The following is a 144,179-nucleotide window of genomic DNA, read 5'->3' on the forward strand; positions in this document are numbered from 1 at the left end:
GAGGAGTAGATGAGCCGGGGGGGGGGGAGAAGGTGGGCTCAGGGGAGGAGTGGGGAGAAGGAGATGGACTAATAGAATATTGGAATGAATACATAGGCGCACACAACGTCGCGTACGCAATACAACTATGTAAGTCACTTAATAATGAAATAAACATTAAGCGCAGGGAATCCAAGGCGAAATGGCTGCCGGAAAATACGAAGAAATCTAAAACAAATAGTCATCGGAAAGACACCAAAGCCAGAGCATGCAGAAAAGTTAACCCAATCTTCGGTGAATTTAACCAAAGTCGTGTACTTTAATAACGCATAAAGAATTTCACCTTTAAATGCGAAAATTTTAGGTTAGGCTTTACCGTGACTGTTACTGACATTAAATGAAACAACAAGTTTACTGTTACCAGTCATCGCTTTATTTATTTCCACGACGCGTTTCAAAGGTTTAAATCTCCATCATCGGGTGGATTTACATTAGTTAGTATGACATTTGTGTGTGTGTTGTGTTACGATTTATTTTTCTATTTTACTTTATTTATGTTTACTATTAGATATCAGTTTAATTTTTTGTCGGAAGAAATCCAAAACCATGTTCTGAAATAGTGTCTTGTTTCTCCACTAGGCAGTGCCACAAGTTCCTCCAAAAAATCGTAACACAACACTCACACAAATCTCATACTAACTAATGTAAATCCACCCTATGATGGAGGTTTAAAACTTTGAAACGCGCCGTGGAAATAAATAAAACAGTGACTGGTAACAGTAAAATTGTTGTTTCATTTAAAGAATTTCACGGTTAAACGCTGAGAATGGAATAGACAGGCGGAAAGAGTACACTGAATGTCTCTAGGAGGGGGAGGCACTGTCTGATGACGTTTTGAAGGAAGAATTGGAGCCGATATGGAGCACATAGGGGATCCTGTATTACAGTCAGATTTTAACACAGGTTTGGAAGATTTGAGATCAAATAAGGTGTAAAGCATTCATTAGGGGAAGCGGCAACCAAACGTCTATTCAGTTTCGTTTGTGAAATCTACGAGACTGGAGACATACCATTGGGCTTCCGAAAAAACGTCATCTACACAATACTCAAGACAGCAAGGACAAGGTAGTGTGAAAACAATCGCACATCGGCTTAAAAGCTCATACACCCGAGTTGTTGCAACATAGTTGGTTCTTGTATCTATTGTCTATGACCCACCTTCTCCTACAGCGTACACCTGTTTTCCTAAGAATTTCGAACATCGTCCTTTTTAGCATTGTTGAACGCTTTTTCTAGGTCCATAAAGCCTAGAAGGCGTCTTGATTTTCATTCAGTCGTGCTTCCATTATCAAGCACAACGTCATAACTCCCTCCCTGGTGCCTTAGCCGAAGATCAATTTGGCTTGAGGAAAGGTAAAAACACCAGCGAGGCAGTTTTGACGTTGTACTTGGTAATGGAAGCAAGACTGAATGAAAATCAAGACGCCTTCTAGACTTATCGACTTAGGAAAAGTGTTCAACAATGTAGGATAGTACGATTTTCGAAATTATCAGAAAAATAAGTGTAAGCCACAGGGAAAGATGGTGTGGCATAGACATTCGTTATCATTGGCGGCCTAATATTGATTGTATCTCCCCTTTGCTTGTCTCCAACCCGCTGCTGGGAGACCAACGACAGCTGAAAGCACGTGGGCGCGTATACAGCAGCAGGTGGGGATGTAGAGGCGTGCTCGGCTTGCTAAGGGGAAATGACTTGGGCGGTTGGAGGTCCAAGTTTACTGAGGAAGTGTGAGAGCCCTTTTAAGCCAAAAGCGGCTGGAAGGCGACGGACTGGCTTGTGGAGTGTTACTGGTGCCAACATGCGTATTCGAGTTTACCTGTCAGCTACTTGACCACTGACGGAAACGTACCTGCACACATATGGTGAGCCCTTTTGTAATGGGCAGTAATTTGGTTCTAAACCTATGTGAAAGCCACTGCATCCTGGTTCCTTTCGGGTCTGCTTGACATTTGTTCGTTCCTTTGGTATACTGTTTTCAGCCATAGGCGATCCTTTATGTTTTGCTGCTAGGCAGTATCCGGCCTATTTTCTGGACATTTGATTTCTTGTCGACTCGCTACATTACTGAGCAATGTGGCTGACTTGTTTGTTCGTGCAACAAGCATTTTCTGTAAAATCATTCAGAAGGCCATCTGCCTGGCTTATTACTTATGCAATGCTTTCCAGCTTCTTTAAAGTGACCTGTATTTTAATAATGTAGTATTTAGTGTAGTTAAAGATTAACTGTTAACTACCTGCCTGACATACTATCACATGTCAGATTAGTGTTGGGAGGTGGCATGAGCCCCTTCTCATATTTCTATCTTACGATTTCCCTCTCTAATTGCATGCGGTGAAAAGTTGCTATTCCTTCACACGCGGACTTCCCACGCAGCATCTCTCGTCACCCAGGTGGTCCGGTGACAGGCGGGCTCTGCTGATCCTGAAAGGGTAAGCCGACGGGTGTGAGGGAGTCGAGTGAATGCTTTCCAGACGCCGACATTGTCAAAAGACACGCCTGGAGGGGCCTGAAGTAGCGGCTGGGCTAGAGGTTCCGTTACTTCGCAGAAACTTAGCGAAAACACTTTCTGGCGGGCTACCAGCGAGGCGTGGGAATGACTTGTGTACCCCGGCAGTTGTGGCGGGAAAATTCCCGCGCTTTCTGCAAAATATTAACTATGATTGGCTTGCTCAGGGCATAGCTCCATGACGTAGCAAAATCAGCGCAGAAATTGGCGCCAAGAATCTCCATTGGTGGAATGGTAGTGCTCCGGCAATAGAGTGGAATTTTCCGCCGGTTTTCGGGTTGCTGATTGGGACGTTTAACCACGGCCACTGTCGTGGGGGCGGGAATGTTCGGTGTTCGGCCTGTACGGGTGCTCTAGGGGTAGTCGGCTCTCGCCTTTCAGTTGGAGTAGGTTACAAGACTGAACCCTCGCCACTCTGGACAGCCGGCCTTCCGTTGACTGTCTAATATACTTTTATTTAATTGTAACTGTTTGACGAAGTTGCTGAAGTTTCGACTTCAACGTAACTTTCCGAGTACAGTTAGCAATTGAGCGTTCTGCGTACAAGCGGCCTATGTTGTCTGTCTTGAGCAGTTTTGGCTAAAGTTGACTGTATCGGAGTTACAGTGTGACTTTGCTTGATAAAATCAATCACTGTACTGTCAGTGATTGTGTGGTGAGCCTTCTTCGTCTGCCTCTGAGGCGCATTTGTATTGCTAGGAAGTCTTTAGTCTGGAACAACCAGACCAGGATAATTAGTTTCGGGCTATACTCGCGACATTATCATCACCACGACGGGACGTCAAAGCAACCAGCCATCGCCTCTGGTACGCCAGATCGTGTTCTTGCACTTAAGAAGACAGCTTGGTAATGTATGTCCGCTGCACCGGCAGATAGGGATTTTCCTAGGTGATAATCAGAGCTAAGCAGAGCGCGCCTGTTCGTCTTTCTCTAGCTTTATTCTGTCTTGGGTGTTCATTGTCTGAGTTCTCACTAATGTAGCAGCAATTAATGTTGGGTTAGCTGTGTGTCTCTCTTAAGATTTGAGTGGCAAGGAATTGGCTACACATACCACTTCGTCATAATCCCCACAATCTAGTTTAGGGACAACTTCACCTCACAGTGTTTGTTTGAGTATCCAATTTGAGCCAATTTGATGTATTGTAAATGTTTCATGTGTTTTTGTTTATTATTTTGTGTTTAGCCTTAATAAATCATATTGTTATTTTGGACAGAACTTTCATTCTGTTAATCGGTAGCGCAACCCTATCATTTCTCACTATGTTAATGAAACCTTCCTTTATTTAACTTATTTATCAAATTAAATTATTGCAGGTGCCAAACTCTTTTCTACTCCACTGGCAGGGTTGATTAGAGTCAGTTCGCGTATTTTTTTAAATCCATGTGCAACAGCAAAAGTCGGAGTTAGAATAGGAGGGGCTTAGAGCATCACTTACATATGTAGATTCTAGAAGAATTTAGTGTTAAATACACTGCTAGCCCAGGCACCTCGCAGTGTCTAGTGCTTAGTGTTTGCCCTCTTGGCTGGCGTTCCATATTTAGCTAGAAAGCTGTTCAACGCTTTCAGCGCTTGCCAAAATTGCGATAGTGTTTCCTATTTAGCTAGAGTAGTGTTTAATTCTGCCTACATGTGCGTGTTACAGGACATGGTGAAAATTATGTAATGCCTTATTTATCAGGGGCATCATTGTCATATTTGGTCAGGCTAGTGGTATTTTCCAAAGGACTTGGTAAATGCCTCATAAATGCGTGGAAAAAATATCTCTGAAAGAATGGACACCATTTTTGATCTAGCAGTCATTGTGACTTAATACACAAATGAATTATAGACCTTAGCTGCGAGTGATATCAATGGAGCAACTTGAAAATTTGTGCCGAACTGGAATTCGCTAAGGGAATTGGTGAAATGTTACGAGTTATGAGAATAATAAGCGAGGGGCACTACATTTGCACTGTGTAGGTACATTGAGAATGTGGGTCCGACGATAGGCGTGCCAGGGTGGTCCGTACAGTTGCAATGATCACTGGGTCCGGATGGTTTAGCGGTCAGAGCATGTGCCTAGTTCGGGTTTGAATCCAAGTCTGGCATAAATTTTTAACTTTCCCCATTGATTTCAAACAATGCCCACTCGCAGCCGAGGTCTGTAATTCGTTTGTGTACCTCACCATTTGTTTATTTGAGGTTTTTTTTCCCCGCAGAGCTTTGTTGATTCCGTTTGTAAATTTGGTCGGCGTGTTGCCGCAGTTTGCTTTGCTGTAACCCCTGAAATCAAGCGCTTGCTTTGCTTTGGTGTTTTGTACGTCAACTGAGTATACAGGGTGGTCCATTGATCGTGACCGGGCCAAATATCTTACGAAATAAGCATCAAACGAAAAAACTACGAAGAACGAAACTTGTCTAGCTTGAAGGGGGAAACCAGGTGGCGCTATGGTTGGCCCGCTAGATGGCGCTGCCATAGGTCAAACGGATATCAACTGCGTCTTTTTTTTTTTAATAGGAATCCCCATTTTTATTACATATTCGTGTAGTAAGTAAAGAAATATGAATGTTTTACTTGAACCACTATTTTCGCTTTGTGATAGGTGGCGCTGTAATAGTCACAAACATATGGCTCACAATTTTAGATGAACAGTTGGTAACAGGTAGGTATCCTTAAATTAAAATACAGAACGTAGGTACGTTTGAACATTTTATTTCGGTTGTTCTAATGTGATACATGTACCTTTGTGAACTTATCATTTCTGAGAACGCACGCTGCTACAGCGTGATTACCTGTAAATACCACATTAATGCAACAAATGCTCAAAATGATGCCCGTCAACCTCAATGCATTTGGCAATACATGTAACGACATTCCTCTCAACAGCGAGTAGTTCGCCTTCCGTAATGTTCGCACATGCATTGACAATGCGCTGACGCATGTTGTCAGGCGTTGTTGGTGGATCACGATAGCAAATATCCTTCAAATTTCCCCACAGAAAGAAATCCGGGGTCGTCAGATCCGATGAACGATCGGGCCATGGTATGGTGCTTCGACGACCAATCCACATGTCATGAAATATGCTATTCAATACCGCTTCAACCGCACGCGAGCTATGTGCCGGACATCCATCATGTTGGAAGTACATCGCCATTCTGTCATGCAGTGAAACATCTTGTAGTAACACCGCCAGAAGAACAAAGATGACCACAGCATTTACGAATAGACTATGTAACGTTAGTATGACCTTATTGTAAAGTTGTTTTTGTAATGCCATTTAGCATGAAGATGAGGTATATCCCTCGAAACATGTCGTTAAATAAATATGTAATACAATAAATGGCTCTGAGCACTATGGGACTCAACTGCTGAGGTCATTAGTTCCCTAGAACTTAGAACTAGTTAAACCTAACTAACCTAAGGACATCACAAACATCCATGCCCGAGGCAGGATTCGAACCTGCGACTGTAGCGGTCTTGCGGTTCATGACTGCAGCGCCGTTAACCGCACGGCCACTTCGGCCGGCTGTAATACAATAGTTAACAAAGTTTGTGATTGGTAGCGGTAATTTGAAGAAAAAAACTTCATTTATGTGTTGTTTCAGACAGACAATTTCTGTTTAATTTTTTTTTTTTTTTTGCAGTTTTCCTTATATGTAAGCGTACGGTCCAGAATCATTCCCATATATTTTGGAGTCGGACAGTGTTCAAAAGTAGTCCCTTCCAAGATTATATGAGGCGTTTGAGCTGGTTGTTTGTTGCCGCGGTGGAATACACGGGTCTGAGTTTTGCCAGGATGCGGCTTCAGACGATTTTTATTATAGTAAGTGGTAAATTCTTTCCTGTTTGTTCCACTTTTCAAAACAGTCGGCCTGAGCGATAATTGCACAGTCATCTCTCATTAGCATTATTGTTGACGTGGAATAACAATTGTATGAGTATCCGCCTTGCGGTAGCCCATTCTTCTGTGTTCCCATCTACTTCTTCGTCCCTGAAATTCCTAAAAGAATTTACAGTTCTTGACAAGGTTTCTGATGTTGCACACGATTTTGAGGTCTTTGGTGATGTCACACACTTTTGTTAAAGAATCTGATGATTCACTGTGCCGCAAGCCGCAGAGGTGGCAGTGAATACAGCCCCTGTGACAAGCTGTTTATCGAAGCCATCCGCGATGTGCTTTGTCAAGTTTAATGTCTGTGATATAGAGCTTTTTCCTTTTCTGATGTCAGCTTACCGTGGCTCCACTTTTCATATCAGTCTCTGAAAGATGAGCGTCTCTAGGAATTTGCTGAGGTGGCAGAGTAGTGAAACAGGGATATAGCTTTTGCGATTCAGGCACCTTTGCCTGGTTTTGGGGTGCCAATGACTCTGGCCTTCCACCGGACTTTGGGGATCTTGCAATGCTGGACACAGTTGTTCATTAAATGCGGTAGGTAAAGCATTGTAAAAGGACCTGATGATTTAATGCAACTGATTTCTTCTAAATCTCATTTCAATAAATCTAAGGGACACCGTCAGAAGCGGCCATTAGTAGGAGTTTAACCTGATGTTTTGCTCGGCCACTGCACCGTAAAACTCTGTGTTTAAGCTTAAAATTCTCCAAAATAGTTACTAATTTCTTTAAGTTCTGAAGCACCTTCACCAATAATAAAGTTGTTGCATAGCCATCGGCTGTTAATTCTGTTATCCGATTTTTGTCGAAAATGTTGTTGAGTCTCCTTGTAGCGTAGTTACATCCGTTTAAGTTTGGTCGTGTTATTTGTAAACTGAGGTCTTTACTGCCGAGGAATCGCGTACCTTAAAGAAATCTGTATGCAAAATTGCATTGCTTGAAATACCTTCGCCATCATAGATATTTATCATTGGTCCTTAAGCCTAGAATAATTATTTGATTGGTCTTGAGCTGTAACTCACTTACTACTGCAACTGCTTAAAGCTTTCAACTATTTTCCCTTCGAAGTGGAAGACACTTAACATTGGACCTTAAGCCATTTGTGCAGTTGGTAGGTATAGTCTATTGATGTTCTTGAACGATTAATTACTTAGAATTGGATTATTTGATGATTTCATTTTGTCCCTCGAACGTGAGGCGACTCTTGTTGTTATTTTAATTATCGTCTTACTGTGACGCAGTTCAAGGAGTTCAAGGGTTGTATTTAACCGTGTATTTTCTCTCTGTAAAACGTTTCATTTTTTTGTTAGTAACTTACTGTTCTCGTCCACTTTATTTTGTGATCCCATTAACTTTCCACTCTCCAACCAACTCCCTCCCGCTTCAAATGGGTCATATATAATAAGTACGAGAACTGAAGTTTCTCATTTTGAGAAGACAGCAGGAGCGATCTGTTTTATCTACTAAAGACTTTGTTTAAAACAACCGGTTTCGACGGTCTTTGCTCTCATCTTCAAGCCTTCAAAAATCTTTTTGTTATGAACTTAAAATGAACACGTTGCACAACAAAAACTCGTTGCATAACAAAAAGATTTTTAAGGCCTGAAGATGACAGCAAAGTCTGTCGAAACCGGTTATTTAGAATGAAGAAATATCTACGCGATCTTAGCTTTAGAAAGCTTTTAGCAAATTGCAAGAAGCAAGAGAGAACAATAAGAAAGGGAGACAAAGAACGAAATGCTTGGATCAGAAAGGGTATAAGAAAGGGATATAGTATTTCTTCCCTACTCTTCAGTTTATACATCTAAGAAACAGTGAATGGAATGAAAGCGAGGTTTAGGAGTAGTTTAAAATTCAGGGTGAGAGTATATCAATGATAAGATTCGCTGATGATATTGATATTTTCAGTACAAGCTGGGAAGAATTGCAGGACATATTGATTGGAATGAACAGTCTAATTGACGACCTAAGAGCAAACCGAAGAAAATCGAAAGTAGTGCGTAGTGGAAATGGGATTAGTTATAAACTTAACATCAGATTTGAGGACAACACACTTAACGAAGTGAAGGAATTTTGCTACCTAGAAAGTAAAATGACCAAGTGTGTAAGAATTAAACATATAATGACGTAAAATGTAATAACTTGAGACGTAATTGATAAATTTATTGGCGGTTTGCTTCTACAACTACGTTAAGTCAAAGTGTTTTATGCGTTTGCATGTGGCATTTGGTACCGCGTGCGCATGCGTGGAACTGCCTTGTTCACGTAAAAGAGCGTCAGTAGGCTGTGGGCTCCACAGCAGAACGCGTTCTGTGTGCTTTCTCACGTGTAGCTTAAGTCTGTTAGACTGGTACAACCTCGACGTAGGTATCGACTTCAAGGAACTGACGATGTTAGCACTTTCGTGACAATCAACACCAGAGGCTACTGTTGAATTAATCCGTATGTCCATCCAGTAGAGCTCTGGTAAATCAATCCGACAAGCAACTAGGCAGTTACAGCTACCTCGTTCGACAGTAAACGATGTTGTCCGTGAGGACAGGACTTAACAGAAGACATTCTCATAGACAATTCTGGCAGGATTTCCTCGATTTCGTCTGTTTCTCGGACGAGGCTATATTCCGCGCTTCTGTCACGGTAAACAAGCACTATTTTCCACATATCGGGAACTTAATTCCCACGTAGTGATAGAGTGCGAACGTGACTCTCCGAAGCTGAATCTATGTTGTGGGTTGTTGAAGGACGGGACTATAGGCCAACTCTTCTTCACGGAGCCCACAATTAGTGCAACAATGTACATACACAAGTTGGAGCTAAGCGCTGTGCCACAACTTCCTCGTGACGTGATCTTTCAAGAAGATGGCGCACCATGTCATTTTGTGAACGTCGTGAGGGATTCTTTGGATCATGAGTTTGCAGATCGCAGGCTTTGGTGGAGGTAGTTCATCCACTGCTTTGTTCCCTACGAGCCCAGACGTAACGCCACTTGATTTTTTTTTTCTGTGGGTTTTATCAAGAATCAAGCATACTAGGCACTAGTTCATGGTCTGCCAGATTTGCCGCATCACATTCGTGCAGCTATCGTAACTGTTACGTCTGCAGTGACGCAAAACACTTGGAGAGAAGTGGAATGCAGGTTAGTTGTCCATTCAGTTATTTATTTATTCTTCACAATTAAAACCTACTATCCGAAGAGGTAAAATAGGCCATACAAACTATATTTCCTAAGACAGTAATAAATTATGTATTAACTATTTATTTCTTAAACTTAATTTAATAAAAAAAGGAAAAACTGCTTCCATACTACAAAAATACAATGAAACCCTTAACCAATTACAACTAACTGCAACTCTTCTACTACTCTTCCAGCCTCATGCAGTACGCTGACACTTCTATTGTATTGAGCTGTCCTGTCTTGTCCTATCTCCCTATGCCACACGACCATGTGTCATCACAGAGTGCCTGTACAATGTATCTAAGGAGAATGATTCATTACTTCTTGCAGAAGCCTGCTTCAACAGTTTCTCCAGGTTTTCCACTTCTGTTTGCAGATTGTTCACTATGAGATGGATTCTATATACGAAACAAGATATAGGAAAAGTAATGTATGCCTGTTCTGGAAGCTTGTACCTGTCTAGATGTGTTAACGCTGTAGTAAGCGTCATCGGCTCTTCCAGTCTAGTGAATTGCGTAACTTTCTCTATGCTTTCATAAATCTGCCCGGATCTGTTAGGGCCTGTGTCTTATTTTTTACTTCTCTGTAGTAGGTGTTTGTTTCCTGTACGAACTGGCTCTGAGTCTCGTACTGCTTTTGTGCAGATTCACGTCCTGCATTGGCGAATCTTCTTTTACTTTTGTACACAGCGTAGTATATTCCTCAGATTAGATGTCTCTTGGGTCACTAACAGTGCACATATCGAAGTGTGTTAGGTGTGTAAAAAACCATTCTGAGTTACCATACTTGTAAAAACATACCGCCAATAAGTATTCAATTACTTCACAAGTTCCTAGAATTACTTCTCAAGTTATTATATTTTATGTTGTTATACGTTTAAACAGGACACCCTGTATATGGCGGACTTAGCAGGTGGGACATAAAATACAAACTAGCACTAGCAAAACCGGAAAACCTGGACAAAACGATTCTACCAGCATCAAGCGTACACCTTAATTACAGCAAGAAATTACAGAGAATGTCCGTTTGGAGCACAGCGATCTATTGAAGTGAAATGTGGACTGCGACAAAACTGAAAAACAAGAGAATCGAAGCTATTTATATGTGGTTACATGGAAGGACGTTGAAGATTAGATGGACTGGTAGGCGCAGAAATGAGGAGCTTCTCCGTAGAATCGGCGAGGAGAGAACATGAGGAAAGCAGTAAAAAGAAAGGACAGGATGACAGGATATGTGTTGAATGATGAAGGAATAACATTCATCTGCTAGGGGAGCTGTAGAGAGTGTAAACTGCAGCGAATACAGAGACTGGAAAATATCCAGCAAATGATGGTGGATGTTGGTAGTGGAATATGGGGATTTCAGGTGCACATTTGATATGAAATTCATATCAAATTAATTATACAAATACCTATTTTCCCCTCCCAACCCCACTCCACACGATCCCTCCCCTCCCATCCCCCGTCAAACCAACCACCCACCCACCCATCCAACTAGAGAAAAAAAACAGGAAAAAGAAATGGCGAAAACTACATTTGGAGGTAAATTCGATTTTTGGCAGTAAATTTAAATGCTAATTTCACTGTATTGCAGAGGACATAATAGTAATATATTCTTTATTTATAGAGATTCAATTTGCATATCATCTTTGGAATACTGACACAGTCTAATTATGACATCACAATCCAGGATGGTTGACACAGAATATTGGTGCAGTGTAGCTCCCCTCTTTTTGTTGATGTGAAATTAAAAAATTGGCAGGGAAATACATTTTTTTCCTCTGGCTGTGAAGGATGGGAGATGGCGAAAGGTAGCTGGCATTCTTTTGTCAATAACTGCCGGCTGTACACAAGACATTTTCACTATTAGTATAGAACTAGAAAGTCACATCAGCCAGTCCAGCGAATAGCCCTATAAGGGAAGAATGGGTAGTAATAACAATAAAACAGTAATAAGACAACAAGCTATCACTGAAGTGCAGAGAAGTAGCCTCCTGCAGAACAACAAGTACATAGCTGCTGGGAGAAACATAATATTTTTTTTCTTTATTGAATTTCAGTTCCCCATCCCGGGGGGGGGGGGGGGTCTGGCAGCAGCATATGCGCTGCTCTTCAGCCGAGAGACAGTACATAACAGGGAGACATTTAAAACAACATAAAGGAGAAAATATGGCGAAACAGAGATATAAAAAAGGGGAAACATAATGGAAGGTAGCACGCAAAAGAGGGTGACTGTAAAAATGGAGATAAAAATCTAAAAAAGTGTACACAAGAAACCATACACTGTGACAATTAAAGGCAGAGCATGGCTGGAGCATAAAAGTTGCGATGGGCGGCGTAGCATAGAACAATCATGGACAACCACATTATGTACACACGATTAAAATCACAGCATCTGACATCACTATGGAACAGCACTAAAAGCAACACTGACATAGCACACTGATGATGAAGAACAAACTGAGAGGATCTGCCAGGGGTATGGATACGAGGGAGAAGGGAAGAAAGGGGGAATGGGCAGTGCGAGAGGGGGGGAGAGAGGAGGTGACGGGGTGGGGGGCTTGCTGAAGGGGGCCAGGGAGGGAACGACAGGAGAGGGAAACAGCTGAGGAGGGGTGCTGAGGCTCAGGGGGGGGGGAGGAAGGAGGAAAAACTGCTCTGGGGGAAAGAGGGGAGAGGAAAAGAGAGGCCCTGGGGAGAGGGGCAACAAAGCCAGTCTACAGTTCATAGGAAGCGTAGATGTCACGGCGAAGTTCATCATCCGGGAGGGGGAAGTGCCGGAAACTGCCCTGATGAATGAGATGGTGGTATGCAGGTGGAGAGAGGGAGGGACACATCAATAGAGGTGCAGCAATGGGCAGGGGTTGGAGAGGTAGGAGGGCATCACGGAGTTGGGGGGATCAAATGTGCGGACAGTGTGAAGGTTGCAGATATGTTGGAGGAAATGCAGAAGATGGGGGAAAGAAATGAGGTCATACAGGAGCTGAGTGGGGTACAGAAGGTGGATACAGAAGGCAAGGCAGAGCATATGGAGTGCCTTTTAAAAGCAAGGGGTGTAGATCCAGACAACACTGGCTTAACAGAGGATAGGACAGATAAGGGATTTGTAGGTGTGGAGGATGGTGGACTGATGTAATCCCCATGTCTGGCTGGAGAAGAATTTCAAGAGGCAGAGGCAGGAACGGGCTTTCTGCTGAATGGTCATCAGATGAGGGGTTCAGGTGAGGTGATGGTCGAGGGTGAGGTCGAGGTATCTCAGAGTGGGAGTGAGCTCGATGGGTCGTCCGTAAATGGTTAAGCAGATATCACAGATGGAGCGGGTGGTGCAGCCTGGGATGATTGCCTGGGTCTTGGAGGGGTTGATACGAAGGAACCATTGGTTGCACCAAGTGGGGTCAAGGTGGGTTTGGAGGGTGTATTGCGAACACTGAAGGGTAGAATAGGCAGCTAGGCACACGGTGTCATCATCATATTGGAGTCGGTGTACTGGTGTTGGTGGCTTGGGCATATTGGCAGTGCACAGGGGATAGAGCAGAGGGGAGAGGACAGAGCCTTAGGGGACACCAGCGGGTGGGATAAAATATACAGGAGTTGGTGTCATGGAGGGTGACATAGGAAGGAAGCGACCAGGTGGACAAAGTTGATATGGAGGGCGCAGGGTTGGAGTTTAAAGAGGAGACCAGGATGCCATATCCAGTTGTAAGCATTTTGGAGGTTGAGAGCAATAAAATGGCAGCAATGACGGGAGATAAATTGGAGGGAGAGAAAGTGGACAAAGTTAAGGAGTTGGTCTTTGGTGGAGAAGGAGGGTCAGAAGCCACACCGAGTAAGGGCAAGGAGGTGGTACTGATTAAGGTGGTGAGGGATATGACAGGTGAGGATGGGTAATAATATTAATACAATGACCTACTGTTCCAAAGCGGATACAATTTTTTTTTATTTATTGTATTTCAATGTCCCAGAGGGGGTGGGCTGGTAGCAGCATATGTGCCGCTCTTCAGCTGAGAGTCAGACAGTAAGTACAGAATATGGAGACATTTAAAAAATAACAGAAAGGAGGAAATACAGCGAAACAGACATATAAGAGGGGAAACATAATGGAAGATAATGTAAAAAAAGAGGGAGACTGTAAAATGGTGATAAAAAGCTAAAAGCTGCACACAACAACCACACCATGACGATTAAAAGAAACACAAGGCGAAGTATGGCTGGAGCATAAAATTAGAATTGGGTGGCGCAGCACATAACAATCACTGACAGTAAAACTACATACAAGTCCAGCACACAATTAAAGTCACAGCTCTTGACATCACAGGAGAACAGCACCAAACACAACACTGACAATAGCAGACTGATGACGATGAACAAACTGAGAGGATCTACTAGGAGGATGGAGACAAAGGAGAAGGGAAGAAAGGGGGGAGAGGGGGAGGGGAATAGGTGGGGAGCGTGGCGAAGGGGGCTGGGGAAGGAGGGACATGGGAGGGAAACATTCGAGGAAGGTGTACAGAGACTCAGGGGGAGGAGAAGGAGGAAAATCCGCTCTGGGAGGAAGGGAGAGAAATAAAGGAGGGCCCTGTTGAGGGGAGGGGACAAGGCCAGGCTACAGTTGGTAGGAAGGGTAGATGTCACAGCAAAGTTCAACACCTGGGAGGGGGAGGTGCTGTAAATCGCCCTGATGAAGGAGATGGAGGATGTGGAGGTGGAGAGAGGGAGGGAGACAATGATAGAGGCAAGGAAATGGGCGGGGGGTGGAGAGGAAGGAGGAAACCAGTGGGTGGGTAGGATCAAACCTGCACACAGTGTAAAGGATGCGGGTATGTTGGAAGAAAAGGAGGAGGTGGGGGGGGGGGGAAGTGGATGAAGTCATACAGGAGTCATGTGGGGGAAGGAAAGCAGATATGGAAGGCAAGATGGGGCACATGGTTTTCTAGGATTTGGAGGGCCTTGTAAAAGTGGGAGGGGGGGTGGAGATCCAGGCAATGTTGGCAGAACACAGGATAGGGCAGATGAGGGATTTGTAGGTGTGGTGGATGGTGGAAGGATGCAATCCCCTTATTCAGCCAGACAAGAGTTTCAGGAGACAGAGGCAGGAATGGGCTTTGTGCTGGATGGTCAGGAGATGAGGGGTCCAGGTGAGGTGATGGTCGAGGGCGAGACCAAGATATCTCAGGGTGGGGGTGAGCTGGATGGGACGACCATAAATGGTTAGGTAGAAATCATGGAAGATGGAAGGAGCAGGTGGTGTGGCCTATGATGATTGCCTTGGTTACACCAAGTGATGAACCGATAGAGGTGGGTTTTTAAGGTGTGTGGCGACCATTCGGGTTAGCTTGGGCATATCTGTGGTGTAGAGGAGACAGAGGAGAGGCGAGAGGATGGAGCCCCGAGGGATGCCAGCAGTGGGATAAAAGATACGAGAGTTGGTGTTGTGGAGGGTGGCATTGGAAGGACAGCATGAGAGGAATGAAATGACCAGATGGACAAAATTGATAGGCATCACGTAGGTTTGGAGTTTAAAGAAGAGACCAGGATGTCATATCCCATCGTAGGTATTTTGGGGATGGTTCAAATGGTTCAAATGGCTCTGAGCACTATGGGACTTAACTTCTATGGTCATCAGTCCCCTAGAACTTAGAACTACTTAAACCTAACTAACCTAAGGACATCACACACATCCATGCCCAAGGCAGGATTCGAACCTGTGACCGTAGTGGTCGCGAGGTTCCAGACTGTAGCGCCTAGAACCACTCGGCCACCCCAGCTGGCACATTTTGGAGATCGAGGGAAACAAAACTGGCAGAGTGATGGGAGTTAAGTTGGAGGGAGAGAAGGTGGACGAGGGTAAGAAGTTCGTCCTCGGTGGAGAAGGAGGGTCGGAAGCCACACTGGGTAAGGGGGAGGAGGTGGTGTTGATTAAGATGGTGATGGGTATGATGGGAGAGGATGGATTCGAAGACCTTACTGAAGATGGAGGTGAGGCAGATGGGACAATAGGAAGAGGCGATGGAAGGAGGTTTGTTGGGTTTGAGAAATAAGAGTATGATGGAAGTCTTCTACAGGTCAGGGTAGAAGCCGGTAGAGAGGATGAAGTTGTATAAATTGGCAAGGACAGTCAGGAAGGAGAAGGGTCAATCTCTGAGGTGGTGGTAGGCAACACAGTGGTGACTGGAGGCTGTATTGTGCTTTGACTGGAGGATAAGTTTAATGTCATGTGCTGTGATGGAAGTATTTATGATGGAGGGGGGCAACTGCCCCAAGAACTGGAGACTGGGAGCAAGTGGAGTGACTGAGGTATTGGCGTGTTCCATGATGGTGGGGAAAAGGGAATAATTAAAGTGGGGATCATCAGGGACAGAGAAGACCTCAGAAAGGTGGAAGTGAAGTGTTTGGCCTTACTGAGGTTGTACTGAGGTTGTTAGGAAGTGGTTTGTCATTATGGAAAAGGGGGTAATGGGTTGCATAATGAAAACCAGTAAGGTGATGGAAGGCTGACCAGTACTTGGAGGAGTTTATATGGAGGGTGGTGTTAAGTTGTGTATAGGTCTGGCGCCATACCCATGGTTTCTTTGCTGTAATGAGTTTCTGTATGTGTCACTCTATTTGCCGAGTGTGTTGGAGTGCATACCTGTCATGAGTACACAGGAAGGAGCGATAGAGGCGGTGGCATTCGCAGAGTACAGCCCATGGCAGGAGAGTGGGACTGTGGGGGTGGATGGTAATTAGTGGGAACATGGGCCTCCATGAGGACAGTAATGGCCTTCTGAAGTAAGGATGATGTCATCAGGATGGTGATAGGTAAGAGGGTGGCTTTAGACTTGGGTGGCAATGGATTCCCAGTAGGCATCCCAGTTGGCATGGCGGTAGCCATGGAGAACCTTGGGAGGGGGTGCAGGGCAGAGAGCCAGAGGTGGGTGATGAGCAGACATTATGTTGAGAAGGACAGGGAGGTGGTCACTACCTGCAGGCTCAAGGATGTCGATGGTGATATGCCCAAGGAGGTTGGCAGAGTCCATGACAACATCAGGGGTGGTGTTGCTTTCGGGATGGGTGTGCTGGGGAAGGGGAATGATATCACCTTGGATCGAGAGGAAGAACTGATGTCACTGCTGAAGTGCAGTGGCTGTGGATGTTGATGTTGGTGGCAATCACATATGTGGAGAAGGTGGGTCCATGTAGGAGATGAAGTCATAGGTAATAGGAGCAATGGAGTGGACTCAGATGAGGGCGCAGGTGATGGTGATGGAGGGGAAGAAGACACTGAGGATAAGGTGTTCATTGGGGTCATTGAGGAGGGGTTGGTGCAGGATGGGGATGTGCTTAAGGTGACCAATGATGACTCCTCCCTGCTCTTGGGGACCAGGAGCATCAGTTTGGTGGAGGAGATAAGAGAGGTGCAGATAGTATGGTGGGGCTGGAGAAAGGTTTTGTTCAGTAGGAAGGTGTCGACTCGATGGTGGGAGAGGGTGTTTATGAGTAGGTATTTGTTTGTGCGCAAGGAGAAGATATTCTAGAAGAGGATGTGACACTCATGTCATGCCATGACAGGAAGAGAGGGGGGGGGGGTCAAGAGAGGGGAGGTCAAGAGAGGGGAGAGAAGAGGCTTAAACTAGGGTGTCAAGGTAGGTGAAGGTGAAGTGGGCTTGGTTTTGTAAGTGGCGAAGGTGTTGAGGTGAAAGATGGTGCAGATGGCGAGGGAGATCTGTTGGAGGGTGTAGGGGCACTGGAAATGGTGAATGTTTTGGAGGAAACGGATGATGTCTTCAGATGTGGGGGGTTGATGGAGGGAATTGTTGGGTTGGATGGGGGGATCAATGGGACAGACTCATTTCAGCCAACAACTCATCCTCCATGATCACCGGGCTGAGGTTGGTGATCATGGTGGTGTAGGTTGGGGGGGAAGGCGATGGGGAGGCTGGGGCTTACAAGGAAGAGAAGAGGAGAGGAAGAGCATCAGGGACACATGGGGGCCAAACATACATGGGAGTTTACAGAGGAGGTCCATATGAAAGGAGGGGGAGGGGTACTTTATGAGGACTGAGTACCTGTGGGGAATCAGCTGTGGGATAGGAGCACCCAGGAGATACTTTTGTGTCTCCATGGTGAGGGCACAGGCATCAATGAGCTTGGGGTCCAAAGTTGACAGGACGAAGGTGTGGAGGGTGGAAGCTGGGGTACGGGTGACAAGAGGAGGGCTGGTATCCATGGAGACAATGGCGGGAGGGGGAGGATGCAGTGACTTTTTGTGGGAAGTGGCAGCAGTCAGTATTGATGAGCTTCCGGGGTTTTTTGGGGAGTGTTGACTGGGAGGAGAGGAGAGGGATGGGGAGGGGAGGGAGTTGGTCGGCAGCAGATTCTGTAGCTGTTGTGGAAATGCTGGGAGGTGCAGCCAGTTTGTGCAGGAGGAGAGGAGAGGGATGGGAAGGGGAGGTAGTTGGTCGGCAGTAGATCCTGTAGCTGTGGTGGAGATGCTGGGAGATGCAGCCAGTTCAGTAGTGGCAATTGTGGCCCGGCATGTTGTGACACGGGTGGGGGAGGCAGATGATGAATTGACAGGGGGTTGAGAGTGGGGAAGCCGACCACGTGTGGGGTGGTACCAGAGGCGGCAGTGGAGGCGTAAGTGAGGGCAGGGACAGGAGTGGGGGCAGGAGTGGGAGCTGTTGTGGGTTTGGGGCTGGGGGAAAGTTGTACATGTCGGGGTAAACAGCAGAAGAGAAGAAATGGAAATGGGTGAGAGGGGGAGGGGAGGTATAAGGGGGAGGCCAGGCCGGCGCTCCATAAAGTGACAGTGGAAGTGGGGGAGGGGGAGGTGTAGATGACAGTGGAGGTGGGAAGGCTCATGACAAACGGACGGCGACGGACGGACGGACGGCAATGAACGGACGGACGGCGACGATGGCAGGCGGCGGACGACGGGAGACGAACGGACGGACGGGCAGCAACGGATGGCAGGCGGCGGCGACCACCGGACGGTGACGGCGATCTCCGGGCGGCGGCTAGCAGACAGACAGGCAGGCGGGCAGGCAGACAGACGGACGGACGGACGGACGGACGACAACAGTGGCAGGCGGCGGCGACCACGGGCCGGCGGTGACCGCGGGCGGAAGACAGTGGCCGGCCGGCATCAGACGGACGGACGGCAACAGCAAGGTGCTTTTCCAACGCGTAGATTGCATCCTGAGGGTAGCCCATGCAGTGGAATCCTACGTCTTGCAATTGAGGGATCCAACTCTCGAGGTGTGACGCATACAAATCCCTGCATTTTTTTTTTTTTTTCACAGAACTCCTGTAGCAACATCATTGAGGAAAGAAACACACCTATACCTATTTGTGAGTTGCAAGTCCAATTCAAGTTAAGAGAAACATGGGAAAGACATCGTACTGTATTTTTTACGAATGTAGTGCTCATTTCTTACTTGAACACGACATCTCAAGTCGAAAAACCGGCCGGTCATCTCCAGTCTTGTCGAGAGGCATCTACCGAGTGTATTGTGTACCTGAAGAGCAGACCAGAAAGAACTTTTCTCTGTAACTGCCGCTCGCGACAGGCTTAAGCTTCGGCTTCCTATCGCCTGATCCCATTGTGCTCACTTTTACCACTGGCCTTGGCACAATGTAAGATCAGCAGGCATGAGTCAGACTAACTCCAGTTCCACCCCTCCTCAGTGTAAAAAACCCGCTTTTCCCAACCCAAAAAAGAATGTTGTTTTGTCAGCACACCTCGAAATGTAGATTCCTTCCTTTAATGCTAGTCATTTTAAAAGACAGAAGAAACTGGACGATACACACGTTTTCACATCACTAAAGTATTGTTGCTTGTTATGAAAATTATGTACTCTGCTGTGGTATATGCTACATTTCCTCTAAGTATTGCCTCCTCAAATGGTTCAAATGGCTCTGAGCACTATGGGACTTAACATCTGTGGTCATCAGTCCCCTAGAACTTAGAACTACTCAAACCTAACTAATCTAAGGACATCACACACATCCATGCCCGAGGCAGGATTCGAACCTGCGACCGTAGCGGTCGCGCGGTTCCAGACTGTAGCGCCTGGAACCGCTCGGCCACCCCGGCCGGCTGTCTCATCATGTAGAAAAATCTGTTCTCATCAAATTAATATCTGTCACATCCTGCATCACAGGAATAGAATATTAAGTTAATTTTTGGGTTATGATGGAGTGCTGTGAGCACACTGTACTCTGTCACTGGACACCTCCTCACTTGTGAGCTCTTCCAAAGTAACCGTATGCCTCATCACCTACGAAGTCTTTCAAAGTAGCAGCACAGAGGAGTTGTAAATACCAGGTTTATACTACACATCACTTCATGAATTCTCTAATACAGCTGATTTTATTACGATGATCATCTCTCCGTGTGTCGGCAGGAGATTGAAATCCAGTTAAAAGATCTCGCCGCAATGAAAAAATGGCTGATTACCGTTCCAACTGCTGAATCATATCCATGGTACTCTCATCCTCGCCTCCAACCTCTCGACCTGACGTCACTGATATCACTCTGATTGACTAATTAATTAAATGGATCATGAGAGTCCCTTTGCATGGCGAGTAATTTTTTTTTTCCTGCAGTCGGATTACACTCTCCAGGTAACTGTTATAGATACTTCCGTGCTGCCTCTGAAGGCTACGTAGTCATTTTTTCCGATACGAAAATGGGCGGTAACTGTCGTCAAATACCTGAAGATCCAATTCTAATTGCATTCTGTCTCTTGCTTGCCTTGTCGTGCTGGTTTAAGTAAGCCACTTAGTTTTCTGGTATACTGCTTCCAAACTAATTCTGCTGAGAGCTGCGGCAGTAGGATGTTTCACTCTCCTCTCCACCCCCGCGACACCTGCGCCCCCATCCCCACCCGCACCAGCGGGTCGCATGTGAACAGTTGCCACCGCCTCCAGCGGGCCGCGAACCCCCGCCCGCACGTCATGCCGTACCGCTCCTTGCCGACAACCAACCGCTCGCTGTGACTGGGAACTAAAAAGTCGATCAGGTAAACACCAGGTTGTTGTTGTTGTCTTCAGTCCTGAGACTGGCTTGATGCAGCTCTCCATGCTACTCTATCCTGTGCAAGCTTCTTCATCTCCCCGTACTTACTGCATCCTATATCCTTCTGAATCCGCTTAGTGTATTCATCTCTTGGTCTCCTTCTACGATTTTTACCCTCCACGCTGCCCTCCAATGCTAAATTTGTGATCCCTTGATGCCTCAGAATATGTCCTACCAACCGGTCCCTACTTCTTGTCAAGTTGTGCCACAACTCCTCTTCTCCCCAATTCTATTCAATACCTCCTCATTAGTTATGTGATCTACCCATCTAACCTCCAGCATTCTTCTGTAGCACCGCATTTCGAAGGATTCTATTCTCTTCTTGTCCAAACTATTTATCGTCCATGTTTCACTTCCATACATGGCTACACTCCATACAAATACTTTCAGAAACGACTTCCTGACACTTAAAATCTATACTCGATGTTAACAAATTTATCTTCTTCAGAAACGCTTTCCTTGCCATTGCCAGTCTACATTTTATATCCTCTCTACTTCGACCATCGTCAGTTATCTTGCTCCCCAAATAGCAAAACTCCCTTACTACTTTAAGTGTCTCATTTCCTAATCTAATTCCCTCAGCATCACCCCACTTAATTCGACCTCATTCCATTATCCTCATTTTGCTTTTGTTGATGTTCATCTTATATCCTCCTTTCAAGACACTGTCCATTCCGTTCAACAGCTCTTCCAAGTCCTTTGCTGTCTCTGACAGAATTACAATGTCATCGGCGAACCTCAACGTTTTTATTTCTTCTCCGTGGACTTTAATACCTACTCCGAATTTTTCTTTTGTTTCCTTTACTGCTTGCTGAATATACAAATTGAATAACATCGGGGACAGGCTTCAACCCTGTCTCACTCCCTTCCCAACCGCTGCTTCCCTTTCATGCCCCTCGACTCTTATAACTGCCATCTGGTTTCTGTACAAATTGTAAATAGCCTTTCGCTCTCTGTATTTTACCCCTGCCACCTTCAGAATTTGAAAGAGAGTATTCCAGTCAACATTGTCAAAAGCTTTCTCTAAGTCTACAGATGCTAGAAATGTAGATTTGCCTACCAGGTAACGTTAGCGAAATTTTTATAGTTCGTAGTTTTACTCTGTTGGACGTTGCAAAAATGATGGTGAGGAGAGAGAGAGAGAGAGAGAGAGAGAGAGAGAGAGAGAGACTCAGACTCAGACACCATTACACTGTTGTATTTCTAGCGTGGTAACCATAGGAGTACGATAAAGGAGATTAGATCATGTACAGAGTGATATTTATAGACAGCCATTCGCTATCGGTAAACTGTAGGTGTTATGCAGTCCACGTATAATCTGCATGGTTGTTAATTTACTCCTGTGCATTAGTGTGTCATTTCTCTCCGTGTGATGGCACTCTACCTAGTGTTGTGACGGGTGGAGGGATAGACGGCCTTGTAACAAATGGAACAATGCTATCGGAATGAGATGGGATTTAGAGATAAACAGCTAGGGTCTGTAAGCTGGCGGGAAACATCTCTTAACTCTTGAAATCATTGGATTCAAATGCTATACGGGGTGTAAATTTTAAGTTGACAAACCAGAATAACTCGAAAAATAAGCTTCACACGAAAAAATGTGTAGAATCCAAAGTTGATTATTTTCGAGGGGGACATCTGCTGGTGTTAAAATTAGCCCTCCACCCCAGCTCCCTGGGGGGTGGGGCGGGAGGCAGCTTAAGATTTCAAATGGGAACCCCCATTTTTTATTGCAGAATCAGATTCTACATAAAAAAAACTACATACATATTGTCTTAAACATTTGGTTTGATTCTTGGTACTTGGCGCTGTAATTCAAGAAAATCTATGTCCTAATTTTTGCGTGGAAAATGGTTAAAGCCATCGTACGGTATCTACCAGAAAGTGTTCCATTACTGGCAATTTCCTTTCCTATTGCACTCATAAACAGAGGGAGGGAGAAAAAGACGGCCTCCATATGAGAGCTAATTTCTCATATTTTATCTTAGTGACCCGAGCACTAAGTGTATATTGGCGGCAGTAGAATTTCTGCTGTCAGCTTTAAATGTCGGTTCTCAATAGTGTCCATATAAAGAACATCGCATTTCCTCCAGGCGTTCCCATTTGAGTTCTCGAAGCATCCGTCCATTAATTTGGCGAGAGCCAATAGGAATGCTTGTGCAGGCTGTATTCTGAGGTAAACGTAGGTCTGCAGACTCGTACACGTTTGGCATGTGGTGGCCAGTCGACAGGTATTTTGCTATTGCTCGCTGGGTCAACCTCTCAGGGATATTTCGAAAGCACATATCAAAACGTTTCGGTTTGCAGGAGGGACAAGGGATGAGGTGTTTTCCAACACCTTAGTATTTATCCAATCAACATTTAAGCGTCTAGTCGTTCTGAGAAGGATAGGACAGCTTTTGCGCATCTGGAATCATTAACAGCTGTCCGGCACGGCGAACGGTTTGTTGTAGGCCGGGAGCGGTACGGCCCTGACGCACGAGTAGAGGTTCGCGATCCGGTGTCAGCAGTGGCAGCTGTTCACATGCAACCCTGTGGCGGGGGCGGGAGTTGTGGCGGAGGTGTCGCGGGGTGGAGAGGAAACATCCTACTGCCCCCGCAGACTGACCGGTCTCGCAGGATTTGTTAGGGAACAGTTTATCAGAATTCTAAGTGACCTACCTAAACCACAATGATAAGTAAATGAGAGAAAGAACATAGTTACCGTCAGATGTCTTCAGCTATTTGATGCCGGTTACCCTCGTTTTGGTATCAGTGAAAGTGACTACCTAGCCTGTGGGGAGCATCCAGAGAAGTCATGGAAGAGTCTGTAATGGTTACCTGATGATTGTAATCCAGCTGCAGAAAGAAAAGTTACTCAACATGCTAAGGGAACCTCATGATAAATTTAATTAATTAGTCAGTCAATTTGATACCAATGACATGAGGCCGGACGGGAGGAAGATTTGGCGAGAGTACCATGAATATGGTCGAGAGTTGTAGCGATAATCAGGCCTTTTTTCGTTGCGGCGAGATCTTTTAAAGGAGTTTCAAGCTCATCTATATTATCGAAGTCATAAAGTGATACGTAGTATAAACATGATATTTAAAACTCCTCTGTGCTGCTACCTTGAGAGACTTCGGAGGCGACGAGGCAGTTGGTTACTTTAAGAGACTCCAGAACTGAGGAGGCTTCCTGTGACAGAGATAGAACATGCTCTTAGCCCTTCGTCGTGGGTCGAAAATGCGTTTAATATTCCAGGATACAGGACGCAGGATGTGGCAGATACTAAGCTCATAGCCGGCCGGCGTGGCCGAGCGGTTCTAGGTGCTACGGTTGCAGGTTAGAATCCTGCCTCGAGCATGGATATGTGTGATGTCCTTAGGTTAGTGAGGTTTAAGTAGTTCTAAGTTCTAGGGACTGCTGACCTCAGATGTTAAGTCCCATAGTGCTCAGACCCATTTGAACTAAGCTCATAAGAACAGATTTTTCTACCTTATGAGAGAATACTTAGAGGAAATACAGCCAATGTAATAGTGGTGAACAGGATTTTCGTAACAAGTAACGATACTTCAGCCATGTGAAAACACGTGTCTGGTCCGATTTCTTCTGTTTTCGAAACTAGCTTGCATATAACGGAGGAATCTACATTTCGAGGTGTATTGACAAAACAAAATCCTTTATAGGATTGGGAGAAGTGGATTTTTTAAACTGAGGAGTCAATGTCAGGTGTGGAGCTGCAGTTAGTCTGACTCTTGCCTCCTGGTCTTGCATTGTGCCTCGGCCAGCGGCAAGAGTGGGCACGAGGGGTTTAGGTGACTCGAAGCCGAAGCTTGTTTTTATCTCATTTGTTCGTGAGCGTTCGTCATATTTGTTCGGGGCGAACGTAGCATGACGCTTGCTCAAGTTATCGGTGATCCATTTACTCAGTTTTTTTTATTACAGATGGCAGCTAACCCTCTGACCGAACACGCTGAGTTACCGTGCCGGCGAAGCTTAAGACCGTGGCGAGCGGTAGTTCGAAAGGGCAGTTCTGTCTGGTCGGCTTTTCAGGTACACAACACTCGGTAGATGGCGCTGGGCTAGACTGGAGGTGACTATTCAGTTTTTTCATCTTGAGATGTGTTCAAGGAAGATAATCAGCACTTAATTCATCAAAAATATCGTACGACTCGTAAATAGGTGTAAGTGAGTTTCATTCCGCAATTATGACTGCTGGAGTCCTGTGTATAGGGGCAGGGATTTATATCCACACTGAGACTTTAGACTTTTATTGCATGCATGCAGTGCTTCATTGTAATGGTCAGTGTGTCTTCTGTGTTGTTCGGAGTTGTTCCAATGTTTTTTCGGCTGTTTTTAATTTTCTTCGTGTGTTTTTTAAAGTGTGTTGCCTGACCATATTTTTCTACTGCTTTTAAACTATTCAGGAAGCCTTATTACGTTAGTATTTTATAATCGTAACACTTTTTTGTATTACGTCTTCATCTTTATGTGTTAGCACCCTGGCTAGAGATCGGATTGAGTGTACAGCTGCCAGACCCCCACCCGCCCCACGCCCGCTTTGGGCGAGAGGGATGAAATCACAATAAAGAGAAAAAGCCACACTGGGACAATGGGCCGCTGTTCTGATATTATTTTCGATCCTTATGTTCCTCACTGCAGTTGTTCACTTCTAGATCGGCAGGAGGCTATTGCCCTGCACCTCAGTGACAACTTGTTGCCTATTTTTATTACCAATCCTTCCTATATAGGGCTAATGGCTAGACTGACTGGAGCAACTCTCGGCTGCTAGACTAATGGCGAAAATGTCCTCTCTACAACCGGCAATTACTGGCGAAACTGAATAGAGCTACTGTCTACTGCTCGATCAATAGCTACTACCTATCCACAACTCGCTTGCTTCATAGCCAGAGGAAAAATTTGGAATAGGAAGAGCGGAGTTACACTGCACCAGCATTCTGTGTCGACCATCTTGGATTGTAATGTAAATAGACTGCATCAATATTCCAAAGACGATATGCAAACCAAATTTCTATAAATAAAGAATATATTTTCTGCAATTCAATGAAATTAGCATTTGAATTTACCGCCAAAATTGGAATTTACTACGAAATTTTAAATTGCTCGCCATTTTTTTGAATTTCCCGCCATTTCTTTTTCCTGTCATTTTTTATGTTTGGGGTAAGGGAGGGGCAATGCAGGGATGGGATGGGATGTGATGTGATGTGATGGGGTAGGGTGGGGTGGAGTGAGATTGGATTGAATTAGATTCTCCAGTGGGATGCTGTGTGAAGTGGACAGATGCCAGTCAGGGAAAACTGATTACATCATCATGGGGGAGAGGGGGAATTGATTGATAAATTAATTAATTTGCATAATTAATTTGATATCAAAAGTGCCCCAGAATCCCCTTATTTCGCTACTGACGTTGGGTAAAAGTCCTATTCTCAAAAGAAAAAGTTATCATATGAGAGGAATTCGTGGCGATATACATCAAACCAGTCAGAAAGCTGACGACCAATAAAAACTTCTACATATTCACTGCTACTGCTAGCAACATCGTATGCCAAAACAGAGATGAAGATGTTATCCAGTAGCTTCCACAAATAGCAGCTGGATCTTCTCAGTAGAGGGTCACTCAGGGATTGTTAGGAGAGTACTCCGTAGGTAAGACTACAACAATCGAGATGCAAGAAGAAAACACTATGCAGGCTTACGCAGCCTTACGAAAAAGTAGAATTCGTAAAAATATTTCTGTTAGTAATTACTGTAAGCGGTGGAAAGGTATTCTATCTGTAGACGAAAACGGATTCAGTGACTGCAAATCGGGGAATGTGTGCTTGGATCATGGTCCGAAAAAATTACAGAAAGAAAGTTTTGAGACCGTAGTAAAGAATAGTTGCACAGTGTAGTAGTATCGGGAGTGTACTTTCGGCTGAGGCGAGTAAATTTAACTTTCTGATAGTTTAATTCATTCTTATTCTTACACGGGTTATGATGGAATTAGCACTTTTAGAGTGGCTTGGATATTGGATATGTCGTTACACACTGTATCGAGGTCCTCCCGTCTTTTCATCCCGCCGTAATCGCCAAACGGCCTTCCTAGTTAACCGAATACAGATGTTCAGTGGTGAAGTACATATTGTTTTAGAAATTCTAGTCCATTTCAGATATATGGAAGAGATACCTAACACACAGGTCAGACGGTAAAACTGCGACGGATGCTATTACCGACGATGACATAATTGTTTTCGAAAAATATTCTGGGGGCGGAAGAATGATTTGATTTGATTTTAACGGGGAAGCTAAAACAGCTAAGGTCTAACCTGCCACAGCCCGCACCGAAACTAAGTTAATTGTGCGGTATCGCTCCCTGTATATCTAGTAAAGCCAACCAATGCCCTTTAATAGTGCAAGGATTCCCTCTACCAGTTTTTTGTTAGACACAATTTCTTCAAGTCTAGTTGGCCCGAATATTCTGTATCTTTTACTCTCCAATTCGAAGATTAGGTGTGATGCAGTTTCTTCACCCTCATCACAGATCCTACATTTAGGGTCCTCTTCCTTTATACCCATTGTGTGTAGGTGTTCTTTGAAATTCCCATAGCCGGTCATCAGTCCAGTCATGAGTGTGATCTCTTTCCTGTTCAATCCCAGGATTACAGAGCTTCTTTTAAAACACGGCTTGCGCATCATTACCTTACCACGTTTTTATTTATGGACCTTGGTCCAATGTCCTATATGCTGTTTCCTAAGCCAGTTCCGTAGTTCCAATTTGATCATAGCCTTGGTGATTGTCAGGACAGGTTCCGGTCCAATAAATGGAGTTCTTGCCCCCATCCTAAGCCAATCTGTCGGCTTGCTCATTTCCATAGATCCCTGAGTGACCCACACTAGGTTTGCCCTATTGCTTCCCCCTAGCCACCAGTGCCCTGTGGTATTCTGCAACAATCTTAGATCTTGTTGCAGGACCTGCCAATGATTTCAGAGCTGCCTGGCTGTCTGAATAGATGTAGATGCTGCGATCCTTGTGGCACCTACGCATATTCTCTTTTACACATGCCCTGATTGCAGTAATTTCAGCTTGGAATACGGAGGCCAGTTTTGCTAGAGAGATGATGCCCTCCAGTCTTAGCTGAACCCTGTACACCCCTGCCCCAATGCCTTGGTCTATTTCGACCCATCAGTGAACCAAACGATGTCCCCCGTATGGTGTCGAACTGTTTTTCCCCACTGCTCCCTGCTTCCAATTATTATTCTGTAAGGCTTGTCGAAGCAGTTGAGAGTTATTATATAGTGGGCAGGTATTTCCCCAGCCATTCCTATATTTACCTCACTCACTATCTTAGTGTGTAATTCTGGATATCCGAAGGAAACCCAGTTTTTGCCAGTTTTAAGTCTGTGTGCCCCAGCTGCTGCCTCCACCTTGACCCAAAGGTGTAGTGGAGGCATGTCCAGCATGGCTTCAATTCCAGCGGTTAGTGTGCTGCTAATTCCGCCTGTTATGGCTAAGCACCCCAATCTCTGCACCTTAGCAAACTCCTTAGCTGCAACCCGCTGTTCTACCTTCTTCCACCACACTACGGCCCCGTAGGAAACCCTAGGTCTGACCACTGTGGTGTATATCCAGTGCATACCCCTGGGGCTTAGGCCCCAGTTTTGGCTACAAGCCCTTCTAGTACTCACATGAGTACTTTTTGCCTTGTCTTAATGTGAGGGGTCCACGTTAGCTTCTCATCTAAGATTACCGCTAGATATTTCACTATCCCCTTTACAGGTAGAGTTTCATTGAAGAGCTTTAGATTACAACTTGAGTGTTGAATATGTCTCTTCATAAATGGCACCACAACAGTCTTCTTAGGATTAACCCTTGAAACGTCCCCTTTGAACAATTTATATAGGACTGTGCTTAACCTGACACACAATATTTTTAGCGCAACGCAATCTGACTATCAAAGATCCCTGCAAAAGAATGGCCCTGACTAACATTAAACTATACCTTTCACAAATCACTTACCTCACAAAAATCTTCGCTGCTCAAGCTACTGCAATACAGCAAGCGCCACTACTGCCAGCTAAATAAAAGATTCAAACTACTAAAGGCACTAACTACTGATAGGGATAGTTAGCAAATGAAAGATATTAATAGAGAACAAACAATGTATTTACCTTAATATCATCACAAGTCATAATATATATATCAGTTCATGACAAATTACAAACCTCCGCCATCTCTCTCCCCACATCCACCACTGCTGGCGGCTCACCTCCAACTGCGCAACGCTACGCGCTGTTCACAGCCAGCTGCCTAACACTACAATGGCGAGTATTACAACAATGCAAAGCAGCCACAGACTGCACACTTTTTTTTTTTTTTTTTTTTTTTTTTTTTTTTTTTTTTTTGCTGTTTATGTTTTCTCTATGTAAGTAGGCTGTTTATGTTTTCTCTATGTAAGTAGGCTGTTTATGTTTTCTCTATGTAAGTAGGCTATGTTTTCTTATTGGCAACGTTACGTAGCGCTCAATATGAAAATCACTGGCTGTGCTGTGTGCAGTCTGTGGCTGCTTTGCATTGTTGTAATACTCGCCATTGTAGTGTTAGGCAGCTGGCTGTGAACAGCGCGTAGCGTTGCGCAGTTGGAGGTGAGCCGCCAGCAGTGGTGGATGTGGGGAGAGAGATGGCGGAGGTTTGTAATTTGTCATGAACTGATATATATATTATGACTTGTGATGATATTAAGGTAAATACATTGTTTGTTCTCTATTAATATCTTTCATTTGCTAACTATCCCTATCAGTAGTTAGTGCCTTTAGTAGTTTGAATCTTTTATTTAGCTGGCAGTAGTGGCGCTTGCTGTATTGCAGTAGCTTGAGCAGCGAAGATTTTTGTGAGGTAAGTGATTTGTGAAAGGTATAGTTTAATGTTAGTCAGGGCCATTCTTTTGCAGGGATCTTTGATAGTCAGATTGCGTTGCGCTAAAAATATTGTGTGTCAGGTTAAGCACAGTCCTATATAAATTGTTCAAAGGGGACGTTTCATATGGAAAAATTTTTTCAAATCTGTATTGGCCACTGCCCAACACCATTTGTAAAAATTTTTGTGGGGAGCATGGGGGCTATGTAAGTAGGCTGTTTATGTTTTCTCTATGTAAGTAGGCTGTTTATGTTTTCTCTATGTAAGTAGGCTGTTTATGTTTTCTCTATGTAAGTAGGCTGTTTATGTTTTCTTGTTGGCAACGTTAAGTAGACTGTTTAGGTTTTCTCTATGTAAGTAGGCTGTTTAGGATTTCTTATTGGTAACGCCACCTCTGTATGAAAATCACTGGCTGTGCTGTGTGCAGTCTGTGGCTGCTTTGCATTGTTGTAATACTCGCCATTGTAGTGTTAGGCAGCTGGCTGTGAACAGCGCGTAGCGTTGCGCAGTTGGAGGTGAGCCGCCAGCAGTGGTGGATGTGGGGAGAGAGATGGCGGAGGTTTGTAATTTGTCATGAACTGATATATATATTATGACTTGTGATGATATTAAGGTAAATACATTGTTTGTTCTCTATTAATATCTTTCATTTGCTAACTATCCCTATCAGTAGTTAGTGCCTTTAGTAGTTTGAATCTTTTATTTAGCTGGCAGTAGTGGCGCTTGCTGTATTGCAGTAGCTTGAGCAGCGAAGATTTTTGTGAGGTAAGTGATTTGTGAAAGGTATAGTTTAATGTTAGTCAGGGCCATTCTTTTGCAGGGATCTTTGATAGTCAGATTGCGTTGCGCTAAAAATATTGTGTGTCAGGTTAAGCACAGTCCTATATAAATTGTTCAAAGGGGACGTTTCACCCTCAGATCCTGTTTAATGCACCAATTTTGGTCAATGTCCAAACCACCTTGTGCCATATTTCTAACTGTGTCAGTAAATTTGCCAAGTATTACTATGACAAGGTCATCTGCGTATCCTTGGCAGAAGCATTGTCTGGAATTTAATTCCTGCTTGAGTTCGTTCACCACTAGGTACCAAAATAGAGGGGACAAAACTCCTCCTTGTGGTCAGCCTCTAGTAGTTTTAATTACCATCTTTTCATTCATCATGGTAGCATCTACTTTCCTTCCACTAAGCATGGCCCTGGTCCACCCATATATAGTGGTCCCAGGTCATGCATCTCTACTGTCCATACCATGGTATCGAAGGTCGTGTTACTGAAGGCCCCCTCGATATACAGCAAGATGCAGAGTGCTATTTCTTGGAAGTGAAGTGGTTTCTCCACCTTCCCGACGACCTGGTGGAGATCTGTCTCACATGATTTACCTGGTTGATATGTGTGTTGGTTTGAATGTAGAGGGGCCCTACTTAGCCTCCTCTGCCCAACATATACATTAACCAGTTTTTCCAATGTTTTGAGAATGAAGGATGACAGACTGATTGGTCTCATATTCTTAGCCTTGATATGATCAATTCTCCCTGGCTTTGGAATGAAAGCAGCCTTCACTGCCCTCCAAGCATTGGGAATGATTCCTACTGCTAAGCTAACCCTGGGCAGCCTGCGTAGGGCTCTTATGAGATTCTGCTTGTTGCAGGAGAGCTGGAAAAATTCAAACTGAGCCAGGTGACTTCAATGGTTGGAATGTTCCCACCACCCATTGGATATTAGTAAAGTTCACTTCCTGTTCACTTCGTCAAACCTACCTGGTAAGGATTCCAAACAACACAGCAGTATTCTAAAAGAGGACGGACAAGTGTAGTGTAGGCAGTCTCCTTAGTAGATTTGTTACATTTTCTAAGTGTCGAGCCAATAAAACGCAGTCTCTGCTTAGCCTTCCCCACAACTTTTTCTGTGTGTTCCTTCCAATTTAAGTTGTTCGTAATTGTAATTCCTAGGTATTTAGTTCAATTTACGGCTTTTATATTTGACTGATTTACCGTGTAACCGAAGTTTAACGGGTTCCTTTTAGCACTTGGTCAACTTCCAATTTTCGCACCTCTCAGAAAGCATGTCTAAATCTTTTTGCAAGTTTGTTTTGATCTTCTGATGACTTTATTAGTTGATAAACGACAGCGTCATCTGCAAACAACCTAAGACGGCTGCTCAGATTGTCTCTCAAATCGTTTATATAGATAAGGAACAGCAAAGGGCCTATAACACTACTTTGGGGAACGCCAGAAGTCGCTTCTGTTTTACTCGATGACTTTTCGTCAATTACTACGAACTGTGACCTGTGACAGAAAATCACGAATCCAGTTACATAACTGAGACGATATTCCATAAGCACGCAATTTCACTATAAGCCGCTTGTGTGGTACAGTGTCAAAAGCTTTCTGGAAATCCAGAAATACGGACTCGATCTGAAATCACTAGTCAATAGCACTCAACACTTCATGCGAATAAAGAGACAGTTGTGTTTCACAAGAACGATGTTTCTAAACCCATGTTGAGTGTGTGTCAATAGACCGTTTTCTTCGAGGTGATTCATAATGTTCGAACACAATACATGCTCCAGAATGCTACTGGATATCAACGTTAATGATATGGGCCCGTAATTAAGTGGATTACTCCAACTACATTTCTTTAATATTGGTGTGACCTGTGCCACTTTCCAGTCTTTGGGCACGGATCTTTCGTCGAGCTAACGGTTGTGTATGATTGTCAAGTATGGAGCTAATGCATCAGCATACTCTGAAAGGAACCACCTGGTATACAGTCTGTACCACAAGACTTGGTTTTATTAAGTCTCTTAAGTTGCTCCAGTACTCCGAGGATATTTACTTTAATGTTACTCAAAAAAATGGTTCAAATGGCTCTGAGCACTATGGGACTCAACTGCTGAGGTCATTAGTCCCCTAGAACTTAGAACTAGTTAAACCTAACTAACCTAAGGACATCACAAACATCCATGCCCGAGGCAGGATTCGAACCTGCGACCGTAGCGGTCTTGCGGTTCCAGACTGCAGCGCCTTTAACCGCACGGCTACTCCGGCCGGCTTTACGTTACTCTTGTTGGCAGCTGTTCTTGATTGGAATCCTGGAATATTTACTTCGTCTTCTTTTGTGAAAACATTTCGGTAGGCTGTGTTTAGTAACTCTGCTTTGGCAGCAGTGTCTTCGACAGTTACTATCGCTGAAAGAAGGTATTTATTGTTTCTTGCTGCTAACATACTTCACATACCACCAAATTTTAGTTTCCAAAAATTCATGGTTTTCTGACTACTACACTTTATTCTTATATTTTCTATAGTCAGCAAGTACTTTGGCGTTCCTTCAGGCGTTTATTTACTTTACTCTTTTCAGTTCTAATGTAGACCTTACAACAAGTACTTGGAGTTTTACACACTGGTTCCCATCGTCTATCTAGTCCTCAGATCTCTAAAAGATAAACGGCGTTTCATGTCGGCATGTAAGGCCTTTTATCTTTTAGAGATATGAGGACTAGATAGACGATGGGAACCAGTAGAACTCTAAAGATATCCAACGCAGCTCTGTATGAAACATCAGTTTCATGAACCACTACCAGACAACCTCGAAAACTCACTAGCAACTACGACAACCGGGCGTGGTACCCTTCATTGTATGCTTCTGTGACTCTTGCCACAAAAAAAAAAAAAATACCCTCTGCTTTCTGTGTCGTCATCGAATATGTTACGGCCCAGTTGCACGACGTCGCTTAGAGCGGTGCAAACAATATTTTCATCTACGGAGCAGTGGTAACAAGTTTTGCAGAGTGATGTTTCACAGTATGTTTTGTAGTCTTGGTGGATGTCTGGCGAAAAAAGTTTACCTATGTTGCGACGCAGAGAAATTCGGTGTCACAGTCTTGGGCTATTTCATCACTACTTGTTAATAAAATTAGCATCAATGATTAAGGAAGTATTGAAACAAAATCGCTGTTTCCACAGACTGGCAGAGTCTGCTGGGCGCTCGAGCAACAGTTTCAAAACGAACCTTATCTCTCTCAACATAGTAATGAAATTTAAGCATTCAGCCCATATGACAGCCCCTTAGGGGTCCGCCGACTCTTTCTGGGGGGTCCGTGGCCACCTTTCACCAAATCGTGTAAAATAATGAGTAAAATTATTGAATAAAAATGTAAAAATCAAATTCATCACTCTTTTTCGTGTGTAAAACATGTACTTTTACTTCAGGTCGTATTCCCAAGCAGCCTTTGCGGATCCTAAGTGAGAACGCATACACAGTTTAGTGCCGGAGAATGCGGCTTCTCTGATCAACTGTTTGGCAACAATACGGGGGTCATTTGTGCGCCGGCTCACGGCGCTAGATGCGCTGAAACCTTTCACGCATGCGCGGAGCGAGCTTTGTCGACCAATCACAGTGCTCGCTGGACCGTATGCGGCCCCAGACATCATTAAATGTTAAACTTGCTTTGTCAGTGCACTACCTATTTCATAAGTCGATTTTTGACCAGTTTATTACTTCTAACATGGATTGGTGGCTGAAGTCAGGATCATTGAAGAAGGGTGCAGTTTCTCCATCGCCTTCGCAACAAGGGAAGTTTCCGGCTGAAATGAATGAGGAGCGAGGATGACCAAAGGAAGAACAATCACAAGAACCTCCACAGCCGGATTTATTACGTGAAAACGCTGCAAGTACTCCATTGGTTGCAGTATCCTGTGGAAGTGGAATAACCAAGAAGTGTAAGTACAACGAAAGCTATTTAGAAATGAGTTTTATGGAGAAAAAAGGGGGGGGGGTAAATCTCAGTGTGTAATTTGTGCGCGAGTCCTTCCAAACAGTTCAATGGTTCCAGTTATTGTGCGCCGTCATTTTGAAGGTACTCACCCGGATTTCCAGGCTAACGACATCTATTTTTTCAAAAGGAAGACTGCTGAACTAGCTGCTTCTCAGCATTGCATGAAAACTCATGCAAATACAATTAATGAAAATTCATTAAAAGCTTCTTTCTTGGTTAGTTATCGAGTGGCAAAAACACACAAAGCTCACGCCATTGCAGAAAATATCACTAAGCCGTGTGTTAATGATATTGTTTCTTGCATACTAGACGAAAAGGCAGTAACGCTTGTATCTTCGGTGATATTATCAAACACTACTGTCCAGAGACGCATTGTTGACATGTCAAATGATATGAAAGACACTCTTGTTTCTCGCATCCAATGCAATTCATTTTCTCCGCAGATAGATGAATCCACTGATTTTGCAGGATTAGCGATTTTATTGGCTTTTGTCCGGTATAAATATTCTGGATGTTTTGAGGAGGACCTCTTATTGTGCAGACCACTACCTGCCAACACAACAGGTGCTGAAATATTCCGTCTATTGGATGATTTTTTTAAGGACTAACGACGTTTAGTCGGAGCAATAACGAAAATAAAAGAAAACGCCTAGAATTGCAGCAGTAGTCATTGTGCTCTCCACAGATACGCTTTAGCTACGAAACAAATGCCTGTTTCGTTCAAGAAAGTTTTAGACGAATCAATTCAAATCATTAACTACATAAAATCAAGGCCGTTGAAGTCAAGACTTTTCACAGTACTGTGTGAAGATATGGGAAGCCTTCATCGTTCCCTGCTTCTCCACACGGAAGTGAGAGGTGGCTCTCACGTGGGAATGCACTCTCTCGGTTGTGCGAATTAAGATTGGAAGTCTTAGCTTTCCTTTTGGAGCATAACACCAAATTAGCAGACCTTATTAATGACGAAAATTGGCAGTGCATACTTGCCTATTTGTCAGATATTTTCTCCAAAATGAACGAAATGAATATTTCACTCCAAGGGCAAAGTGAAACAAAGGTCACTGCTATCGACAAAGTTCGAGCATTCAAGAGGAAAATCAATTTTTGGGAAGAGAGTGTTGAGGAGGAGAGGTCGAGTGTTTTTCTCTTCTCAAGGAGTTTTTGAAAAACAAAACATTTGCGCTTGGGAAGAATTTGTTTCATCAAGTCCTGGAACATCTCCGAAGCTTGATGTCATTGTTGGAGCATTATTTCCCAACAGCTGAAGATGAGAAGCTGCAGAAATACGAATGGGTGGTCAACCCATTCACTGTATCCAAAAAGCCGAACATTCTATCATCAAATGAATATGAGTTGTTGACACAAATTGCGACAGACCCTACCTTCAAATCAAATTTTGACATTGACGGTTACTCACACTTTTGGATCCGTTTGGATAACAAGAAATACTGCCCCCATGTTGAAAAGACAAAACGTGCACTTCTTCCGTTTGCCACAATATACATGTGTGAATCTGGATTCTCGATCTATGCTGCCCACAAAACTAAGTACCGAAGCTGTCTAGATGAGGAACCAAACATCCATCTCCAGTTGTCAAGAAATGAATCCAACTTTTCAAAATTGTGTCAGCAGAAGAACCCTCAACCATCACATTAGGATTCCATTATTATTCCTACAGACTCGTCTATAGAAAAGAAGAAAGCATTTTTCTTCGTAATACTCAGTGAACGTACCTGAACCATAACTCTGTAGGAATTTTGTTTCTGTCTTCTATCATTTACAAAATAATTATTAATTGAATTCTGTTGGCACTGATATTTTTGTTAAAAATATGGCCTGCCTATACTTCAGTTACAATTACTTGCTATTACTCTGACTCTATATTGTGGCAACTGGCTACGAGCGTAAACAAATGAGGACTTTTCACGTGCCACCTTGTAAAAGGTAAACCTCCTCTGCCAGAATTGTTTCCTTTGAGATAAGAAGTCTTACGTTCTGTGAAATGCTTTGTCTTGTTATATAGAAATAAGAGTCTGTTTGTTTGTTTTCCTAATTTGTATACAGTCGAGGCTGACTGCCACGATATAGTGTCGAAGTAGTAGTTGAAGTTGTCAGCTGTGGCTGAACTGTTGCCACACCGCCTGCCAGTTACCAGCTACCAACTGACAGTACACTGTTGCAACGCCGCCTGCTAGTTGTCGGCTATGGACTGACAGCTGCCGTTCAGTAGATACTCAAAGATGTAAAAATAACTAGACTTTCCGAGCTGTTTACATGGGCATGAAAATCGATTGTGGAACTGGAAAACGGATTTATAAAAGCAGATTTCCAGAATCGTTTTTGAAGTGTTTACCTGACCAACCAAAAGCGGAACTGGGACATCGGCTTACAAAATCCGGTTTTGGAAACGCATGTAAACTGGGTGAATGTATTCCCACATATTGCACAACAGATGTCACAATAGACCTTTAAAGGAAATTCCTTGACCTCTTTTCCATGTCGTCGTGGATTGCACGGCCGCTCCCGCCGGAGGTTCGAGCCCTCCCTCGGGCGCGTGTGTGTGTGTGTGTTGTCCTTAGCGGAAGTTAAACTTAGGTTAATAGTGTGCAAGACTAGGGACTGATGACCTCAACAGTTAAGTTCCATGGACTTTACATACATTTGAACATTTTTCTTCGGAGTTCTCGAAAAACCACACACACACACACACACACACACGACTGTTGCGAAATAAGCATGCTCCTTACATAACAGTAGCCAAACAGTGGAAGTGAACAGACCACAAGCGGCAGCTTGTCAACAGTGAACAGTTTGGAGGTGACGTTGATTGCTCTTGGAGGAAGGCAGCTCCAACGTGTGAAATGCCAATTACCAAGTAATTTTAATCAGGCTATAATGTGTTGAACAAAGGGAGTAAATCCATTAGTAAGTGTCTGGATGCAGTGGGAATTCAAATTGGATCGTTAATTTCAAGTTGTTTTCATTTATCTCTAAACCAAAGACTACTGATACTTCGGGGGGGGGGGGGTCATTGGGAACATGGCACTTGCATTAAGAAGCTTTCAGTTCCCATGGATTTCGCGCTGAAATTTAAAGTTACTGTGCTCTTGAGTGACTAGGGGTCCGCCATGGATTTTCGACTGAAGAAGGGGTCCGCCAGCTGAAAAGCTTGGGAAGCCCTGGTCTAGGGTATGGGTACAAACGAGTAAATAAAGTGGCGGCAGGCGGCAGAAATAAGCGGACACGTGCGTGGCGCGGAGGTCGCTGCTTGCCGCAGCTGTTCGCCCGCCGCCAGCGGCGTCACGCAGATAACGCCTCTGCCTTCTGCAAACACCACTCTCTGCGACCCACCGACACTACCACCGCCGGATGTTAGCTGAAGACTGCAAAGCAACGGGTAAGATGCGCAGAGGCGTCGACTATCCGCGTAAAGTCCACTACAGCGCAAAGTAGAACAATGTATTGAAACGTCCTGTCAAATTAAAACTGTGTGCCTCGATTCAAACCTAGGACCTATGCCTTTCGCGTCCGCCCCGGTAGCTGAGTGGTCAGCGTGACAGAATGTCAATCCTAAGGGCCCGGGTTCGATTCCCGGCTGGGTCGGAGATTTTCTCCGCTCAGGGACTGGGTGTTGTGTTGTCCTAATCATCATCATTTCATCCCCATCGACGCGCAGGTCGCCGAAGTGGCGTCAAATCGAAAGACCTGCACCAGGCGAACGGTCTACCCGACGGGAGGCCCTAGCCACACGACATTTCCATTTATGCCTTTCGCGGGTAAGTGCTCTACCAACTGAACTATTGAACCACGACTCATGATCCTCCCTCACAGCTTTACTTGCACCAATACCTCCAATAACTCAGTATCGCAGAAGATGAGGTATTGGCGGAAGTTAACCTTGGAGAGCGGGTCGTGAACCGTGCCTGCATAGTTCAGTCAGTAAAGCACTTGACGACGACACGCTGAAATCCGAGGTTCGAGTTTCGGTTCGGCACACAGATTTAATCTGCCAGAAAGTTTTCAAAATCAGAGCACACTCCGCTGCAGAGTGAAAATTCATTCCAAAACAAGATAGTTTAACCAGAATGTCTAGGGATCAAAGTCAAGTCGTCTTACACAGCAGCAAAGTCCTCTAATATGGGTATCCATTAGCTGCCAAGTCTACAGGCAATAGCTGGTTTCCACGCTCAATTCAAGCGACTTCAGTAGCTGCTTGAGGATCCGAACTGCACGTCCAACGCAGCTCACCTTACGTAGGACCATCACTAGGAGTGTTGCGAGTGTCTGCTAAGAGTAGGCACGGTGTGTATCAACGACTACGCTCTGTCGATGCAGATGGAGCTCGAGCTTCCGTTGTGCAGGGACACTGAGCTTTAGAATTTAGAACTGAGCATTAGGCCACAATCAGGAACAGGACACTGGGCTTTAGAATTTAGAACTGGGTATTAGGGCATATTCCGGATACAGGATACTGAGCTTTAGATTTTAGAACTTTGCATTAGGGCATTGCCGCGTGGGATTAGCCGAGCGGTCTAAGGCGCTGCAGTCCTGGACTGAGCGGCTGGTCCCGGCGGAGGTTCGAGTCCTCCCTCGGGCATGGGTGTGTGTGTTTGTCCTTAGGATAATTTAGGTTAAGTAGTGTGTAAGCTTAGGGACTGATGACCTTAGCAGTTAAGTCCCATAAGATTTCACACACATTTGAACATTAGGGCATTAACCGGATACAGGACACTGAGCTTTAGAATTTAGAACTGAGCATTATGGCATAATCCGGATACAGGACAATGAGCTTTAGAATTTAGATCTGAGCATTAGGGCATAATCCGTTTACAGGACACTGAGCATCAGAATTTAGAACTGAGCATTAGCGCATAATCCAGATACAGGACACTGAGTTTTAGAATTTAGAACTGAGCATTAGGGCATATTATGGATACAGGACACTGAGATTCAGAATTTAGAACTGAGCATTAGGGCATAATCCAGATACAGGACACTGAGGTTTAGAATTTAGAACTGAGTAGTAGAGCATAATCCGGTGTTGTACTCCATGCGGGCCAGCTCCCTTCTAGATGCAGGCTACAAAAATTTATTGCAGTTTCCGAATTCTAACCATATGTCCCCGGGTTGAGCAACACTAAAATTGTCTGCGTTGGTGGTCTTGGCTACCAATGTCTGTGAAGCAATAATGTTAGTTTTCCTAAACACGAGAACAGCTATACACTGATTAGGCAGAACATTATGACTACTATCAACTTGAACCCATCCAGGTGATAGCAGCGTCAGCTGGAGAGGAATGACTGCTAGTCAGACACATGCACGGTTCATGTAGTATCAGTGGATGTGCTGTCCGTATGTGGAATCGGTAAAGCGTGCGATCTGAGTTCGGCCGAGGGCAGATTGTGATGAGCCAGGGGTTCGACACGAGAATTTAGAAAACTGCACGACGTGTCGGGTGTTCGAGGAGTGCTGTGGTGCCTTCAACAAGTGCCGAAACCAAGATGAAACTAAGTGCAGACGTCGTGGGGTTTTGCGGCCACCCCTCATTACAGACGTCGGACTTCGTAAACTGGGCAGACTGGTAAAACAGGACAGGCGGCAACCTGTGCCGGAACTAATACCAGACTTTAATGCCGGGCAGAGTAGAAGACAGTTCACCGAACACTCCTAACGATGGGCCTCTGCAGCTGACGACCCATGATATGCCAATGTTAACGCCACGACATCGGTATCTACAACCGAAATGGGCACGTGACCGTCTGCACTGGACGTTGGCGCAGTGGCAGAGCATTGCTCGGTCTTCATCATGCCGATTGGAGGACGCGAATCCCTCGTCTTCCAGAGGAACAGATCCTTGAAACCTGTACTGTGGAACGTAGACAAGCTGACGGTTGGTCCGTTATGCGTTGGGGAACTTTCACATGGGCATCCATCGGTCCAGTGGAGCTCGAACACTGGTTCCAGACCACTTACATCACTTCATGGCTGTCATGTTTTCCGACGGCAATGGGATTTGTCAGCGGTATAATGCTCCATGTCACAAGGCTGGGAATGTGATGGAGTGGTTCGAGGAACAGAGTGGCGAGTTCCAAGTGATGTGCTGTGCCCCCCAACTCGCCAGATCTGTACCCGGTCTAACACATCTGGGATATGATTGTATGTGGCGTCAGAGTTCGTAGCCGCCCCCCTAACGAAACAGATGAATTTTATATGCGGATGTGGTGCTAACTCTCTCCAAGAGGAAAAGGAAGAGGAGGAGGAGATTAGAGTTTAACGTCCCGTCGACAACGAGGTAATTAGAGATGGATCACAAGCTCGGATTAGAGAAGGCTGTTGAAGGAAAGCGGCCCTTTCGAAGGAACCATCCCGGCATTTGCCTTAAATGATTTAGGGAAATCACGGAAAACCTAAATCAGGATGGCTGGACACGGGTTTGATCCGTCGTCCTCCTAATGCGAATCCAGTATACTAACCAACGCGTTACCCCCTGGGTCCAACTGCCTCCCGCGACCTACCAAGACCTCATTGCTTCCATGCCACGACGCGCTGCCGCTATTATCCGTGCCAAAGTGGACACACCGGCTGTCAGGTAGCTGGTCATAATGTTCTGGCTGATCAGTGTATGTAATACGATAATTGTGGAAGTAAATACACTCCTGGAAATGGAAAAAAGAACACATTGACACCGATGTGTCAGACCCACCATACTTGCTCCGGACACTGCGAGAGGGCTGTACAAGCAATGATCACACGCACGGCACAACGGACACACCAGGAACCGCGGTGTTGGCCGTCGAATGGCGCTAGCTGCGCAGCATTTGTGCACCGCCGCCGTCAGTGTCAGCCAGTTTGCCGTGGCATACGGAGCTCCATCGCAGTCTTTAACACTGGTAGCATGCCGCGACAGCGTGGACGTGAACCGTATGTGCAGTTGACGGACTTTGAGCGAGGGCGTATAGTGGGCATGTGGGAGGCCGGGTGGACATACCGCCGAATTGCTCAACACGTGGGGCGTGGGGTCTCCACAGTACATCGATGTTGTCGCCAGTGGTCGGCGGAAGGTGCACGTGCCCGTCGACCTGGGACCGGACCGCAGCGACGCACGGATGCACGCCAAGACCGTAGGATCCTACGCAGTGCCGTAGGGGACCGCACCGCTACTTCCCAGCAAATTAGGGACACTGTTGCTCCTGGGGTATCGGCGAGGACCATTCGCAACCGTCTCCATGAAGCTGGGCTACGGTCCCGCACACCGTTAGGCCGTCTTCCGCTCACGCCCCAACATCGTGCAGCCCGCCTCCAGTGGTGTCGCGACAGGCGTGAATGGAGGGACGAATGGAGACGTGTCGTCTTCAGCGATGAGAGTCGCTTCTGCCTTGGTGCCAATGATGGTCGTATGCGTGTTTGGCGCCGTGCAGGTGAGCGCCACAATCAGGACTGCATACGACCGAGGCACACAGGGCCAACACCCGGCATCATGGTGTGGGGAGCGATCTCCTACACTGGCCGTACACCACTGGTGATCGTCGAGGGGACACTGAATAGTGCACGGTACATCCAAACCGTCTTCGAACCCATCGTTCTACCATTCCTAGACCGGCAAGGGAACTTGCTGTTCCAACAGGACAATGCACGTCCGCATGTATCCCGTGCCACCCAACGTGCTCTAGAAGGTGTAAGTCAACTACCCTGGCCAGCAAGATCTCCGGATCTGTCCCCCATTGAGCATGTTTGGGACTGGATGAAGCGTCGTCTCACGCGGTCTGCACGTCCAGCACGAACGCTGGTCCAACTGAGGCGCCAGGTGGAAATGGCATGGCAAGCCGTTCCACAGGACTACATCCAGCATCTCTACGATCGTCTCCATGGGAGAATAGCAGCCTGCATTGCTGCGAAAGGTGGATATACACTGTACTAGTGCCGACATTGTGCATGCTCTGTTGCCTGTGTCTATGTGCCTGTGGTTCTGTCAGTGTGATCATGTGATGTATCTGACCCCAGGAATGTGTCAATAAAGTTTCCCCTTCCTGGGACAATGAATTCACGGTGTTCTTATTTCAATTTCCAGGGATGTACGAAGAACGGCAAATATCATCTGCAACAATGCGCAGCTCTTGAGACGCAGTAATCGGTAAGGGTTAACCAGCGTTTAGTATGATTGACTTATGGGGTGAAAGGTTCATACCAGTGGAATACAGCGTAATTTGAATTATTTCTTTTTCGGAAATTCTGACATATGACTTCGTGGATCTATTATAAAAGATTTTGCCCCAGCTAAAAGAGGGCAGCTACCTCAAGAATTTGGCAGAGATCTGCACAGTACCGGCAGTAGCCATTGGTTTGGCAGCTACTGCTGTGCATCAGCTCAAATGGCAATGACATATTTTCGGTTTTGAGTAATGCTATGATGGCAGTAGTAGTGGCAGCCACATTTGAGTTCAACATGTACACCTTTTCGTTGAAGCTGGATATTAGTAATAGCCGAGAAGTCTACAGCGTTATTATTATTATTATTATCGTTTTTGGTCATCATTCTTCTGATTGGTGTGGATGCGGTCCGTCACGAATTCCTCTCCTGTGGCAACCTCTTCATCTCAGATTAGCGCTTGCAGCCTATGTCATCAATACTTGTTGGATGCATTCCAATATCTGTCTTCCTCTACAGTTTTTACCCTCTACAACTCTCTCTAAGGAAGTTATTCCATGAAGTGTTAACCGGTCCTATCATCGTGTCTCTTCATCTTGTCAGTGTTTTCTGTATATTATTTCCCTTTCTGATTTTGCGGAGAACCTACTTACCTTATCAATCCACCTTATATTCAACATTCTTCTGTAGCACCACATCTCAAATGCTTCGATTCTCTTCTTTTCCGATTTTCTCGCAGTTCATGTTTCACTACCATAGAGCACTGTGCTCGAAACGTACATTCTCAGAAATTTCTTCCTCAAATGAAGAGTTATGTTTGTTGGTACTAGTAGACTTCTCTTGGAGAGGAATGCCCTTTTTGCTAGTGCTGGTCTGCTTTTGATGTCTTCCTTGCACGTCCGTCACGCGTTATTTTGCTGCCTACGTAGCAGAATTCATTAACGTATCTACTTTGTGATCACCAGTCCTGACGTTAAGTTTCCCACTGTCCTCATTGCTACTTCTCATAAATTGCGACTTTCTTCGATTTACTTTCAGTCCATATTCTATACTCGTTAGACAGTTCATTCCATTTGGCAGATCCTGCAATACTTCGTCACTTTCAATGAGGGTAGCAATGCCTTTAGCAAATAGTAAACTGATATCCTTTCACCTAGAATATTAGTTCCACACTTGAACATTTATTTCATTTCCGTCATTGCTTCTTCGATATATAGATTAAACAGTAGGGGCGACACGACTGCATCCCTGCTTTACACCCTTTTTGAAGCCGAGCACTTCGTTTTTGTCTTCAACTCTTGTTGTTCCTTCTTGGCTCTTGTACATATCGTGTATTAATCGTCTTTTCCTATAGCTTACCCCTACTTTTCTCAGAGTTTCGAACATCTTGTACCATTTTACATTATCGAACGCTTTTCCCAGGCCGACAAATCCTATAAAAGTGTCTTGATTTTTCTTTAGTCTTGCTTCAGAAGTTACGTCACTGTTGCCTCTGGCACCTTCATTTTTCTTAAAGCCACACTGATCGTCATGTTATTAATCAAATCTTAATATCACAGACATCAAGTGAAACCGTAGACCTGCCCACCTTCGACGAAACGATAAAACTAAGAAAAGTATATCTATAGGTGCTGTGGATTTGGGTATGCCCCGGCAAGTGCACGATGAAATGCCAAAAAATTTATTTAGGCAGACCTCAAGCTCCTGCCACTAGAGTTGGATGAGGTTCTCTTGGCGCTTTCACGTTTATTAAATGAACCAGTGACAAGCTCCAGTGCTCTTATTTGATTTCAATATTTCTTCTATTAAACCTTCCCGGTAGTGCCGCAGACTAAGAAGCAATACTCCAGTATTTTGTAAGCTACTTCCTTCGTGGATGGACTAAACAATGCGAGGATCCTTGCGATGAATTTCACTCTGATACCTGCCTTTCCTGTGAGTAGTTTTATGTGACTGATCAAATTTGGTGGCTCAATTCGCAAGCACCCAGATCTGTATTAATGCGATTGTCTCCATCGGTTGTTCCGTCTATTTATACGAAAACCGTTACGTTTGTTTACGTTGAGCGTCATCTGCCCATCCCTGCACCAAGTGTCTGTCTTCTGCAAGTGTTTCTGTTTCAAGTACAAACACTGGCGTCGAAGAGAAATACCAAAGTTTCCACGCCACGGAGGACCAACAGACTGTCGCTGTTCGCCCGTAGAGTATGAAAATGAAATTGCGGCCGTGTCCGATTTCACCGCCCGACGCGTATTTTTAGCGGTGTGATCGCCGTCTCCGCAATTTGTACGTTTATTAACGCGCGTTTCTGCATGAGCCGCTCTTTTATTTTCAGCCGCGCGTGAAATGTATCGCAGGGCGGCTGGGACGGGGACATAAAGAAAAAAAAAGAGAAGCGGAAAAAAAGAGCTGGGCTGGCGACGCAGCGCCGATGTGTTCCGGCGTCCTGAACAATCGCGGCGCGAGAGCGCTCGAGCGGCAGTGAGGCGCGCAGCCGAGCTGCACCTGGCGCGGACCACTGGCTGCCACAGCAGCGGCGCCGCCGAAACACGCTCGCCACTATCAGAGGGGCTACCCCTTCCCGTATGCGATGAACATTCACGAGAAACTGCTGATATGGGTACACGTCACACAGAGTTTCTAGCAGTTTGGTTAAAGGGTCACTGAAGGCGGGAAAAACATGTTCTGGACTCGCATTCGGGAGGACGACGGTTGAAAACCGCATCTGGCCATCCAGATTTAGGTTTCCTGTGATTTCCCAAATCACTTCAGGCAAATACCGGGATGGTTCCTTTGGAGGGTGTTACGGTGCTCGCTTATTTCCAAGTCCGTATCGATCTTAGTGCTGAGTTTTCACTCCGATGGCGCTCTGGCGTTAGGCGGTGGTTTCTGTGGTGTCACCGCCAGACACCACACTTGCTAGGTGGCAGCCTTTAAATCGGCCGCGGTCCGTTAGTATACGTCGGACCCGCGTGTCGCCACTATCAGTGATTGCAGACCGAGCGCCGCCACACGGCAGGTCTAGTCTAGAGAGACTCCCTAGCACTCGCCCCAGTTGTACAGCCGACTTTGCTAGCAGCGGTTCACTGCCTACATACGCTCTCATTTGCAGAGACGACAGTTTAGCATAGCCTTCAGCTACGTCATTTGCTACGACCTAGCAAGACGCCATATTCAGTTACTATAATTACTTCAAGAACAGATAATATTGTGAATCATGTACCGTCAAGAGCGACGTTCATCATTAATGGATTAAAGTTAAGTATCAAACTAATTATGTCCGGTTTCTGAATTCTCATTCCTTGTCATGTTCCATACCTCACGTCAGTATAGTTCTTTCCTCTTCACGCCAGCCTGGGTGAGCTAAAACGCGTTCATTTCGGCCTCCACTCGTAACACGGTGTTGGCTTTTCTGCTAATACAAAAGTTTCCGTGTGTGATCCCTGACCGGGGGCTTAGCTGGAGGCGCGTGAGGCGGTGGCTGCCTTGGCGTGAAGACAGTTCGGCCCGGCTGGGGTTGTTTGCGTCTGGACGCCGAGTGGGGCCCGATGGGAAGACCGGACCGTGATTTTACGGTTAATAGTGTGGACAGCGGCGTCATGTGCCGTTTAACTTGATTCGCAAGAGGAACTAAATCTCGCCTGTTGTAGTTTGTCGAGCCTGAGTTTGAAATACCTTCTATGTGCGGCGGGATGTCATTTCGTCCTCCTGTCTCTCCGTCGCTAGGATTGCTATCCTCGTTTACCGTCCCATGGCTGTATATCGATGGGGTACGCTCCTCTCCGTACTCTACTAGACGCTGGTGATGGAAGTGCGTCGTTCAGCGGCACGTTAGTCTGGGTGCTTTGTGTTTGATCTTCAAGTGCATAGTCTTCGAGTGGAACTTCTTAGAGTTTGCCTTGCGCAGTTAGATTGGAGTTTATTTTGTCTTCTGGTGCTTCCACTTTCCGTTAACGAAGGTTGAGCTTGATTCGTACGACGCTTGGCACCTCAGCAGACGAGTAGGAGCCACCTTCACGACTAAACGGAAGCCTTTGGACTGAGAGGTCTTGTGTTTTGCATATTGTTCATAAATTGTTGTTCTGGTATTAAGTTGGCTGAGGTTTCTTATGGATTTCCCGACATTGGGTCTGTTGCCCGGCCCGGGCTATGTCTCGTTATTTTAAAAGTCGGTCCTTGTTTTGGCTTAGTACGATTTTGGTTTACTACCTGGTGGTTCTGGTAGTACGCCGGGTCGTTGTGGTTGTGTTGCGTTTTGTATGGAGCTGTGTGCTCGGAGCCGTGGAGTACCATTTGTGTGAACTGCTTCACTGGGGAGTACTGATCGGGCCATTCTTGGCCCTCTGCTGTATGAAATAATTTTATTATTATTTTAAAGTAACATTGTCACTTAAATGATTTAATTCTTGTTGCGTTAATTGCAACTTGTGTACTGAGAAATTTAGTAGTGTAATTGCGCAAGATTTAATAGTAGCACATGCCCCTTTACCTTTCGTAATCTGTTAATTACCGAAAGACCTTAAGCTCACGCTCATATGATATGATTTTCTTAAATTATTGTATTTTCATGTCATATTATTGTTTTTTAAATTTGCTGATCACTGGTGTAGTGTTTCAAGTATTAAAATGTTTCAGGTAGCTATTACTTGGGTGGAACGCACGGAACCGCAACGGAGAGAGTAGTTGCGTGCCGTAAGTGTCCGTTGTTGGCGCGGCCTGGTGTCCGTTGTTTATTTTTTGGTGCACCTGAGTTAAATATTGTGTTGCCTCCTCCCTTGCGGCCCCGTCGTATTCTTCTCATAAACATTTCCTTCAAGGCACTTTAGTTCATTTTATGCTAGTATTATTTAAATTTCTTACATTGGTAAAATTGTGCGGTCTTCATTAAGCACACTGTTTGTCATAATGTCTCATATATCATGATGTGCGTGTGTAATGGTGCAATAAGTGGATGATTGTTATTTCTGTTTTGGCGCCCTTCAGGCCTCCTTTCTTGTCCCTATTGGTACGCTATCCTTGTACTTGTGTTGGTAACCCACATCGGAAGGGTACGGCAGACTTCGTTCCTCCTCCTTGACACCATCCGAGCTTGTGTTCCGTCTCTAATGACCTCGATGTCGACGGAACGTTAAACCCAATCTTCCTTCTTCTAAAAATATGTTGAAATACTAAAAAAATTTAATATGGAGACAAGCCGCTTCGGTTGTGAAGGGCTTTTAGTTTCTTATTATCAAGACCGGTTTCGGGCTATCAAATGCCCATCATCACGTGAGAGTCGGGGCGACCACCACAAGCAACTTGCTAACGTTGTAACAACCCCCTTCCTAATCGGCCAACTGCACTGCGCTACAACTGACCGTGATCGCGTATGCCTGGTGAAATTTTACAGTGAGTGAGACTATCGTTACCGGAGGAAAATAATAGTGGCTAGTAGGAGGAAAGTGTACAACAGATCCTTCTGAAGGAATGTAAATACTGATGATAATTTTGAAATGGGTGGAACATAGTGCAATCACTCAAGCACCACACAAAGGGGAAAAGGTACGACGTAATATTTTACCCCTTTTGTGAGCCGTGGGAAACATGCTTCACACTACAATGAACTCGCTCGTAGTCCCGTGGGATTCACAGTCCCCACCTCTGTACGGTCCTACCACCTAGTGAACAGTATAGGGTATTACTTCCAATCGTAAGTTCCCGCCGTTTTTGCTGTACCTTCGCGCAGAGGCATTGTATAGCTGAGTGTTGCTCTGTAGAGGAGCCTTTCAGTGCTGTTTGCGTGACATTTTGTGATTGTTTCCTCAAAGCTATAGTATAAGGTAAATACTTTTGATTTACCCAAATTTATGAAGGAAAACGTAAAATTGGAACGAGGAGAATTCCAGTTTGAAACAAAAGAAGCCATTTCTGCAGTAAAATGGATGGATAACCGTCCAGTCACTTTCCTGTCCTCAATTCATGACCCATGAGAAACAGATACAGTGAAAAAGAAAAACAAGGATGGTACTAGTATAGAGATTTCTTGTCCTGAAGTTTGTAATTTTTCCTCCTATCTACGTGATTATGTAGCTCTCAATTCGTTCGAGCAATCAATCATTCATGATAGGAAATACAGTCATAGCTCAGTCACTCAAAATGATTCTGAAATTTTACTTGTTAGAATGAAATCAGGCGATGATTCTTCTTCTCTGCAGGCTCGTGCTTTGCGGCAGTCTGCTAATCTGCACAAATAAAGTGCCTCGTAATTTTGGGAGCGTTGTATAATCAGTCGGGAAACCTCAGATCAAGCGGATGTTTGGCTTTGATGAAGTTTAACCTTCCGAAGAAGCAATGGAGCTCTTGGATTATTAAGTGCAGGTTCGTATCCAGTCTTTCGGAAGTCCCTTCTGATTAACAACTACGCAATATATCGATAAATATCATTAATTCTCAAATTTAAAATACACACCTTTTATTTGAAGAAGCCATCTATATATATTTCCTTTTAATCGTACAGTTCGTATCAGTTATCTTCTGTGATAAATCTCAATAATCAGATTACAGTTCTTCCAAACCAAGCTCAGGCTAATCGGCACGAAGACAATCTCGGAAGCCCCCTTTCTTTTTTTTTTAACAACCACCAGAGAGAGTACTACAAAGAATACTTATGCGCTCATGGCATAGCTATTGTATGAAACTATTTTGCGCATGGATTCTGCGAGTATGAAGATAGAAAATTTGTAAACGTCATTCAAGGGTAGAGTTGGATCAGAATAATTCATAGAATATAAAGAGATATTACAAATGCCCCTCGCAGCGAGCAAAGTTAATGATAATACACTTTGCGAGCTAACAGAAAAAATTTGTTGGGTTGTTTATTCAAAAGAGGAATATTTTGAATTAGTAGAATTTTACTGTAGAGAGTATGGGTAACATGTTAAGACAATAAGTTACGAGAATACCTAAGCTGTAGCTTTTACATGTACCGGGATATACCCGCATCCCGAGTACATAACCAGGGAAGATGTAGATTGGTGTAATTACGAAAAAGGTCTACCCATTTGGGAACTGGCCTTCACAGGGAAACCCTGGAAAACCCGGAAGAATAGACTCCAGCTCAGGTATTAAAGAAGATAGGAAAGCCTAAATCCAGTAATTTTGAAATATATAGAAGCTCTATAGATTAGATCGAAGGAAAAGTGCCTCATAGCCAAAAAAAATTTTTACAATATTGCTCAAAAAAAATTTTTCAAAATTCTTCTTTCGACGATGTAGCCGGCGATCTCGTTGTGAAGTCGATGGAACAGGAACACTGGGTACGGACACCGGGTAGGCGACGTACAGCGTTTGGTGGACGCGGCACGGAGGACAGGCGATGGCTTATGGTACAGGATAGAAGCTGGTAACGTGCCGTAGAAACAGGAAGATGATCTCAGGAACAGATGGTCCGGGACGTGAACATGAAACAGGTTTAAAGTGGAATAAGAAAAGGTTCTGACTGAATAAATCCCTGGAAGAGAGTGGATTAAGGCAATGAAGTCCATATTTCATCGTTGAACTAAAAATCGGAGTGGATTCTTATATTCTTCCATCTGTACTAGACTGGAACATCCATCAGTCCTGACAATCGCGATTTTTTTTTTTTTTTTATAGTCCTCAATACCAAAGTTGTTTTGCATTACAACTGCTGATTGTCCAAAACATTGCCAAATAGACTGTGGGCATTTAAATTTTGTTGTAGCTCACATCGAATGTATTCCTCTCAAAAAAAAATTTTTAATCTAATCTTCGTTTTGTTATAGTGCAGTGAACATTTATGGAAATATATTTCAACAGTTATGTCCATAATATGAAACACACAAACTGCTATTCTTAAAATGTTAGTTAAAATTCTTAAATTAATTCTCCTAGTAAAGAAGGCATAATTAAAAAATCTAAAAATTATAATAATTTTCTCTCGTGCAACCAGAGAGTTTCTTCAATTGTTTGCAACAGTGACATTATCGACTGTTGCTTCATTTCACAGTTCATTTGTTTTCTTGCGCGAACAGCGCACATCATACACACAGCGTATTTACCTACATATCCCACACTGTTCAAGTTTCACGCGCAATTCTCACATAAGTGCCGTGTCTTGAGGAAATGTAGATGCACTTTCATTGTATATCACTGTGGCTTCTGCTCATAGTCCACACTTACAAACACTAGTAATTAACAAATTCTTCTACCTATCTTAAAAATTTTGTGCTAAACTATCACAGGAGTAATCTCACTGTCTCTTAACCTATCACAGGAGTAATCTCACTGTCTCTTAACCTATCACAGAAGTAATCTCACTGTCTCTTAACCTACCACAAGAGTCTCTTAACCTACCACAAGAGTAATCTCACTGTCTCTTAACCTCTAGACAACATAAACTTCTTGATATTTATATACACATTCGACTCATAGTCAAATTCCACACTAAATTCTTCTCCATATTTGGTATCACAGATCTACGATCCTTCAAAAAATTTCTTAATATCATTATGCGGGAATAATCCCTTTATTCTTTTCGATTCGGGATATGCCAACAAGTATGATCCAGGATTTGGTATATTTACAATAACATATGGTCCGGTATAAATAAGATTCCATTTCTTTATGTTCTTCATCAGTTTCGAGGAATGGATGTGTCGCCTCAATAAAACCTTTTCTCCAAGATGAAACGTCTGAATCCGGTGAATCCGTTTTTCATATGTCAATTTCCGTTGTATTGCCTTTTTAGTTAAACTGACAAGTGCGCGTCGAATCTTTTCCTCCCATTTTAAATTCTGGTCATCATACTTTTCTTCCGTTGCCTCCAGGTTTTGGAACGACTAAGAGCGAAGAACAATATGGACTAGTTGATGGCTCAATCAAGTTCCATTCTAACATTCTATTTATCTCCTTTTGAACAGATTGTTTTAAACGCCAGGGGATCGGGTAGTGCGTGTAACAGTAAGTCTGATGTGGCTTCACTTGTAGGTGACAAATATACCCTTTAATAATTCCTGGTTTCTCATCAAAAATCTCTTCATATGCCTCTAACAAATAATGAAGCTGCTGCCTTTGTTCTCCGGTAAGCTGATTTGATTCACTAGCTTTTATCATTGTTGTTTGGTTAAAGTCCTCCTGTTGTATCAAATCCTTTGAAAGCTCCTTCCAACGACCGTTTGTAGTGTCAATTAATTGAATTATGGCACCGCGACAATATTTCTCATGCACCGTTTCCTTTCTATTTAAATCCAGTGCTATCTCTTCTCCATGTAATCTAAATTTAACTATTCCTTCCAAAAAATCAATCTGACACTCGTACTCCTGCATACTCCCAATACCAAGAATACAGTCCACTAATAACTTCTCCACTACAAGGAACGTGCATTTTATTACTACATTTCCCATTTCCATCTCTAATTGTGTTTGTATTTTGACATTGGGAGAGCGTGCTCCAACAGCTCCGATGATTTTGCAGTTCTGTACTGGCAAAATTGGTACCTTCTTCTTCCTAATAATTATCCGAAAAAGAGCGCCTGAGATGACATTGGCGGAAGCGGCAGTGTCCAATATCACATTCATTGGAACTTCCTCTATTTCAACAAATACTTCCGATACCGGAACACTCGATCTGTCATTATGACACGTTATTAAATCCTTTGTTAACTCTTCAGTCAACAGCTCACCATCATTATATCTTAACAATTGTAATTTTACTGTTTCGCCCCTAACAGATCCCCTGACCGCTCCTCCGGGGCACGATGCGGTCATGTTTAGTTTGACTGATTATTGGTCCGATTGGTATTTATCTCTTCAGCTACTTCAGTGATTATCGGTTGTTGTGGTGAATTCGGTCTATATTGTCTTGCTTGATTTGTGTAATTATTGTTGTTGTTCTGCTGGTGTTGGTAGAACTGTCCTGTGTTACCATACATCGGATCATATCGATTAAAACTCCTACTGTTTCTAAAATAGCCCCTCGCTGCACCATTACCAAAGTTTCCATTATGGTAATAATTATTATTTGCATTTTGTCCATTTCTAAGTCTCCTCGGAGAGTGTAGTTTGTTATGATTATTGTTACTGCTACCATTACTGCCATTCCCATTCGAGTTGCAGCTCGGATTCGCTTCTGTTACTCCTCTTTGATATGACATTTCTCTTGCCCTTTTATTGTCCTCCTCAATTATATCAATACGATCAAGCGTAGTCATAAATGAGTCTATATCCTTATCATTTATATATAACAGCTGATTCCTTATACTGGTGGGTAGTCTGGACTTGAGTATTCTAAGTATATCCGGCAAAGGAATCGGTACATCCCAATACAAAGATTTATTAATGTATTTCTCAAAATATCTCTTTAGAGATCCTCTAGAAAATGAGAAAGGCTCAGGATATAATACTTCCTGCCTAAGTCTTTCTTGTATTCCAGCAGACCAATATTTTGCTAGAAAAGCCTGCTCAAATTCTTTGTAACATTTACAAGAAGATGTTTGTTCGGATGCCCACAATGCTCCTGTTCCTTGTATATATCCAGATACAAAACTAATCTTTTGCCATTCTGTCCAAGATCGTGGAAATAGACCTCTGAAACTTCGAATAAAGACTACAGGATGAACATTCTTTTTGTCAGGGTTAAAGATTTGAAATTGTCTCTGTTTAATCATCTTCTCCTCAACGGTACTACGATTCCAAAAATCATCATGTTCGTACTTTTCCCTGTGGCTCTCCGTTATATCCAATCTAACTTGTGATGTTCCAGTTCTATCTACATCGGATCTTGACGTGGACGGAATGTCACGCACAGATTGAGAGTTTTGTTTCCTACTTCTCGGTGTCTCTAAATCCTCCTGCGAGAGATTTAGTGATCTTTCGATATTTTCTTTCCAACGCGAGAAATCTTCGCCAAGTTGTTCTCGAACTTCCTTTAACCCTTTGTTAAAAAAATTATCCTCGGAACTCTCTGAAATTGACTGTAAAGCTACTTTCACAGTTTCTTCTATCGTTTCCGAAGGAGAATTTTGCCGATCTAATGTCATTTCTGAAAACTTTCCCGCAAGTACATTCATTCTATGTTCCACTGTCTCCTGTTTTTCCTCCACTTCGTCAAATTGCTTCTTTAGATTATCTTGGGATTCTGTTATTTCTGGTATCATAGCTACGGAACACTGTATGTCCTCTTGAGCTTGTATTACTTGAGGAAACGGTTCTACTTGTTTTTGTATCGTGTCAATTTTGACGGATACATATTCGGTTAGTTCCGCTTTTAATTTACTATTGTTTTCTTGGCATTGTTGGCGGACCTGCTCAATTCGAGCAATAAGATTCTGTTCGGTCCTTTCTGCCTGTTCCTTTATTTCCTGTGTCTGGGTATTTAATCTCTGATCTAATTCGGTACAGGTTGCTCTTAACTGATTTTGTAATTCTGTTTGATTTTCGGCTAGTTGATTTTTGAATTCATTTTGTATAACGGATAAGTCTCGTTTCACCTCCGCTTGGCCTTCGGCTAATAGAGACAACTGTTGCATAATAACAACTAATGTGTCAACAACAGTCTGATCAGCTGTTGTATGAATGTTTTCTGAACCAGCGGGATTATTTATATTGCTACCGCTAGCCACAACAGTCTCAGAATTACTATCCGTGGCCTCTGCTTCTGTGCAAACAGCTGAAGGCTGTTGCACGTCTCGTTGCTGATTCAATGACATTTTAAATGCCGCTCTAGTCAATACCATTAAATAACTGTCAATATCAGGTTCCAGTCACTAAATACAGTTTCAAATTTACTGTCGTAGACACACTTAACTTTCTAATTACTTCACAGATGGTATAAAGTTCACTGCTCAGATACGAAAATCACACAATATACAGTTCTACAATCTAACTACTATCTGGAAAAAAGTTCTTTCTAAATTGATTTCAAACTATTTTAACTACAGGATGAAAAAAAATTAGATTTCTCTGGCCTTGTTCTGTAGTCTCGGTGTTGTCCAATAGTTGAAATCGTTTCTTGGTATCAGCAATCTTTTACTATGGGCACCGAATCTCTCTTCAGATTAGTTACCTCTCGTTCTCGTTGGTTTTCATGAAACAAAAAAATACATATATTATATAACAATCCAAGAGAGTCCTGTCACACTGGCGCCACTGTAATTTTTCCTCCTATCTACGTGATTATGTAGCTCTCAATTCGTTCGAGCAATCAATCATTCATGATAGGAAATACAGTCATAGCTCAGTCACTCAAAATGATTCTGAAATTTTACTTGTTAGAATGAAATCAGGCGATGATTCTTCTTCTCTGCAGGCTCGTGCTTTGCGGCAGTCTGCTAATCTGCACAAATAAAATGCCTCGTAATTTTGGGAGCGTTGTATAATCAGTCGGGAAACCTCAGATCAAGCGGATGTTTGGCTTTGATGAAGTTTAACCTTCCGAAGAAGCAATGGAGCTCTTGGATTATTAAGTGCAGGTTCGTATCCAGTCTTTCGGAAGTCCCTTCTGATTAACAACTACGCAATATATCGATAAATATCATTAATTCTCAAATTTAAAATACACACCTTTTATTTGAAGAAGCCATCTATATATATTTCCTTTTAATCGTACAGTTCGTATCAGTTATCTTCTGTGATAAATCTCAATAATCAGATTACAGTTCTTCCAAACCAAGCTCAGGCTAATCGGCACGAAGACAATCTCGGAAGCCCCCTTTCTTTTTTTTCTAACAACCACCAGAGAGAGTACTACAAAGAATACTTATGCGCTCATGGCATAGCTATTGTATGAAACTATTTTGCGCATGGATTCTGCGAGTATGAAGATAGAAAATTTGTAAACGTCATTCAAGGGTAGAGTTGGATCAGAATAATTCATAGAATATAAAGAGATATTACAAGTTGTGGCAGAATACAACAAAATAATGGGTGGTGTCGATAAGTTTGATCAATTGCGAGAAAGGTATGCTATTGGCAGACGTTCTGTAAAACGGTGGCACAGAATATTTTATTTCCTGGTGGACGTTGCTGCAGTGAACAGCTTTATCCTGTGGAAAATAAGTAAAAGAGAAAACCTACTGGACGTGCCGTCATTGTAGTACCAAAGCTGCGGAAAAGAGCACTCGCTGTGTTTGTACATATTGTCAAATACCACTTTACATAGACCCATGTTTCAGAAAATTTCATGGCAAGTAATTGTGAACAATCATTGTAACAAGAAAAGTAAATTTATCAAATAAATATGACATATATTGAAAAAGTTGTTTTTGTCATTTAACTCCAAGGAAGTGCAGTGGGAAAATTACTTCCCACCTTGTTGTGTGACCTCACTTTCACAGTTGGAGCAAATCTGATATTCTGTATGATAAATACACCTATCTGTTAACTTCTATCTGCTGTCCATTCATTGAAAAAAACTGCTCAATAATTTTATTTTGCCCACGAAACGCTTAAAGCAAAGGAAGTATTGATTAGCAAAAAAAAAGAAAACAAAAAAAAATTAAATAGTTGCCAGCCCACTAGGGCAATGAATATCCAAAATCCTAAGAAAGGTAATGGTAAAGAAAATTTAGCAAATCATCACTGGCGTGACAACAGAAGGCTGTCGCGCTTTTCCACAACACAACAGTTCATGAGAAAGTAAATGAATACTAAATGTTGAAAGTAAAGTTAAATGTAGTTTCTTATTAAGTAAATGACTGGCTGTAACTGAAACTTTATTCATAAAAAATGACTTTCAGTAACTTCAGAGTAACGTAATGCAAAATTTAGAAAACGCAAGAAATTTACATTTGGTTATTGAAAGATTCAGTTGAATGCACTTTAAGCAAATGAGCAACTGATTTTACTTTTAATATAACAACAATAAAATACATACCAAGCCAGCAGAACTTACTCGCTTACGTAAATACAGGATAAATGAAATTGCGCACTCTTAATTTGTGCTGTATCTGTAGTTATTAGTGTTGCGAGCTGAATTTTACATTACTTTAAGTGAATGAAGTTAATACTCAAAATTGTAAATTAGGTAAGCATCTGTTAGGGAATACAAGAATGAACAGTTACAGAGCCAGCAAAATTTATAATGGACCTAGTAACTAACAAGCAAACAAAACTGGCAGTAAGTAGTAAGTCAATTTCCATGTTTTTGCGACACTCGGTGATTGCCTCGAAAAGAAGGGGATCCTGCTTGGTGGTAATGTCTGAGGACAATGACAACACAGGTGCCCTACAAGTTTTAACTGTTGCAGGTTATTATTCATAACAGTTAGTCAAAAACAGTGAAGGAAATACCACCGGTCAATGCCACTACAATATCGGTTACACTTTGTCAGTTAACAGTGTAGCTGGGCGGACAATGAAGAATGTACATCTACGTCTATATCTACATGGATACTCTGCAAATCACATTTAAGTGCCTGGCAGAATGTTCATCGACCCACCTTCACAATCCCCTGTCACTCCAGCCTCGTACAGCGCGAGAAAACAACGAACAACTACATCTTTCCGAACGAGCTCTGACTTCCCTTATTTTATCGTGATGATCGTTTCTCCCGATGTAGGTCGGTGTCAACAAAATATATTCTCATTCGGAAGAGAAAGTTGGTGATTGGAAATACGAGAGAAGATTCCGTCGAAACGAAAAACGCCTTTGTTTTAATGTTGTCTATCCCAAATCCTGTATCATTTCAGTGACACTTCCTCCCCTATTTCGCAATAATACAAAACGTGCTACCCTTCTTTGAACTTTTTCGATGTACTTCGTCAAACCTAACTGGTAAGGATCCCACATGCGTAGCAGTGTTCTAAAAGAGGACGGACAAGCGTAGTGTAGGCAGTCTCCTTAGTAGATCTGTTACATTTTCTAAGTGTCCTGCCAATAAAACGCAGTCTTTGGTTAGCTTTCCCCAAACATTTTCTGTGTGTTTCTTCCAATTTAAGTTGTTCGTAATTGTAATTACTTGGTATTTAGATGAATTTACGGCGTTTAGATTTGACAGACTTATCGCGTAACCGAAGTTTAACGGATTCCTTTTAGCACTCACGCGGATGACCTCACACTTTTCGTTATTTAGGATCAACTGCCAATTTTCACACCATTCAGATACCTTATCTAAATAGTTTTGCAATTTAGTTTGATCTTATGAAGACTTTATTTGTCGATAAACGACAGCGTCATCTGCAAACAGCCTAAGACGGATGCTGAGATTGTCTCCCAAATCGTTTATATAGATAAGAAACAGCAAATGGCCTATAACACTACCTTGGGGAACGCCAGAAATCACTTCTGTTTGACTCGATGACTTCCCGTCAATTACTTCGAACTGTGACCTGTGACAGGAAATCACGAATCCACTCAGATAACTGAGACGATAATCCATAAGCACGCAATTTCACTACAATCCGCTTGTGAGGAACAGTGCCAAAAGCACTCCGTCGTCAGACCACGAGTGGCCTACCGGGACCATCCGACCGCTGTGTCATCCTCGGTGGAGGATCCGGATAGGAGGGGCGTGGGGTCAGCATACCGCTCTCCCAGTCGTAAGATGGTATTCTTGACCGAAGCCGCTACTATTCGGTCGAGTAGCTCCTCAATTGGCATCACGAGGCTGAGTGCACCCAAAAAATGGCAACAGCGTCACCCATCCAAGTGCCGACCACGCCCGACAGAGGTTAACTTCGGTGATCTCACGGAAACCGGTGTATCCACTGCGGCAAGGCCGTTGCCCACAGTGTCAAGAGCCTTCTGGAATTCTAGAAATACGGAATCAATCTGAAATCCCTTGTCAGTAGCACTCAACACTTCATGCTAATAAAGGGCTAGTTGTGTTTCATAAGAACGATGTTTTCTAAATCCATGTTGACTGTGTGTCAACAGACCGTTTTATTCGAGATAATTCACAATGTTCGAACACAATGTATGTTCCAAGATCCTGCTGCATATCGACGTTAATGATATAGGTTTGTAATTACTACTACTACCTTCCTCGAATATTGATGTGATCTGTGCAATTTTCCAGTCTTTGAGCACGGATCTTTAGTCGAGCGAACGGTTGTATACGATTGTTAATGTAGTCGACGGCAGTGGTCAGGCTGCTACGGGTTCTGTTGCTGGTTGAGAAACACGAGTCGTTTCCAGAGCAATAGTTAGAACTGCAGCATTTCTCCGCCTGTTCGCTCCTACCGTGCTTTCAATACTCGCGGGTTAACGACGTAGGTGCGTCCACCCTGGCGCGAACATAGCTGGCACACCGCTTCTGCGGGAGCGCCCAGCAAACACTTCCGCACGCTTTCGGGACTCAAGCTGCTCTGCTTTCTCTCGGCCTGCAACGCGACAGAGACTCTCCATACGCAAAGATAAACAACGGCACAGCTACTGCCATTTTGTCGCTGCTATCGAAACATTTAAATAAAGTTTTCTTGGCTATTACCCAGTATTTTCAATATTTACATTATAATTCAAATTCTGAAGGTGGCAGGGGTAAAATACAGGGAGCGAAAGGCTATTTACAATTTGTACAGAGACCAGATGGCAGTTATAAGAGTCTAGGGACATGAAAGGGAAGCAGCGGTTGGGAAGGGAGTGAGACAGGGTTGTAGCCTCTCCCCGATGCTATTCAATCTGTGTATTGAGCAAGCAGTAAAGAAAACGAAAGAAAAATTCGGAGTAGGAATTAAAATATATGGAGAAGAAATAAAAACTTTGAGGTTCGCCGATGACATTGTAATTCTGTCAGAGACAGCAAATGACTTGGAAAAGCAGTTGAACGGAATGGACAGTGTCTTGAAAGGAGGGTATAAGATGAACATCAACAAAAGCAAAACGAGGATAATGGAATGCAGTCGAATTAAGTCGCGTGATGCTGAGGGAATTAGATTAGGAAATGAGACACTTAAAGTAGTAAAGGAGTTTTGCTATTTGGGAAGCAAAGTAACTGATGATGGCCGAAGTAGAGAGGATATAAAATGTAGACTGGCAATGGCTAGGAAAGCGTTTCTGAAGAAGAAAAATTTGTTAACATCGAGTATTGATTTAAGTGTTAGGAAGTCGTTTCAGAAGTATTTGTATGGAGTGTAGCCATGTATGGAAGTGAAACGTGGACGATAAATAGTTTAGACAAGAAGAGAATAGAAGCTTTCGAAATGTGATGCTACAGAAGAATGCTGAAGATTAGATGGGTAGATCACGTAACTAATGAGGAGGTATTGAACAGAATTGTGGAGAAGAGAAGTTTGTGGCACAAATTGACTATAAGAAGGGATCGGTTGGCAGGACATGTTCTGAGGCATCAAGGGATCACCAATTTAGTACTGGAGGGCAGCATGGAGGGTAAAAATCGTAGAGGGAGACCAAGAGATGAATACACTAAGCAGATTCAGAAGGATGTAGGCTGCAGCAGGTACTGGGAGATGAAGAGGCTTGCACAGGATAGAGTAGCATGGAGAGCTGCATCAAACCAGTCTCAGGACTGAAGACCACAACAACAACAACATTATAATTACAATCAATTATATATATTCATAAATAAATGAAAGCTTACAAATTCAAAATTAGAAGTACAATATAAGTTATCAACGGATATTAAACGGCGAAAAGTTTTGGATGGTGCAGAAGGTATTTTATCTGCGTTTTAGGTTTACAACGTCACGCTTGATGACGAACATTTGTTAGCCCGAAACCATATGAGAGTTTTAAATCGAAAAATCGTTCCAGGCATGACCTTTGACTCAACCAATGTACTTTGCAGGAAATCCGTCACACCATGAACAAACAGTGAAGTGTAACCAGCGCTGACACCAGGATTCTGCCCAGATGAAGAGAGTTGTGCCGACTGAAAAATATCATACTGTAACTCCAAATTTAATGTTGAATCATACCGAGTACCTGCGAGACGAACCGAGCTAAACCGAGACAGGCCGAGTCCAAGCCAGCATATGGCCCGCACATGGTTCGCACACAGGCCACACACGGCATCCATGCGGCTCACACACTTGTTCCATGTGAAGTTTGGTACGCTGTGGTCGGCCCTGCCGTAAATCTCTTCATTGCATTAGACCATATTCGTGTTCGTGTTTCCTGCTACACTGTTGAACTCATTTACAGCGTCAACCAGTCTAAAAGTACCCTCGATCGAGTAGTTTTGCGAGCTGGAACGTTCATCACTCATGTCAACTACGGTATTCTACATCTACATCTACATGATTACTCTGAAATTCACATATAAGTGCTTGGCAGAGGGTTCATCGAACCACAATCATACTATCTCTCTACCATTCCACCTTCGAACAGTGCGCCGGTAAAATTAACATCTAAACCTTTCTGTTCGAGCTCTGATTTCTCTTATTTTATTTTGATGATCATTCCTACCTATGTAGGTTGGGCTCAACAAAATATTTTCGCATTCGGAAGAGAAAGTTGATGACTGAAATTTCGTAAATAGATCTCGCCGCGACGAAAAACGTCTTTGCATTAATGACTTCCATCCCAACTCGCGTATCATATCTGCCACACTCTCTCCCCTATTACGTCATAATACAAATCGAGCTGCCCTTTTTTGCACCCTTTCGATGTCCTCCGTCAAACCTACCTGGTAAGGATCCCACACCGCGCAGCAATATTGTAACAGAGGACGAACGAGTGTAGTTTAAGCTGTCTCTTTAGTGGACTTGTTGCACCTTCTAAGTGTCCTGCCAATGAAACGCAACCTTTGGCTCGCCTTCCCCACAATATTGTCTATGTGGTCTTTCAAACTGAAGTTGTTCGTAATTTTAACACCCAGGTACTTAGTTCAATTGACAGCCTTGAGTATTGTACTATTTATCGAGTAATCGAATTCCAACGGATTTCTTTTGGAACTCATGTGGATCACCTCACACTTTTCGTTATTTAGCGTCAACTGCCACCTGCCACACCATACAGCAATCTTTTCTAAATTCTTTTTGCAGACGTCAACAAAATAAATATGAAATGACTTATGCTAAAGTACTCAGCGTGCTACAGTATCTGTCGTTGCAACTTAACTTGACTGGAAAGCCGGGTTTACTCAGGGATGAATTACATGCATGTGCATTCCTTCACTACCTCTCGCATAAGTCAGCTTAGATGTGGAGACACCCAACTTGTTCACTGTCACGCCAGCTTACACTTAAGCTACAACAGTTAAAAGGCGTTTAACATTCTTGCACTATGTCACGTACCCCACCATCGCCCAAGAAATTCACCAGTTGCTGCAAGAAGGATCTGCTCCATTCTCTGGTTCATTCGACAGCGAAGATCTTGATTAGTTTGTTCGTGTTTGCCAAAAGTTAGCGTCGTTCCAGAACAATAGGCTTAGTCTTCAATTAAGTAAATAAATACTTTGTAAAGTCCAAAATGTTCTTAAACTGTGTAACAGCAATCTAATTATAACACTCAGCACTTCCTTATTAGCACGTATCTGTAAAAAAAATGTAAGCCAACGGCCTTGCCGCAGTAGTAACACCGGTTCCCGTCAGGTCACCGAAGTTAAGAGCTGTCGGGCTGGTCTAGTACTTGGATGGCTGACCATCCCGTCTGCCGCGGGCTGTTGGCAAGCGGGGTGCACGCAGCCCTTGTGAGGCAAACTGAGGAGCTACTTGATTGAGAAGTAACGGCTCCGGTCTCGTAAACTGACATACGGCCGGGAGAGCGGTGTGCTGACCACATGCCCCTCCATATCCGCATCCAGTGACGCCTATGGGCGGAAGATGACACGGCGGCCGGTCGGTATCGTTGGGCTTTCATGGGCTGTTCGGGAGGAGTTTAGTTTAGTTTTAGTAAAAAAAGTAACGTACCATCGTTTGAATGACAAAATTGATTCTAAACGTGTTCTAACTGGGAGTGTAAACTTGCTGAGATTCATATTACTGTAGTACATAAGAGCCAGTACTGTAAAAGTATTTTTTATTTCGATATAATCATTATAATTCTTTGCTATAGCGATTGAATGTCAATATTAGGGCAAGATATTTCTGTTTTGAGATATTTAAAGCTGCTCTTGACCATAATTACAATCCTATGCAAATACAACTGTGTTCGTATTGGTCCTATCAGTGAGTAATGACTGCTTTGCAAAGTAGTATGAACGTTGGTTACAATACTAAGAAGCGTTACATTTACAGCGCCTGTAACATATCAATCTTAACCAGCTAAAAACAAAAAGAAAGCAGTATTGTTGAGACAAAAATCTTACTTTTAAATGTACATCCAGTGCACTGTAGATAGCATGCGGCATTTCACATAAAATTTAAAAATAGTGTTCTTTGGAATACAATATGTGTATTGCGGTGCCTCCAGTGGCCAGATATTGCGATGTTATTTGCAACTTAATGCGATGTGGTACAGAATCTCTCATACATGGATTAGACAGTTGTATACAGTCAGAAAAGTGGCTCAAATATATTTGAAAATTGATTTGACTGATTGAAAAATGATTTTTGAACGAAAAGTCGGCCTCGGCGAAATGGTTCTCCCCAAACGATTCCTACGAGATATCCGTTTCCGTAACCAACATTTGTAAGGTCAATTCTCATCGACTTCACTATAAGCTCTTCGGTTAAAAAATGAACAACTCTCGTACAAATAATTTCACTTGTCATCCATCTTATAGTCGTGTAAATAGCATTCCCAACTTCGGTGTGTTGAAACGCTAACTTGCATGTAGTGGTGAAGGGCTGTGTGTGTAAGTAATTCATGCCGTGGAAAACCCGCTGAACGCTGTACGAGGAGCAGTTAAAGAGAGAACAAAATGGCGTCGTGCAATGAATGCACACTCCGAGTTATACAGGGCTATTACAAATGATTGAAGCGATTTCATAAATTCACTGTAGCTCCATTCATTGACATATGGTCACGACACACTACAGATATGTAGTAAAACTCATAATGTTTTGTTCGGCTGAAGCCGCACTTCAGGTTTCTGCCGCCAGAGCGCTCGAGAGCGCAGTGAGACAAAATGGCGACAGGAGCCGAGAAAGCTTATGTCGTGCTTGAAATGCACTCACATCAGTCAGTCATAACAGTGCAACGACACTTCAGGACGAAGTTCAACAAAGATCCACCAACTGCTAACTCCATTCGGCGATGGTATGCGCAGTTTAAAGCTTCTGGTTGCCTCTGTAAGGGGAAATCAACGGGTCGGCCTGCAGTGAGCGAAGAAATGGTTGAACGCGTGCGGGCAAGTTTCACGCGTAGCCCGCGGAAGTCGACGAATAAAGCAAGCAGGGAGCTAAACGTGCCACAGCCGACAGTTTGAAAAATCTTACGGAAAAGGCTAAAGCAGAAGCCTTACCGTTTACAATTGCTACAAGCCCTGACACCCGATGACAAAGTCAAACGCTTTGAATTTTCGGCGCGGTTGCAACAGCTCATGGAGGAGGATGCGTTCAGTGCGAAACTTGTTTTCAGTGATGAAGCAACATTTTTTCTTAATGGTGAAGTGAACAGACACAATGTGCGAATCTGGGCGGTAGAGAATCCTCAAGCATTCGTGCAGCAAATTCGCAATTCACCAAAAGTTAACGTGTTTTGTGCAATCTCACGGTTTAAAGTTTACGGCCCCTTTTTCTTCTGCGAAAAAAACGTTACAGGACACGTGTATCTGGACATGCTGGAAAATTGGCTCATGCCACAACAGGAGACCGACAGCGCCGACTTCAGCTTTCAACAGGATGGTGCTCCACCGCACTTCCATCATGATGTTCGACATTTCTTAAACAGGAGATTGGAAAACCGATGGATCGGTTGTGGTGGAGATCATGATCAGCAATTCATGTCATGGCCTCCACGCTCTCCCGACTTAACCCCATGCGATTTCTTTCTGTGGGGTTATGTGAAAGATTCAGTGTTTAAACCTCCTCTACCAAGAAACGTGCCAGAACTGCGAGCTCGCATCAACGATGCTTTCGAACTCATTGATGGGGACACGCTGCGCCGAGTGTGGGAGGAACTTGATTATCGACTTGATGTCTGCCGAATCACTAAAGGGGCACATATCGAACATTTGTGAATGCCTAAAAAAACTTTTTGAGTTTTTGTATGTGTGTGCAAAGCATTGCGAAAATATCTCAAATAATAAAGTTATTGTAGAGCTGTGAAATCGCTTCAATCATTTGTAATAAACCCGTACTGTTGTTAGCATATTCCTCGGTTAGCTATGGCTGGATTTATACCGAGATTTTATAACTGGCAATTAGCCCAATATTAAAAAACTCTCGTAAAATTTGGGATTGCAGTAGGATATAAAACAGGGTATTTTGTACTTAATTTGGCATGTAACATATCGTTGGAGACCTAATAATTGTAATTAACTAATGCATAACCTATACATTATAGCCTCCTTTGAATGTAGTACAATTGGCCGGCCGGTGTGGCCGTACGGTTCTAGGCGCTTCAGTCTGGAACCGCGAGACCGCTACGGTCGCAGGTTCGAATCCTGCCTCGGGCATGGATGTGTGTGCTGTCCTTAGGTTAGTTAGGTTTAAATAGTTCTAAGTTCTAGGGGACTGAAGACCTCAGATGTTAAGTCCCATAGTGCTCAGAGCCATTTGAACCATTTGTAGTACAATTTACGCGTGTTTAATGAAGAATGAGCGTTTGGCGTCATTGGCCGGGAGGCCCCTTGCGGGGCAGGTCTGGCCGCCTTGGTGCAGGTCTTATTACATTCGACGCCACATTGGGCGACCGGCGCCCCGGATGAGGATGAGATGATGATGAAGAGAACACAACACCCAGTCCCTGAGCGGAGAAAATCTCCGACCCAGTCTGGAATCGAACGCGGGCCCGTAGGACGGCAATCCGTCACGCTGACCACTCAGCTATCGGGGCGGACTACGATTGTTTGGAAGCAATGTAACAGTAGCCCACTTAAGCGTTTTAGGGTCAAAATTTGGAAACGATGATAAAAATAATGAAAGAGTCTACCAATAGGGAGCTGCAAGAGTAGTGAAGAGTATGACTCTTCTAAGAGTCTTAGCCGATTCGCAATATATCTTTTAGTCACAATATCTGATTCTAAAATTGATACACAAACTTTTTTAAGACAAGCCTCAATAAACAACAAATTGGGCGAATTTAGGTCAAGTGCTCCGGAGTCCCCACTCGTCCATCTCAATTTTTGTGAAAAGATTTGGTAAACGACTAAAGGAAATCATACAGATTTCTAGTCCACAAACTTCAATATTCAGTGACTACGAGACTTAACTGAACGGTGATAAAATGTCGTGACGACATTTCAAAACTTTGGCCAATTTCCTAGCGCTGCACATCAGTGACTAACTGTAGCACGGTTTCGAAATGTGTCTTGAGAGTGTAATAGTTGGCGTTAGGCAGTTTTGATAGGTATGTTGAGTCCCTATTTTTTTCCTATTTGGCACACAGAATTGTCAATGCATTTTATTGTGACGAAATTTCCCTCGAGTTTTAAGTATTTTGGTCTTTTCACAGTGTAGGCTTAGGAAGCTTGTAACTGAAGAGTGTTACATTTACATTTGCGTAGTGTTTTGGCAGTATCTGACAGAATTATCAATGATTATTTGAAGATGAATAAGTATAAATTTTGTAAGTGATGTATATTGCGATTTACACGTTTTGCTTCATTGTTACATACTTATGTATTTAAAACAATCCTATTTGTAAAGTCTGGTCTCTTCCTAAGGAAGCAATAATTTATTATATGAAAAAATAGTATTCAGCAACTAAACTGGGAAGACATTAGGTCTGAGTACGAGGTATAAGACAGACAGACTCAAGTGAAATGAATTAGGCAGCTAGGAGTGGTCGAGCGAGATGAATTTATGGCACACTCTTCAAGATTTTAATATTTTCTGCTAAAATTTGTTAATTGATGAAGGAATGATTAGTGCCCGTACTTCTGCAATAAGTCGTCTCATGTGAACTGCGGCCACGGGTGCAAGATTTTTCAAGGTATATTTATAGTTTAGCAAGAACAGCATCACTTCACTTCAAAAACGATTCCAACAGGTAGACATTATTAGCGTGGTTGATCTGTCCAAATATTGTGAGGCATGCAGATAATGTCGCAGCAAGTTTGCACCATGTTCTCAATCGCACTGTCTCTACTGCCAATTTCTTTCGTAATTATTCATGTAGAGGAGAGCCAGGCAGCTGTTACCATAAACTGTGGTGACAGTGCATTTGGATTAATGTAGTAACTGTTAAGTCTAAAAAAATGTTACATTGTCATTTCCAGCACGTCTTTTGTGTTTACGTTGCCTAAAATGTATTTTTAAAATATTCTTTGTTAAATGAAAGAATATTGCCTTTAACGCAATGTTTGTGCTGTTAATAGAATTAAGAAAGTGAAGATATGCAGTTTTGTTTCGATGCGTTATAACAGCAGTTGTTTAAACTCATTTACTTGGGTTCTCAAGACTAAAATAAATTCAGTCAGATATAAAAAAGTAACTTCATTTTTCATCGTGGTTGACAAGGAAGTCGTTAAAGATCTTATTAGCTTCACTCTGATGCTAAAAGCAAACACTACATTTATTCAATTAAATAGATTAACTGTACCAAGTCTGACGAACAGAATTACTTTCACACTTCTTTTCTTCACGGACTGGCGATCGACATTAGAAGGCAGAATTGTTGATTTTTATCAGAAAATATCTCAAGGTGAGTTAGTATTGGTTTCTGACTCATTGGCAAATATTGATAGTGTGCTTTATTGGAAAAATTATCAAAATGATAATTAAAGGAAAGTAAGAAGTAAAGCATATACTTCGTTTCTGGACACAACGACCCCTTGAGTTTCGATTAAACGGTCCGGAAGAAGTAACGATAGCCTAATTAATATACCGAGCGAGGTGGCGCAGTGGTTAGCACACTGGACTCGCATTCGGGAGGACGACGGTTCAATCCCGTCTCCGGCCATCCTGATTTAGGTTTTCCGTGATTTCCCTAAATCGTTTCAGGCAAATGCCGGGATGGTTCCTTTGAAAGGGCACGGCCGATTTCCTTCCCAATCCTTCCCTAACCCGAGCTTGCGCTCCGTCTCTAATGACCTCGTTGTCGACGGGACGTTAAACACTAACCACCACCACCACCTAATTAATATTTAAAGAGGTACAAACGCGGTTAACATTCATAAGAGAGTCCAGATTACTTCAAAATAGTGTTTGAAGTGTACATTTTACTGTTTTTATTTGCGAGTCCGAACTTAGATGCTACGGAAGACATTCAAGGTTGTAGCAAGTTTCATTTCTTAATGGGCGCAACAAGTCACTTGTAATGAAAGATGTCAAGGATACACTATATTTACGATCAGAGTAGAGGTGTAACGGAGCGTTACAAACTCTGATTTCCTGACCTTCCTATATAGCAGCTTATTTATTAAACAAAGAAGTTTGATAACTATTGGGTTTATAGTTCGTGAGATATGTAGGGTTGAAGCTGTCAACAAAAAATGAATTAGTGCAAAAATAAGTAACTTTCAAACTATCGTATCTCAAAACGAAATCCTGATTCATAGTTGTCGTGACCGCCATTTGACAGAGCGTTCTTTTCTCTATGATACATCAAATTTTCATGATTATTTGTTTCACTCGAAGTCAAAACTATCCAGTAAGGCTTCTTCACGGAAATCACAATTTCGGAGTCTCACATTGTAAGATAACACATTTACTGGAAAGCAGTACTAAATCCACGCATAAATTCACTATACAAAATTGTTAAGGCTTTCCTGGCCACTCGTTGACTAACTGCCTGTTGTGATTTGATCTATTATAAATGGTTTTTGAAAGCCTGCGACTGTAGAAACAATAAGTTTGTCTATAAATAAATAAATCTTCTGCTACCAGTCACTATTTTTCTTTATTTTACTATTCGTACGACGCGTTTCGAGAAATAATTCCCATTTTCAAGTGCGTTTTTTGTGTATATTAAGCCATTTCTTTTGATGTTGCCAGTGTGTGTGAGTCCGCTTCATTTCGTTGACTTTTACTGCAATACATAAGAAACACTCGATTTTTTAGTTCGGTATCAATTCTTTTTGTGAAGTTAGTGGCGGAATTTAGAAGAATTTGTACTTACAGTCTTCTAATCGTCCATTTGTGCAGAGTCTTATACACACTAAGCATAACACACAACTTGTTGTACACTTTACGCGTCGATAATGTCTTATATAAACAAAACAGTTACAAAGATCTTCTTTCAGCTAGTCCACAGAGATAACATTATAGGTCTTCTACAGATTATGATATGCTTTGGTACAGAGGTTATTTATCTTAACAATTTGGCTTATAAATTACTTATATTGATTTTACAATTGTGCTTATTTTTATTTAAGTATATTATCGAAACATCTGAAGAAATTCACTGATTCACTTTCAAGTTTTTCATTTAATATTTTATCTTCATATTTTCTGCAATGTGAATATATCTACAGATCTTCAAGCACATCCATTTTATGTCCTTTATTTTGTCGGTGGAGTACTTTCACATTTTGCTCTATTTTTCGAAATGGGTGTCCTGTATTATGCATGTGTGCTGCTATTGCTGATGTAGTGTGTTTGTTGTGTGTGTATGCTCTAATGTGCTCTGTGTACCTGGTGTTGAAATTTCGGCCTGCTTGTCCTAGGTAGATCTTGGAGCATTCCTGGCATGTTACCTTGTATATTCCAGAGCCTGAATATGGATCATGATTACACTTTATATTATGTATTAGTTTTTGCTGTACCTTATTAGATGTTGAAAACCCAATTTTTACTCTGTGATTTTTGAAAATATTTGCAATTTTCTGTGAAACATTGCCTATGTATGGAATACATTTGTTTTTCCCTTTTTCTTCTGTGGTGCAGCTTGTACCTGGGATTTTCTTCACTTTGTCTAAGATTGTGTCAACCATGGAAACATTGTAACCATTGGGAACTGCAATCTTTTTCACGGTGTCTCAGACAGCACTTGCTTCATCACAGCCGATTTTTCCACGTTCTCCAACCTGCAACGCCGCTTATGTTCTGTGATCCTGGTTTGATTCATCGTCCAGTCATTCCAACATAGACTTTCCGCATGTACATGGTATGCCGTATATTCCCGACATTGCACGGGGGTCCCTTTTTTCCTTTTCCGATCTGAGACACTGTTTGATCTTCTTTGTAAGTTTATAAGTAGTATTTAAACCGTGTTTGGGTTATTTATCGCCAAGCCTGTCCGTCGCTCTGGGAATGTATGGCAGAAAGGTTGTACCCGACGTTTCTTTTTCCGCCGGCCGCGGTGGTCTAGGGCTCTAGGCGCTCAGTCCGGAACCGCGCGACTGCTACGGTCGCAGGTTCGAATCCTGCCTCGGGCATGGATGTGTGTGGCGTCCTTAGGTTTAAGTAGTTCTAAGTTCTAGGGGACTGATGACCACAGATGTTAAGTCCCATAGTGCTCAGAGCCATTTGAACCATTTTTTTTTCTTTTTCCGATTTATCACTTCCCCGATTGTTTATTTTCGTGACAATCTAATCGTGTCAGAGGTGCTGCGGCTCACATATTCGTCTTGCTCGCGTTACGAGTGTATTAACATGCCTCTTTTCTAGCTCGGGTAGTGATTTGACAGTCTAGGCAGGTATCGGCCCGTGTGTGTCCATTTTCGATACACTCTTGTCCCTGTTTTCACCATTCCTCGTGACCAACGCATGTAGAAAAGGAAGCTGTTTGTCCTTTCCTGCCTCTATAACAAATTTAATGTTGGTATGGAGGCTGTTCAGGTTTCTTGGGAAGTCACCGAGCTGTTCTTCACCATGCCTTCATACGACAAAGGAATCGTCGACGTATCTGTATCACACCTTAGGATTACAAGGTGCCACATCCAATGCTAGCGCTTTGAAGTGTTCCATGAAGAAGTTGACCACCACTACACTACGTGGACTGCCCATGGCGATGCCTTCCAATTGTTCATAGAAGTTGCCATTCCAAGTGAAACAGATCGTGGTGAGACATGCATGAAAGAGCTTGCTGAAGTCTTGCGAGAAAATGGAACCGATGTACTCCAGAGAGTGACTGAGAGGCTCTTTGGTAAACAAAGAAACTTCAGAGCTGACCAGGATGTCGTTTTGTCCGAGTTTTAGTTTCTTGAGCTTCTCAATGGAATGTCCTTAGCTCTTTACGTAAGTTTCAGTCTTTCGCGTGCTTTCGCTGGAGGAGAGAGAGCAAGTGTTTCGACAGTTTATACTTCGGTGAACAGGGAGCGGTAACAATCGGTCTTAGTGGAACGTTATTCTTATGGATCTTTGGTAATCCATACTGCCGAGGTGATAGTGCTTCTGTGCTGCACAGGTTCCTCTGTGTGTCGACCGAGAGAGAAGACGCCTTGATTATCCGATTTGTTTTCCGTGTCATCCGCTGCGTCGGATCTGCGCTCGGTTTTCACTACATCGTCGGACCTAATAGGTCCCGAATCATCTGCTCATCACCTTCGGTCCTCATTACGACAGTCGCATTTCTCTTATCGGCAGACAGTACTTTAACATCACAACTCTGTGGACAATCATACATTTTGTACGTGTTTTACGAAGTTTGTTTTATTATTTGTACTGAATATTATTCTTGTAAATATGTTGTTACGTTGCAAATGCTATTTGTTATTTAAGAATGAGAACACGCATGGAATGATAACATTTTGTAAGTAGACACGCTGGCCTAGTCAGGGGAAAGCTATTGTCAAAGAGTATAATAAAATGTAAATGCATTATCGCAGGGCGTACGAGCGCGTCAAAAAAGTAGCAGTTCGGAGTCGCGAGGAGACTGTTGTCTTTGGCTGTGTGTATTCGCCGGTGTGGCTGATCTTAAGTCTTCCAAAGCTCTTTTAAAGCTATAGAAATACAGAGACACGACAACAGCTTCAACAGGAAGGAACAAGATTTGAAGGTAAACGGATCCTGGATTCCCGCGCTGCAGCGGACGACCACTGCAAATGGCAAGAGGGGAACCGCAGCGAAATGACCACGGAAAAGCTCTTGGACGTTTGCGCTCCAGGTACGTGTAATCTGTGGCCGTGAGCACGACTACCAGGAATGGAGAGCGAAGCTTTGACAACAGCAGCCACTCTTTCTGGTGAAATGTCAGGAAAATCATCAAGCAAACCCGAGACAGAAACCAACAGACACTTTGTCAAATTCAGTACACTTTGAATGAAAATTGAATCATGAAAATTATTCCGCTATTTTCAACTGCTTTAGAACGATATAACATAAAGAATAACATATTTTTTTAAATGTAATCTACTTTTATTATTGCAGGTGAATTTTCGTATTATGTAAGTCTAGCAATAGCGGACACCGGAAGATTCTGAAGGAGATCCCTGCAGAGGGCTCGAAACGTCGATTATTTTAGAGGAACTATGACGTGGCCTAACACCCAAGAAGATTTTAAATTTTGAATTTTCGTATTGTTGCTTCTATTCTTATGCCATTTCTGTGACAGAATTGTCTATTACAGGTTGCTTAGTTTCATCTGATACACAATACCAGACAGATTCGCCTAGAGACGTAAAAGTATACGAGTTGACAGAGAAGTTGCCAGTGTTATCTGTGACTATGCACGCTAAGCCATCGTGAGATAAGTGGTGGGATGTACTTTGTGTACCACTGTCAGTTGCCCCTTTTCCTGTTCCAATCACGAATGGTTGGAGCGAAGAACGGTTGTTGGTAAACCTCTGTGTAGTCTTTTTGTGTTCAGTTCTTTATATTCCACGAGGTAAAATGGTATCGCGATATTTCAAGCCTTTGTTATATCAAAACTTACTGGTAGATTAAATCGGTGCGCAGTAAGGAAACGCAGACCGAAACGTCTTTCGTGATAAACGCTTTTATCGCATGACAGACTAGTTTCACTGCTTTATTGTATCAGTGCGTCTCTCATACATGCCTGAATAACTCTTCGATAATAGTTTTTTCAACTAAAAGCAAGGATCCGAGTTAAAGATCCGTTCCAGCACTCAGTTTTAATGTAAGAAGGTTTTGTAGCAGTATAAGTTCGATTGCAGAGAGAAAAATTCGTTTCAGTACGACCCCTTCGTGTATTTCTTCCTACGCGTCTTCACTGTGTCGGTCGTTCTCAGCGCGTATTACGAAACGAAACTTTAGATGTTTGCTTTGCTCCTTCCATAACTCTTATTAGGTACAACTCCAATAGCAAATGTGCGAAAAGATATAATATCTCTCTCATTGTAGCTCTCAAGTCCTCCTAACGGTGTCTCACCTCCTCGTAGTATGGCTGTTGTACCCACCCACCTCCCCAGGAGTCGGAACTCCCGCACCCTTTAGAAGATATAGATGCTTCAGTAGCTGATAAATGTTTTTTAGGAATAAAGGATCTTTATTAAGCATGATAATATACAATAACATCTCCTTGTACATCAATTACTCCTTCTAATGTACCACTCAACTTCGTCCATACATTTAATCTCTCATTTGCGTTTATCTTCCGCGGTTCCTTTTAATACTGAACTTCAATGGTGTCTGTCTCACTGGTTGACTAGTGGTGGTGGGGCGGCCCGTTTCATCTTCCCTGTAACCAGATAAATAACACTTTGATACACTTCACTTCAGGGTCTGCACTTTGTCGATCGTATACTTATTTGGAAGTTTATCTTATCACCCATCATTAGCAACTTTATTATCTCGACATCTTTTTATCAGTGCAGGTGGGCATCATTCAAATCTCCCCCAGTCGCCGCTCTGATGGCTGTGTGAGATTCAGTAGATCCATAATCTCAGTTGCTGTTAAGAAAGTACCAAAACTAAGATTCCTGAAGAATACTAACGACAATTTTCCCAGATAATCAGCTAAGTGTTATAGATTGTACATAAAAATAACAGATACGAGAACTTTGGTTTGTTTTGCAGATATGAGTGGAACGAGAGTGGTACTCATCTTGTCAAAATGACGACCACTTCACTTCGTGTTGCAATAGACATGTACGTTACATGCTCTGACGGAACAGATGAACTGAAGCGCCAAGGAGAAAAGGAGGAAACGGAATGATCTTTATTAGCTGAGAGGGGTTACAAAATCGGGTCAAATTACAAAGGACTTGGCAGTACCAGAATGACGTTGAACGCCCCCTAGTCTGTGTGCATGCACTAATTCACTTGGGAAGGGCATCATAAAGGCCTCCCATGGCAAACAAGCCCATGACTTTTGGAACTGGTCGTTGGCAACCTTAATACTGTCACTGGGACGGAGTTGATCTGGGGAGTTTCCTGGAGTTGGGAGTACTTGAACACTATGTAGACAGTTCAAAGAGACAGGTGCCGTGGGTGGCCGGCCATGTCTGGCTGAAAATTGCCACCACACTATGTCGTATGAGGGTAACAAAAAAGGACATAGGAAGTCCATGACGCTCCGTTGTGCTTTCGAAGTTCCCTGAATCACTACCAGACATGACCTACAGTCAGACCCTATTGCTTTCCACACGATGACGCAAAGAGTAACAACAACGTGGCTGTCCAAAACATTGGAAGAATGGGACCTCGGCGGCCGCGGTGGTCTTGCGGTTCTAGGCGCTGCAGTCCGGAACCGCGGAACTGCTACGGTCGCAGGTTCGAATCCTGCCTCGGGCATGGATGTGTATGATGTCCTTAGGTTAGTTAGGTCCAAGTAGTTCTAAGTTCTAGGGGACTGATGACCTAAGATGTTAAGTCCCATAGTGCTCACAGCCAATGGGACCTCTCCCAGATCGCCAACATACTCCGTAGTGGCTGGGTAGTGCAGAACGTGATACATTGCTGACCATATTGCGAGACCATTCATCAGCAACCCGTGTTTCCCGGTCACGGCACCCTCCAAACAGAGCCGTGGTGTCAAGGCAGCCTAGTCCGGCTGCTGTTAATGTGTGATCAGAGGTGTTGAATGACGCAGAATGTCCATTACGTGCTCTGGGATGGCAGGCTCAGATGTGCCCGAAGCACAGTACGGCGATCCTCCCGTGAGGTAGTCAGATGTGATCAACTGGAACCCTGACGATGAGTATGCCTGCCCTTACATTCCCATGAAGTCCAACGTCGGGGCTCTGCTGATTGGTATATACTTTCTGTTATTGTAGGTCCTTCCTGTTTCCATTTCCAGTCGCTAACTGTTTGCGAAGATGACAGGCCACTTGGATGTAAGTGAGTCATCTCGCTTTTCGTATTTCCACTAATACTTGTGCACCTCTGTATTTCCTACGTCTTTTTCCTCTTATGTAATCCATTATACGTATCTGAGATGAGTGAATGTGAGTTTCAGAAAGATTGCTGGTATCGTCTGTTAGAAAATTTTTTGTCAGCGGTGGAAGCTTGGGGGAAAGGCAGTGAAGTTTAACTTTACCGTCAGAGCAGTGATTGAGCAGATACGCATAGTGAAGTTGGCAAGGGGGTGGGGGGTAGAGAGTTGTTCTGTCGTCATCTCTGCCGGGTAGCCCTACTGCATTGGAAAGCTTTGGAAAATTACTTTCCGTCGAGTACAAGCGCTTTACCGCTGAGACTGTTTGATCATTTGCACCTAAAAGCACTGAATTCACGTGCGTAGTGCCGTTCTTATAGCGGCATTTACGGTGCAAAGAGCCACAATCGATTTTGTTTATAGTGGTGTTAATGACCATATCGGCAGGTTGTCTTGTCTCTTGAGTTGAGACATCAACAAATTTCACGCGAGAAATTGCTATAAATTTATAGAAATGTTTGTGTAAGGATAACCTGGAACTCTTCCACACAATTCATAAACGAAAAGCCGGCCGATTTGGCCGAGCGGTTCTAGGCGCTTCAGTATGGAACCGCGCGACCGCTACGGTCGCAGGTTCGAATCCTGTCTCGGGCATGGATGTGTGTGATGTCCTTAGGTTAGTTAGGTTTAAGTAGTTCTAAGTTCTAGGGGACTGATGACCTCAGATGTTAAGTCCCATAGTGCTCAGAGCCATTTGAACCATTTCATAAACGAAACCGAATAGAAGCGAACAGCTGAACACCTCTCTTATGAACGCTGAACAGAAAACTAAAACTATGATGAGAACGCGAAGTTTAGAAAACCGGAAGCTGCCATTTTGAAGTGAGTTTACTGTAATGAGGGTAACGGAAATCACGACACATATGCCATAACTTCTGCAAGTAATTTAGATGCACACACATTTATAAATTCACTAGTTTATGCCGACCACCTGGAAGCGTACATCGATTCGCACTACAAAACTTACTGCCGCATTCGACCACCAGGAGACAGAGATAGTGCCCCATTCGCAAATCCGCACTAAAGAATTAAATCGAAAACGAGAGGAAGATATCAGCAAGGTGAATGCGTGTGAAATATATATAACTTACACCTAAAGCTGCTTATACACTTACGAGCGCCGCGCGGGATTAGCCGAGCGGTCTAAGGCGCTGCAGTTATGGTCTGTGCGGCTGGTCCCGGCGGAGATTCGAGTCCTCCCTCGGGCATGGGTGTATGTGTGTGTCCTTAGGATAATTTACGTTAAGTAGTGTGTAAGCTTAGGGACTGATGACCTTAGCAGCTGAGTCCCATAAGATTTCACACACATTTTTTTGAACACTTACGAGCCGAGAGGCTCTTTTACAGATGTGTACGTCGCTCGCGTTTGGTTTGAAGGCCGCTCGGTGCGAGCCACTTGCTTTTGGTGATTCCTTCGAGCATGAAGGGGCACCCAGACTGACTGTGGATGGCACTGTTGTATGCTCGTAAGCATAAGAACAACGTAGCTCATGGAGTGCTCAGACGAGGCCTGAGCTGAGAAGCCACTGGTGTTTATGTTGCTACCCAAGCCACAGTACAGTGCATGGCGGAGGGTACTTCGTAGCAATATTATCGATCTTCTGCCCCATTCCATTCGCATATTTTCTCAGGGGAAAAAATGGTTGCATTTATGTCTCTGCAAAAAAATGGCTCTGAGCACTATGGGACTTAACATCTTAGGTCATCATTCCCCTAGAACTTAGAACTTCTTAAACCTAACTAACCTAAGGACATCACACACATCCATGCCCGAGGCAGGATTCGAACCTGCGACTGTAGCAGTCCCGCGGTTCCGGACTGCAGCGCCTAGAGCCGCACGGCCACCGCGGCCGGCTATGTCTCTGCAAGCTCTCAAAACTCACTTATTTTATAGGCATGATTCCTAAGCGAGATATATGATGATGCCATGAGTTCATGTTGTGTATTTAAATAGTAATAGTAAAGATAAAGTGAGACAATCACAGTATCGACGACAATATTTAAGGTATAGTGACAAAATGACAGCATCAACGATAATATTTAAGATAAAGTGACAAAAAGACAGCATCAACGATCAAGTAAGTGTGATACGAAAATTGTGTGCTTTGTATGCAGATAACCCAACTTCGATATCCGCAGCCGTATATCCTTAACGCTAATATTTGCTTACCATCCGCACAGACTGACAGGATTCCCTTACGGAACTCAAGAGAGAGGACACATGAGCCGCACATCTTGTAGTGTGAAACTTCTATGTCCCATTTAGTGCAAATCCATCTCCAGATGGCTCTTACAGAGATTCTTGCTCTCGTGCTGGGGCCTCGCTTTGTATTCGTTATTGGTTTTGTGCAGTCCTGATCCACAAAGTTGTGTTGTACATGTTAACGTTAGCGCATTTTGACATATACGCTATGTGAGCATTGTTAAATAATCTGGGAACCACTTGAAGACACACCATTCCATGTTCTGTGGCAACACACACGCACAACGTTTACAAAACATGGTCCAGCTTCACGTAAGAAACAGATCCAATATATTCAAAAATGTTAAATAAGCACAAATGCCAAAGCGCATTAACTTTAAAATTTATAATACAGTTATCTTCCGAATTCGTCTCGCCTGAATAGACACCACTGCACAAAACCAATAAAACTACAAAACGAGGTCCCAGCAAGAAAGCGAGAAAATCTGGAAGAGCCAGTGAAGGCAAATTTATAATAAATCCGAAATTGGTAATGGTTTACTTTAAATAAACTATTTTAAGCATGCCTGTGGTCGCTTGCTATTTTAAATTATAAATCTTAAAATTGCACTACAACTGTGCTTTTCATAATGGCTTCTTTAAACAAAATAGTTACGACTATGGAAGAGAAGTTTTAATTTCAGAGTAACGTGTTATATTTGTATGTTTCTATATTCCGACATAATTGTTGTAAGGAGTGTGACAAAAATATAACTTAAATGTTTACTTGATTCTACAATAGTGAAGGCATAGTCTCAGTACATAAAATTTTATGTACTGTGACTATGACTTCACTATTTTTAGTGTCAAATAAACATTTAAGTAATATTTGTGTGTCACTGATAACGATTTTGTGTTAGCTGATGATCATCAGAGAGTGCTACCATTGAAGAAAATGTTTTGTTGGAAGAAGAACCCGGTGTGATCATCACAACAATCACAGTTCTGTTGTGGCAAAAATAATTTGAAGTGTCATCTTTGTGAATCTGTCAAAGTTGTCAATCTGTTGGACTAGGAAAAACATCTCAACACCACATTTTGATAGGGGGAATGCCTAGACTAACAGCCAAAAGTCGAAATTTGGAGCAAAGCCCTTCTAAATCTCAAACATGGGGGAATTTATCTGATGAAATGTTAGAGGAAGTACTTTACATACAAATGTGAAACAGAGTGCAATAAGTGAACAGCCGCTGGCAGTAATTGATCCGTTTCATTACAGAGATACTGACATCATTCAAATCAAAGCTCTCATTGGGCTGCTGACGATGACATCAGCGTTCAAATCATCTCATGAGGCTATGTTATCTCTTTTCGAAAACGATCTGACTCGTCGTTCTGTATTTGTGGCGAAAATGTTGGCGAAGCGCTTCCAAATACTTCTAACCTGCCTGAGATTTGACAATGTGGCTATTAGAGAGGAAAGGAAAAAGGCAGATCGGGCAGCTGCAATATCAAACATTTTTGATAAATTCGTTTTCAGTTCTCAGCAACCATACACAATGAAAGCCAACGTTACAGAGGATAAAATGTCAGTCTACAAGAAACTGTCATTTCCGCCTTTATATGCCTAGCAAGCCGACCAAATGTGGAATAAAAATAGAATAAAAATAATGTGCCTAGCAGATTCTGGGGGTGCTTATTTCCTCAGTGCTCACATACACACAAGAAAAGGGATTGATGTATGTGGCCTGACAGAATAAGAGAAATAGCTTGCCAAAACAACTCAGGCTGTCATATGTTTCTGCAAACCGATAGAAAGAAGAAACATTACCACTGACAATTGATTTACATCTATACAACTCATTGGTGGGCTACGAAAGAGGTGACTAGCCTTCATGAGAACAGAAAAAGCAAGCGCGAAATTCCCCCAGAGTTTTTGGCTGATAAAAGCGGACCAGTTGGATCAGCAATATATGGTTTCTCTGATAATACAGCACAGGTTTCATTTGTTGCTCAGAGAAACAGGGCCATAATTCTTGTATCTTCAATGCGTCATTCAACTGGAAATGACATTGTAAAAAATAAGCCGGAAATTATTTGTTACTATAGTTCAACGAACTTTGTTGTAGAATTGCTCGAAATGAAATGCGCAAATTATTTGTCAAACAGACGTACACGACACTGGACGATGGCAGTCTTTTATACACTAGTAAACATCAGTTGCGTCTACAACTTTATTCTGTATTTGTGTTACGAAGAAAACCCCACGCTGGCTCGTCTGAAATTCACCAAGAGTGCCATGGACACGTCTAAGGAGACACCTAAAAATTGAAAATTTTTTCAAGAGATACCAAAGCAATGGTCTACGAATTTCTGGGAGACGCTCAGAATCAAGCGAAGGCATAACAAATGATAAAATGGAAGCGAGGAAGACGTATGAAGAGCCCTACGACCAAGAAAAGGGAAACAGCATATATGTGCATTAAGTGTCGTCAGCCTGTTTGTGTTGAATGTAGCAGAAAGATGTGTGTCGACTGTGTAAAAGCGCTGTGATTTAATATTTCCTGTTCATTTTATTATTAACTTCATTTACATATTCTACAATCTTTGATTTGTATTCACGAATATTTTGAGTGGTGTAACAATAGTAACAATCATTTCGAGACCAATACTAAATGACTGCACATACTCATGATATTTCGTTTTCATTTTGCACAATGTAAACATAAAGTTTTTATACAGGCTGGATAATATTAAATTTACTTATAATATGAATTAGCTATTAATTTTCGTCAGCTAATGTGGAATTAAGTGATAAAAAACTTTGAGGACTAAGATACTGCACGTTTCTAGATGCGCACGTCAGAGAGATGTTTCGGGTGAAGGGTTAATCCTTGTATCTTCCGTTGACAGTCGTTAACTGTCAAATTGATTAATGCCTACCGTAATTTTTCTTCGCGAGAGTCACCATTCCAAGGGATCTTTCCAACCACTCCTTTTAATTTCCTGGTCAGCAGCTGATCTTCCTGCCCACCGATTAGAACATGAACTGCATCAGTAGGTTCGGTGGAGTTGAACATTCAAATTAGAATAATCTCTTATACTTATGGGTCTCTATTCAGAAACTTGTGTGTGTTGCTGTAAAAGATTAAGCAATTGAAATCGCTGCGATTCTGTCAGTGGATGTGCTTCAGAAGTCTTAGATTTGATTTGTTCCTCCATTTATGGAATTCCTATTGTTACAGGCAGCTGTCTTTTAAATCTATTGTTATCATTACCCATTCACCTGATTGCAATTCCTTCACAGTACATGCAACAGACTCTTTACTTCATAGATTCACCGAAACTTGGACAACGTCAAGAGTAAGATAGAACGTGCCTCAAGAAACATCAACTATTGCACTATTGCATGCTTTTCTCTCAATAGGTCAAGTCCTGTTATGCAATCCACAAGAAGATTCTGTAGGACTAGGAATTTGTGTCTAGTGGGTGACTATATTTTCTGGCTTTACATTAAGTCACGTCTGCGGCCTCACATTTCTTGAAGCTCCCAACTGCTCTGAAGATATGGCAGTTAGTTAGAGGAAAGGTAGGCACGTACACTTCCTGTGATATTCCTATGAATAATGGAGTCACAATCACATTAACAGTTGAGCCTGTGTGTAAGAATAATATAATTTCTATCAGTTCCTCCCGAATATCAATTCCAGCTTGCACGCCAGTATTTTGATTAGTTTAACACAGCCCCTATCCTTGTCTGTGACTGAAACTTCGGGGCAGTATGTGACCACTTCCAGTTTTCCCGATCTTGCTGTGTAGTACGACTATTGTTATTTACCACTTACACGATTACTTGGTGTTGGTTGGTTGGTTGTTTGGGGAAGGAGACCAGACAGCGTGGTCATCGGTCTCATCGGATTAGGGAAGGATGGGGAAGGAAGTCGGCCGTGCCCTTTCAGAGGAACCATCCTGGCATTTGCCTGGAGTGATTTAGGGAAATCACGGAAAACCTAAATCAGGATGGCCGGACGCGGGATTGAACCGTCGTCCTCCCGAACGCGAGTCCAGTGTCTAACCACTGCGCCACCTCGCTCGGTCTACTTGGTGTTGATTCCACCAGTCAGTGTCATCTGGTTGCGGTAACTGGCTACTCTGCCCGTGATTGTTGCTATTTGAAAACAGGTAGCCTGCCTTGTACTGCCACTCCCGTGAGTTATTCTTTCATGTGTTATGATTGTTGCTGTTATTCCCATAGCTATTATTTCTAGAGTTATTCCCATAGCAGTTATTCAGTACGTTTTTTTGTGACACATCATTTCCTGCTCCACGATAATCTCCAGTTGCATTGAATCCTCGGTTATGTTGTGCACCAAATACAGTTGCCTGATTAACGACCTGTGGCGTTCTTGCTTGCACATCTTCATGTATTATATCAGTCGAATCAAGTACGGACATAAACTCTTCAAGATTCGACGGAGGTACATGTTGTAACTTTTCACGTATCTCTGTTGGTAATATCACCTTTAAAATGCGCACTGTATCCTGATGCGACATTAGTTCCTTCAAATATCGACATTTGTTGATATACTTCTCAGAACATTTGACCTAGATACCTTGTCTGAAGTGGAAGTGTTCGAGACTCAAGACATCTTTCCTTAATGTTTCCTGTGTTCCACTGAAACAGTTTTTCCAAAAAGTGTCCTCTCGAATTCTCTGTAGGTTATGTATGATTCAGCGGCCTCTACAGTCTCCGTGAATGTATCCACTTGGATTTCACTCAAGCACTGGGTAATGGGCCTCTAAAAACCTCCTATAAAGACAATCGCGTGTATACGTTTTTGCCTCATGAAAACACCCGAAACTGCCGGTTCTTTATCAACTTTTCCTCTGTCACCGTAGTGGCGTAATTAGTGATTGCACCTCATGTACAGGGCATTGGACTTGAGAAGTTCACTTCTAATTGTGACCTCTAAGCTTGTGGATTGTCTGACAACAAAGTATGTACAGGGTTATTACAAATTGAAGCGATTTCACAGCTCTACAATAACTTTATTATTTGAGATATTTTCACAATGCTTTGCACACACATACAAAAACTCAAAAAGTTTTTTAGGCATTCACAAATGTTCGATATGTGCCCCTTTAGTGATTCGGCAGACGTCAAGCCAATAATCAAGTTCCTCCCACACTCGGCGCAGCATGCCCCCATCAATGAGTTCGAAAGCATCGTTGATGCGAGCTCGCAGTTCTGGCACGTTTCTTGGTAGAGGAGGTTTAAACACTCAATCTTTCACATTACCTCACAGAAAGAAATCGCATGGGGTTAAGTCGGGAGAGCGTGGAGGCCATGACATGAATTGCTGATCATGATTTCCACCACGACCGATGCATCGGTTTTCCAATCTCCTGTTTAAGAAATGCCGAACATCATGATGGAAGTGCGGTGGAGCACCATCCTGTTGAAAGATGAAGTCGGCGCTGTCGGTCTCCAGTTGTGGGATGAGCCAATTTTCCAGCATGTCCAGATACACGTGTCCTGTAACATTTTTTTTGCAGAAGAAAAAGGGGCCGTAAACTTTAAACCGTGAGATTGCACAAAACACGTTAACTTTTGGTGAACTGCGAATTTGCTGCACGAATGCGTGAGGATTCTCTACCGCCCAGATTCGCACATTGTGTCTGTTCACTTCACCATTAAGAGAAAATGTTGCTTCATCAGTGAAAACAAGTTTCGCACTGAACGCTTCCTCTTCCGTGAGCTGTTGCAACCGCGCCGAAAATTCAAAGCGTTTGACTTTGTCATCGGGTGTCAGGGCTTGTAGCAATTATAAATAGTAAGGCTTCTGCTTTAGCCTTTTCCGTAAGATTTTCCAAACCGTCGGCTGTGGTACGTTTAGCTCCCTGCTTGCTTTATTCGTCGACTTCCGCGAGCTACACGTGAAACTTGCCCGCACGCGTTCAACCGTTTCTTCGCTCACTGCAGGCCGACCCGTTGATTTCCCCTTACAGAGGCACCCAGGAGCTTTAAACTGCGCATACCATCGCCGAATGGAGTTAGCAGTTGGTGGATCTTTGTTGAACTTCGTCCCGAAGTGTCGTTGCACTGTTATGACTGACTGATGTGAGTGCATTTCAAGCACGACATACGCTTTCTCGGCTCCTGTCGCCATTTTGTCTCACTGCGCTCTCGAGCGCTCTGGCGGCAGAAACCTGAAGTGCGGCTTCAGCCGAACAAAACTTTATGAGTTTTTCTACGTATCTGTAGTGTGTCGTGACCATATGTCAACGAATGGAGCTACAGTGAATTTATGAAATCGCTTCAATCATTTGTAATAGCCCTGTACTTGCATCCGCTCAGAATCGTTCGCTACCAACTCGTCGTCATGCATTGCTTCCTTAAACTCAGCAAGCTCCTTTAGTCGTGGAGTTCACTAACTTGTGGTGAGTGTTTTCAAAACGTGGCGAAACCAAGGTGAATCGACGTTCAGACTTCTTGGGGTTGGGCGGCCATCCCTCATTACAAATGTTGGACGTCGTAGACTGGGCAGACTGGTACAATAGGACAGACAGCGATCTGTGGTGGAACTAACATCAGACTCCAATTATGGGCAGAGGTCAACTGTGACTAAATACATAGTGCATCCAACACTCCTAACGATGGGCCTCTACAGCAGACGACCCACGCATCTGCCAATGTTAACACCACGACATCAGCAACTACGACTGAAATGGGCACGTGACCATCGGGACTGGACGTTGGTGCATGGTCTGACGAATCCCGGTACCTTCTTCACCATGCTGATGGGACAGCACAAGTATTATGCTCTGAGGAACATTCACGTGGGCATCTATGGGTCCAGTGGAGCTCGTGGAAGGCACCATGACAGCCAAGGTGTATCGTATACTCGTTGAAGACCATGTACGCCCCTTCGTAACAATCGTGTTTCCTGACGGCAGTGGCATTTTTCAAAAAGATAATGTAAAAATGGAAATGAGCGTTTGGCGTCATTGGCCGGGAGGCCCCTTGCGGAGCAGGTCCCCAAAAAGATAATGAACCATGTTGCAAGGCCAGTAGTGTGGTGAAGAGGTTCGAGGAACACAATGAGAGTTCCAATTGATGTACTGGCCTCCAAACTCGCCAGATCTGAACCTGATCGAACACATCTGGGATATGATTGAACCTGCGTCAGCGCTCTTCGCCCCCTTCACAGATATTTGCGGATATTAGGTGACCTGTATGTGCAGATGTGGTGCCAACTCTCTCCAGCGACCTATCAACGTCTCATTTCTTCCACGCCACGACGCGTCGCCAAAGGTGGATATATTGGCAGTAGCCAAGTAGGTGTTCATAATGTTCTGGCCGGTCAGTGTACTTATCCATCGAGACGACTGGAAGCTGTTTTGAATGCCAACGATGTTCCAATATTGTACGAGACGTGCTAAAGCGTTGTGTGTTATTTTTCCGTATTTTTGTCCACCTCCCTTGACTGAGTATTTCGATTTTTATCATGATTATGCATATCTCGGTATCGATGTGTGTGAAACAATTCAGCTGTTCCGGAAATTTTGATACATACAGAGTGTACTTAAGATGATCAGAGCTGCTCATAGTTAAAAATCTCACTGTAAGAAACTAAAATGCAGTTTTCATCTCTGACACACGTTTTTATCCACGTATACTTTTGGGAGAAGTATGGAACGATGAAAGTTTTTGCTGTCAGTTCTCAAACTTACGTTCTCCTTTTCTGTAGTAGTTATGAGGGTAGAATACCCACATGGCTCCCACAGGTTACGTCGTATTGTTGACGACGTAATATGTAAATATACTACAGTAAGAAGACCAATCTGACATTTTATGTACGAGCAGCGGCCACGAAACCTGTAGGTAGTATCCGTTCTTCTATGCATATTTGTCCTTCAGTCACTTTTTTTTCTCGCCAATGGCCTTGCTGCAGTGGTAACACCCTTTCCCGTCAGATCATCGAAGTTAAGCGCTGTCGAACTTGGCTAGCACTTGGATAGGTCACCGTCCGAATCTGTCCAGCGCTGTTGGCAAGCGGGGTGCACTCAGCCCTTGTAGGGGCAATTGAGGAGCTCTTTGACTGAGAAGTAGAGGCTCCAGTCACGAGAAGTGTTAACGACCGGGACAGCGTTGTGCTGCCCACGTGCTCCTCCATATCCGCATCCAGTGAAACTTATCGGCTGAGGCTGACACGGTGGTCTGTCGGTACTCTTGGGCCGTCTCTTCGGACGGAGTTATTTTAGTTATGCTTTTCCCAAACATGGATTACATGGCGGTGACCTTGATTGAAGGATAAGGACTCTGGATATTCAGAAAACATCGAACTGGCATCGTTGTCATGCTAGAAATACCAGGTATAGAGAATACAAAGTTGCAAAATTTAATAGTCTAAACAAGCAACAGATGTAACATGCTATTATAGCGTAGCGCGCAGAGTGCTACCTTTCAGTAAAGGAATGAGTCAGATCTGATCTATTCTGCACTGCGGATTAAGAACCGTGGTTGGTACCCTACCCACCCTTGGTGGAGTTTTTGGGCAGTTTAGGCACATGCACCTGAAATCCCTAAACACAGGATGGCATAGAACACGGAAAGCACGGAAGGGCGAACCCAGAATAGCAGCGTCACTTGTGGTTTGAATGGTTACATTTTTGTAACAACTACATGACGGCACGAACAAATAAATAAAATAGTCACAAATACTTACGAGCGACGAGGAAGCCTAATTAGTCGCTTACAGCAACAATCGGCTTTAACAAATGATTTTACCTCAACAAGCCACAAAACTCAGGGCCAGAATAAATATACGAGGGTCAGTCAAAAAGTAATGCCTCCTATTTTTTTTCCTACGTTTAATTGTCAGGAAATTTAAATGCAATTACATAGGTTGAAAACCACAACATTGAGGATCATTTTGTCATTTTTCAATGTAATCTCCGCCCATCTCTACAGTTTTGGTCCATCTTTGAACAAGGGCATGTATCCCAGCACGGTTAAAATCACAGCTCTGCTTCCTAAGCCATTGACGCACGGATGTTTTGACGGCCTCCTCATCTTCAAAATGAATCCCACGATGAGCTTCTTTTAGTGGCCCAAACAGATGGAAGTCTGATGGTGCCAGGTCAGGGCTGTATGGGGGATGAGGCAAAACTTCCCATCCAATTTTGACAATCTCGTCAGAGGTGTGACGACTGGTGTGTGGTCTTGCATTGTCATGCAAAAGAAGAACATCTGCCATTGATTTTGTTGGGCGAACTCGCTGAAGACGTGCTTTAAGTTTGTTGAGGGTTGTGACGTATTGAACAGAATTTATTGTGCATCCCTGCTCCAAAAAATCAACCAGAATCACACCCTCTGTATCCCAGAAAACTGTTGCCATAACTTTCCCTGCCGATCGCACAGTTTTGAATTTTTTCTTCCTCGGCGAGCTTGTGTGACGCCACTCCATTGACTGCCTCTTTGATTCGGGTTAAAAAAAATGCACCCATGTTTCGTCCCCGGTCACAATTTTTTTCAGAAACTCATCTCCCTCCAAACGGAAGCGCTGCAAGTGTTGGGAGGCTATTGTTTTCCTTGCCTCTTTATTCTGATCGGTTAACATTCTTGGAACCCACCGTGCACAAACTTTTGAGTACCCCAATTGTTTAATAATCGTGATCACACTGCCTTTACTAAGAGAAATAATGCGACACACTTCATCTGCAGTCACCCGATGTGCTGCCACCTGTTGACACAGAAAGTTACTACTGCAGTGGATTGCAGAAGAAGGTTTGAGGAATGGCGCCAAATTCAAATTTTTCACTTAACTTAATTTCTTTAAGTAGGAAAAAAATGGGAGGCATTACTTTTTGACCGACCCTCGTACAATAGTAAAATATATTTTTAAAAAGAGTCTGTTTTGATTATAAAACAGAACCTGCTTAGATGGCAACAGCAATTCAAGAGAAGGTCACGTAACTCCTACAAAGGATTTCTGGTAAACTAATTAAATATTTTAATAACAGACCCTTAACACACAAGAGGTCAAACTGGCACTGCTAAAATCATCATAAGATCTACCCCAATTGTTTAATAATCGTGATCACACTGCCTTTACTAAGAGAAATAATGCGACACACTTCATCTGCAGTCACCCGACGGTCACCACGAATGATGTCATCAACTTGCTGAATGTTGTGTGGAGTCACTGCACTCACCGGCCTGCCGCTCCGCTTTTCGTCAGTCAACGGTGTTTGCCCTTCAGCTTCCTTACAACGACGAACCCATCGTCTAACAGTGCTGACATCCACTGTCACAACACCATACACCTTCTTCAGTCTTTCATGAATGCGTATGGGCGTTTCACCTTCTGCATTCAAGAATTCAATCACACAACGCCGTCTCAAACGAACATCGATGTCGACCATCTTACAAACTTCTGCTGTGCTGCCACCTGTTGACACAGAAAGTTACTACTGCAGTGGATTGCAGAAGAAGGTTTGAGGAATGGCGCCAAATTCAAATTTTTCACTTAACTTAATTTCTTTAAGTAGAAAAAAAATGGGAGGCATTACTTTTTGACCGACCCTCGTACAATAGTAAAATATATTTTTAAAAAGAGTCTGTTTTGATTATAAAACAGAACCTGCTTAGATGGCAACAGCAATTCAAGAGAAGGTCACGTAACTCCTACAAAGGATTTCTGGTAAACTAATCAAATATTTTAATAACAGACCCTTAACACACAAGAGGTCAAACTGGCACTGCTAAAATCATCATAAGATCTACCGAAAATTTTATCAATTACTAAAACAGCAGGCTACAGCTACATCTACATCTACATGGACACTCTGCAAAAGTGCCAGGCAGAGGGTTCATCGAACCACATTCACAAGTCTCTATTATACCAATCTCGTATAGCGCGCGGGAAGAACGAACACCTACATCTTTCTGTACGAGCTCTGATTTCCCTTATTTTCTCATCGTGATCGTTTCTCTCTATTTAGGTCGGCGTCAACAAACTCTGAGGAGAAAAACGTCTTTGTTTTAATGATGTCCAGCCCAAATCCTGTATCATTTCAGTGACACTCTCCCCCCATTTCGCTATAATACAAAACGTGCTACACTTCTCAGAACTTTTTCAATGTACCCTGTCAATCCTATCTGGTAAGGAATAAGGATCGCACGCCGCGCAGCAGTATTCTAAAAGAGGACGGACAAGAGTAGTGTAGGCACTCTCCTTAGTAGATCTGTTACATTTTCTAAGTATCTTTCCAATAAAAAACAGTCTTTGGTTAGCCTTCTCCACAACATTTTCTGTGTGTTACTTCCAATTTAAGTCGTTCGTAATTGTAATTCCTAGGTATTTAGTTGAATTTAAGGCCTTTAGATTTGACATTAATCTTGTAACCGAAGTTTAACGGAGTCATTTTAGCACTCATGTGCATGTTCTCACACTTTTCGTTATTTAAGGTTAATTGCCAATTTTCGCACCATGTAGATATCTTATCTAAATTGTTTTGCAATTTGTTTTGATCTTCTGAAGACTTCATTAATCGATAAACGACAGCGTTATCTGCAAACAACCTAAGACGACTGCTCATATTGTCTCTCAAATCGTTTATATACATAAGGAACGGCAAAGGGCCTATAACAATACCCTGAGGAACGCCAGAAATCACTTCTCTTTTACTCGATGACTTTACTACGAACTGTGACCTGACAGGAAATCACAATTCCATTCACATAACTGACACGATATTCCATAAGCACGCAATTTCACTGCAAGCTGCTTGTGTGGTACAGTGTCAATAGCCTTCCATAAATACGGAATCAATTTGAAATCCCTTGTCAATAGCACTCAACACTTCATGCGAGTAAAGAGCTAGTTGTGTTTCACAAGAACGATCCGTGTTGACTGTGTGTCAATAGACCGTTTTCTTCGAGGTAATTCATAATGTACGAACACAATATATGTTCCAAAATCTTGCTGCATATCGACGTTAATGATATGGGCCTCTAATTTAGTGGATTACTCCTACTACCTTTCTAGAATATTGGTGTGATCTGTGCAACTTTCCAGCCTTTGGTACGGATCTGTCGTAGAGCGAACGGCTGTATATTGTGAGTTAACGAGCATTTAGCTCTCATTTAAGTATATGACTGAAAGAGTCAGCCTTTAGGAATTGTGAAACGAACCCTGTATTCCAGTAACGAATGCCACAAAGGGCGCAAACTCGTGACAAGATGGGGAAATTCATAGGCGTCTACTGTGCTGAATGAGGCCAAAGCGCCATAGTGTGCGAGAGAGACAGACGAGAACTTACATCATAGGGAAACCCCGTAGAAGTTGTTTGTGGCCAGGGAGACGTAGCACTGTTAAATATCGGCCATAAAAGGAAACATTTATGAAAACTATTTAATTCTGCAGTAATTCACGGAATGAAGGCACAGTAATTTGAATCTACCATCCCTCATAAATTTTCATGGTGATCCCAATGAGTATTGATCATATCTATAATAGTTTAGAATTTACTGTTAAATTGAAATTAACAAGTTTGTGACAAAGACTGAATGCTAAAATGTGATCGCTTTGGTCGACATTTAATATAGAAGTGCATCATTAAAATGACAAATGTTGTAAATATCAACTCTGTAACTTTATCTGTTTAAAAGATATAGTAAATTTAAATTATCAGCATTTTCAGTTAAACATCAGATCATCATTTCCTTCACACAAAACACATTGAAAGATGACAGCATGACATCTTATTGAATCCTTAGGTAATAGAATATTTGTTGTAAAGTTTAGTGCATAATAGTTACTTATGTTCTTCATTTATTTAGCAGAATGCACATTGATGCAAGGCTGCTGGCCGTGACATTCAAAGTTAAGAAGGAAATTGTATTGATTTTATGTAGAAGAATTTAACGATTATTGTGATATTATTGTTATTTTATTTAGAACGTGAAAGTATTCAAGCTCTGAGTATTTGTTGTTGTTGTGGTCTTCAGTCCTGAGACTGGTTTGATGCGGCTCTCCAAGCTACTCTATCCTGTGCAAGCTTCATGATCTCCCAGTAGCTACCGCAACCTACATCCTTCAGAATCTGCTTAGTGTCTTCATCTCTTGGTCTCCCTCTACGATTTTTCCTCTCCACACTGCCCTCCATTACTAAATTGGTGATCCCTTGATGCCTCAGAACATGTCCTACCAACCGATCCCTTCTTCTAGTCAAGTTGTGCCAAAAACTCCTCCGCAATTCTATTCAATACCTCGTCATTAGTTATGTGATCTACCCATCTAATCCTCAGCATTCTTCTGTAGCACCACATTTCAAAAGCTTCTATTCTCTTCTTGTCCAAACTATTTATCGTCCACGTTTCACTTCCATACATGCCTACACTCCACACAAATACTTTCAGAAACGACTTCCTGACACTTAAATCTATACTCGATGTTAACAAATTCCTCTTCTTCAGAAACGCTTTCCTTGCCATTGCCATTCTACATTTTATATCCTCCCCAAAGAGCAAAACTCCTTTATTACTTTAAGTGTCTCATTTCCTAGTCTAATTCCCTCAGCATCACCGGACTTAATTCGACTACATTCCATTATCCTCGTTTTGCTTTGTTGATGTTCATCTTATATCCTCCTTTCAGGACAAAGTCCATTCCATTCAACTGCTCTTCCAAGTCCTTCGCTGTCTCTGACAGAATTACAATGTCATCGGCGAACCTCAAAGTTTTTATTTCTTCGCCATGGATTTTAATACCTACTGTGAATTTTTCTTTTGTTTCCTTTACTGCTTGCTCAATATAATACTGAGTATTTAAATATGTTAAAATGTAAAATAATGTAGAATAAGCTGTAGCCTGTCAGATGAACGGCTTCAGTTGAGCGAGGATGTCCGGCGCACGTGAGACGCGGCAGGGGACGGTCAAAGGGACAGTGCTGGTAGATTCGCGAAAGCGGACGGTCGGTCTTCAGGTAACTAGGAAGTGAAACGACTTAGAAAATTCCGCGTTGTGTGGTATGGCGGGACTTAGTCTCTGAGCGGTGAGCAGCTGCGCGCCTGCTGTGAACTCTAACTTTTCGCATAGTTTAACGAGAGGGAGTATTTGACTTGTACACTCCTGGAAATTGAAATAAGAACACCGTGAATTCATTGTCCCAGGAAGGGGAAACTTTATTGACACATTCCTGGGGTCAGATACATCACATGATCACACTGACAGAACCACAGGCACATAGACACAGGCAACAGAGCATGCACAATGTCGGCACTAGTACAGTGTATATCCACCTTTCGCAGCAATGCAGGCTGCTATTCTCCCATGGAGACGATCGTAGAGATGCTGGATGTCGTCCTGTGGAACGGCTTGCCATGCCATTTCCACCTGGCGCCTCAGTTGGACCAGCGTTCGTGCTGGACGTGCAGACCGCGTGAGACGACGCTTCATCCAGTCCCAAACATGCTCAATGGGGGACAGATCCGGAGATCTTGCTGGCCAGGGTAGTTGACTTACACCTTCTAGAGCACGTTGGGTGGCACAGGATACACGCGGACGTGCATTGTCCTGTTGGAACAGCAAGTTCCCTTGCCGGTCTAGGAATGGTAGAACGATGGGTTCGATGACGGTTTGGATGTACCGTGCACTATTCAGTGTCCCCTCGACGATCACCAGTGGTGTACGGCCAGTGTAGGAGATCGCTCCCCACACCATGATGCCGGGTGTTGGCCCTGTGTGCCTCGGTCGTATGCAGTCCTGATTGTGGCGCTCACCTGCACGGCGCCAAACACGCATACGACCATCATTGGCACCAAGGCAGAAGCGACTCTCATCGCTGAAGACGACACGTCTCCATTCGTCCCTCCATTCACGCCTGTCGCGACACCACTGGAGGCGGGCTGCACGATGTTGGGGCGTGAGCGGAAGACGGCCTAACGGTGTGCGGGACCGTAGCCCAGCTTCATGGAGACGGTTGCCAATGGTCCTCGCCGAAACCCCAGGAGCAACAGTGTCCCTAATTTGCTGGGAAGTGGCGGTGCGGTCCCCTACGGCACTGCGTAGGATCCTACGGTCTTGGCGTGCATCCGTGCGTCGCTGCGGTCCGGTCCCAGGTCGACGGGCACGTGCACCTTCCGCCGACCACTGGCGACAACATCGATGTACTGTGGAGACCTCACGCCCCACGTGTTGAGCAATTCGGCGGTACGTCCACCCGGCCTCCCGCATGCCCACTATACGCCCTCGCTCAAAGTCCGTCAACTGCACATACGGTTCACGTCCACGCTGTCGCGGCATGCTACCAGTGTTAAAGACTGCGATGGAGCTCCGTATGCCACGGCAAACTGGCTGACACTGACGGCGGCGGTGCACAGATGCTGCGCAGCTAGCGCCATTCGACGGCCAACACCGCGGTTCCTGGTGTGTCCACTGTGCCGTGCGTGTGATCATTGCTTGTACAGCCCTCTCGCAGTGACCGGAGCAAGTATGGTGGGTCTGACACACCGGTGTCAATGCGTTCTTTTTTCCATTTCCAGGAGTGTAATTCACGATGAGATTGTGAACGATCGAACTGTGTCAAATGAATATGCACTCGAGTGTGAAAGTAATTCTAAATACCACAACTTCCGCTATTAGTTTGCTTTCAGAATAAACATTTTCTAACCAAATCGCAACTGTGGCGCCCACATCACTTATGGGTCGTTAATTTAGCTTCCGATATTATTATTATTATGTTATTTTAACGTTGTATGTTTCATACAGTTTCGCAAACTTGCCATCAGCCAGACAATGGTGAAGACTGCCAGTCTCGCTAGCGGGATGAAAGCAGAGCTCACCATCTGCAGCATCGTCGACAGGACTGACTGCGGACCTTTGGTACAGAGCCGAGTGGAGGGTCTGAATCAGAGGCTGAGACGGTTCTGCGACCGTGTGGGCTGCAGATTCCTCGACTTGCGCCATAGGGTGGTGGGGTTTCGGGTTCCGCTGGATAGGTCAGGAGTCCACTACACGCAACAAGCGGCTACACGGGTAGCAGGGGTTGTGTGGCGTGGGCTGGGCGGTTTTTTAGGTTAGATGGCCTTGGGCAAGTACAGAAAGGGCAACAGCCTCAACGGGTGCGGGCCAAAGTCAGGACATGCGGGGACCAAGCAGCAATCGGTATTGTAATTGTCAACTGTCGAAGCTGCGTTGGTAAAGTACCAGAACTTCAAGCACTGATAGAAAGCACCGAAGCTGAAATCGTTATAGGTACAGAAAGCTGACTTAAGCCAGAGATAAATTCTGGCGAAATTTTTACAAAGGTACCGACGGTGTTTAGAAAGGATAGATTGCATGCAACCGGTGGTGGAGTGTTCGTCGCTGTTAGTAGTAGTTTATCCTGTAGTGAAGTAGAAGTGGATAGTTCCTGTGAATTATTATGGGTGGAGGTTACACTCAACAACCGAGCTAGGTTAATAATTGGCTCCTTTTACCGACCTCCCGACTCAGCAGCATTAGTGGCAGAACAACTGAGAGAAAATTTGGAATACATTTCACATAAATTTTCTCAGCATGTTATAGTCTTAGGTGGAGATTTCAATTTACCAGATATAGACTGGGACACTCAGATGTTTAGGACGGGTGGTAGGGACAGAGCATCGAGTGACATTACACTGAGTGCACTATCCGAAAATTACCTCGAGCAATTAAACAGAGAACCGACTCGTGGAGATAACATCTTGGACCTACTGATAACAAACTGACCCGAACTTTTCGACTCTTTAAGTGCAGAACAGGGAATCAGTGATCATAAGGCCGTTGCAGCATCCCTGAATATGGAAGTTAATAGGAAAAAAAAAAAGGGAGGAAGGTTTATCTGTTTAGCAAGAGTAATAGCAGGCGGATTTCAGACTACCTAACAGATCAAAACGAAAATTTCTGTTCCGACACTGACAATGTTGAGTGTTTATGGAAAAAGTTCAAGGCAATCGTAAAATGCGTTTTAGACAGGTACGTGCCGAGTAAAACTGTGAGGGACGGGAAAAACCCACCGTGGTACAACAACAAAGTTAGGAAACTACTGCGAAAGCAAAGAGAGCTTCACTCCAAGTTTAAACGCAGCCAAAACCTCTCAGACAAACAGAAGCTAAACGATGTCAAAGTTAGCGTAAGGAGGGCTATGCGTGAAGCGTTCAGTGAATTCGAAAGTAAAATTCTATGTACCGACTTGACAGAAAATCCTAGGAAGTTCTGGTCTTACGTTAAATCAGTAAGTGGCTCGAAACAGCATATCCAGACACTCCGGGATGATGATGGCATTGAAACAGAGGATGACACGCGTAAAACTGAAATACTAAACACCTTTTTCCAAAGCTGTTTCACAGAGGAAGACCGCACTGCAGTTCCTTCTCTAAATCCTCGCACAAACGAAAAAATGGCTGACATCGAAATAAGTGTCCAAGGAATAGAAAAGCAACTGGAATCACTCAATAGAGGAAAGCCCACTGGACCTGACGGGATACACAGAGTACGCGAAAGAACTTGCCCCCCTTCTAACAGCCATGTACCGCAAGTCTCTAGAGGAACGGAGGGTTCCAAATGATTGGAAAAGAGCACAGGTAGTCCCAGTCTTCAAGAAGGGTCGTCGAGCAGATGCGCAAAACTATAGACCTATATCTCTGACGTCGATCTGTTGTAGAATTTTAGAACACGTTTTTTGCTCGAGTATCATGTCGTTTTTGGAAACCCAGAATCTACTATGTAGGAATCAACATGGATTCCGGAAACAGCGATCGTGTGAGACCCAACTCGCTTTATTTGTTCATGAGACCCAGAAAATATTAGATACAGGCTCCCAGGTAGATGCTATTTTTCTTGACTTCCGGAAGGCGTTCGATACAGTTCCGCACTGTCGCCTGATAAACAAAGTAAGAGCCTACGGAATATCAGACCAGCTGTGTGGCTGGATTGAAGAGTTTTTAGCAAACAGAGCACAGCATGTTGTTATCAATGGAGAGACGTCTACAGACGTTAAAGTAACCTTTGGCGTGCCACAGGGGAGTGTTATGGGACCATTGCTTTTCTGCTTTTCACAATATATATAAATGACCTAGTAGATAGTGTCGGAAGTTCCATGCGGCTTTTCGCAGATGATGCTGTAGTATACAGAGAAGTTACAGCATTAGAAAATTGTAGCGAAATGCAGGAAGATCTGCAGCGGATAGGCACTTGGTGCAAAGAGTGGCAACTGTCCCTTAACATAGACAAATATAACGTATTGCGAATACATAGAAAGAAGGATCCTTTATTGTATGATTATATGATAGCGGAACAAACACTGGTAGCAGTTACTTCTGTAAATATCTGGGAGTATGCGTGCGGAACGATTTGAAGTGGAATGATAATATAAAATTAATTGTTGGTAAGGCGGGTGCCAGGTTGAGATTCATTGGGAGAGTGCTTAGAAAATGTAGTCCATCAACAAAGGAGGTGGCTTAGAAAACACTCGTTCGACCTATACTAGAGTATTGCTCATCAGTGTGGGATCCGTACCAGATCGGTTTGACGGAGGAGATAGAGAAGATCCAAAGAAGAGCGGCGCGTTTCGTCACAGGGTTATTTGGTAACCGTGATAGCGTTACGGAGATGTTTAATAAACTCGAGTGGCAGACTCTGCAAGAGAAGCGCTCTGCATCGCGGTGTAGATTGCTCGCCAGGTTTCGAGAGGGTGCGTTTCTGGATGAGGTATCGAATATATTGCTTCCCCCTACTTATACTTCCCGAGGAGATCACGAATGTAAAATTAGAGAGATTAGAGCGCGCACAGAGGCTTTCAGACAGGCCGTGCGGTTCTAGGCGCTCCAGTTCGGAGCCGCGCTGCTGCTACGGTCGCAGGTTCGAATCCTGCCTCGGGCGTGGGTGTGTGTGATGTCCTTAGGTTAGTTAGGTTTATGTAGTTCTAAGTTCTAGGGGACTGATGACCACAGCAGTTGAGTCCCATAGTTCTCAGAGCCATTTGAACCATTTTTTTTTTGAGCTTTCAGACATTCGTTCTTCCCGCGAACCATACGCGACTGGAACAGGAAAGGGAGGTAATGACAGTGGCACGTAAAATGACCTCCGCCACACACCGTTGGGTGGCTTGCGGAGTATAAATGTAGATGTAGATGTAGATGTAGACAATTTAACCAAAGGGTCACAAAAGTCTAATTTAGGGCGTGCAATGCGACACGTACGGCTCAACCCCTAGACGAGTTTGAGCCAAGACATTACGACAAGAAGGAACCGCATCTTTGGGATGTCAGCTCGCAATATGTTTGTTAATTATCGAGCTATTACATCAGCATACTCTGAAAGGAACCTAATCGTTATACAGTCTGGACCAGAAGACTTGCTATTATTAAGGGATTTAAGTTGCATCTCTACTCTGAGGATATCTACTTCTATGTTACTCATGTTGGCAGCTGTTCTTGATTTGCATTCTGGAATATTTACTTCGTCTTCTTTTGTGAAGGCATTTGGGAAAGCTGTATTTAGGTATTTAGTAACTCTGCTTTGGTGGCACTGTCTTCTATAGTGTCTCCGTTGCTATCGCGGAGAGAAGGCATCATTGTGTCTTGCTTCTAGCACACTTCACATACGACCAGAATCACTTTGGATTTTCTGCCAGGTTTCGAGAAAAAGTTTCATCGTGGAAACTATTATAAGCATCTGGCATTGAAGTCCGCGCTAAATTTCGAACTTCTGTAAAAAATCGCCAATCTTGGAGGTTTTGCGTCTGCTTAAATTTGGCATGTTTTTTTCGTTGTTTCTGCAAGAGTGTTCTGACTCGTTTTGTGTACCAAGGGTAATCAGCTCCGTCGTTCGTTACTTTATTTGGTATAAATCTCTCAATTGCTGCTGGACTATTCTGCAAATGGTCAGCTCTGATTTCATCTCGCTAGCGAGATTGGCAGCCTTTACCATTTCTGTTAGCCGCTCGAAACCAGAGAGAATCTCTTCTGATCCAAAGTGACACACATCAGTGGTACCGACGTGAACCACCACCTACAGTTGGCTGCATCCTGTGCTCTTCATGGCATCTGGAAGGACCCATTCCACGCGCTGGAATGATTCCACCCGGTATGCACACGGAGTGCACATTTGCTCTCTTCGCGTTCTTGGCAGCCACGTCCCTAAAGGGCTCCACAGCGCACCTAACGTTGGAGCTCCCAAATGGCTGGTTCAAATGGGTCTGAGCACTATGGGACTTAACATCTGAGGTCATCAGTCCCCTAGAACTTAGAACTACTTAAACCTAACTAACCTAAGGACATCACACACATCCATGCCCGAGGCAGGATTCGAACCTGCGACCGTCGCGGTCGTGCGGTTCCAGACTGTAGCGCCTTTAACCGCTCGGCCACTTCGGCCGGCGTTGGAGCTCCCAACTATCAATAATCCCACCCTTGTGATTGCAGGGATCTTGCAGGCTGAGAGGTTTCCTCTGAAACAGGACAGGGTCGGCATCTGGCTCAGCGGCAGTGTCAGCCACAGACAGCACCTGGAACCTGTTTGTTAGACAAACAGGGGAGCCTCACGTGCGGCCGCCTGGGAAGTCTTTCGCCGCCTGCTACGTCCTGGGGCGACCTCCCACTCGACCACAGGTGAGGGGTCAACCTCACTGCGAGCAGTAGCTGGGCTGGCCACCGGTGAGGACCGATCGGAGGACTCTGACGTGCTGGACGGCCGTTGGGACCCCACAGCTGGCCCACAACAGTGGTGCCCATCCACTGCTGCCTCAAGCTGTGTATCCCAAGCTATCATAGCCTGGAGCTCAGATCGAAGTGTCACCAACTCGGCTCACATCCGCACACAACAATCACAGTCCCAATCCATACTAAACACTATGTAAAACTAAGCTACCCAGAAAACGGACTATCAGCACGTGCTGCAGAGCTCTACTGTAGACGCTGATGAAAACGCAAGAACTGTGTCTGATAAATTAGACTAATAAGCAGAAATTTAAAAACCTAACTACCGAAGCACTCAGGTGAAACTAAATAAATCGCCCCTCATTGGGAAATTGTAATGTGTCACAAAATCCGTTTACTTTCCGACGTAAACGAAAACGCGAGAACTGTGGCTATTAGATATTAAATTAACACGCAGAAACTAAACTATTAAAGCACACACATGATATTATAAAACTCGTTCCTGGTTAGGAACTCGTAAAAGTCACAGAATCGCTTACTTCCCTGTTGCAGCGTCTGTCTCGGCTGGCTGTTGCTGCCTGACTGGCTGACTAACGCCAACAAACAATAGAATAAGGTTGTCCACGCCTGAGGCAAGTACTATCACAATTTAGGCTCAAACCAGCAATTATGATTAAATGAATTGAAAATATTTGTGTAACATAATAATCAAGCCAGTATCTTGTGCTTAAGCAAATTTAGAAAAAAACGTGGACAATACAACCACATTGCAAAAGACATGTACAACTTTAATTAAAACTTTAAATTTCCACAGATCAAAACATTGAGTAATGTAGCTACTGCTTAACTCAAAATTTATTAGCAGGCAGCGCGAACCAGCGCGGTAACACAATCGCGGATTTGCCTCAGAGGCAGCCAATAAACACCAAGGCGGTACGTGACAGCAGCAAGCCTCTGTGGTCACCGACTGCTGAAGAATCGACTGCGAAGCTCCGAAGACTGAGGATGGTTGTTTACAAACGCCACTTAGGGTGAAACATAGGCCAGGAAAACAAGTTATGCGCCTTCTCATAAATGATCAGCATAAAGTTATGCAAACATTAATGGCCACCTTCTCATAAATGATCAGCATAAGGCCTCTTAATATGCCACCAAATTTCAAAGCTTTATCTTACAATGTCATAGGCGAACCTTAAAGTGTTTATTTCTTCTCCATGGATTTTAATACCTACTCCGAATTTTTCTTTTGTTTCCTTTACAGGCCGGCCGCGGTGGTCTCGCGGTTCTAGGCGCTCAGTCCGGAACCGCGCGACTGCTACGGTCGCAGGTTCGAATCCTGCCTCGGGCATGGATGTGTGTGATGTCCTTAGGTTAGTTAGGTTTAAGTAGTTCTAAGTTCTAGGGGACTGATGACCACAGATGTTAAGTCCCATAGTGCTCAGAGCCATTTGAACCATTATTTTTCCTTTACTGCTTGCTCAATATACAGATTGAATAACATCGGGGAGAGGCTACAACCCTGTCTCACTCCCTTCCCAACCATTGCTTCCCTTTCATGTCCCTCGACTCTTATAACTGCCATCTGGTTTCTGTACAAATTGTAAATAGCCTTTCGCTCCCTGTATTTTACCCCTGCCACCTTCAGAATTTGAAAGAGAATATTCCAGTCAACATTGTCAAAAGCTTTCCCTAAGTCTACAAGTGCTAGAAGCGTAGGTTTGCCTTTCCATAATCCTTCTTCTATGATAAGTCGTAGGATCAGTATTGCCTCACGTGTTCCAACATTTCTACGGAATCCAAACTGATCTTCCCCGAGGTCGGCTTCTACAGTTATGTAAGGAAAATGACAAGCGTGCCTCTACAAGGCGGTACTTAATAATTAGACCTTAGAAACAATATTTCTTTCCATGATGTTTAGACAAGGAAACCTACAACACAATTTTAATACATATATTAAACAGAGGAAATTTCTGTTGAAACAAATGAAATATAAAATAAAAGAGCAAATGCAAAATCCTTAAAAACGCGTAAGATCACATTTTAACCTGCCAAATTTTTGTCACGATTTATTACATAAACACTTTCCCAGAATACTACAGCACAAAAAGCCGATGGCCATATCAATGGGAAAATCTAACATTAAGGTCAACAACTAAATTTATTCTTTCACACTGCGTACAACCAACACAAACACACTACTGTGAAACTCTCAGTGGTACACAGAAATTCCCAATACAGGCACAACTACATATACAGTCAAATCTTCGACCGATCAGAAATAGAAATAATCTGAAGCAATAGAGCCTTAGCTCAGATAATTACGCTCAAACAAGTATTTCAATAAGCCACCAAGCGCAGGCAATAGGGGTTGGCGTATCGTAGTGTGAGAACATAAACGCACGATGTGGCCGGTATTTGATGATCTCGGAAATATCAATTGTGGCTCCCAGCACCCAGTGCCACATAGCATGGAATATCAACGCCGGACAAATCAGCAGGCGCGGACAGAAGGATACTGTACACAACTCACCTCGTCGTAAGTCTGGCTTCGCCAGTTACACCAAGTCTTGACGTAGTGGAGTTAATAGCCGACTGACCCACTATGTCTGGAACTCGGCCCGTGATTCCCCGTAGTTCGCTGTCTCTCGCTGCCCGGCTCTTATTGCCGCGCCAACGCTGCTCAAGGCCTATTTTACGACTCGCTCTGCTAAAGATAATCAGCGAAAAGCTACTATCGATTCGTGCTGCCAATAGTAGCGCAGGTGAATAATGCCTGGAATCAAGGCAAGCGAAATCGTTTCTGAACCCCCCAACAGCTCAACCTCCCATACTCAAACCGAAAGAACACTTGCCCCCCCCCCCCCACGCATTCAGGATTGGGTGGAAGAAGGGGAGAGGCTAATTAGTTTGTTTTAGTTGACTCAAATGAATCTTAGTTCTATTAGTAGCCAGACTGCGAATGAGGACGTTGACAGGACTCAGGATCCTAACAATGGAAAAAGGACCCACAAATCAAGGAGCTAGTTTCCCAGTGATTCCAAAATGCTGGCCCCTGCCCTCCTTATAGTTCTGGACTTAAACTTTATCACCCTCGAAAGGGTTGTTTGTCTCCGTTATAGCGTCTTCCCTGATGGGGATGGACTAAATCAATATGCTTCTGCTGGGAAGTAACTAGACAAAGCTAGGAAAAACGTCAACTACTGCCTGAATATAACGATTCCCACCCCTAGTCCGGGAAAGGAGACCCACATAATCAATAAATAATTTATCCATTGGGCGCTGTTATCGCTCAGATTGCAATAGCCCCTTAAGTGCGTTGTTGGTGGGTTCGCACACTTTACGCATTTCGCACTCGTCGAATAAACAATGAATGTCTTTATGTAAGAAAGGCAAGGTAATATGACAGCGTACTTTAACAAGGGTCTTATGAAGGCCAAAATGACCAGTCAACAATGAACCATTTAAATAAGACACCCTCGTTTTGGCAAACGCTGGTGTGGTCCTCATGATACACTAACAGTTAAAATACAACGGCACACAGAAGAAGTACTGCACAGTTTGCAGACAGGTGGCACACAGAACTTCCTGCTCTTAGGTGAGTGATGACTTCGGTGACAGGAGGGGCAAAAGTTAAACATAATAAATTTTCCAAGACTTGAGTACAGCAGAGCCTGAAACAAATAGAGGTAAACAGTTACGAAAAGAAAAAAAGGAGAAACAAGCAACATGGGTGGCAGTGTCCTGTAAAAAATAAGCTGGGGCGTTGTCCTGGACCAAAAACACCCCATGGACAGCTTCCTGCGAGATTCGTCACCCTATGTACAAATGTCAGGAGACTTCAATAATATATTCATTCATGAACGATTATTGAGAATCCACGCTTTTCCACGTCTTGGTTTGCTTAATCGTCTCGGGGTCATTGTGATACATCCAATACTCGTCCATGGTGATTAGGCGGCTAAATAAGTTATCTGGACCGGCCAGACACAGCTGCAACATTTCCACTGTCACCATTGTTCGGCGGCCATTTTGAATTGGTGCGAACAGTCGTGGAAAACAGCAGTCGGCCACCTGGTGTTATATTCAAAACGTTGTGCGCAGTGTTGAACACTGTTCAGTAGAAAAATATAAAAGAAATTCGGTAGCTTCCGGCATGAAATGCACTATAAAATTCCGTCCAAATAGGCCACAGAAGGTTCAAAGGCACCGTCCGACCGCCCTGTCTTCCTCAGTGTTAGGCGTCACTCGATGCGGATCGAGGCCTGCGAGAAAGACAAGCCGCAGTGTGCACGGCACGGCGGTAGGCCTGAACTCGCTCGCACGCTCAACTCAGCAGACAAAATGCGTTTCTACACCTGTTACCTCGCAACTGGGTGTGGACGTACAAACGAGAGTTGTATCTTCTACTGCAATCCGCTATTATGGAGTCTTACTGTTATTAGTCCTACAATGATCGGAAGTCCATACGCCTAATGGAAAATGGAAATGAGCGTTTGGCGTCATTGGCCGGGAGGCCCCTTGCGGGACAGGCCCGGCCACCTTGGTGCAGGTCTTATTACATTCGACGCCACATTGGGAGACCTGCGCGCCAGATGGGGATGAAATGATGATGAAGACAACGCAACACCCAGTACGTGAGCGGAGAAAATCTCCGACCCAGCGGGTAATCGAACCCGGGCCCGCAGGACGGCAATCCGTCACGCTGACCACTCAGCTATCGGGGCGGACCATATGCCTATTAATGATCTCTTACGGCTGTACAGGGGTACAATAAAATTAAAACCATGACAAGGTGATTATTGGCTGAATGAGGCACAACATCTTGCACGAAATGAGGACTCTTAAGCAAAAGAGGCTAAATATTACAAACAAGTCATTATACCATTTATGTCGAGCATTGGTCTTAAATTACAGCGTTCTGCAAAGTTTTTTATTTTGTTGTAGGACGAGTAATCAGTAAGACTCCTCAACAGCAGATTGCAGTAGAAGTACACGCTCATCCAGTCGCGTGTTAATAGATTCAGAAACGCATTTTGTTTGCTGAGCTGAGCGAGCGCGTGAGCTGACGTACAAGCCGCGGCCTATTTCGTGGGCCTAGATGCTGATATGGGGGGCCGTGCGGTCAGCACACCGCTCTCCTGGCTGTTGTCAGTTTTCGTGACTGGAGCCGCCACTTCTCAATTAAGTGTCTCCTCAATTGGCCTGACAAGGACTGAGTGCACACCACCTCCCAACAGCACTCGGGCATGGTTGTGTGTGTTGTCCTTAGCGTAAGATAGTTAGATTAAGTAGTGTGTACATCTAGGGACCGATGACCTCAGCAGTTTGGTCCCATAGATGCGCAGTGACCAGTTTTCGTCCAAAGCCCTGGGCGAGTTCATTCGTTTGTTTGTAAGGAGATGCCGACAGTGTATGCCACCCTTTGGCCGGTTCGCGATGACAGAATCGAGGCGCAAGACCTGCAGTCTTTCTCAAACAATTTTACAAAAACTATTCGGAAAAATATTTAGTTTTCGCTTTACTTGCAACTTTATATGTCAGGTTCATGATGATGTGCTCATCATTTCGCTAATGGTGGTACGTATGGTGATATTTACGTGGAAGTAAGGCACTGCACGAAGTTCGAAAAAGTTTTCAATGAAAAATAGGGATCACTATTATTTTGCGTTTCATGCATATTGCATAATAAAGTATGTTGCTGCGTATGAGATTACGCTGACATATTGAATTTTTCTTTACATTTAGGTGGAGGTCTCTATTTGTCACCGATCTCAAGAAAACTGAACTGACATAACTCACTCATTTCTGATCGCGCCGCATCAGCGATAAAGCCAGGCCGGCCGCGGTGGTCTAGCGGTTCTGGCGCTGCAGTCCGGAACCGCGGGACTGCTACGGTCGCAGGTTCGAATCCTGCCTCGGACATGGGTGTGTGTGATGTCCTTAGGTTTAAGTAGTTCTAAGTCCTGGGGGACTTATGACCTAAGATGTTGAGTCCCATAGTGCACAGAGCCATTTGAACCATTTTTTTTTATAACGCCAGAGTGAAATACGCACAACGCTCCTCATAAGCAGTTTGAGATATTGATATGAGATTTTGGCCGATGATAGGACGAAATAGGAAAGTATTTTTCCATATGATTACTATGCAAAACTTCATTATCTAACATGTTGCTCCAATAACTATAAAATTTTTCGATGAAAGAATAAAATTTTTAAGGGCATCGATAGCTGTTGAAATGTGTAATGCTATGCGTTTGGAACAACATAAGCGAAGGCGTTACACATTTGTTTTGTACCGAGGATGTGCTTTGTCATATGATACGGACCTTACCTTTCGTCAGTTCCTCACTTAATGAAGTAAATAAATTATTGTTTCGGAAGTCTCCTGCAACTGCGTCTGCACAACATATTAGTGAGGTGAGACTGTGTAAACTCCGCTGTGTTTTGGCAAAAAAATCAAATTTTAACAAGACAACAAGAGAAATGTGTAGGTTTTACTCAAAATTCGCCACTCACGTTGCTTCTCTGAAAGTTACAAATGGTTAACATGTCAGGCGAAAATAAATCGTTGTCCTTTCGGCGGATTTCTTTTTAGATAATAACCAAAGCAGAGACGACAGATCTTTTTGAATAGTCACCATGCAAGCATGAGCGTGGAGGGACCCCACTTAATATTTACAAAAAATGTGAGTGTAGACTTCAATATAGACTTCAGTTTAGAATGGCACTTCCCCTGCAGCCCTACGCATTTCCCCTACAGCAACTTCCCGCAAACCTCACCACTACCGGTCTCCCACGTTTGCCCTGCCGTCTGCCCATCTACCGGTCGCGGTGATATGCGTGGACTCTACCACTGTGGCAAGGCCGTTGGCCCGAAATGAATTACAATCTCTATGAAATATTAGAGCGATATTTTTGATTTAAAACAAGGGACAGCTCTGGCTCACTTTCCTTTGTACCACTTGCTTCCTACCCTCTCTCCTGTCTGCATGGAAAGCAGAAGGCGAAATCATTATTCCTTCCACAACTTAGATCACTTGCATATAATTCAAAGCTTAACCTACTTTGTTTAAAAATACTATATTTCCTGTCTTAAACTTTTTTAGATGTATTTTACAGAACTGTGACTGGGGGGGGGGGGGGGGGGAGGTCGAAAAAGACATTGGCGTTAGTAACACATCGATGTTTTCGGTCAGCCACATTGCTGCAGCATTAAATTCATATTACATGATCAATAAAAAGAACCTGTACTTTTTCAAAATTTTGTTTTCGAAGTGTGATCCATTTAAAGAAACGTTGATGTTCAACGTAAATACTAGCGTTGAAATGCTTATATTTCTGTCCACAGCGATGCATCATGCATACCAACAGTCACTGATAGCGCCAATTTTTAAACCAACTTCTATCATTAACATAATTCCATCTTCTCTTCTTGCTAATAGTATAAAAGAAAAAACAAGTAATCATTAGGAAAGAGAGAAGGATTTATAACGGTGGCTGTGAAAGGACATGTAAATGTCTTATATCTGTTCTTTTATGTTTCATGTCTAACTTATAAATGGAGCCATAAAAATTATGATGATGAAAATGACAGGAATAACTCCAGAGAAAGTAAAGCAGAAGTATTTTAAAAAAGTGGAATAGTGACTGAGAATTAGAACACGCCACTACTTAAGGTAAGGACAGCAGAACTATTTTCTTTATCATAAACTGCACACAGCTCATAAAATTGAGATTTTTGTTCATTACAAATAAAAGAAAAAAGAAAGCTTAAGTATCTTTAAAGTAAATTTTTTCATGCAACGTTTTTTTTCTAGTCACAAATTGCATGTTCTTCTAATACAGACACATCAAAAAAAGTTTTGCATCATCGACCGCAGTTCCCAGAATTCCTGAAGATAGACGTTGACTGTAGATATTGTATCACAGACACAGTCGCTTTGACTGTTCAGAGATCGCACTAAGGACGCGCGGAGTGGCCGCGTTGTTAGAAGCGCCATGTCACGGTCAGCGCGACCACTCCCGCCGGAGGTTCGAGTCCTCCCTCGGGCATGGGTGTGTGTGTTGTGTTGTTCTTAGCATAAGTTAGTTTAAGTAGAGTGTTAGCCTAGGGACCGATGACCTCCGCAGTTTGGTCCCTTAGGAATTCACACACATTTAAACTTTTCAACAGATCTCACTAAACTCGCCCAAAACTGTAAACAACCATGCATGAGCAGCGCCTATTAGACGGAGGGATCCGACAACCGATCAGTTCCAGTCATTTCGTCAGGAAGGAGGTACACGGCTCATGTTGCCTGTTGTTCAATCATGCCCAGACGGTCAATAACGCGGTTCGATGGCGTCGGCATTGTTACTTTGTGCCAGGAAGGGCTGTCAACAAGGGAAGTGTCCAGTCGTCTCGGAGTGAACCAAAGCGATGTTGTTCGGACATGGAGGAGATACAGAGAGACAGAGGCCTTGCTCAGGCCGCCCAAAGGCTACTAGTGGATGACCCCTACCTACGGATTATGGCTCGGAGGAACCCTGACAGCAACGCCACCATGTTGAATAATACATTTCCTGCAGCCACAGGACGTCGTGTTACGACTCACACTGTGCGCAATAGACTGCTAGATACGCAACTTCACTCCCGAGCCGGCCGCTGTGGCCGAGCGGTTCTAGGCGCTTCAGTCTGGAACCGCGGGACTACTACGGTAGCAGGTTCGAATCCTCCCTCGGGCATGGATGTGTGTGATGTCCTTAGGTTAGTTAGGTCTAAGTAGTTCCAAGTTCTAGGGGACTGATTACCTCAGATGTTAAGTCCCATAGTGCTCAGAGCCATTTGAACCATTTCACTCCCGACGTCCATTGCGAGGTCCACCTTTCTAACCGCGACATCCTGTAGCGCGGTACAGATGGATTCAACAACATGCCGAATGGAATGCTCAGGATCGGCATCACATTTTCTTCACTGCTGAGTGTCGCATGTGCCTTCAACCAGACAATCCTCGGGGACATGTTTGGAGGTAACCCGGTCAGGCTGAACGCCTTAGACACACTGTCCAGCAAGTGCAGTATGGCGGAGGTTCCCTGCTGTTTTGGGGGGGGGGGGGGGGGGGGGGAACGTACGCCGCTGGTGGTCATGGAAGTCGCCGTAACGGCTGTACGTTACATGAATACCATCCTCAGACCGATAATGCAACCATATCGGTAGCATATTGGCGAGGCTTTCGTCTTCATGGACGACAATTCGCGGCCCCGCCGTGCGTATCTTGTGAATGACTTTCTTCAGGACAACGACATCGCTCGACTAGAGTGGCCACCATGTTCTCCAGACATGAACCCTATCGAACATGCCTGGGATAGATTGAAAAGGACTGTTTATGGACGACCTGACCCACCAACCACTCTAAGGGATCTACGCCGAATCACTGTTGAGGAGTGGGACAATCTGGAGCAACAGTGCCTTGATGAACTTGTAGATAGTATGCCACGACGAATATAGACATGCATCAATGCAAAAGGACCTGCTAGTGGGTATTAGAGGTACTGGTGTGTACAGCAATCTGGATCACCACCTCTGAAGGTCTAGCTGTATGGTGGTATAACATGCAATGTGTGGTTTTAACGAGCTATAAAAAGGGCGGAAATGTGTTTATATTGATCTGTATTCCAATTTTCTGTAGGGGTCACGGAACTCTCGGAACTGAGGTGACCCAAAACTTTTTTTGGTGTGTGTACTTCATACAATGGTGAAATCACGCCACATAGCTACGCACACCATATTTCATTATTGGTCTAAGTAAAGATGAAGGTTAGCATTGTTACTAGATAAATACTTTTTAAAATGAAAATTCATTCTTACTCTTTTCAACGTTCCCTATTTAAATTCCGCGTTGTGGTTAAAGCAGAAAACAACACAAACATGATTATGGAAGAAAATACATTGACGGAAAAAAAATCGCAGCACCAAAAAGCAGTTGTGCAACATGAACGAAAGTTGGTAGGAGTGTTTCTACATCTGAAAGATAACGTCTATGCAGATTTCGCGCCAGTTGCATAGGAGGGCGCTAGTAGCGCCACTATGAGGATGCGAATCAGGTTTGCTTTAAATACACGCTGTGTAGCATCCTGCTGCGATGTTGCAGAAACCTTGGCAGGATTTTAACCACTAAACATGATTGTTTGCAGCCGTAGTCAGCCTGCCGCTGTGACGGAGCGGTTCTAGGCGCTTAAGTCTGGAACCGCGCGACCGCGACGGTCGCTGGTTCGAATCCTGCCTCGGTCATGGATGTGTGTGATGTCCTTAAGGTCGTTAGGTTTAAGTAGTTCTAAGTTCTAGGGGACTGATGACCTCAGATGTTAAGGGGACCACAACCCGCCATGTTAATTTAAGCAAGTATTTGACCCATTTCTGAAAAAAAACTATTTGATGCAGGACCTTAATATTTTTACTGTATGTTACATGATGCTAATAGAGTCAACTGTACTAAAATCTACTTTATCCATTTTATAGTTTTTAAGAAATACTTTTTTAAATTTATTAACAAAAAATATTAAGTTTTTTTCTCCAGAAAATATTTTTTTCTGAACTTCCTAATGGGAGAATATTAATGAATGTAGTACCGGAGGTGGCTTTTTATGTTATGCAGAGTCTCTGAAAATTTCATTCATTTATTTATGATCGTTTCTGATATAATGGGGCATATATACTGAAAATTTTAGTTTGTGGGAAATTGACTTTAAAGAAAAACTTTTGAAATTTGTTACTTACAGTTAATTAAAACTGTTCTGCTGCGTATGATGGCCCTTCTTTGGCCTCTAGCAGGTCTTCCAGCTTCTTTTTCACCTTCCCGGATGTTTGTCTTTCTTTCTTGGCCATATTAGATGCACACCTGTCTGCATCGGCTATCCTCATTTTATCGCAATGTTGCAGCCCATTCACCAGGATTAACTCCCAGCTTTTTCAGTACCCAACACTTTCCAATATTACCACAATTGAAAATAATAACAGCATCATGAACTCCTAGTTTCATTGTATGCATATCTACAAATACAGTTTTAGGATGGCGGTTCCAAATTATGCTGATGAAACGTTCATTTGGGTTCTATGTCTGCCCATGCAGACATTTCCTTAGAAGGTCAGGATGAGCCAAGTCTTTGAAAATAGGTTTAATTGCTGTAATAACAGCAGCAGGAAAAGAATCAGATTCTCCAGTTGCCTCAACCCTATTGTATTTGCACCACGAATTCATGACATGGCTTATCATCAGTAGAGGACTTACGGAAGAATATGGCATAAACATCTCTCTTCATTGCCTCCAGATTTTCTTTATTTCTCCTAATTGCGTGCCCTTAGTACACATGCAAATTTTCTATTTCAGTTTTAGTTAACCCTCCCTGTCTGGTCAACAATTTTCCATCTTCTAATTTTGTTCCTCTCATATCAACAGTTAGTTTACTCAGCCTTGTTCCCAAACGTTTTTGAACATGATCTACACATTGTATTTTGCTAATAATGGGATCTCCATATGGCTTAGAGTTTACCACATTGTTGTATGTCTTACTGTCACCATCGCCCAAATATTTGGTGTACCGTACGCCTCTTGTCTCTAAGGAGCGATGAAATATTTGTTGTACTCCATGAAATTCCATACCACCGCTTGTTCCTCTAAAATTAGCCAAACAGTTGTGTTCTTTATATTCATTGACTTTACAACATTTGCAATTGTCTACACTCGTGGCAGTCACTACTCCATTCAGAGAAGTATGTCCTCTTTTTTGCCAACTTCCATCAAGTGCAACTGCAATATCCGAACATCCATCCATCATTTTCTTCCACTGCTTTTTTAGCAGCCTGTTGCATGCTTTCCTCACTGACCTCACATACAGCTTTCTCTGATATTGCAGTCAGTTTTTCAAATTTATTTGGTGGTTGATGTAAGTTCATCACTGAACAAAATGTTCTCCCTGCAGCCATGCCCTTGCCAATGGATCGTAAGGCATAAACTGATCTAGTATTGATTTCATAAGGGCCACTTGCATCTGGTTTTGAAGAACTCAAAAATGGTTCAAATGGCTCTGAGTACTATGGGACTTAACATCTGAGATCATCAGTCGCCTAGAACTTAGAACTACTTAAACGTAACTAAACTAAGAACATCACATATATCCATGCCCAAAGCAGGATTCGAACCTGCGACTGTAGCAGTCATGTGGTTCTAGACTGAAGCGCCTAGAACCGCTCGGCCACTCCGGCCTGCGAAGAACTCATAAATGAAATCACAGCTGAGCATTTAGTGTAAATTAAATCCAAAGCAATTGCTAGGCCTTTTCTCCCACTGGCACTCTCACAAATTTTCACGCTCTGCGACTCATCACACTGTCTACATTGCACAAATTCAAAATTACATATGATAATATTCTTAAGTTAATAATAATGATACTGCACCCCTTGTCACTTACAGTAAATTCTTTGTAACTCTCTTGAAATGGTGAGAGCTTCTTTGATGATGCACCTGTTGAAGAATTACAATTAGATACGTCGTTGCCAGGCGACATAACGTCTTGTAGAGAAAACTTTCTAAACTTGTTTCCTCTAAATTGTCGTTTCTTGAAAATGCCTTTACGTTTCGTCATTTTCAATAAACACAAAAAAACACACGTAAACAAGCACTGCAAACGTAAGTATAACAACTACTCCCAATCACACTTGAACAAAACTAACCGCGTGTTTGAAAGCGTGTTATTTACAAACAGCTGTAACAAAAGAATACCGCCCCTTGCATTCCAAGGATAGCCAACACACTCGGGAGTAAAGAAACAATCCCTAACGTGCAATGTAGGGGATATGAAGACCTAAAATACATGCAGAAAAGTGGGTGACAGAAAAGTGGGCGTGGCACATAAACACACGTGGTAGGAAAATGCTCTTTAAATGCTCGAAAAAAAATTTTTTTCAGCAAACTCCTTTTCAGAGAACTTAAATAAAACCTTAATATATCGAAATATGATGAAAACCAAAAATCGAGTTTTTTCGACCTGAACCACGGTGTGGTCCCCTTAAGTCCCATAGTGTTCAGAGCCATTCAGAGCTAGCCGGAGTCACTGGAATGTACAGCCGCAAGAAGGCCAGGCTGTAGAAGGCTACCAACGGGAAATACCATCGTGTTCGGCTTATGGCTCTGTTGCATCGTACTTCATCTGCAGCAGCAGTTGACCCCACTGTGACGCAATAAACATTTTCAAATTGGTTACGTCAAGAACAGCTCCGAGCCAAACGCCCTGTAGCATGCATTCCACTGGTCCCGAACCAGCACCATTTGCGATTCCAGTGATGGTCAAGTAAGACCTCATTGAAGGGCAGCGTGGATGTGTGTTGTGTTTTCTGATGCAAGTTGGTTCTGCCTCGGTGCCAATGATGGTCGTGTGTTGATTAGAAGGAGGTCAGTTGAGGGCAACCGACCTGTAGGCATACTAGTCACACTGGACCAACACCAGGAGTTATGGTCTGGGGTGAGATTTCGTGTGATAACAGGAGCACTCTCAAGGTTATCCCACGCACCGTGACAGCAAATTTGTACGTTAATCTGGCGATTCCTCCTGTTGCGCTGCTATACATGAACAGCATTTCTGGTAGTTTTCCAACAGGTTATCGCTCGCCCACGTACCTCTGTTGTAACCCACCATGCTGAGTAGAGTGTCGACATGTTGAGAGGCACCTATAGTATAATAAAATAATGGAATAGATGATAATAAAATGCGTGGCTTTTTAAAATGTATTGCATTAATGAGATTAATTTTTCGGCGTCAATGACAAGCACAATAAGCTGAGCTATGCCTGGAAATAAGTCCGTATTAGTTCATATTATTTTGCAGGGCGAAGTAGTTTCTTTCTCCCCTGCAGATTTGTGCTTACCATTCTTTATAATACTACGTTTGGTCGCCGCGTTCACCTTTGAAGTCTTGACCGTGTTCCTATTAAGCTTATCGGATCTTCGTAATTTTCCAAAGTATACAGGTGGGCTTCAGTTATTGTAATTATTGTACTATTTGAAATAACAACTCACACGACCTTTCTGTTAATAAAACAATACTGTATTTTTCTAAACGGTGCACATATGAAATCCACACTCCTGACTTATTCATAGCGACCCCAAAATGGCGGTCTACAATTACTCGCTAAAAAATTGACGTGCTTCTCACTCTTTCACTAGCTGAGCGCGAATCCCTCCTTCCTCTTACCGGTACCAGAAAAAATCCTCTCTTTATTAACAACTGAAAGTCAAAAAATACATGACGGTAGGCATAGGCTCTATGATGGGCTACCGCTTCATCTTGTCTCTTTGCCTTTAAGGAAGACGAAAACATAAAGGAAATGCAAAAGGTTTATCACACACCCACATGCCTTGCTCATACTGTGGCATCAAGCAGTCAGGCCTGCAAGATGAGTGGTCTGCCAAGCGAGTGGATTCATTTTTATTTATCGAGTAACATGAACTCTAGTACTCACACTTAAGTTACAAGTTATCCTCCTATATGATTAATACGCAACGGAAATACGCATCTGACTATCAGTAATTTACAGAACTCTGACTGTACACTACGCACTGGCAATACCACATTTTCTTTTCGTCTTTTATTTAACGGCTTTTGTCAACACGTGGCCAGCGCACAGAATATGAATGGCGCACACATTATAAATTCGGGACATTATGACAACATACAATTCGAAGGAAAAGGCCACCAATCTTTTTCTTTTCACTATCTTATTTATTCCGATAAATTCTCTAACCTAAACTCACAAATTCTACAACCTACAACAATAACACATGAGAAATTCCGCCCAGTGGGCATGGCTTTACAATGGTGAATCTCTATATTATGGTCTCGTAATTATTTTTAACACTACAGTGCACTTTCTGGATAGGATGGTGGATCTTTTATTATACCTCACACTTCGACTCTCACAATCATCATCACTAAACTTTCCTCCAGACCGAGCGGTACCGAAGGAACAAGCATAACCCACTAATATTTTGAAACTACCTCGCTACTCTCCCATGCAAACCACACATACCCAAATTACATGACATACACCACACTACAATAGGAAATACTACACAGAGAATGGTCACAACATTATCACTTTCAGCTTTCCCACTTCAATTAATACTTATCCCAGTTTCACACGACACTGCCCCACTTCGTAATTCTACTTTCCTACTATGAACTGTGGAGATATATGCACGTCTTCCTGTGCAATGCAAGCCAAGTGGCGTTGCTGGATAGACGGCCGACTCACCTTGATTCTCTCTCAGAGTTTAAATCTAGCGTCACACGGAATCATATCACGCAAAGTAACATTAAGAACATATTCATCACACACGCGAGTCCTCAACTGATACCATGGACGAGTACTTCTCTTTATCCTGTGTCTCATACACAGATTGAGACTCACACAGTACTCACCACGTGGAAGTACTCGTCTCTAATTTCAAGTCCTGCACACGCCATTTCTTAAATATTTCAACTTACGGTACACACGCTATTTCTTAAATATTTCAACTTATTGTACACACGCTAGTAATTCAGCTTAACTTAAGCACACGGAAGTATTTCAACTTATTGCTACACGTGGTTTCATTGTGACCGTTGGTCACTTCCGAAGATTACTACAATCCCTTTAATATTACCTGCCTGACTTTTAATTCTCCCCACAAAAGTTCCTGAAATAGAGAAATTATTATTTCAAACTACTCTTAAATATTCCACATGCATACCATGTCTCCACTCTTTCATCACTATGAAGCACAACTAAAACAGGTCATAACAGCACAAGATCCAGCGGCAGAGTGCTGAAACATGGCCGTTCTTGAGGTTCTCTCCCACCTCTGTCGAAGTGGGGAGGCACCTTGCTACCCAATTGGTCAGCCACATTTCAGGCACTCAAAGCTCTGGTAAATTTCATCTCTTTGGTCCCACCAAAGGTGGCCAAAGGATCGTCTCAAAGATGATCATACATTCACATTCACTATCTGCGGTTAGCAGACGACCATACATTCATTCATTTCACAGATCTCACCAAACTGGATGTAGGGATTTACTTTGTGGGAGTGCACATGTGATCAATTAAATAAATAAATTGTCATTCTTTCCCACACTGGTATCCGGCTTCGCTGTATTAATTGAAATTGAGTTAGTTTTACAAAAAAATGTGTTGTTCTGACAAAAATAATGAAGTATGTTGTACCTATTTTCAATGTCGGGCGGTACTGTACCCTTTCAATGTTACCAGATCAGTCTCCAGCGAGCGCATATGGGACATCATCGGACGAGCTCTCTGGCGTCATCCACAAACAGCATAACCGTCCGTCTTTTGACCCATCAAGTGCAACGGGCATGGAGATCCATACTAAAAAGTGACAGCCGGCACCTGTACAACACAATGCTTGCACGTTTGTATGCGTGCAGTCAACATTATGGCGGTTACCCCGGTTATTAGGTTATTAACGTACCAGCATTACCTTAATCCGTGATCTTGCAATGTTAATCACTTAAATATGTTACCTAAGAAAATGTATTCCCGAAACTTCATTACTCTACATTAATTATTTTTTGGTGTTGCGGCTTTTTCCGTCAATGTAGAAGCATGGAACTGGACAATGAACAAAGCAAATTCACTAAGAAGTTCAAAGTTTACACATCTCAGAACACGATCTAGAATCGCGCTCTGAAAGCGATGGAAATGTTTATCCTGATAACATTTCATATGAAGCTGATGCTGGACTAGACAGTCCTTTACTGATGTAGCTATTCAGTACTTCATATGAAGTAAATGATTCAATGGACGATACTTCACATGAATCGAATGTTCAAATGTATGATAAGCCAATGATCCAATTACACTATTGTTACAAAATTTTATATACTTCACATGAATCGAACATGCAAATGTGTTAAGCCAATGGTCCAATTACATTGTTGTTACAAACTTTTAAACCAGTGGAAAATAACATCCCGGCGCAATTACACAGAATATTCGGAAATACCAGCTATAAACTTCTAGGACTTGTAGAAGGAAGTGAGCAGATAACATTTTGATCAGGAACCCATACACGGAAACGTTATCCAAGACGTTACATACCGTCAAAGTTACAGGCGCCGGAGCCTGTAAATGTATGTACATAGAGGCTGGTTCCGTGATGATGTTACGAACTTTCAAGGGTAGTGGAGAAGGATAAGTACGTCAATTTGGGATGCAGATCCCTAGTTCGGAATGTACGACTCGAAATTTGCAAGCGAAAATTATTCCGATACCTCTGACAGTGGAACACATGTACCGATGCATGGAGAGTATGCAGCTTTCAGAGATGGTAATATGGACAAAAACAAGAAAAAATGTCTAGAGGAGATGCGAGCGCTTGTTCATCTGCTATGAGCACATGCTCATCTTTGCTTGTGTAATACACATCTCCTGTATTGAGCATGTGCTCATAGCTCTTAAGGTATTCATTTTAAGACTCGCATTCACTAGTCACCGCATTACAATAGGAACTGTCTGTGGCTTGGGGCAGGATTCCAGGTATCACGTCATCTGTTGATGAAGTAGGTGATGGTCACGGCAGTTCTTCTGCGTATCACGCGGTGTACGGTAACGGAATGAATACCGGTGATATATCACCAAGCTATATACCACACGAAATTGGAGTAATTCCTACACTGTCATCAGTACTGCTAGAAGAAAATTTGATTGGACACATACAGTTCAAGGCCTCTATGCCAGAATGGCGTACCCAAGTAGTAATGCAAGGTCCCAATCCAGACCGGCCGGACCGCTGTCACACTAACCACGTGACGTCATCTCTGACGTCACCCGGGCGTAGCATACGGTTATGCTAACCGATGCCCGCCAAACCGGAAGAAGAAAAATAGAAGAAAATTCAGTAATCGGTATCATTCTGGTTACCAATGTAACGGAAGCAAACAATTCTAAAGATTTAGCAACAATGGTTACTGGAATCCGTGCAAGCGAGTCAGGACCAAACAAATATAAACATTACATAAAAAATAATCAGATGCCCTATGATCCAGCTTACTCTGACCAACAGAATCAGCGCCCGTCGGTAAATATCATTGAAGTGACCAATGGGCAACAACAGACAGACCATAACGAAGCTTCGTCAAACTAATTCCGACCTCGTTAAGCACTCCAATGATGGTCGTTTCACAGAATGTGAGCGATCAAGGCAATCACGTTAAACTGTTAACATGTAATGCATGTGTCTGTATAAGAGATGAACTGAGTATAGATCAACACATTTGTTCTAATAAACCGCAGAGGTTAGTTGAAGCTTCAGTTGATGCCATAGTTCTGAAGAATTCCTACCTTAATTATTTTAGACACCGATGAGTCTGTTTCCTTTTTATAGTAGAAATTTTTTAATAAAATTAAAATGATAAACATAGAGCTAACATACCTTGTACCGAACTGCCCTATAAATGGAGCTTTAGGTGTAAAGTCACAGTCTGTCAAGCTTTAGGTGTAAAGTCACAATCTGTCAAGTGGCAGGCAGAAGTAGGTGTCGTAACTGAACTATAATTATGTCATGCCCGTTGTTAATTTTGAAGAGTCTCGTAGTTAAATGCTTGCTTGGCAAGGGGTTTTTCCTAGAAAAGGATGTAAATTAGACTTTCCCTCGGGTAAATGGTATTTGTGCACCAAAGGCAAGGATACTGTAGTTGGTTTATTCCAAACCCACGTAGCATATGGCAAATGTTACGAGGGTGTTGAGGTAAAATCCCTAAACACGAAGAGTGTATCTGTGAGTAATTCTTCAAGTCCTTATAGTAAGAATGAGGATAGCATAGCCAATGTCCATGACAAAGTATCGGAATCCATCTATCTCAGTTCGGAACAACAACAAAAATTAAGAAACATACTTACGAAGTATTTACATGTACTTGACGATAAACCAATTGTAATAAGGTGGTTTGATAAATCCGGTAAATTTCCATGAAAGAATGGAAATTTTTTTTGAGAATTCATGCTTAGTAAAATTATTATCACAAGGATCATTTAAAGAACTTCAAACACGTACAACATTCAGTTGATTGTTGATAGCCGTCTGAATTGTTCACTGTGTCGACTGCAGTTGAAAATGCAGAAAACAGAGTTTCGTGCTGTGCTTAAACATTTTCGTTTGAAGTGTTGAACTGCCGTATAGATCAAAACAGAACTGGATTAAGTTCAAGCGGATTCTGCGCCATCACTGAAGACCGTTTAGTTTGGATTAATGAATTTAAGTGTGGTCGGAAAAGTATCGAAGACAAAACGCGCTGCTGTCGTCCGACTGAGGTCACCACAAAGTAAACCATCGACAAAATCCATGATATAGTAATGAAAGACTACCGAATAAAACTTACTGTGATTTCTGAGACAAGGCATCTCAACTGAGCGAATGCATAACTGCGGGATGGGTGCCGAAATTGCTAAGAGTCGACCAAACGCTCAACCCACACAACAATTTCAACGCAATGTCTGACGATGTTTAATTGCAAACCGCGAGATTTTTTGCAACGATTTGTGACTGTTGATGAAACCTGGATCCATCATGATACACTACAGTCAAAACGGTTGTCAAATCTATGGACAAAGGCTGATGAAATTGCACCGATGAAGCGGAAGACCATTTTGTCAGCTGGTAAGGAAATGGTCGTTGATTTTTGGGGTTTCCAACGAATAATTCTCATAGATTACTATACCCTCTTATGCTTCATAAATGTGTCGTTTGAATCTTGCACTGGAGGAAAAAGACGAATGTCGGCACTCAAAAATGTGCTCTTTCGCCAAGACCATGCCCCGTACCACACATCAGCGATAACAATGGCGGAGGTGCAACTGGGCTTTGAATTGGTTCCTCATCCAGTCTATTCACAGACTTAGCCCCAACTGACTTCTTCCTGTTCTCTAAATCGAAATTTTGGCTTGCTGGGAAGAAATTTTCATCAAATGAGGAGTTTCTTAAAACCTATTTTCCGATGGGATGAAAAAACTGGAGGATCGATCGACCCTGTGTGTATCTCTCAAAGGAAACCATAATGAAAAATAACAAGAAACAAACATGTTTTCTTGCTTTTTTTGCCAGTGTTGTCAAACCGCCCTCATACGTATGTGTACCATATGAACGTGATGCCACAAGACACATTTTGCGAAAATCCTAGTCCATCCCGTCGGTGAGACAGGCTGTTGCTGGAGAAATAAACTGAATGCTTTGTTGGAATTTCATTGAACCATTTCACCATCTGTACTGTAATCCGCTATTAGCAGCGGATAAATCACCAGGCTTTTTATTAAGCTGCAAGTTACTTCATGATCGAACCGCAAGATGGACAGCCTTTCTTTATGATTACAGCTCTGAGATAACATACATAAAAGTTAACGATAATGTAATAGTTGATGCCTTGTCATGCCTACCACAAGGTTTGACTGATCTTTCCGACTTATCTGAACGAATTACTTTCAATGAAAGGCACACATTACAGGCAATACTATTTAGACATGTGTATTAACATGGCCACATTACAAGGTGTAGATCCCCAATGCTACAAACTCAAGACATTGCTCACGTAAAATCCATCTGAAGCGCTTAAACAACACTACAAAATGCAAAACAATAAGTTGTTTTACAGAAGTAACACTCAGAATAATAAATGGTTTGTGTGTGTGTGTGTGTGTGTGTGTGTGTGTGTGTGTGTGTGTGTGTGTGTGTGTGTGTGTGTGTCTGTCTGTGTGTGTGTGTGTGTGTGTGTGTGTGTGTCTGAAACTTGCATAAACACTTTAGTTTGGCATACACATTATGTTTGGGGACATCGCGGCTCATCAGAATGTCTGATAATGATGAATCTTTATTGTTATTTTACTCATACGCAAAGATATGTAAAGTAGTTGCTGAAAACTTGTCAAATCTGTTAGAGAACAAAATCCACATAAAAATGCTGCTTCACAGAACCTCGCCCTATTTTACCAATGCAGCTTTTACAAGTATTGTCTGTCGACGTTTTTGGTCGATTACCCTCTGCTCGAGGTGCCGTTAAGTACCAAGTAGCCCTTTATGATCTTTTTTCAAAATATATCAAGCCGTATACAAAAATACGACGATAGTGCCTGTCATCATTCGAATAATTCTTAGTTGACAGTTACGAAGCCTGTGGCATTTCTAGCAGATAATGCTTCAAATTTCACATGCAGGAAATGGAAAGATTTTCTACAGGGTTGTAACACCAAACACGTTTTTATATCACAATTTCATTCCCAAAGTAACACCCAGTACACAACCACACCAAAGGACAGAAGTCTCTGAAAATACATGCATGTATGCAAGTACACAGTCGAGCACTTAGTAAACAACTTATCGATTTTCACAACTTCTTCACGCCCTCAGATCTCCAAATGAACAATAAAGAAGTTAACAATTGGAAAACCCATTGCCACACTTGCTGAAAGAATTAAAACTGAAGGAAAAGGTAATAAATACAGTGACTGCACGCAATAAATACCCTGGAATTCGAAAGAATATTCAGTCAGTGAAACTATGTTGTTAAAATAGCATCCAACTTCTTCAACTTGAAGAAGAGAAACATAGAAGGACATCTACTGTACACAGGACGATACAAGATTATCTGGATGCCGCATCCAAGGAGCTACCTTTTAGCTTTTGCAAAAACATATACAATTAAGAACTTTACAGCCACCAAGATTTTAAAAGGTAATAGTGACAATTGCAGTCCTCTGAACTGAGAAAATGTAAGAGGTATAAATCTTTAACAAGTAAATCACACAAAAGTATGCTCTAAGCAGTTCCTTATCTGAATAGTTTTACTGTCAATCTAAGTACAGGAAAGGCTGTAAAACTCTGAACTGTTTTGTCTTAAATTTGCTGAAAAATGTGTTCCTAAGTAACTAGATTACTCAGAAATAAGAAAAACGCAAAGATACTGCAAGAGGATGTATTTGATGAACAGCTTTTTCACATGTGACTGTGATGCATCCTAAAGATAAAGAAACACAGTAATGCGAAATTAGAATAGTCTGAAAAGAGATTCTTCTTCTCTTTAATGAAAACTAAAGGAGTAGATTCTTAAAGTGATCACTTCTAATAGCAAAAGTTTGTACTTATGTGTCGTGGGTTGGCAGGAGAGCCAACACAGTGTTCATAGAGGAAGCCGAAAGGCACGCGCTTTAATGAAAACTAAAGGAGTAGATTCTTAAAGTGATCACTTCTAATAGCAAAAGTTTGTACTTATGTGTCGTGGGTTGGCAGGAGAGCCAACACAGTGTTCATAGAGGAAGCCGAAAGGCACGCGCTTTAGCTCTCGCAGGCTGGCTGGAACAGGACAAGGAAATTAGACTTTAGAAAAAATGGACGTAGCTGGTGGAATACTTAAATCCATTAATGGTGATCGTCGATCTTGACGGTACATTATTTACAATATCAATAGTAACTGGTAATGGCGCCTTGCTAGGTCGTAGCAAATGACGTAGCTGAAGGCTATGCTAACTATCGTCTCGGCAAATGAAAGCGTATTTTCTCAGTGAACCATCGCTAGCAAAGTCGGTTGTACAACTGGGGCGAGTGCTAGGAAGTCCCTCTAGACCTGCCGTGTGGCGGCGGTCGGTCTGCAATCACTGATAGTGGCGACACGCGGGTCCGACGTATACTAACGGACCGCGGCCGATTTAAAGGCTACCACCTAGCAAGTGTGGTGTCTGGCGGTGACACCACATTCCTCCCCCGCAAATCGGCGTACGGTTGTGGCATAAGGTTTCCGCCCGCCGTGGGGAGGACCCCATGTTGACGTATGCGACGAGGTGGGGAGACTAAAAACAGGCGAGGCTGTGCCACCCGCACCCTGCCATTCGGACCGCGGGGAGCTAGGAAAGGCCTGAAAACCTGCTCCAGGGTGCACGCCAACATGCGGTGTATGCGCCCGACCTCCATCGGGTGGGGGCACCCGACGGGCGAAAACGACATATGGTCCGGAGCGGGCAAGAGTTCCATGGCGGAGGACAACTGGTCACGGGAAGCGATCGGCGGCGCGTGACCCAGAGAGGCGCCCGGCAGCTGCAGCGACGCGTCCACTCCGGGCGTCGCTGGCGGGAGAACAGGCGGCGGCGGCGGCGGCGGCGCGTTGCCATGGGGCAAAATGGAAGGCAGCGTCGGTAACACCTGGGGCTGAGGCGAGCCAGTAGATGGGTCCCCAGGGCGCTGACCGGACGGCACCGTCGCTGAAAGCAGACGGCGAGCGGCAGATCCCATGCGACGAACAGAGGCGCAGCTGATTGAGATGCCGACGCACCTCACCAGAGGCCCCCAAAACCAGATACACAGCGCGGCCAAGGCATCGAAGAATGCGCCCTTCGAGCCAACGCCGTGAACCTCGATAGTGACGATAGTAGACAACGTCGCCTGGAGCAAAAGCAGGTGTCGCCGCTGCACAGGAACCTGATGCGGCGGATGTAGCAAAGACATCAAGGTTCGATGATGACGACCGTGGAGCAACTCAGCCGACGAGCGACCATCTCGGGGCTGAGAGCGATACGAGGACAAAAAGAGCAATAACGCGTCCTCCCGAGAATGCGACTCTTAACTTCAACATCAGTGACTTGAAAGTCCTGACCAATCGTTCAGCGGCACCGTTTGACTGTGGCGAAAACGGCGCGGACGTCAGATGTTGAATACCATTGGCCTTGCAGAATGACTGAAATTCTGCGGACATGAATTGTGGGCCATTGTCGGAAACAATAGTCCGTGGAAGACCTTCAGTGCAAAAGATAGCAGATAACGCTTAGATGGTGGCAGATGACGTCGTGAAAGACATCCGAACAACAAAAGGAAAATTACTGAATGAATCTACCACAACCAACCATCGAGCATTCCAGAATAGACCAGCAAAATCGATGTGTAAGCGTTGCCAAGGAGAAGTGGCTTTTGGACATGCAAAGAATTTCCGCGGTGGTGCTGATTGTTGTTCGGCACACACCATGCAAGAAGAGCACATATTCGTAATCGCGGCATCGATTCCGAACCAAGTACAGTGCTGACGAGCAAGTTGTTTCGTTCGCACTATACCCCAATGTCCTTGGTGGAGAAGCTGTAAGACAGAGGACTGTAACGAACGTGGTACCACGACCCTGGACTGATCATTATCAGAACGCAACAGCAAAACATCACGTCGAACAAAAAGTCTCTCCTTGTGAGCAAAAAATCGGCGAACCGACGGATCTCATTCTCGTCGCCAATGTTGTGGGTTGGCAGGAGAGCCAACACAGTGTTCATAGAGGAAGCCGAAAGGCACGCATTTTAGCTCACGCAGGCTGGCGTGAGGCCTGGAATAGGACAAGGAAATTAGACTTTAGAAAAAACGGACGTAGCTGGTGGAATACTTAACTTTAACCCATTAATGGTGAACGTCGCTCTTGACGGTACATTATTTACAATATCAATAGTAACTGGTAATGGCGCCTTGCTAGGTCGTAGCAAATGACGTAGCTGAAGGCTATGCTAACTATCGTCTCGGCAAATGAGAGCGTAATTTGTCAGTGAACCATCGCTAGCAAAGTCGGTTGTACAACTGGGGCGAGTGCTAGGAAGTCCCTTCTAGACCTGCCGTGTGGCGGCGCTCGGTCTGCAATCACTGATAGTGGCGACACGCGGGTCCGACGTATGCTAACGGACCGTGGCCGATTTAAAGGCTACCACCTAGCAAGTGTGGTCTCTGGCAGTGACACCACACTTATGTGTGTACATTTTAGTCTTTAAGATGTTTTATGACATGTCAGTGACTGAAACCAGTAGTTGAAGTTAATATAAATATTTATGATATAATTAATGGTTTGGTATAGCAGTGCTGTTATCCAATGTTTTGTGTTTGTGAAATGAAACTTCATGAGCCTCAATTAGAAAAATTTCTAATTCATTAACTGTAAATAGGTAAGTAATGTAGTGAAGCGATGGAGGAATATTTTAGCATGGAAGTTGTACATGCAGTAAGGTATGATACTCCTGTGATCGAACACAACTTCATAATTTAAATTGGATTTGCGAGACTTCGCATACACGCTTGGTAATTATTCTGCTTTGAGCAGATGAGCCACGTTCGAGAATACGTAACGATGTGTTGTCGAAACTTTATGTCATTCTGAGTCCGTATCACGGTAAGTCTATAATCGGAATTGCCTCAGTCCAATGAGTAGTTCACCGCAAAAAAGGGCAGTTTATGCAGTGTATATATTTGATAAATAACGAATGAAGAATGCAACGATAGATGTGACTAACACCCTCCATGTAAATGTAATGAAAAGATTTTTTTTTAGTTTCAATGAGTCTAACAAGATCTGTGGGGACTCATTTGAGGCATATTCATGTAAAATAAATGATAAAACGCTAAATTGAAAACCAGTTTCAAAGCTAAGCCACTGTTCAAAACGTTCGCAAACGTTTGTGACTGGAATAAAAGAGTATGAACTTACTGGTAAGATGTGAGTGAAATCCTGCGTCTCGCGTGTGTTGCATAATGCAGCCGGACAGTTTCGCTGATGCAGATTCTTCACAGGAGTGAAAACTTCACTTACCCGAGTTGAATTCCATGAATCGCTAGTTGCCTGTGGCTTGGCGTGCAGAAGAAGGACGTTCTTGAGCAAGGTAACGAGTAATCCTGTGCAAGAACGCACGTGAACACTGTACCCACTGCACTTTACTGCCTGCTGGCTGCGTGACTTAGCAGCTCTCGTAACTGGTGCCAGCCCCACTGTTGCAAGAGAAATTTAATGAGGACGCATATTGTGCCCGTTATGAACCTTAATGAAATGTGAGACTGACTGACTGCACGTTGAGATGCACATAAACAAGGAACTAGTTAATTCCATTATTTAAAAAAATTTCTTAAAATGATTAACTCTAAAATGATGTATCCATAGTAATAATAATAGCGTGCAGATCTCATAATTATATATGTATTTCTTAGTTTATGAACTACGTTTGACTTGCATAGAAACATTTGTATTCTTTGTAATAATAGCCTATACTTCGAAACAACCATTACGAGCTGTTCAAAGGGATTTGTGATTCCACTATATGACTGTTTCATTAAACCTGACCCATGTTATGTCTGTACGACTGACCACCTGGTTGATTCGCGAAGACGCATCTCAGTCCAACTGTGCAACTCATCACTTGGTTGCTATCCTTCTAATTGGCAGCATCTGACAACCACTGTCGTCACCTACCACCTGTCCCTAGATCCATTCCGCCTAGTGTTGAAACTGTGTTAACCAAATTATTTTATGTTCTTTGTAACTGACCGGTGACACCAATCCTTACCCTTCAGCAAACGACTATCGAACAGTTGTTTACCTCTGACAATTACATAAACACTACAGTCGAAGTGAAAAGTCATGAAATTTGTGAACTATGAAAGAAAACGCAGTTTACATTGAACGACCTTCTAGTGAATATGAATGAACTGTGATGCTAATAGACAATGAAAAGCAATGAACTACCTACGTAAGTGTATGTGCAGGGTAATGATTCGTTGAATGTCTTCGTCAGATCGACTACAACAAACTGTGGTAACGCCATACAAGGTGGTTACGTAATCCACCATTATCAAAGGAAACCCGTAGTTTCCCGAGATCTGAAATGATGTAGAAATTACAACCTCTGTGAAATATTTTCTCTGTTTTAAAACAAGGGACAGCTCTCGTTTACTTTCTTTGGTACCACTAGCTTCCTGCTGTCTCTCCTGTCTGATGGAAAGCACGCGGTGAAATCATTATTCGCTGTACAACTTTGACTAGTTACATTTAATCCAAAGCTTAATTCACCTTGTTTAACATTACTAACACTTTCTGTCCTAATCTTATTTTTTGATATATTTTACAGGATTGTAATAGAGCAGCGAAAACGATGTTGGCGTTAATAGTACGGTGATAATGTTGATCGGCCGCCATTGCTGCACCATTAAATACATACTGCATGATCAATGAAAAGAACCTATGGTTTTCCAAAATCTGGTTTTCGAAGTTCGATTCATTTAAACTAACGCTGCTGTTAAACGCAAATACTAGCGTTGAAATATTTATTTCCACGGTCATACTTCTTTCTATTAGTAGTGGACCAACAATGATTGATTGTGAGCTTCTTCTTGCTAAGCAGATAGAAGAAACAACATTGAATGATTTACGAAAAAGAGGATAAGCTTTGACTGGTCCACGAGTCATTACACTTTTTCCACTAACGTCTCAATTGTGGTACCCCGATCAACGAGCAATAAGCAGCCCGCTTCTCTAGGATTTCCTATTCTTCATAGAAGTTACGGTCTGCCACCTCGTTCTTGATCATTCAGCCTTGTTCGATAACCAAGCAAGCGTCTGCGACACCCAACCAGTGTGCCATATCGCATCCCAGCAAGAAAAATGACGAAAGTCGAAAAACTACAAATCTTATATATGTGAAGTGCAGGAAAAATGTCACATCTGTATCTCAAAATTTGTTCACTCCAGGATAGTTGTGTCGGTCATGGCGTTGCCTATTTCACGATGCACCACGGCAAGAACAGTGTCACAGCAACGTTGCTACTGGCAGGTGTGTGTCGGTCATTCAAGAAGAGCTGCACACTCAGAATTGGAAATTTTTCATGTGTATGTAATTTTTAATCTCATTGATTATTGCAATGTCTGTGTTTGTACAGTGTCTCTATCTTACGAACGCACACTGAGCTGTTGTAAATATTACGAAATTTCGTGCGCTGCAGCGTACAACGAAAGGAAGTAGAAAATTCTGTTATAAAGAAGGTTCATATTTAATGCCTTTTCTCGTCGAAAAGTGTTCCTACATAACATAAGCCTATTTACGATCCTATGATTTAGTAAATTGTGTTCCTTAAATCGTACCTAATTGATCTTCATTACTAAACTGTATTAAGTTCCGTAAATTATAATTTTGCCTTTTGTATTTTTGTAATATAACAGTTTTAATCTTTTTCATATTTTATTTTAACTTAAATACTAATACTGCCTGACAGAGGTTCGAATGTTATATTATACACCGTGAACATTATTAGCAAAACATACAAACTACAGGGACGGATTCCTGATTGAAAATGGAGGAAAAAAGGTCCTACGAACATGTGTGCCGTGTGTTCGTTGCGCATTGCAGGTGGCAGGTCATAGCGATAGTGGCAGTTGTCATGCGGGATACACGTAATGGATACACGTAATCGCACTTTGGCTTGCACCACGTTACCGGGCCACTTGCCTGAAGCATACACTAAGGTGTCCGCCCCGGTAGCTGAGTGATGGCGGAACGGTACCTCAGCGTGTTCGGTCAGAGGGTCAGCTGCCCTCTGTAATAAAAAAAAATGAGTGAGTGGATCAATAACGAACTTCAACGGGCGTCAGGGGACGTCCGTCACGAACAATTGTAACGAAGTATAAGGGGAAAAAATGAGATTAAAAAAAAGGGGGGGTAGCGTGACGGATTGCCGTCCTACGGGCCCGGGTTCGATTCCCGGCTGGGTCGAAGATTTTCTCCTCTCAGGGACTGGAAGTTGTGCTGTCTTCATCATCATTCCGTCCCCATCCTGTGCGCAGGTCGCCCAATGTGGCGTCGAATGTAATAAGACCTGCACCAAGGCGGCCGGACCTGCCCCGCAAGGGGCCTCCCGGGGAATGACGCCAAACGCTAATATCCAGTATACTAAGGATCTCCAAATCTGGTGTACGCAAAATCCGCCGTGTTCCTGCACCTTCTGCTGTTGGAAATGACCCATGATCACACAAATGCCCCAAAAGGGCTTGAAGTGTTGTGTGATGTGGCTCGTGTCTGTGAAGGTACTTGTTTTGGCAGATCAGTTTGCCGCTATACCGCCTCCATCTGCTTGGCCGCATACAAACATCATTTCGGCTTGTCCCCGGTATGAATACCGAACCATGCTGGGCCTTACAGTACGTTGCGTCAGTCACGCAGCACATGGTCAGAGGAACCTTCATTCGTTAGGACTATCTACTGTGGCTACGTTTCGCTTCCGGACACTTGTTCATAGCACCTGAATTTCTTCGCTTACAGTCAGAAATTCGCTCCTGCAGTTTGTCAGCTTTGTAACTGTTCACCCTGTATAACAGTAACTAAACAAAAATGTTGTTTGGGGTGGAAAACTGACAAAATATTACATGAAGTGTCATAACAAAAGCAAAATATTCTTTAGAAAACCAAGAAAAGTGACAAAAGTCCAAGAATTAATTAATAATTACCTGATAAAACCGCACATTCGACGACAACAGAACCACATGTCCAAAGTACTGTTCTAAAGAGTGTAATGAAACTTACTGGCAAAATTATTTATTTGAAATCTAAAGGACGGTTGTACTATTTCCATGTAAGTTTTACAGAATTTTTAGCTTGATTTTTCTCAAGTACACATTTCTGAGTTGTGTCAGTGTTCTCGCCGGGGTGCGATATGGTGGTGCACTTTTGCCGTACACTACCAGCACCACAGCAGGCATTGCCGCAACATTGCTCCTCTTGAAATGCAAAAAACGAATTAATGCACAGTACTCCTCTTTATCTACAGGCTGCGCCATTTCGCTGTTTTATCGCTGTTTTTTCGTTCCTCTAGCGGCGTGCTAAAGTGCTGTGGCGTGAGGATTTCAGCGTGTACCGGGACTGGAGACATGCATTTGCAAAGAAACAATTAATTACGTGCTTCATTCATTTTATTCGAGGTGACAATTGAATCCTTATGACCACCTCTTGTCGGTACGTAGGGACTCTCTCACCGTTTTATTCCGCTTTCTCATAGGATATTAGTAATCCGGTTTCAGTTGCACTTTTGTGGTTTCTATTATTATACACTACTGGCCATTAAAATTGCTACACTAAAAAGAAATACAGATGATAAACAGGTATTCATTGGACAAATAAATTATACTAGAACTGACATGTGATTACATTTTCACGCAATTTGGGTGCGTAGATTCTGAGACATCAGTACCCAGAACAGCCACTTCTGGCCGTAATGACGGCCTTGATACGCCTGGACATTGAGTCAAACAGACCTTGGATGGCGTGTACAGGTACAGTTGTCCATGCAGCTTCAACACGATACCACACTTCATCAAGAGTGTGACGAGCCAGTTGCTCCGCCACCGTTGACCAGACGTTTTCAGTTGGTGAGAGGTCTGGAAAAGGTGCAGTCGTGCATTATCCTGCTGAAATGTAGGGTTTCGCAGGGATCGAATGAAGGGTAGAGCCCCGGGTCGTAATACATCTGAAATGTTCCAAGTGCCGTCAACGCGAACAAGAGGTGACCGAGACGTGTAACCAATGGCACCCCATACCGTCAGTGATACGCCGGGTGATACGCCAGTATGGCGATGATGAATACACGCTTCCAATGTGCGATGTCGCCAAACACGGATGCGACCATCATGATGCTGCAAACAGAATCTGGATTCATCTGAAAAAATGGCGTTTTGCCATTCGTGCACCCAGGTTCGTCGTTGAGTACACCATCGCAGGCGCTCCTGTCTGTGATGCAACGTCAGGGGTAACCGCAGCTATGGTCTCCGAGCTAATACTCCATGTTGCTGCAAATGTCGTCGAACTGTTCGTGCAGATGGTTGTTGTCTTGCAAACGTCCCCATCTGTTGACTCAGGGATCCAGACGTGGCTGCATCATCCGTTACAGCCATGCCGATAAGATGCCTGTCATCTCGACTGCTAGTGATTCGAGGCCGTTGAGATCCAGCACGGCGTTCCTTATTATCCTCCTGAACCCACCGATTCCATATTCTGCTAACAGTCATTGCATATCTACCAGCACGAGGAGCAATGTCGCGATACGATAAACCGCAGTCGCGATAGGCTACATCCGACCTTTATCGAAGCCGGAAACGTGATGGTACGCATTTCTCCTCCTTACACAAGGCATCACAACAACGTTTCACCAGCAACGCCCGTCAACTGCTGTTTGTGTATGAGAAATCGGTTGGAAACTTTCCTTATGTCAGCATGTTGTAGGTGTCGCCACCGGCGCCAACCTTGTGTGAATGCTCCGAAAAGCTAATCATTTGCATATCAAAGCATCTTCTTCCTGTCGGTTAAATTTCGCGTCTGTAGCACGTCATCTTCGTGGTGTAGCAATTTTAATGGCCAGTAGTGTATTTGTATCTGTTTTGTCCTTAGAAATAATTGCAATATCGTCAGCAAAAGCGAGACATTTCACCTCAAATCTTCCTCTTCCTTGTCCCAGATGTATTATTTCGATGCTTTTCTCTTGTAGATCTTTATCCCACTCTCTCACGAACTTGTCTTAGACCAGATTGAAGAGAATCGAAAAGAGCCCATCGCCCTACCGAACACCTGTGTTAAGTCTGAAGGGTTCAGAAACTGCTTCGAAAAATTTAATTTTTGAAGTTGTGTCTGTGAGCGTCTGCTCAATTAATTGTTTGGTGGTTTTGTCGATACCTGCTTCTTCCTGTGTTAGGGATACTGTCTGTCTGACTACAGAATCGTATGTCTCAGATATAATAAATAAATAAATATTTAAATGCAAAAAAGGGAGATGCAAGATTTAGTCGTGTGAACAGTATGGAAATCGCTAGGGAAGGGTCGCAGGCTGCCAGATGGGTTGGTCGCAAGCTGCCTCGTGTGTGTTTGTGTGTGCGTGAGCCGCGCGTCAGTTATCAGCGGTGTGTCAACACGGGCCGCACCCAGTCAACACGCGGCCCGCGCCGTGACGCGGACACTGGCAAACAGCAGAACCGGCTGCTGGCCGCCTGCCGCCTGCCGCCTGCCCCTGCACCTGTACTGGCGTCTGCAGCGTTTTAAGATAAACGCCCAGCCGCCGGCGCACTTCTCCTGAGCAAGTTTTAGCGTACACGTAACCACTCGCTGTCGTCACCGAACAAAACGTTAACAGGCTTGTAATCAGTTTGAGCGCTACCTGCAAAGGATGCTAATGATGGCCATTACACATGTGGATTACAAACGTCTGGAGCATACTAAGTGTTCGAGTTTTCGGGGCAGATACTTAATTGTTTGCATGGGGCAGATAATTGCCTGTGCCTACGTTTTTCAGTTCCTTGTAAAACCATATTTATCAATCATTATGCTTTTATCAATAATTATTATTTTAGCCCCTAGACCAACATACATCTTGGCCATTACAACTGTAACAGGGACCGATGGCCTTTGTATTATGGTCCCTTCAACCGCCACAAACCAACTAACAACTGCAACATTCTTGAAGGTGAGAAGCAACAAATGTAAATTTGGCCTAAAGTGTATTTTCATTATGTAGGTGGGAGGAAGACTGTCAAAAGTCTACATACAATATGCAACATCCTATACAAAGTTTTACATGGACGTCCTCTTTTTTTTCGCACATCAAACCATGGCATCCCGATATTCCACTGGGGAACTGGTTCAAATGGCTCTGAGCACTATGGGACTCAACTGCTGAGGTCATTAGTCCCCTAGAACTTAGAACTAGTTAAACCTAACTAACCTAAGGACATCACAAACATCCATGCCCGAGGCAGGATTCGAACCTGCGACCGTAGCGGTCTGGCGGTTCCAGACTGCAGCGCCTTTAACCGCACGGCCACTTCGGCCGGCTCACTGGGGAACTGGGTTAAGGTCTTTCAGTCTCCAAGCATCGTACAAGAAAAATTCGAGGCCTGTACCGGACGGGATGCACCACCAAGCCTGACAATTGGTAGGATCTACGACAATTTTGTAAGGGCGGAATCCGTTCAAGACGACTGCAAGGGAAACAACGGTAGAAAGAGATGTGTCCGAACCGAAAAGAATATCATCCTCGTACAGGGAGCGATGGTAGCCAGGTCAACCAAGTCCTCGTGCAGACTTTCAGACTAACATTCCTCAAAGGTCAGTGGTTAGAACTGTCCACCAAGATTTACACTGAAGAGCCAAAAAAAAAAAAAAAAAAAAAAAACTAGTACACCTGGCTAATATCATGTAGGGCCCCGCGAGCATGCAGAAGTTCCGCAACACGACGTGGCAGCGACTCGACTAATGTCTGAAGTAGTGTAGAGGCAACAGACACCATGAATCCTCCTCCAAGGCTATCCATCAATCCGTAAGAATACGAGTGAGTGGAGATTTCTTCTGAACAGCACCTTGCAAGGCATCCCAGATATGCTCAATAATGTTAATTTCTGGGGGGGATTGGTGGCCTGTGGAAGTGTTTAACCTCAGAAGAGTGTTCCTGGAGCCACTCTGTAGCAATTCTGGGCGTGTGGGGTGTCGCATTGTCCTGCTGGAGTTGCCTAAGTCCGTCGGAATGCACAATGGACATGAGTGGAAGCATGTGATCAGACAGGATGCTTAAGCACGTGTAAACCGTCAGAGTCATTTCTAGACCTATCAGAAGTCCCATATCACTCCAGCTGCACACGTCCCACACCATTACAGAGCCTCCACCAGCTTTAACAGACCCCTGCTGACATCCAGGGTCCATGGATTCATGAGGTTGTTTCATACCCATACACGGTCATCCGCTCGATACAATATGAAATGAGACTCGTCCGACCAAGCAACACGTTTCTAGCTATCAACAGTCTGATGTTGGTGTTGACGGATACATCAAAGGTACATGAGTGGGCCTCGGCTCCGAAAGCCCATATCGATGATGCTTCGTTGAATGGTTCACACGCTGACAGTTGTCGATAGCCCAGCATTGAAATCTCGAGGAATTTGCGTAAGGGTTGCAGTTCTGTCACGTGGACTGATTCTCTTCAGTCGTCGTTGGTCCCGTTCTTGCAGGGTCTTTTCCCGGCCGCAGCTATGTCGGAGATTTGATATTTTACGTGTCCGGTAAACGATGGATTGGTAGAGGTGGTCCTGTCCCACGGTACACTCGTGAAATGGTCGTATGGGAAAATCCCCACTTCATCGCTACATCGGAGATGCTGTGTTCCATCGCTAGTGCGCCGACTATAATACCACGTTCAAACTCACTCAGCTCTTGATAACCTGCCATTGTCACAGCAGTAACCAATCTAACAACTGCGCCAGACTGTTGTTGTCTTATATAGGTTTTGCCGAACGCAGCGCCCTATTCTGCCTGCTTACATATCTCTGTATCTGAATACGCATGCCTATACCAATTTCTTTGGTGCTTCAGTGTAAGAATGTAGCAACAGCACTTGCAGATTGCGCAGCAGCTCACAAATGCGGAGTGCTGCACAAATTATGTTCGAGATGGTGCATATGGAGCCTGACATTCTGTTCAAGTTTTCCGACGAAGCAATATTTCACATCAGCTGTCGAGTGAACAAACACAACTGTCATTTGGGCGACGGAGCACCCCTGGAACTTCGAGAGCATATACGGGATTCCTCAAGTTGAGCGTTTGGTGTGGAGTGAGCAAATTTAGAGTGACTGGACCCTTATTTTTCTAAGAACAGACCGTCAGCTGAGAAAATTACCTGGCCATGCACAACATGCCCATGGAGGAGAACGTGCCACTTGCCATCATCCAACGAAGCTACCTTCAGCAAGACGGCGTCCCTGCTCATTACAGTGAAATGGTTCGGGTTTAGCTGAACGACGTGTCCGATAAACGAGGGATTGGTAGAGATGGTCCTGTCCCACGGCCAGCACGTCCAAGCAACTTCACGCCATGCGACTTTTGGCTGTGGGACATGATGGAGGATCATGTCTAAGCCAGCAAACCTAGCAACATGGGCAACCTGAAGCACCACATCAGTAAGGTCATCGCTTCTATCTCTGTCCAAATGGCCCAGTAGGCCTTACAATCATCAACGGTCAGACTTATAAGTGCACTGAGCTGAATGGGTGCAAAACTAAAACACTGTAACCAAATCCTTTCCCTGTAATTTCAAGTGATTAAAAGCCCATTTTGCCTTACCCCGTGTAAGGAAACATTACGCATCGGATTTGTTTAAGAAATCTCATTGGAATGTTGTTTGTTTTTCTCACTAAGTATTGTGTTTTTTTTTTTTACTAATTCTTTGTTATACCTCGGGCAAGAACGTAAAACATGTCGGAATTCGACAGCGGCAGGATCGTAGCCTGTTCAGGCTGTGGTCTATCGTTCCACGACATTGTTACCCACATTTTTCTGGATCTCACAACTGTCATGTCAATATGGACGCAGTGGTTTTGAAAGGACCATATTCAGTGTCGGGAGGGGCCTCAACGTCCCATGCAACTAGTGCCCGAGAGGACGCCAAACTTGTTCGCTCGACTGAGCGGCATGGGACAGCCACATCACGTACTTTGACCCAGAAAACTGGCTGCTTTATAGCAAGACAATGCGAAGAAGTGAGGACCACCACGGACTGTCAGCGGAGCGACCGTTCTTGTGGATTTCCTTGACACGTCAGCAGACAGAGGGGTGTCGACTGTGATGCATCCAACGAAAGCGCTAAACACTGAAGAAGTGGCACGTGTCATCTTTTCAAATGAGTCCTGATTCTGTATATAGCTTTACGACGGACGTATCCACGTGCTGAGGCTGTGAATGGAACTAACGTTGCCAAATTGCATTCGTCAACATCCGTTCGGTGCAATACCTGCCGTAATGGGGTGGGATGCTACTGGGTACACAACACTAGCACTTCTGTTTCCCATAGAAGGTAATTTGGACAGCAGCCATTAGATTTCTGAGATGCTAAGCCGGCGTCTGTGCCCTATCTTCTCATTATATTTCAACAAGATTACGGAAGACGGCACATTGCCTATGCTTCACCGACTCACCTTGATACAGAGGTGTTCCACTAGTGTTCCAATCACCACGTTCTCCAGTTCTGTCCCCAACTGACAACATGTGGTCATGGTTGCCGACAGAACGGCACGCCGTCATCTGCCAGCCCCTACGACTAACGAACTGTCATCGATGTTCGGTTCCACTGTTGTTCAAACGGGTTAGAGTCGTCCTTTCCGACACAGGTGGTAGCTCTGCGTTCTGAATTCACGCCAAGTATAACCCCAAGTTTCCTCCAAATTTAATCCCATATTCTTCCTTCTGTACTTTACACGCACAATAAGTAAAATTTCCTCATTTGTTACCATCCATAGTGTTGCACTTTGGTGGGAGGCAGTGCATATTGTGCTCATATCTAGCTATTTAATGCGATGTTCAGACTCGAACAGTGTCGCCCCTTGTCACCACGCAAAAGCCATTTATTACGACATATGACTAAAAATTCTCTCTTTTGACTCAGCTTCTTTTCGGGGAGGGAGGAGGAGGTTCATTGGCACAAAATTCGTCTCAGCCAGAGGTTGGCGATCTGTACTCATCCGCTCAAAACGGTGTCTGTAACGGCAGGAGCTAGCCATAATTAGAGAGCTACCTTTCGTCGTACGTATTAATGGAGCGGTTCTAACTCCCTTCTGTTATCACGGGTCGGATCGCTAGGTAACTCACTGACTCGCTACCTCTGTTATATGAAAGTCCAATTCTCGATTTTCACTTTCATTGCTCCCATGTTGTCATTGTATATATCTTAAATTACTCGTCCAAAATCTTACCCAGTGCTTACTCGACGATATGTGATGCGCTTATTTTATTCTTCAGAAGTATAGGGAAGACGTTGCCACTTTACTACAGTTTCATATTCAAATACGTAAGTCGAAAAAGTAACCGATTATTTCTGTACTTGATTTCCAAGTTGCTGGTTTTGCAGCTATTTTCCTTCCACAATACATCGGCAACTTCGAAAGTTGTCTTCGAAAATTTTTAACTGTGAATAGGACAGATGTTACAATATGAATAAACCTGTTAAGGCTTGATGAAGGGATTTGTCTCGTGACGTGTTCTTCATCATTTTAACGGTTTATCATAGTCCTTTGGCTAGTTTTGAATTTGTATGAGACGATTTTATTCGTTGATGGCAAAGAGTCGCTAGGGCGACGTACAGCATGCCTCGAAGGATTCCAAAAACAACGAACTACGAAACATACACTCGACACATGACAAAGACAATTAGGGAATTCGTCGAAATATCGTGCAAGTAAAATGGCCACATTACCTTGGCTACACACTCAAAAACTCAGAAATCTTCAGCTTCACTGAGAAAACCTAGGAACTAGTATAATTCTGTTGTCACCCATGCAATGGACATCCTTGTCTGAATTTTGGTAACCAAACCTATAAAGGTTGAAACCCGTACAGTAGCAGGTTCGAATCCTGCCTAGGGCATGGATGTGTGTGATGTCCTTAGGTTAGTTAGGTTTAACTAGTTCTAACTTCTAAGGGACTAATGACCTCAGCAGTTGAGTCCCATCGTGCTCAGAGCCATTTGAACCATTTTTTGTCATACTTAACGGCTCGGGTTCGATTCCCGGGTCGGTCGGAGATTTTCTCCGCTCAGTGACTGGGTGTTGTGTCGTTCTTCTTATCATCCTTTCATCCCCATCGACACGCAAGTCGCCGAAGTAGCGTCCATTTGCAGCAGGCGAACGGTCTACCCGACGGGAGGTCCTATCCACACGGCATTTCCTTTTCCAATGGATTCACTTACCTCCAACTGCGAACACTTCTGGTAACATATCACTTGTCTCGTTACCTTCGCACAGTCAACAACCATGCCAAAAGAGACAACAGAAGAACTAGGATTAATGAAACACCTATGCAGTATTCCGTTATCGTTACCATCATCATTTTCAGAGTCATGATCGCCATCATCATCAACCATCTGATGCACAATCGTAGATAACAGCCTCTTCCACACGATATACTTGCTACCTATGTTCCAATGACATCCAATAGCCTTCCATTACGCTGTCGTAACGCTCTTTGCTTACTTTTTTGAATCCAGCAAAGAACTTCCCGAGACCATCTACCATCCATTACGCTGGCTGCACGTCAAGCGATTCACGCTCACGCTGCGGAGGATGAGTCAGTCTTTGCATCCAGCCCATGCAAAGAAAGAACATGTTGTAAATCAGGTCATCTAAAGTCCGATTACTGATTCCAGCATCTGATTAAACTGCGAATCGAGTAAGCACAATCAGGGGCGATTATATGTAACTACTCCGACAACAGTCTTCGGATATCTCCGAATGTCGTGTCGGACCTCCTTTTGCCCGGCGCAGAGCAAAGCCAGTCTTTGGAAGTTCCCTGCAGAAATACTGAGCCATGTTGCCTCTATAGCTATCCATAATGGGCGGAAGTGTTGGCGGTGCAGGATTTTGTGGTTGGACTGACCTGTCGATTGTGTCCCATAGATGGTCGATGTATGGCCAAATCATTCACTCGATCTATCCAGAATGTTCTTCAGTTCAGACCAATCGCAAACAACTGTTGACCATGTAAACACATTGGACACGGTTGTGGAGCTACCACCAGTTTGCACAGTGCCTTGCTGTCAATTTAGGCTCATGGTTTCGTGGGGTCTGCGCCATACTCGAATCATACTATCAGCTCTTACCAACTGAAATCGGCACTCAGCTAACCAGGCCGCGGTTTTCTAATCATCTAGAGTCCAGTCGACATGGTCACGAGCCCATGAGAGGCGCGGCAGGCGATGAGGTATTGGTAGCAAAGGCACTCGCCTCAGTTGTCTGCTGCATAGCCCTTTAACGCCAGATTTCTCCGCACTGTCCTAACGTGTACGTTCGTTATGCGTGCCACATTGATTTCTGCGGTTATTTCCCGCAGTGTTGGTTGTCTTCTTGCACTGACAACTCTACGCAAAGGCCGCTGCTTCCTGTCAAGTGAAGGCCGTCGGCCAAAGCGTTGTCTGCGGAGAGAGGTAATGCCTGAAATCTGATATTCTCGGCACACTCTTGACATCGTGTGTCCAGGAATATTGAATTCGCTAACTATTTCCGAAACGGAATATCCTGTGCTTCTAGCTTCGGCTACCATTCCGCTTTCAAGACTGTTAATTTCCATCGTACGGCCATAATCACGTCGGAAATCTCTTCACATGAACCACATGAGTACAAATGAGAGGTCCGCCAATGCACTCTCCTTTTATACCTTGTGTACGCGATACTACCTCCATCTTTGTAAGCTCATATCGTTATTCCATGACTTTTATCACCTCAGTGTATATTAAGCAAATACACAAAATTAACGATCAAATTTTCCCAAGGAAATTAAATGTACGCGAAATTCTGAAACTATAAATATGTTGCGGAAGTCTAGGACTATAAGGCAATGAAGTCAGAATCATCATGTGATTACTAGAAGTCAGTTTTATTTGAAATCCCAGCATGGAGTTGGATATCTCTGTTCAAATTTTGTTCGTGATCCACACGATCGCAGAGGGGGACTTTGGTGTCGTCCCGTTGGCGCGACATGGAGAGGAAGGGCCTTAGATCTAAGAAAAATCTTCGCCTCCACCATACAGACTTAACATGGGTGGGCAGTGGAGCCTTTCTTCAGGGACGGCAGTGCCGACTTTGCTTTTGGCCACAAAAGCACGCTATCCTGCCAATAAAACCGCCGGAGTCCCGCGGTCCATCCCAATCATTGCTCATTCGTGTGTCATTCGTCTCTCATTCTTTTACTATGGCTTATTCGACCTCAGTTAATGTGAACATTGGTGGAACAGTCTGCTGCGATGCTAGCTACTAGCATCCTCTGACCTCTGTTAACTCGAAGTCAGACTTGTACAGTACAGTCTTGCTAGTAATTCAGTCAGGTAACTGGGATATGCTACTGGCGAACGCCAAAGTTGAGGCTGCACATGTCTGGGGTCGACGATTCCAGTTGCCAACCATCTACTTGCTGTTGCTTAGCAGGTAAGCACTGTTGTCCAGACCATCCATTGCAACCAATTTCTAGGCTATTTAATAGATCCCATTCTCTCTGTGTGTAGTTTTCGTCAAAGATAATTTGAAATTCGATCCATTTTCCTTGTTCCCCATGCAAGAATGATAGTTATTTTATCTGCTGCTATCCTTTCGTTCGGTTTCTACATACTATGGTCTGGAGTAAGTGAACGTCTTGACCTTTGTAGTACATATGCAGTTCAAGTATTTTCCCATGGCTAGCAAGCCTATTTCCATTCACAGTTCGGCCCTGTATCCTAATGACTACTATAATGGAAAGACTGCCTCGAAGTTCTTTTGCATTGAAGAATAAAGCCAAACCAGGTGACCCGTACAAAGCTTATAATCTTTTATAGTTTTAAATAATAACAGTATCTGGAGTCGTTGGGAAATGGTTAGTTGTGGGAATGAACAGAAAAAATCTTGTAAGTAGGCTGTTTAGGTTTTTATGTTGGTAACGCCACGTAGCGCTCTGTATGAAAATCACTGGCTGTGCTGTGTGCAGTCTGTGGCTGGTTGGCATTGTTGGAATATTCGCTATTGTAGTGTTGGGCAATTGGATGTGAACAGCGCGTAGCGTTGCGCAGTTGGAGGTGAGCCGCCAGCAGTGGTGGATGTGGGGAGAGAAATGGCAGAGTTTTGAGAGCGGACGATCTGGACATGTGTCCATCAGAAAGAGTAAATTTGTAATATTGGATATCACTAACTGATATATATATATGATGACTTTGGAACATTATTCAGGTAAACACATTGTTTGTTCTCTATCAAAATCTTTAATTTGCTGACTATGCCTATCAGTAGTTAGTGCCTTCAGTAGTTAGCATCTTTTATTTAGCTGGCAGTAGTGGCGCTCGCTGTATTGCAGTAGTTCGAGTAACGAATATTTTTCTGAGGTAAGTGATTCATGAAAGGTATGGGTCATTGTTAGTCAGGGTCATCCTTTTGTAGGGATGTTTGAAAGTCAGATTGCGTTGCGCTAAATATTTTGTGTGTTTGTGTGTCAGTTTAGTGTTGATCAGAATAGGTAAAGAGCGAAATGTCTGAGTACGTTCAGTTCTGCTCAGCTGTTTGAAAATCAAATAATGTAAGAGGTTTATCAGCACAGTCATTCATAAATTTTTCTAAGGAGACGTTTCAATCTTTACAAATACAGCGAATGATGTGAAATAATAAACACGAATTTATGATACATCTTTGTATACATAGTGTATTAAGGAAGATCGTGGTCGGGTTAATCAGTAGAAAAATGTATCTGAAAACAAACTAAATGCATACATACGTCATATATAAACAAAAGAAAAAGAAAATTTCAATTAATAATGCGTCCAGTCACCCGCAGCGTTGATAATTGCTTGGCATCTCCGAGGCTTGCTTGAAACCAGGTTTTCCACGTATTCACGTGGAAGACACCTCCAAATGAGTCGAATTTGCGTTGACAGCTGATCAGAGAGAGAAGATTTCAACTTCTTTGTCATGTAAGACGTTACATTTTCAATAGAATTAGTGTCAGGCGTCTGTGATAACCAATCCAGTACCTGCACTCCTTTCTGCTTATTCCAGTTGTGGCAAAGCCTTCTGCGGTGAATCGGATCATTGTCCTCCTGCAGCATCCAGTCTTCATTTTTGTCGATGAACCAACGTTTGGCAGAAATCATCAAACATCTTTGATTAATTTGTTGTTGTTGTCTTCAGTCCTGAGACTGGTTTGATGCAGCTCTCCATGCTACTCTATCCTGTGCAAGTTTCTTCATCTCCCAGTACTTACTGCAACCTACATCCTTCTGAATCTGCTTAGTGTATTCATCTCTTGGTCTCCCTCTACAATTTTTACCCTCCACGCTGCCCTCCAATGCTAAATTTGTGATCCCTTGATGCCTCAGAACATGTCCTACCAACCGGTCCCTTCTTCTTGTCAAGTTGTGCCACAAACTCCTCCTCCTCTCCCCAATTCTATTCAATACCTCTACATTAGTTATGTGATCTACCCATCTAATCTTCAGCATTCTTCTGTAGCTCCACATTTAGAAAGCTTCTATTCTCTTCTTGTCCAAACTATTTATCTTCCATGTTTCACTTCCATACATGGCTACACTCCATACAAATACTTTCAGAAACGACTTCCTGACACTTAAATCTATACTCGATGATAACAAATTTCTCTTCTTCAGAAACGCTTTCCTAGCCATTGCAAGTCTACATTTTATATCCTCTCTACCTCGACCATCATCAGTTATTTTGCTCCCCAAATAGCAAAACTCCTTTACTACTTTAAGTGTCTCATTTCCTAATCTAATTCCCTCAGCATCACCCGACTTCATTCGACTACATTCCATTATCCTCGTTTTGCTTTTGTTGATGTTCATCTTATATCCTCCTTTCAAGACACTGTCCATTATGTTTAACTGCTCCTCCAAGTCCTTAGCTGTCTCTGACAGAATTACAATGTCATCGGCGAACCTCAAAGTTTTTATTTCTTCTCCATGGACTTTAATACCTACTCCGAATTTTTCTTTTGTTTCCTTTACTGCTTGCTGAATATACAGATTGAATAACATCGGGGACAGGCTACAACCCTGTCTCACTCCCTTCACAACCACTGCTTCCCTTTCATGCCCCTCGACTCTTATAACTGCCATCTGGTTTCTGTACAAATTGTAAGTAGCCTTTTGCTCCCTGTATTTTACCCCTGCCACCTTTAGAATTTGAAAGAGAGTATTCCAGTCAACATTGTCAAAAGCTTTCTCTAAGTCTACAAATGCTAGAAATGTAGGTTTGACTTTCCTTAATCCATTTTCTAAGATAAGTCGTAGGGTCAGTGTTGCCTCACGTGTTCCAACATTTCTGCGGAATCAAAACTGGTCTTCGCCGAAGTCGGTTTCTACCAGTTGTTCCATTCGTCTGTAAAGAATTCGCATTGGTATTCTGCAGCTGTGACTTATTAAACTGATAGTCCGGTAATTTTCACATCTGTCAACACCTGCTTTCTTTGGGATTGGAATTATTATATTCTTCTTGAAGTCTGAGGGTATTTCGCCTGTCTCATACATCTTGCTCACCAGATGGTAGAGTTTTGTCAGGACTGGCTCTCCCAAGGCAGTCAGTAGTTCCAATGGAATGTTGTCTACTCCCGGGGCTTTGTTTCGACTCAGGTCTTTCAGTGCTCTGTCAAACTCTTCACGCAGTATCGTATCCCCCATTTCATCTTCATCTACATCCTCTTCCATTTCCATAATATTGTCCTCAAGTACATCGCCCTTGTATAGACCCTCTATATACTCCTTCCACCTTTCTGCTTTCCCTTCTTTGCTTAGAACTGGGTTTCCATCAAAGCTCTTGATATTCATGCAAGTGGCTCTCTTTTCTCCAAAGGTCTCTTTAATTTTCCTGTAGGCAGTATCTATCTTACCCCTAGTGAGATAAGCCTCTACATCCTTACATTTGTCCTCTAGCCATCCTTGCTTAGCCATTTTGCACTTCCTGTCGATCTCATTTTTGAGACGGTTGTATTCCCTTTTGCCTGCTTCATTTACTGCGTTTTTATATTTTTCTCCTTTCATCAATTAAATTCAATATTTCTTCTGTTACCCAAGGATTTTTACTAGCCCTTGACTTTTTACCTACTTGATCCTCTGCTGCCTTCACTATTTCGTCCCTCAAAGCTACCCATTCTTCTTCTACTGTATTTCTTTCCCCCATTCCTGTCAATTGTTCCCTTATGCTCTCCCTGAAACTCTGTACAACCTCTGGTTTAGTCAGTTCATCCAGGTCCCATCTCCTAAAATTCCCACCTTTTTGCAGTTTCCTCAATTTTAATCTACAGTTCATAACCAATAGATTGTGGTCAGAGTCCACATCTGCCCCTGGAAATGTCTTACAATTTAAAACCTGGTTCCTAAGTATCTGTCTTACCATTATATAATCTATCTGATACCTTCTAGTATCTCCAGGATTCTTCCATGTATAGAACCTTCTTTTATGATTCTTGAACCAAGTGTTAGCTATGATTAAGTTATGCTCTGTGCAAAATTCTACCAGACTGCTTCCTCTTTCATTTCTCTCCCCCAATCCATATTTACCCACTATGTTTCCTTCTCTCCCTTTTCCTACTCTCGAATTCCAGTCACCCATGACTATTAAATTTTCGCCTCCCTTCACTACCTGAATAATTTCTTTTATCTCATCATACATTTCATCAATTTCTTCATCATCTGCAGAGCTAGTTGGCATATAAACTTGTACTACTGTAGTAGGCATGGGCTTCGTGTCTATCTTGGCCACAATAATGCGTTCACTATGCTGTTGGAAGTAGCTTACCCGCATTCCTGTTTTTTTATTCATTATTAAATTTACTCCTGCATTACCCCTATTTGATTTTGTATTCATAACCCTGTATTCACCTGACCAAAAGTCTTGTTCCTCCTGGCACCGAACTTCACTAATTCCCACTATATCTAACTTTAACCTATCCATTTCCCTTTTTAAATTTTCTAACCTACCTGCCCGATTAAGGGATCTGACATTCCACGCTCCGATCCGTAGAACGCCAGTTTTCTTTCTCCTGATAACGACGTCCTCTTGAGTAGTCTCCTTCCGGAGATCCGAATAGGGGACTATTTTACCTCCGGAATATTTTACCCAAGAGGACGCCATCATCATTTAACCATACAGTGAAGCTGCATGCCCTCGGGAAAAGTTACGGCTGTAGTTTCCCCTTGCTTTCAGCCGTTCGCAGTACCAGCACAGCAAGGCCGTTTTGGTTAGTGTTGCAAGGCCAGATCAGTCAATCATCCAGACTGTTGCCCCTGCAACTACTGAAAAGGCTGCAGACCCTCTTCAGGAACCACACGTTTGTCTGGCCTCTCAACAGATACCCCTCCGTTGTGGTTGCACCTACGGTACGGCCATCTGTATCGCTGAGGCACTCAAGCCTCCACACCAACGGCAAGGTCCATGGTTCATGGGGGTAGGGATTAATTCGTAACATCATCTAAATTGTCGGTAAACTCGTGCAAATTGCTGAAACCTAATTTTGAGAAACACCCCAAATACGCCTTATGGACATTGCATGAAGGACAAATGTTCCCTCTATAGGGTTGTGAAGGAACTAAGGCAATAGCTTTTACCACCTGTGTGTAATGCCGACAACGCTCCTTCCTTTACCATATGTTTGTAATGCCGACCACGCTCTTACATAACGGACTGTACATTTCCAGGCACATAATTTTGAGCAAAATTCTTTGCAGAGCATTACAATACCTCGGTATAAACGATATTTGACGTAAGAATGTAATCTTCGTTTACTTTTTATTTTTCCTTCTTCTTAACGGATACAAAAATGTTATTAGATTTAGTTACGCTTGAAAAGGCTGTATACAATTGTCCGTGAGTAAACACGGGATTTGGTAACCACGTTTGTCACTGCGACTTGTTTATAGCGGTCGCAAATTAATTTTAATAGACAACGGTCTTGTTATTGAAAAGGCGTACTTGGATCAAATGGTGTTAAGTTTATCTGTGGTATTATAACAATTTTCCCGATATCAATCAGCTGAACTTTAACTGTAAACAGGGGACCCACGCGAAATTTTCTCATTTTTGCAGTTGTAAGTAACGATAGTATTTGGAATAAGAACAGTGTTTGCTATATCGATAGTTGTGGGAATGAAGAGAAAATAGTGAGCCGTGCATGGCTCGCTGTCCCGCAATTTGGTATTTTACACCCTGTTTTAACGTATTTCCAACGTGTATTTGGACTCACCACCTGTCTCGCCTAAGTGAACGAGGGCAGACCGATCCACTGGAAACTACTGAGTGCCGTTCTCTTAATTATCCATTTAGCAGTGTTAATGTTGTCGTTATTTAAGTGTATTTTATATTTTTAATTTGGCTAGGTTAGTTGTAAGGTTAGTTGTGGGCCTTCAGCCCTGGAAACATGTTCTCAGAGTGTCCTTCAAGTCCAAACATTATCGCCTTCTTTTGAAAGCTTATTGTAATTTCCTCTGAAAGATTTTACAAGTTATTAAGGGCGTTCCACCGTTGGTGTTGCAAAAAGGAAATTTTTAAACTTAATGTATTGTTTTACCGATTGTTGCAATATATATTTCCTTAATTTGCAGAATTTAACCTTGCGGCCTTCAGCCATCTTATTGCGTTTGTTTATCCCTTTCTATGCACCTTGTGGGCCATCAGCCCTGTTAGCATCTTAAAACATTGTGGCCTTCTGCCTGCAGTAATCATCATAGTATATTTGGAGTTTTGAAGATTTAATCCGACGGCCTTTAGCCGCTCCTCATGCTGACCTCATATATGTATACGATTTATCTTATTCGTAAATTTAACCGTGTGTCGCGTCTTTTCAAAATTGAACTTATTCTAAATCTTCTGTTTGGAGGCTTTCAGCCGCGAAGCAAATTTAATTCTTTCAAAAGTGTATTTGAGAACTAAATGATTTTACGCCGTGGTAGCAATAGTTAAACCACAATTCAAGGTGACAATGACAAATTTGTTTGTCGTTTTTCTAAGTATATTCGTTTAGAAAAGTCAACTTTTACGACGGGCAGAAATATTGGACTACCACAGTACGGCCCGGTTATTATCTACGACAATGCTGTAATCAAATTATTCGGTTAAGAAGTACTTTAAAACAAACGAAATGGTATTTGTAATAAGATAATATAAAAAGGGGAGTCTCTTAATGCTGATTAATGAATTAGCTTCGTAAAATGTAGGTACGAAGCTGGGCATCCACTATGCTCTCTGGTCTATGATAGTTAAGTCTCTTTTAAGTTAAAATTTTCCACAAATAGCAA

This window comes from Schistocerca serialis, chromosome 5, assembly GCF_023864345.2.
Source record: "Schistocerca serialis cubense isolate TAMUIC-IGC-003099 chromosome 5, iqSchSeri2.2, whole genome shotgun sequence".
In the NCBI taxonomy this organism is placed as follows: domain Eukaryota; kingdom Metazoa; phylum Arthropoda; class Insecta; order Orthoptera; family Acrididae; genus Schistocerca; species Schistocerca serialis.